The sequence below is a fragment of the Passer domesticus genome, chromosome 9, assembly GCF_036417665.1.
Source record: "Passer domesticus isolate bPasDom1 chromosome 9, bPasDom1.hap1, whole genome shotgun sequence".
NCBI classification, from domain to species: Eukaryota; Metazoa; Chordata; class Aves; order Passeriformes; family Passeridae; genus Passer; species Passer domesticus.
Genome location: NC_087482.1, coordinates 26,138,065 through 26,282,243, shown reverse-complemented (window position 1 = coordinate 26,282,243; position 144,179 = coordinate 26,138,065). Strand labels below are relative to the sequence as shown.

At 46.3% G+C, this 144,179-nt stretch overlaps 2 protein-coding genes and 1 long non-coding RNA gene across 8 annotated transcripts; 1 reads left to right on the top strand and 2 right to left on the bottom strand.

Annotated features, from left to right (window-relative positions):
- Positions 1 to 2,151: 2,151 nt before the first annotated feature.
- Positions 2,152 to 6,873, bottom strand: LOC135307295 (uncharacterized). Of its 2 annotated transcripts, XR_010368001.1 has the most exons (4): positions 6,810 to 6,873; positions 3,306 to 3,476; positions 2,379 to 2,442; positions 2,152 to 2,291 (listed from the first exon to the last, which is right to left on the bottom strand). It is a non-coding gene; the product is annotated as an uncharacterized LOC135307295 (long non-coding RNA). The 2 variants fall into 2 exon arrangements; XR_010368000.1 differs by lacking the exon at positions 2,152 to 2,291 and having other exon boundaries at positions 2,351 to 2,442.
- Positions 6,874 to 29,146: 22,273 nt separating this feature from the next.
- Positions 29,147 to 31,076, top strand: LOC135308340 (histone H1-like). The gene is given in 4 exon segments (XM_064433280.1): positions 29,147 to 29,176; positions 30,436 to 30,637; positions 30,640 to 30,927; positions 30,930 to 31,076. Coding segments are annotated over 4 exon segments (609 nt in total). The 3' UTR covers positions 31,019 to 31,076.
- Positions 31,077 to 41,158: 10,082 nt separating this feature from the next.
- FBLN2 (fibulin 2) lies at positions 41,159 to 130,694 on the bottom strand. 5 transcript variants are annotated; one of them, XM_064432169.1, is made up of 18 exons: positions 130,433 to 130,694; positions 104,548 to 106,002; positions 70,452 to 70,563; positions 68,988 to 69,117; positions 64,643 to 64,829; positions 63,624 to 63,830; positions 61,554 to 61,670; positions 61,024 to 61,125; positions 59,553 to 59,693; positions 54,164 to 54,298; positions 52,935 to 53,072; positions 52,514 to 52,657; positions 48,340 to 48,468; positions 47,708 to 47,833; positions 46,969 to 47,085; positions 45,852 to 45,980; positions 43,515 to 43,638; positions 41,159 to 42,088 (listed from the first exon to the last, which is right to left on the bottom strand). In XM_064432169.1, the coding sequence occupies exons 2-18, from the start codon at positions 105,875 to 105,877 to the stop codon at positions 41,731 to 41,733; spliced, it is 3,726 nt and encodes a 1,241-aa protein (XP_064288239.1). In that variant the 5' UTR covers positions 105,878 to 106,002; positions 130,433 to 130,694; the 3' UTR covers positions 41,159 to 41,730. The 5 variants fall into 5 exon arrangements, with proteins under 5 accessions (XP_064288239.1, XP_064288241.1, XP_064288240.1 ...); XM_064432171.1 differs by lacking the exon at positions 130,433 to 130,694 and adding an exon at positions 129,985 to 130,120; XM_064432170.1 differs by lacking the exon at positions 130,433 to 130,694 and adding an exon at positions 129,583 to 129,686.
- Positions 130,695 to 144,179: the final 13,485 nt, after the last annotated feature.

Genomic DNA, 144,179 nt, shown 5'->3' with positions numbered 1-144,179 from the left:
TTGTACTGAATAAGTGGCTTTGGACACATCTCTTACTCCTGTTAAAGTGCACTAAATGCCCCACTGATTCTCTGTCTCCATAGTTTAAAAGTGTTGATTCTGCTCACAGAATTTACACTTTGCTCATGACCTAACCCTGTGTGTCCCAGTTTGACCAAACCACCAGGTAACTGTGGGTGTTTAAGGTATTGAGAGCTCATCTCCACCTGATTTGATACAGTCTCACTTTCCAATGGGCACTGGGCAGCCTCCTCCCCAGATTCCTCTGGGGTCTTACCAGCCCACGAGGATGTTCTGGTTCCACAGCCCAGCAGAGCAGCAAGCAGCCACTGCTGCCCTGTAACAGGGGAAGGGCAGCAAAGTCATCCAGGTGCTGTTTTTGCCCTCCTGGTGTGTCCTTCCCACCTTTCATTTTCCTCGGAGCCCAAGAGCTTCCATTTGCAGGGGAGGCACAGGGATTTCCTGCACCACTGACCCACAGGGGTGCTGGCACCAGAGCCTGCAGCCCCCACACCAGCAGTGCATTTCTCTGAAACAAGCACAGGCAGAGCTCAGAGACAAACTGTGGCACCAGAACGTCGTGGATGTGCAGCACAGCTTCAGGTATTGGGAAATGCTCTCCTCCAGCATCTCAGACCCCGTGCCAGAAACCACAGCTCTGTGGGCTCATGGCAGCATCCCCCACGCCACATTTTGCAGTGTCATACACCCGTGAATAAAGGAGGACAGAGAAATTAAACACTTAGAGAAATCATTATTACCAGCAGGGAACAGCACACAGAGAGTCCAAGAGAAACAGGATGGGACTCTGCAGCACACACATATCAGAGAAAGGACCTTGCAGAAGGAGACAAGATAGCAGTTGGGCACAGGAGTGCTTTTCCAGACCATTAAATCCAGGTGCATTATTTCTCTTCTTTTATTACAAAAGCCAATGAAATAAAATCACAAAACTGCCATCATTCTCTGATAACTTCTGTTCATCACTGTGCAGTGAACAGAAACAAGCCTAGGAAAAATGGGCTCTGTGACTGCAGGAGCTGGTTGTTGTTTGAGTTTCTCTTTGGTCAGAATACAATGAAGTTACAGATCTGTTGTTGCACTTTTGTGTTCCATGGATTTATCTATTAAGAAGACACAAAAGAGTTTCCTATTTTGCTCCCACTTACCAGAACAGATGAAATGACCAATGCCAGTAGCAGCAGAGCTGCTGCAGTTGGACTGGCCCCAGTGAACTTGCTGGTTCATGGTTGGCACCTCTGAGGTCTCAAAATACACAATTTTCCTGCAGCTGGGGCACCCAGGATATTTCTCACCTGTTTCTCTAATAAGAATTATTCTGCCTTTTTCAGTACTAGAGAGGTCTCTTACTTTTGGCGAGGTATTTTTGTGAACCCTGGTGGAACTTAGAAAGCATTGCCCCTTGCCCCATGCATCTGGAAATAAGCTCAGTATCAGAGACTGGTGGGAGAATCCCACCAGCTCCTTAGGAAAGAAGATAAAAAGATAAAGGTTGAAGAAATTAGGAAAATGACAACAAAAATTCTTTCTCGGCTATTAAACTTAACAGTCTACATACAGTTTAATTGCTTACTCTGTTTTCAGTTTTGAGCATATGCTGTTGTAATAATCAAGTAAAAACAGGGTATGCAAGATAAGTTTGTGGATAATGTGAAGGCAAAAATGTTGAGGCATACTATACCTTGAGTATTTACATTCCTGTTTTTGTAATTATCTTAATTAAAGAGTAATTATTTCACTTACAGATAGGCTTATCTCTAACATGAAACTACCTGTCTACCATAATAAAAATTGGAAAACATTAAAATTGCATTTTTTACTGTCTTTAATAGCTGTTCTGTTCTTTAAATGCTGTCTTCACCACAAGGAAAACACATTGTTATATTCCCTTGGTATTCTTAATTTGTCAAAAGCAGGCAGGTTGCTAAGAATGGAAGCAGGATTTCCAGAAGCACGGAATTAGCTGGCTGAGGAAAATACGCTTTCACTGCAAGTGAAAGGAAAGACAAAAGCAGAAACTGCTGTCATAGTGTCAGGTAAGAGCAGCAGGAAAATGAGGCAGAAACCTGTGCAGGTGCCTGGGGACAGCTCCTGGGGACCCGGCCCTCACCTGGACAGGCGGGTGAGCCAGGGGTGGCCGGGGTGGCTCTGCAGCTGATCCGGTTATCAAACATTTCATCAGCTGCTCTTTTTGGCTGGCATCCGCCTCAGGATTGATCAGCGCTCCTCAGCCCCTCCCTGGGAGCTGTCCTGGGCACAAAGGAGCACCTCTGTTTGGAGATAAACAGCAGCAGGCGGGAGCACACAGGGATCGTGTTCCCGGGACTGACCTCTCTTGCGGCCACTCGACACCTCACCTGCGCTGAGCCCACATCAAAGCGGGGCCAGGACACTGGAACAGACACTGAGCTGCCTGGGGACCTGCCAGGGAAAAGGTGGGACTTTAAAACAGTTCACAGACCTTAACCACAGCCTGGAAATAAATTAGGCAAGGTCTTCTGAAGCAGAAGTCAGAGCCAGCCTTGCTCTCCCTGAGAGCAAGGGAAGCACTCAGCAAAGGGGTCAGCTCTGTCCCTCGTGTATGTGCTGGCTAAATAGAAGTTACTGCACTCAGCACCTGAGGCACCTTCTAACCCCACCTCTTTGCTCAGTCTAGACATTTTGTCCCTTTTATTTAAAATTTAATAGAGGAAAATGATGCATTTGTTGTTACCCAAACCCCTCATTGCTCAGCTGAGCCTGAGCTTCCTTCTACTTCACTTGAAGCAAGGTCCCCATCACCACCACCAAACAAAAAACAAACTAGCAAACCAACCAAAAACCCCAACAACTCACAGAGATCACTTTAATATAGCACCTTAATCTTTTAACTAATAAATAACTGGAACAAGACAGAGAAACCACCAACTGCATTGAGACCAGAGAGTTCCTACAGCTGTCCTGGAATGACTGCATCGAAGGTTGACATTTATGGCAAGAAATACAATTCATTCGTGCAACTAGAGAAATTACTAATCTGTCTCTGGGGTTTAAAATGGGGGTGTTTCCTCTGTTGCATGGTTTGCAATATACCTCAGCTGCTGTGTGGCAGCACTGCCCAGGCTGGGGGCTGGAACCAGATCATTTTTAAGGTCCCTTCCAACCCAAACCGTTCCAGGATTCTGTGATATCCGTGATATATTCTGTGACCCAAGTGCTCAAGGAGGCTAATTCATCAGACTTTGGGGGAAAAAAATATTGCTAAATAAAAACTTTTGACTTTTATTCAGAACTAATGGACTTACCCTCTAATTATCTGTGCCAAGATTTCACTGTAATAATGAGTAGAAGTGGGTCTGCAGAATACTGAAGATAAATGTCCTGCACACAAAATCTGTGAACCAGGTGCAGCCCCGTTTTGGAAAGAGCTTTCCTTTGTTTCCATCCTGCCCTCCAGTGGTTTAACCGGGGGTTAACTGGAAGACAGGTCAAGGCAGAGCTTAAAAAAAGCACTAACCAAAACATTTTAGCCTATTTTTCTGACTGACTACAGTACACAAAAAAGACAGGTCACATGCTAAAATTATTCTATTTGCAAAAATCAAACAAAATAAAATATTTTTTTTTGTCTGATGAAGTATTTTACCTGCTGAGAAGAGGATTAAAAAACCTGCATAATTCCCTCATCCACAGCACATACATTAATGGTTATTATTTCCACTTGTACAGGGCCTTTGTTTCACTCTGACAAAGCCTAGGAGAATACTTGATTTTATTCTGCAGAACAATAGGTGTGGAAAGGAGTTTTTTTCACAGGGAGCTCATGAGGTTATTATTGCTCACAGCACCCAGCACCGTGAACAAAAATCTGCTATAGCAGCATTCAGGCCACAGCAGCACTCAGACGTGGAAGGGAACTGCTCCTCTCCTGAGCAGGGGGGTTTGACACCCTCCACCCCAAATGCTCTGTCCAAGTGCCCAAACCAAACTGATTGATTCAGTGCCCAAACCAAACCCATTCACTGCCCAAACCCAACCCATTCAGTTCCCAAACCAAACCCATTTATAAACCAAAATTATTCCATGTGAAGAGTCCACACCCAGGTGCCCTCACCTGGCTGAGGACATAAAGAATGCATAAGGCACAGAGACAGGACCATGCCCTTACCAAACAAGCACCAATTTCTGCTAAGTTCTGCTAAGCACTAGTGAATACTGTTTTTACAGCAGCAGTGTTTTTGCGCAGCCAGTGGATACCTAGTGTGAGACTGATTTCAGAATCAAACACCAAAAAGGAAGCACACACATGAGGCACAGCAACAGATACCCCAAAAGGGGCCAGACTTCCATTACAGAATGGAACAGTTCAAAAGTGGAGGTCCCACCGACACCAAAGCCATGGTCAGCACTAAAATATATTAAAAAATACTATAAAAGGTCAAAATCTGCTCTTGTTTTGCCTCCTATTTCTGAACATTTCGCCTTCAGTCAACTGATTTATTTACTATTTCCCATAAGGGCACACTGGACTGGTCCAGATGAAGCCTTGGCTGGGCACAAACACTAATCCATGAGCTCAGTTTTCCTCTCGGTGCCACCAGAAAGGCTGAAACAGTAAAGGGAGTTTCTGCGACCTCACAGAGCTCCCTGGAAAGGGAGGGCAGCATTTGGCACGAGCTGGGAACATTAAAGCCTTTGACTGATCCTTGTGAGCCATTAGGAAATGCCCCAGCACCTGCACACCAACACAACTGTGGGTTTGGATAAACTTCTGTTGTGCCCAGAAGCAGGATTACATAAAGTACAATAAGAAATGGAGAGCTTCCCATTCCTGTCCCACCACATGACACAATTTTTTCCAAAGGGAATGTTTAAACATTCTCAATTTAATGTTTAATCACAGGGATGCAGAAAAGGGGCAGGAAAAAGGGGAATTAATAATTATATTACTAAAATTAGTTATAGACACCTGTAAAATTATTCCCTTCATTTACCATAAATGGACATGGAGAGGGAGATTGGAGGCATCTTGAATAAGTTTTAATAATTGATAATAATAATAATAATTGGGGTTTTTTATGGAAAACTTCCAAAAAGCTGTGCTGATCTTTAATACTAGACAATTAGAACACTGAATTTTTAATATAATGTTAAAAAAATAGAATCTGTGCAGTTTTCACAAAACATAAGTGTTCTGCAAGTGCCAGATCCTGTACTGATTATTGTCTCCTAGCTCATTAGTGAATCTCCTCACCCATTCAATCAGAATGTCTCTGGTCCATTTCCCATCATTTGGGATTACGAAAACCAGTTTGGCACTCAGTCAGACTGGGACAGCTGTACTGATAAAGCCAGCAGGGGAAGCAAATAATTTGTCAAATCTCAGAACTCCTAAACATGAGGAGCCCTGGGAATGAATCCCCGGAAGGGCTCAGAGCCGGCAGGGAGGGAAGGGCAGCTCCTTGCTCAGGACAGAGCCCCCCCAGCAGATGGGGGAAACCTGCCAGGTCCTGAATCACACTGGGCCAAGGGGAGAATTGAGAAAAGACTCCTTGAGCTGCACCTTTGTTAAATTAATGTGGCCCCATTCCTTCTTCCTGCCCACAGATCTGACTGCCTGTCGTCTGGTGGGTGAAGGAGGATTCAACAGGTTCTTCTCATCAGAGAATCTCAGTGAATTTCACTTTCATGGTGAAGTACTTAGGAAGAGCCTAGGAAGTAGCCAGGGTGCTGCCTTTAGCTGAATTTATCTGCTGTTCCTTGTTACCTTTAGACACGACTGTTGTTTTGTGCCATCTGTAGTTTTGAAACCAAAAACTCCAACCATGCATGCAATCCATTTGCCAAATTAGTGTTCAAAACTCCACATTTTTGCTGATGGCGCTCATCAAAAACATTTGTACCTGTTAGTAAAAAGTCAGACGCACCTGAACATGCCCAGCCCGTGTGCTAACAGTGCTGCCACAATGTTTGCCCTCACACTGGGGTCAATCCAAACATGCCCAAAGCCTGTGCCTGAGCCCTCATCTCTCTGCAGGGACACTGGAGGAGCTGAGCTCTTTGCAGCACAGTCAGTATTGCCACAGCATTGGCGAGGCAGGAGCTACCCCCAGGAGCTCAGTTTGATGTTCCCCCAGAATACTCATTGCAATGTTATTACCATTGTAGTTACATTTCTTTTCGTCTAAAACTATGCAGGGAAGAAAAGCGAACAAGAATTTCTTGTGCTTTTGCTTCCCCTCGGTGTCTCAAGGCTGACATTTACTATCAGAAAGGAAGGTAAATTCTTGAGTGTGATGATGGCCTGCAGAGAAAAACAGCCTCTGTTTTGCTTAACCCCTTGGTATTTCTGATATGGACTTTATGCTTCCCAGGCCAGTGCAGATCCTGTGCTCTGACTAAAGATTTAAGATGCTCCTGTCTCCTCTTTGTGACCAGTTCACCTTTATCCCACAGGCTCATTTCTCAGCTGCTCCGGATACTTTTCCTCCCTGCCCTGGAGCTACTGAGTTGTCCCTCCTGTTTCTTTTCATCTGGGGCTGGTTCCTGAGTTTGGGAGGAAACTAAGGCAAGCCCTGGGCAGGCAGAGGGCACCACTGCATCCCCAGGGCTCCGTTCCCAGCAGAGCACAGGGGCTCACATCCCCAGGCAGGTTCTGCAGGACTGGGGGTGTGTTCCCATTCCCTGGCATTGGCTGTGTAACTGTGGTGGGCATCCTGCCCAAACCAGACACTGCTTACCCACCAGAGGCAGGACCCACGCAGCCTTTCAGCACTGGGAACAAACCAAATTATCTCCAGCCCTCTCACCTGTGTGTTTGTGGGCTCTCCTGGAGCCCTCAGCAGTGACAGCGTTCCACCTGCATCGCTCAGTGCACATTGCAAATATCCTCTCCACCAGGAGAGCAGAACCATGGTACTGCTGCAGATGTCACAATTGCTGCACAAAGCACAGCTCCTGTGCCCCAAATCCTCTGTCGCAGCAGTGTGCAATACATCAAAACTTACTGCCTTTGACATGACAAAGAATCTCCTCTGCCAGCATTCTCAGCTCACAACCAGACAATTAATTCTCATTCCTCCACCAGGACGAGTACTCCTGAGTTAATAACACACCTTTTTAGGGAAATTCTTTCTTTCTGGGATGTTTAATCAGGTACTCTGAGAGTGGAGAAAACCTGAATACCTTTTTCTCTAAAAGAAAGCACATGAAAGAATTAGAAGAGACAGACAGATGCTTTTGTTCTTTTAAAGTGAACACTAGGGATGTGAATTACAGCAATTATTTGAGGACCTCGTTTCTTTGGAGCTGGCTGGATGTGAGCTTCTGTCTGGAAGGTATTTAAGTGTATTTAGTGTGTCATGGTGACTGAGTGCACCCAAGATAGCTGATCTTCGGGGTGCTTGGAGAGCAGAAAAAGAGCTCTCTGCAGTTTCTTAGACATATTGTGAAAATTGAATGTCCAATCAGGTATGAAATTGTTTTTTACTAGCCATATGAAAACAAGAGACTGCAGAGGAATCTCTCAGGGAATAATTCAGCTGGGTGTGGAACAACACCTGTGCTTTATTTCAGAGCAGACACATGGGCCCACAGGCACACGAGGGATGGGATCCCAAAAGGATGCACAACTGCAGAAAGTTAGATCCTGCAGTGAGAACTAAACCCTAAGCTGGGGTCACAGATTCCCCATGTGGTCCAGGAGCTTAAACACTCCATGTCCAAACTCAGCCAGCAACTGATTTAAACAATATGTACAGTACAGTATGGCACCAAGACACACTTGAAAAAAATGTCTCTTTTTGAAGCCAGATTATAATAGAGGATCCCAGGCAGAGACTGTGTAAAGAAAAAGTACAGCCATTTACCCATGTCAGTACAATTATTAGCCATGTTATATTTAGCTAACAGACAAAAATGTTACAGGGTGTGAGCAGACTTCTGCAGGAACATCCTTTGGCAGCTGAATCACGGAGAGACATTGACTGTGGCCTTGGGAGGAGAGGGCTGAGGGGAGATTAGCATTTTCCTGTGGGTGGGAGGCACCCCAGGGCCTGCCTGGCTGCTACAGAGACATTTCCAGAGGCTGGGGGTGTTAACAAATGCCAGGAGGTATCACACTCACCAGATCAGGAGTGGGTCAGAGCCATGGCTCGGACCATTGTGTCACTTCAGAACCATAAATCACCTCTTTCCTGCCCATCTGAGCTCCTCTCCCCTGCCCACAGACCCCATGCCCCATGCCCAGGGTGGGAAGGGCACACACAAAGCTGCTCCTTCCCCTGAGTTGTGGCAGTGCAGGCTGAGCCAGCCTCGGGGGGATTGCCACCATCACCTGTGGTGCACCTGCACAGCCGGGCTGGCATGTACTGAGCAGAGGAGAGCTGATATGTGAGATAGAAACAAACGTCAGAGGGTTCAGCAGTCCCAGTTTCACAACTGAAAGGTGCAATACTTTCCTGTGCTGTTAGAATCAAAGAGAAGCCATTCTTGGGGGTGGGAAGGAACTAGTTCTGGGCTTCTCCTTCATTTTTTTTTTTAATAAGGAATTTGTTAAAAAATTATGTTCCTCATGTTTTCAAATATGTGGTTATTTCTGGCTGACCATCATCCCAACAACTGCATTCTTTCTCACAGAGTGAGGTGATGTATCCACACCTCCAGCCACTGTGTCCCTTCCCAGAGCCTTGGCATGATCCAAGGGATCCTGGGGACATGTCAGAGCTCCTGAGGGACGCCAGGTGACCCCATCTGTGCATTCAGGAGACGGCACAGCCCAGTCTGCTGAGCTCAGGAGCTCTGCAGCACAGCCCCAGCTCCTTCCACAGGCAGCAGAAGCAGCCATTCAAAGGAGCAGGGATGGATCCCTCCCTGGATCCCTGCGTGTGACTGCAGCGACACCAGTGTGGATGTACACATACCCTGGGCAAGAGGAACAGAGCTGCTGCTGAAATAAAGAAAAGCAGCCTGTGTCAGAGTCCCACCTCTGCAAGAAAACTCCCTTCCTGTCCTCTGCAATCAGCTGAGGGCTGGTGCTGCCATCCCAGCTCCTGAGAGCCACTCACGAGCACAGCAGCCCGGCTCCCTTCTAAAGGAATGTTTCCTCAGCAGCAGAAGGAAATGTGTACCTTGGTCTTTGGTAAAAGGAGAAACTGCTCTCAGCTGAGATCTGCCCCTGCAGAGAGGACCTGCCTTGGCTGCCAGATCTAATTCTGCACTGCAGAGCCCACTATGGAACCAGCTCCTGTCCCCAGGCGGGTCTCTGGAGCCTGGAAATGGCTCAGGGTTAAGTGAAGGATTGGGCAATATCCCAGTAACAACACCCAGCTTCCCCAGCAGCAGCTGGCTCCATTGTTTCCCAATGGCATTTTCCACTTGCTTCCCAAGTGTTTACATGTCTTGTACCCTCGGGCTCTTCAGGATGGCCCAGCAATAGAGAAGGGCTGCAGGGTGACAGAAGACAATGGCTCTGGAGCCAAGATAGAAGGGCCTGCCTGCAATTAAGATAATTCCTAAGCAAATAAACACATCCAGTCTGAAGGGCTTGGGCCGTGCCTGCCTGAGAGGAGCTCAGAGTGGTAGGGAACTTCAAAGAAAGGTTTGGGGAACCTCAAAGAAAGATTTAGGGTGCAGCTGGTGCAGATGGACAGATGGAAGAGGCTCATTTGGCTCCCTGGATTCATGAACACTTTATTCCTTGGCAGAAATTTACATCCCAGTGCCACCCCTGCCATAGCAGGGACACCTTCTACTGTCCCAGGCTGCTCCAAGTGACACCTTCCAGTGATCCCTGTCTGTCCCCAGTGTCCAGCCTGGCCTTGGGCACTGCCAGGGATCCAGGGGCAGCCACAGCTGCTCTGGGCACCCTGTGCCAGGGCCTGCCCACCCTCACAGAGGGGAATTTCATCCTAATACCCAATCTAAACCTACCTTCAGTCAGTTTGAAACCGTTCTACCTCATCCTGTTACTTCCAGGATCCTGGAAAAAAGTCTCTGCCCTTCTTTCTTGGAGGCTCCCTTCAGGTACTGGGAGGTCACAATTAGGTCACCCCAAAGACTTCTCCTCTCCAGGCATCCACTCACCCAGGAGCATCCTCCAGGAGCTCCTGACTCCTCATTGACCAGCTCTGCATGTGGAGCACACGCAGTTATCACAGCTGGGGGCAGGGTTTGTGGAGGTGGGGCTGAATTGTCAATAACGGGAAGGCTCTGAAGCACTTTGATTCTGCCATAGGAGCCCAAACTGCACTGTCATTGCTGCTCTGGGCTACTCTTAAGTCATTTTGAGCTACATGATTGACCACTCTGTTTTCATCTCTCAGCCTCATACAAAGGCTGTGGAAACTCTCAGTCTGTTTTCATTTTACCTCTTGGACACGGAATCTTTTACCTGCACGAAGAGTTGTGTTTGCTGCTCTTAATGGATGATGGATTTTGTAAACTACTTAAGCCTTCTTGAGCTTTTCTGGATGAGAGCACAGTCACTGGGAAAAGGTTGATTCCCTCCCAAAATGAGTGGTTTAGTTCTCTAACTGAACATCACCTTGGGAAACATGACAAAAGCAAACTGACCAGGATGCTTTTGATGACATTCCCCACCTTCCCTTTTTCACAGATAGCTGGAAAGACCCAGTCACTTTGCTCTCCAGGCTCCAAGCTCTGCCTTTCTCCTGTACACACAAATTAAATGATGGTTCCATATACCACAGGATATGTGTGGTATCTATATGATAGGGTATCTATGGTTTTTACATATCATATATATATATTTGGTTCCGTATTTCTCTAGAATTTTGTTCCTTGTGTACTCAGCTTGCATTTATCCATTGAGATAATAATTTCCCTTATGTAATAGGTCCAGGAACTTTCACTGTGTTCAAAGACAAGAAGACAATAATATTTTTGCAAAGCGAGATTTTCCAACTGCAACAGCAAGCTGCTGGGAACAGGTGAGCCAGAGCTTCCCTCTGGTTTTTCACCCACATAGCAAGACACTTGTGGCAGTCCAGCATGAAACAGCCCAGCACTGACCCACCTGAGCTGCTGCTTTTCCCCTCATGGCTTCTTGCCAGAGTTGCTGAACCCTCTGATTACAAAAAGGGCAAGAAATGGGTGTTCTTTGGGTGGAATCCACAATACTGGAAGTGGTTCTTTATCTTGGCCCACACAGCTGAAATTGTTGCCTTGCTGGGCATACTGGGAATAGAAAGGTTTGAAGCAGGTCCAGTTTTACTTCCCCTAAGACCCAGAGCAAAAAGGGCTGAAGGGCCTCTGAGCTGTCATCATTGCCCCACTCCAGCCCAGGCTGGACAACGCCACGGTGTGAGATAAGCAGGAAGGGAGCCCTGGCAGAGGGATTGGTGCAGGGTCACGGGCAGGCAGAACAGAGCCCAGCCCCTCTCCCAGAACAGTTTGCTGCTCACAAGCCTGAAACAGCCCTAAGGACCCAACCAGCACCAGCAGGAGCCTGGTTTTGTTTGCAGCCTGGACGAGCTCTGAACCTGTCCCATTGTGAATACAGGTTTTTCACTTGCATGCGGCCGGGCCAGTAACTCTTGCACAAATGCTCAGGGGCTGGGCTGCATCCACAGCGTGTGGGGCTCAGCCTGGCTCTGAGTGACTCCTGGAGCCTCTGACGTGCCCAGATGTAATCTGCCTTGTCCTGGAGTGCCTGCTCACAGGTCACATCTCGTGCGTAACACGAGGTGACAGCCCGAAGGAAGCAGGACGTATCACTTATCCCAAATCAGCGGATTTTGGTTTTAAAGTTTATAGTGAAAGTTTCCTTTAGAAATATCTCCTTTTTCCCCTCACTATTTTCATTTGCTAGTGAAAAATTTATGTGCTAGGGTCAGCAGTGTACTTGGCACATGTCTGTCCCAAGGAAAAGGATGAAGCAATTACACACGTGGCCTCTCAGCATGGAAAATACCAGATTACAGCCCAGTTCTGACAAGACCTATGTGGCCATGTGGCCGTACTCCTTTGAGTGTTCCATCTCTATGGCCAGGCTTGTTTATCCTGAATCTGCACTGCCTGGAGTTGACACTAAAGCACTGGAACGTGGCTAAGGTTGAGGAGCACTCCAGAGGCACCAAACGCCTCAGTCTAAGGCAGGGTGTTGTGGCAGCCCTGGGGACACCTCACACCGAGGGGGGTTGTGTCCTTTCCACTGGGGGGACCCAGCACACCACGCTGAGGAGAGGAACACTGCCGGGGTCGGCTGTCAGTTGTCTCTGCCCCAGCACGGGAAAACGTGGTTCTGGGCAGGCCACGCTCTCGAAGAAGGAGTCTGGACTCTTGCTTTTTGGTCTTCAGTTGAGTTTATTGTTTCTTATCTACAGAGTTTTTCTGTCTGTTCAGCCGAGGTCTGATCAGCAAGACAGCCTAGGGCACTCTCTCCCGCCCATGGGGTTGTCTCTTTTATAGTGAAAACTACGTATAAGATATTTACCTTCAATTTCCAATACTTTTCGCCCTTGTTGGCAAGTGCACTTTCCCTATGAACCAATCCACACATGCCAACATCATCCTGAACATGGATGCCAAGGAGAAGAAAGAAGAAGGACAGGGCACACCCAAATTCCTCCATCTTGGGACTCTTGATCTATGCACAGAATTCTAAGCCCCCCCTGTAAAACCCCCTGTACAGTGCATTATAATTCAAGTTTTATCAAGTGAATATCATCCCCTCACCATTCAGGCCTGAAATTCTCTCATCTCCTCACACTCAGGTGTCATTTCTTTAGAAGGATCAAAGTCAAGCCACCAGGTACTTTTGGCAACACTCCAGGACCTCCGAGCCCCCCAAGGGTTGTCTCGGTAGCTCTGGACATCCGGAGTGATGTACCGAGTTCCCACAGAACAGTGCCCTGCAAAGAGGGGACACCCCGCACTGAGGAGGGGACCCTGCCCCGCACTGCAGGGAACCCATGCAGAGAAGGGGACCCAGCAGTGCCCGCTCCGCACCCCATAAACACCCGGTATTCTCTGTGCCTTCCCCCTAAAAACCGAAGAGGGAGGCGGTGGGGGCGGCAGAGGGAATTCCCGGGAAACGGCAGGAATTGGGGAATTTTCGGGAGCTGCAATAACCCGAGCAGCCACGAGGTGCCGCTGTTGACGCAAAAAAAAAGCCGATTTCCCGGGAATTTCCTGCCCCGCACCCCCATTTCCCCGTTTCCCTGGAATTTTCCTGCTACACACATAAAGCATTTATTCTTTTTTTTTTTTTTTTTTTTTTTTTTTTTTTTTTTTTTTTTTTTTAGTGGGGTTAAGCAGGTTTCCCCCCATGGATGTCCTTTGCATCTGTAATGCTGATGAAATTCTTTTGGATTTCTTCTTTTCCAGAGCACAGCTAAGGAAGGGGACGTGTGCTGAAACAGGCTCACAGAAAGATGCCAAGAATAAGTGGCACATCTATGCCCTGAAGAGCAAAGGAGAATCAAAGGAAAAAGAAGGAGGAAAGTAGTTTCAGGGCAAAAATAAAGATAGATACTGCTAAGCAGAGAAGGCAGGCGAAGGAGTGAAAGCAAAGTAATACTGACAAATCCTGGGATGTTTTGAGGTTGGAAACAAGGATAAGGTGGCACTTGATATACCTTATGACAGTAAAATGACCCAAGTCATATAGTCATCATCTGGAAGATATTTTGTGAGTGGTTACAGCAATGTTCACCTAATAAGAACTAAAAGCAAAATATTCCTAGTAATTGGAGAAAATACATTAAAATTTATGCTGCAGAAAGGCAGCAAAGACCTTTTCTATATTTGTTTGCACCAGTAATTTACATAAGTAGAACTATGCTGATATAAAACTTTTAAAGAGAGAGCTGGCCTTGTATTTGGCAGCTTTTTTTAAGTCAGATTTTTATGGCTTGGCTAATTGTTCTCCTTCCTATAGTCCCTAAAGAATCCTGATTGGCTTCAAGTTAATTTGCTGAAAGCCAGAAATCTAGTAAAAATGTAATTTTACCCTTGCTAACAGCTGGAGAAGCAAAATCAATTTCAGCATCGTGCTGAGTAATGAAATTAGAGGGCTGAGAGCTGACAGGATCCTCCCCTGACCGAGTTGAAGGGCAGTACCATGGCTCTGCTGTAACCCCCTGCTGCAGACACCTTCAACAGCCCCAGCCTGACCTCCCTGAGCTCTGAGGATGCTTCTCTTAAAGGCAGCTCACAGAGAGCCTGGTCTGAGTCAGTCCTGAGCTGACGCACAAGGGAAGGTGCTCAATGAGCTCTGATACCTGTCCCTGCACATCAGCCAGCTCACGCCTCTCCAGGAGCTGGGAAAGTTCCACGGGAGAGTTTGTTGTACTCACCAGTGCTCCCCAGGGAAACTGCCAGAGCTGATTTAGCTGTTTTAAAGCTAAATTCTTCATTTCATAATCACCCAGATTACTGTGTAAGGTGTAGGACAAGCTGCACCATCGTGACTCAGAGTTCAGTTCTGTTCTTCCCGGAGGAGGAGATCCGAGGGGATGCTGCAAGAGTGCTGGCTCAAGTGGAACAACCCTCCCAGTCTCTTCCAGCTGTTCCTGAGCCTCCCCAGGCCGCTGGCCTCTCACCCTGCACCAAGCTCATGAGGAAAAGGGGCTGAACTCGTCACCAGCAGCCAGCACAGGCTGAGGCTGGGGTTTGTCTGCAGCAAGCCGAATTTTCCATCAGACAGGGGGTGAGAATGGCCCAGTGAGCCCTGACAGAGCTGCCTCCATCACTGCTCCCTGGGGGAGCCGTGCTTACAAACACACCTGGGCTCCTGATGTTCTTGCTACCAGATACACATAACTCCTCTGAGGATGGGCAAGGTGGATATTTAAAACTGAAATCTCCGTTTTGCAAAACTGTGAGCTGAGCCACGGGCCTGGAGAGTTAACAGATGTCCCTGGACTGCTATTGCTGCTGCTGTGCTGCTTACCTGGCACCCCCACCCCAACCCAGAGGATCCTAAAGCCTTCAGAAGGGTGAGCTGAATGAACTCTCAGCTGTTTGTGGTGGGCACATGAGTGACAGACCTGGTGAGACCGGCAGGGCTGAATAGGCAATGGGAAAACAGTGCACAGGGAAACAGCTTTGCCATGTGCTCCTTCTCTGCTGGGTGCTTCTAGTCATTGGAAAAGGCAGGAAAATACAAAAGATTGAGCCCATAATGAGAGCCCCAGACTTCCTCTCCTGCTACCTAGCTCCTCGTGCCCTTGGCACAGGCTGCAGGAATCAAGTTTTTCGGGGCACATAGTGTCAGAACAAGGGTGAATGGTTTTAAAATAAAACATGGCAGGTACAGATTAAATAGTTAGAAGGATTTGTTCCCTGTGAGGGTGGGAAGGCCCTGGCACAGGGTGCCCAGAGCAGCTGGGGCTGTCCTGGATCCCTGGCAGTGCCCAAGGCCAGGCTGGACACTGGGGCTGGGAGCAGCCAGGGACAGGGGAAGGTGTCCCTGCCATGGCAGGGGTGGCACTGGATGGGCTTTGAGGTCCCTTGCAATCCAAACCATTTTGGGACTCTGTGATTCCTCTTCAGAAGCACCACAGCTCAGGCAGATGACAAAACACATCACTCTGCCATCAGTAACAGCACTGCCAGTGCAGGGGTTGGGTTTATTTTATTCCCTCTGGACATGATCTATCACAAACTTGGTAGTATTGTTTTTGCAGATGATTTATTTTGCACTTATGAAAACTGACTGCAGCCTGTTGAGAAATAAGGAGGAAGAAACTGATGCTTTGCAAAAAAAAAAAACTTCAAATGAAGTGATTTAAAGGGAGAAAGGAAGACTAGAAGATGATTACTTTATGCTACCACAGGAAGAATAAAATCAATTAGAGCAAAAGGTTCAAGGACTGGCTTAGGGATTAGAAAATCTGATATTGGAAAGTGGCTGATGAACTTATTTATTCTTTTGCAAGCAGGTTCTGAGCTTGAACCAGACCACTTTATATGGCAGATGATCTATTTATCACCAACATACAGGAACCTCCTTTCACATCACCAATGAGTTACGAGGGCAAAGTGTGTACTGGGGAATGGCCCTTGCAGGGTGAGCAGATTTGTGGGTTGGACTCTCCTCTGAACCGATGGGTGGCAGCAGCAATGCTGCTTCCAGACAGCTGATTTACGTGGGCATGGAACTGCTCGTTAAAATCCATAATGTTTATTTGCAATATGCAGCTGGCAGGGGTTCCCTGCCACCAGCTCTGCCAGCAGGTGAATCTGCTGGGTGAGAATGTCAGCAGCAGAATAAACCAGGTGTTTTCCCATGCAGCTGAAAGACAGGTGAGCAGTGTCACCACAGGGAAAAAACAAAAGGTTGAAATCAGTGTATGCAGCTATATACAGCACATTTTCTCACCCTTTTCCTCAGTATTTAATCAAAACCAGAGCTGGGTTAGAAGCAAACTCCGATTGGGTGTGCAGACTTCAATTTAACGTGAGCTGCAAGCCTTCATAACATTCATTGCACCTCCAGTGTGGGTACCCAAAGGCATTTCTAGCAAAAGAAACCCCTAATTCTTCTTACATGCTGGTCACACCAGTTCCCTCCTGCCTTTACTCCTCAGACATGGGAAATACAGACAAAGGCAACACCTAGAGAGGGGGAAATTACCTTAATTCCATCTCTGTATTTCAATTCCAATCAGGTCCTTACTCAACTGTACATTACCTTCCTCCCTCCTTTATTATTTAAGCTATTATTTTTTTCTGAAGAAAAAATAAAACATAGGAATAAAACACAAAATAAACCACAAGAAACCCACAAAAACAACAAAACAAATAGAAAAATTTCCACTCACAAAAAAAATTCCCCAAAACAAAACAAACAAACAAAAACTAAAATAAACCCAAATACACATACACACACACACACACAAAAAAAAAAAAAAAAAAAAAAACAAAAAACCAACAAAAAACCAAACAAAACCCAACCCATCCTAACCCACCAAAAAAACCCTCAAAACAAAATGCACCCCCAAAATAAAACCAACCCACAACTATTACAGCAGGTGGAGGGATTAATTGCACACTTGAGCCATTGAGGATAAGGGTAAAACCAAGTGGAAGGGAGCAGAAGTTAGAAATCATGTCACGAGAAACTTGGAGGTGTTTGTCATTGTTTAAAGGGTACAGTGCACTCACATATCTCTCTAAGACAAACCACCATACCCTTTTTTATATAACATCTTCATTCTTCTCCTGCAGGAACATTCTGCAAAAGCTGGGGGCATTTTCCCAGGCTAATCCAAGCCACCTCAGAATTTATATTCTGGGTTCTTTAGCACTGATGCAGGTGTATTTATTTATTTTTAACACTAAAGAATAAATAAGGTAGAAGCTTGACATCCTGGCTCACAGTCCAGAGGTCTTAAAAATTTTTAAAACAAGACCTCCTTCAGACTGTTATAAGAATGTACAAATAAGAAGTTTACAAACTAAAATGGAAATTTAAGAGGCCATTCTTCAGAAAGGTTTTTTCTTTTTTTTTTTTTTTTCTCTTGGACATGGTCTCCATCCTGTGCAGATTCTCCTGGAGGATTCCTTTTAGCAAAACATCCTGCAGAGAAGTATGAAGTAGCTATTGGCATACCACAAATCCTCCTCCTTTTGATTTACTGTGGAGGTGGGACTGTGTAGGATTTACATGCCTTGTAAACTCTGGATTTACAGGGAACAGGGTTGTAAATGGGCACTGTGTATTGGTGAACATTTACTTTTTATATTCATTGTGATTCAAGCATGATTTAATAAGCATATTTGCAAAGTTTCCAAGAGGAAGTTGGATTAATTTTGCTCCATTTATTATTCTCTGCATCACTCACTCCAGCAGCCTAGCATTTGCCAAATTTTAATCTGCCTGGGATTTTTAGAAATAAGTGTTGAATAAATAAGAAACTCGCTAATCAGATGGGTTGGCCAACATCCCAAGGCACAGCTAACCTGCCTCAAGAAGAGCTGGGAGTGCTGAGCTGTGCTCTGCACTGCTCAGGGTGAGGGAAACCAAACTCCCCTCAGTAACATCTTTCAGCAATTTTGGACTATTTAGGTGGCTCCAGTTTAATATAAATTCCTCCTAATCTATGCAGAAAAATAATTGTGCCTCATGTCTCAGAGGGGCATGGATCTAAACCCATCCTTGCTCTTTGCAACACACGTCCAGTTTGACTTTTCTTTTGTTCAGGAATGCGTGTCTGCAGTTAATGCACCCCAATCCAAACCTCTGTGAGGTCACTGTGATGCCCCAGGTTTCAGCTTTTATATTTTTCAGACTCTGTGCTGCTTTAGTGTGTGGGTCTGGGTTCACATCATGGCATGGTGAGCTCTCTGCACAGAGCAGGGAGACAAAACAATTCCTGCTCCAGCTGGGCACCAAGGACAAATGATCCAAATCTCAGGGCCAAGAGCACAAGAACGTGGTCTGGAGAGAGAAAAACAAGCAGGATGGGACTAAAGCTGGAACTGGACAATTGACTCCAATATGCAAATGGAGCAGAGCTGATCAAAGTGAGAGACCCTGTGAGTGGTTGTGCATTTTGGGACCATTTTGCTTCATCTTGGGTTAATTTTGTGACCATTTTGGCTCATCTTGGCCGCAGCCCTGGCTGGGCTCTTGTGCTGCCCAAGGTGGATCCATTGAGGCCTTTTAATAAATCCCTGCTTTATTCTTTAGCTCTGTCCAGCCTCTGCTCTAGGGCAGCCCTCACAAGGCATCAGCAGAGCCCTCTGGAGTGCCCCGCTCCACCTGGAGGACAGCATCCAGCTCGAGGGAGACATGGACCTCTTGGGATGAATCCAGGGGAGGTCACTCAGCTTATCCCAGGCTGGAGCCCCTCTGCAGCCAGGCTGGGAGAGCTGGGGATGCTCTGGGAGGAGAGGAGAAGGCTCCAGGGAGAGCTCAGAGCCCCTTGCAGGGCCTGAAGGGGCTCCAGCAGAGCTGGAGAGGGACTGGGGACAAGGGATGGAGGGACAGGACACAGGGAATGGACACACTGCCAGCGGGCAGGGCTGGATGGGATACTGGGAATTAGGAATTCCTGGCTGAGAGGGTGGGGAGGGGCTGGGATGGAATTCCCGATGTGGGAATTCTAAAAGCCCCCCAGCACCGAGCCGGTGTGCCGCAGCAGTGCAGCAGAGCTGGGCACCAGGGGGTGGTCACGGACCGCGGCAGAGCAGAGCATCGCTGAGCTCCCGAGGAAACCGAGAGGAACAGAAATGAAAAGCATTTAAAGCAGCAGCGCGCAGCTGGTCCGTGCGGAGCAGATTTCAGCCGGCACACTGGAGTTCATCCTCCCAGGGCTGTGCAGACACCGCGCTCACACCTCTGTGTGCAGCAGGGACACACAGCAGCCCTGCCCAGCCACGAGGGTCTGTGTCACTGCCTGCAGGAAGGGCAGAAATCTGCTCCGAGCACCTTAAGCCCCTCTCTTGACCATCACAACAACGCTGAGGGTGGGGGCTGAAGGGAGGAAGGCAGGGTCCCCCAGCGCCTCGTGTGTCTGTGGCACCCAAACAAGGTTATTCGGAGTGGAAACCCTCCAACTCCCAGCCAAGATTACAAAAACTGCAGTTAACCTTTTCCTAGAGACTGGTTTGGAGGCAACAGACTCAGATCTTCACAGCCTCCCTCAGGATTTTGTTCAGAGCAGAGAACTATGCTGCTTTGTCAAGTAGAAAATTATTTTTCCACCATTAGTTTTTTCTCACTGCAACTGTGTTTTTTTTTAAGACTTACATTCTTCAAAGGAAAAAGCTCTAGACCACACATAAGAGCAAGCCCTTAAAAGAGCCCTGTGCTGCTTTCCTGTTCCTAGAAGCAGCATGTTTTTAAAACTTTGCTTCTCCCTAACTCCTTTGGGCAGTCAGTCCAAGATGAGAAAGGTGAGGGTAGAGTTGGGAGAAGTACAGTGAGCCTGCAGCATGAAGTTAAATGACAAAAGCAATCTGTTTGGCTTGATTTAAACTGCAGTTCTCACATTAGAGACTGCAATAGAGCTGAAGGTCACGAGCTGATTAGCTCTGCTGAAGGACAACCCGAGCCCTGTCTGACACTCCAGCAGGGCTCCAGCAGCAGAGTGGTGCTGCAGCTGTGCCACTCATCCCTGTTCTGGCCTCCTTGGGTAATTCCAGTGACTGAGCAACACACTGAGATTCACCCACGATGCTGCAGTTCAGCCTCTCCTCTCCTCTCCTCTCCTCTCCTCTCCTCTCCTCTCCTCTCCTCTCCTCTCCTCTCCTCTCCTCTCCTCTCCTCTCCTCTCCTCTCCTCTCCTCTCCTCTCCTCTCCTCTCCTCTCCTCTCCTCTCCTCTCCTCTCCTCTCCTCTCCTCTCCTCTCCTCTCCTCTCCTCTCCTCTCCTCTCCTCTCCTCTCCTCTCCTCTCCTCTGCCCTCTCCATCCAGCAGACACAGGAGTGTCCCAAAGTTCCAGCACAGAGTTTTCCCCGCTCCTGATGCAGGAATTGTGAGGCAGAGCCCGTGCAGCAGCAGGAGCAGTAATGGGAGTAATGGGAAGTGCAGAGCTAACTGAGGTGCTGAGGGACTGTGACACTGGCTGACACTGATTGATTAAGAGGTTGAAACTCTGACTGTGGCACTTGGCTGTTGAGAATAAAAGGAACTTTCACTTCTCGCTTGCACACATCCATCACGAGCAGACAGGCGTTGGCTTCTCTGTAATGACTGCGGTTCCTTTTGTGAGAGGGAGGCACGAGATGGAAATTCAGCTCGTTCTGAGATCTGAAAAGCATTTTAATTCATCAGCTTTTCTGAAAGGATCTTCAAAAAAGAAACAACACTCTTTGGTAACGCAGCTGGGTTTCAGCATGTTCAGCACTGCAGCTATCAAAGACTTCCTTGCTTGGCTGAGAACCTGGCTGGGGATTTCGAAGATAATGGCTGGGTGCTGTTCCCAGGAGGACGCAGCAGTGCCCAGGGCAGGACAGCCACCAGCACCCACCAAAATGCAGCATCTGGAGCGTGTCTGCCAAGTTAGGAATATTCCAAAGCCCTGCCTTGAACAGAAAACCTGTGTGGATGCTCTGAAGGGCATCTCTATGAGGTCAGCTTGGCAATTACAGGGTGCTCTCACATTTCTGTACTGCCCCGTGTGTACAGCTCCAAGTATTTTAGTTCAGGATTGACCCTGATGGCAGTTGTGTGATCCAGGGCCTGAGAAAGGCTCATGATCACTGAATCCCAGACTGGTATGGGCTGCAAGGGTCTTTAAAGCTCCTCCTGTTCCACCCCTGCCATGGGCAGGGACACCTGCCACGAGCCCAGGTGGCTCCAAGCCCCGTCCAGCCTGGCCTTGGACACTTCAGGGATGTGGCACCTTAAAAAAGATACAAATGGGCTCCCCTTGCTTTTGCCTTCTGCCTTTAGCCTTATGGCACCCTCATGCCAGCAGCATTTCCTGGGACACTCCTGTGGTCATGGGCTGTGGGAAGGTACCTGAAAACTTCATCAAGATGTCAAGTCACAACACTGAATCAATAGGAACAGGCCCATCCAAGGTGCTAGAAAACAGGGATTATCATTAGGAGTAATGACAATACCACAAATCTCTGAAGAGGTAGTTGTCCTTAGGAAGACAATATTGCAAAATCATTTCAAGCTGCAATTTGAAAGTGTCACTAAATAGAGACTGCACAAAGACCAACTCAGCCCCACATTTAAAGCAGCAAATTATCAGATGAACCATTTGCTGCCTGGACTGGCTCATATGCAAGTGATTTGCTGAACCATTCCTCTCAGTGCTCTTGGCTTTGCCATGCAGGAACTGTGTTACAGTTTCCAGCACTGATCTCTCTTGTTCAGATCATAAAGCGACTTGGGGTTTTGTAAATTAGTTTCACATTTCCCTCAGCTGCATTTAGCTCCAGTTTACTTTGATGTCTCTTGCTCAATCCCAGCTTTGGCCTACCTTCAAAAAAAAAAAAAAGAAGAAGAATTTACATTATGGTCCAATTAAGGCCCATTCAAACATTTGCCATTTTGAGAAGTTTATTTGCCTTTCCAGAAATAGCAAAATCTTCAACACAAATTTCAGGAGGATCTCATCCATCCATGATACTTCCAAACTCCATCAGCCTCCTCAGAGTGCAGCCACAGCATCTCAGTAGGAGGTGGCTACAGAAAAAAGCCAATTAAGACTACAATCACCTGCAAAGTCACTTGCTTTGTTCCCCTCTTGGCTCCCCACTTCGTCCTCCTCAGCTCTACTTTCTCCTCCACTTCCTGTCCTTTGTCCTAAGGCATGCTCCAGCTCTGTCCCAAGTGTTCAGCCACTGTCATCCCATGCTCTCAGTGCTCTAAAATGCCCTGGCTGCACCAGAGAGCACAAGATCTTCTCTGCAAGTGGACATGGAAGCTCCCCAAAGTCAAGCATTGCTTCATTCAGACCTTTGTCAGCCTCAGATCAAATACTGTACAAACATTGACACTGACGAACAGCATTTGAACAATTAATTTATTTGCCAGGGATTTTTTGTTCTAACGACCCACACGAACACTTGCCAGCAGCTTTGATTGTTCCCCAGACACATAAGGGGCTCTAGTTCTCTGACAAGGTGAGCATAACTTTTTTATATTCTTGAGCATAAAAGACTTCAAAAGCAAAATTAAGAGCCACCATTTGCAGCGTCCAAACTTCCAAGTTGAAATGCAGTAAACCTGCAGTGCCTGTCTGTCCATACACAGAAAGGGCTATGAGCCTGGCCGCAGCTAATCCATTCAGAAAGTTGCACAGCTCTCTGCAGAAAGCTTTTTTGGAGTAGTCAATCAGCACAGGCAGCTCAGATGGTTTCCTCTTCAAAGCACGCCAGGCTGTCGTGTAGGCTGGCTTTGTGCACAAGGAAAGTATTTTTAGCAACGCACTGAATGGTTTGACATTGAGAGAACTGAGGGACATTGTCGTGCTGCAAAAACTTGGATGGGTAATTCTTGTACTGAGGACTTCCTGGGCCCAGAGAACAGCCTGGAAGCATTCATAGACACTATAATTATTCCCATTTCTACATCATGCATTCAAAAGAAACTCCTGTTCTCTCATATCATTGTCCAGTTTTCCCAGCAATTGCTAAAATATTCTTGTGGAGACATCCCTCCTCCCATTTCAGAGTCAGAATTTAGGTAGACACAAGGTCAAGGACATTGGAATGGATGCTAAGGAGTCTTCCCTGGGACTGGTGCTTTGGTAGATACAAAACACAAATAGAAGCAAATTTATTTGCAAATGTAACCCAGTTTCCCAGGGAATACAGAGCCAGGACAGCAGCTGCATCCTTATGGCATTTACAGTCTCAGGAGCATAGATTTCATTATTAAAAGGGGGTTTGCACAGAAAATCTCTCCCTTGGTCATTCCTGTTGCAGAAAACAAACCTTTGGTGCCATAGCATCCAACTTGATTTAATTTGGGCAAGGAACTGGGGAGATGTGGAACACAGGGAGGTGTGGGAGGATGGTGCCACTGTCCCTGCTGAGCACAGCCTCCCTGTGCCACAAGCCCCCCAGCAGTGGAAAGGACCAAGCAGGTGCCCCAGGTCTGATGCTGCAAACTGATGTCAGTACCGACTAGGAAGGAGAGACCAGGTAGATACGAACACCTACAACCACAAAACTGTGTTTTCACATTCACTACAAAAGTTTTTAGTCCTCACATTGACAGTCTGCCCTTGCAAGTGCTGAATTCTGTGCTTAGTTAATTAGGAGACAAGAATTATCTGTATCATATAAAACAGATCAGTGCCATTGCTTGCTATTACATGATGAAAACCTGCAGTCCTTAAACTCTTCAAAGCACAATATTCTTTATGTCTAACTGAAAAGTAGGATAATTAGTCAATGTGCACAGCCTTTCATCAACCAGAAGTCTTAAATTATGACTGTTATTAATTGTATATAATTGAAATGATAAATTCCCCAAGATAAATCATATCTCACTTGTAAATCCTACAAATATTTTTTCCCAACAATTATAAATAAGTTCTCATTCATAAGCATTTACAGATTAATGCAGAGCTATGGATGTAATTTCTTTGCAAATGAAGCTACGTCAATGTCACTGCTATTCATAAATCTCTTGGCTCCATATTTTTTTAATGAAGTCTAACAGGTTATGAATCAAGGCAAATTTTTATTGTTTGGTGTATAAGCATTAAGAATCAGAAACAGATTTTATAATCTAATTTCCCCAGAGATTATGTAACAAAAGTGATAAATTTACAGTTAGTACAGCAATAGTTTTGACAGCTATGACTTTTTCCCCAGAAGAAAGTAATTTGAATTTAGATTAAGACACATCACTGTATCTTTACTTATAAACTGTTGGATTAAGTTTCCTGATCGCTCTGTGTGCACATTTGACTGAGTGAACCAAAATGTGGAAATTAAAAATGTAGGACCGGAACAGCTTCTGCATTCCATTGACCTTTATATTAGTTAAGCATTTGAATTTTAATATATGTATGATACATATTTTAATTAAAGTGTAAATCAGAACTCTGACTTCCTCAGATTTATGAGCCATGTATCAGCAAAGCTCCATTCAACCTTTCCACCAGCAGCTCCTTCATGGCAGCAGCACTGCTGCTGCATGACACACCAGGGCTGATAGCAAAAGCATCCACAGGCTAAAGGTGAGAACTACTGGCCAGTTATCTTTGGTTTAATTTAAATTTGAATATGAAGGCAATCAGAGGAAAATATTAGAGAGAGAAAAGAATTCAAGCTGGCTGCTCAAATTAGTAGTGACAGAAGAGTAAAAGTCTCTTTCTTCTTGTACCTAATAATTTTATAGGACAGCCTGTCTGAATTATCTCCCAGACAAACAGAGAATCACAGAATCATCAAGGTCAGAAAGGACATTTAGGATCATTAAATCCAACCATCAGCCCAGCACCACCGCCCTGCTCACCACTGAGCCGTGTCCCCAGGTGCCACATCCACACGTGAACAGGGACACTTCCAGGCGTGGGGACTCCCCTGCTGCCCTGGCAGCCTGGTCCCATGCTTGACCACATTCTCAGGCATGAACAAATTTGGATAAGTACATCTATGTAAAGAGTTTACCCAGCTCTTAGTGCTTTAAGTGTATTGGGGTAACAGGGGGTCTGCTGGCTTCCCTCCTGCTGTGGAAGGGAAAGGGAGTACTCCTGCTTTCAATGTCATTTCAGTTTCCTTTCTTTTAAATTCCATTTTCTTCAATACCATTCCATTTCCCTATTCAGAAAAAAAGGAACAAAACCCCTAAAAATAACCCACACCCTATTCCTCCCTTCCCAAACTAAAACACTCCCTCAGCACAAACTCCTGTGCTGGAGTTGGAAGACGTGATGCTCAGAAACCTGCCTACGTACGTGTTTTATGGAAGTGGAACACAACAAGCACATCTACCACAAATAATCACTCTGGAGCATGTTTTAAAAAAAAATAATTACTCCGATTTGCTCTTTATTTCTTTTACAGTAAGTTGTATATTTAAGGTAACTGAAATACGTTCATCATAATTGCTGTTACTCAGTCCAGCATGTTCCCTTTCTTTCCTACCTCTTGTCATACTGCACAGTTCTCAAAGATGCTAAAAAAAGTCCCTCTGGTGGAAGAAATATTATTTTGAATTTCATTTGACTTTCATTACATCACTCACACAAATAAATGAGTTTTAGAACACCAGTCTGGATGGAAGACTTCCAGCAAGTTGTTTTCTTGTTTGGATCACACTTCTCAAGGGCACCAAGTGTTACACAGAAGAGATCCCTGTAACCCTGCTGCTCCCAAAGGGATGCACGGCCCAGCCCCAGTCTCACAGCCCCAGGAGTAGCAGTGCTGTGTCTGGAAAGCAAGAGCGCAACAGAAATGAATCCCTGGCTGGAAAATTTCTGGAAGTTTGCTTAGCTCCAAAAGAAACCCTGAAGCTGTGAGGTCTGATGCTGGCTGTACTTTTTTCCCCTGTGTGAGACAGTGGTTCCCAGCACCTTTCTGACTCTTTGTGCTGATGAATGTAGCTGTAGTGCTGTGAATTTTATCTGGGTTTAGATCAGCTGATGCTCCTCTTTAAAAAGAGACCTTCATCCTCGAAGCTGCAAGGATTCATCATGAATGACAAAGGCTTTAACGATGCTGCTGTCATTCTGGCCTATCTGTAACTCTTAGATGTTGTTTCCCCTGGCACGATGTAATCTGAGAAGAGCAGGATGGTTTGGCTGCAGGCTGAGCCTCACAGCCCCTTTGCTCCCTGCCTGCTCCTGCCTCCTAGCCCTGACATGGGCACAGGGAAGGGATAAAGGGCCAGAGGGCAGAACTGTAGGAATGAAGGGAACATATGGAAATGAGAGGCTACCAGTAATCTAGAGTTAAATAAATCACAGAATCCTGGAATGGTTTACTTGGAAGGAACTTAAAGTCCATCCTGTCCCACCCCCATGGGCAGGGACAATTTCCACTGTCCCAGGATGCTCCAAGTGTCCAACCTGGCCTTGGACACTTCCAGGGATTCAGGGGCAGTCACAGCTGCTCTGGGCACCCTGTGCCAGGGCCTGCCACTCTCAGGGTAGTTCTTCCCACAGGGAAAATTTCTTCCTAAAATCTAATCTAAATCTACTCTCCTTCAGGCTGAGGCCATTCCACCTTGTCCTGTCCCTCCATCCCATGTTCCCAGTCCCTCCCCAGTCCCCTGGAGCCCCTTTAGGCCCTGAAAGGGGCTTTGAACTCTCCCTGGAGCCTTGTCCTCTCCAGGTGAGCACTCCCAGCTCTCCCAGCCGGGGTTCAGAGCAGAGGGGCTCAACCTGGTGGCTCTAGCAAAAACTGGTGACCTGCCCTGCCCAATGTGTTGGGAAGGTGTTTGATCCCCCTTGTGCATCCTGCAGCTTTTGCCTGCCTGTTTCACAGAGCAGCACGGGGCTCAGCAGGCTGCTCACCTCAGGAGTCCTCACACCTTCTTTGGCAGCCAGGCTACATCAGTTACATTAATTCATAACTGGAGGCAGTGGCCATCAGCTTCTCCTCTACTTCGACTTGGAAAACATGTGCAGAGCCAGAGGGAGCACTAAAACCAAGCAGGAAATGGGTGCTGTGATGCCCTTCTTGTCCCACTGCACAGCACATGAGCACCCTGTGAGCACCCCCAGCTCCCATTAAGACCCAGCCTGTCCCCAGGGCCAGGGCAGCCCCAGCAGCTTCGCAGAGGCTGATCGAGCACCAGGCTCGGCAGTGAGGTCCTTAAGCAAGGTAATTGTGGGGATAGCTCTGCAGAGGCACTGGATTACAGCAGGCAGGGCTGGGGCTCGGGGCAAGTCGTGCTGGCACCCCCGAGCCTGGCTGAGGAACTGGCTGGTGCTGCAGCCAGAAAAGGTGAGGGGTGCAGGTGTGGGATGGAGTTCCTGTGAAAGTGCTGTGGTGTGAGATCTGCTAATTAATTCAATACCAAAATACTTGCTTAGATAGAAGGCTGCTTCTGAAAATCATGTAGATTGAAACGGCAAAGCTGCAGCTCCAACACTGCTCTGAGGCTTGCAGTCCTCTCCTGAAAGACTCCAAAGATGTGGATCTCAGCACGGCAGTGAGACAACTGCAAACCAATTCCCTCTGAGTCATATGTGCTGGGGCCCCCATTCAGCCCACGCAGCAGAGCTCCCACCCCTGTCCTCACAGCAAACTTATCTCTAAAAGTCTCCTGAGGTCCATTCCCCTCCTCTGCCTCAGTCAGAGCCCTCCAGATTCCCACTGCAGGGAGCAGAAATTAATTTCCCTTCACACATCTGAGGGGTTGAGAGCACACGTATCACTGCCCCAGGGGAATGTAAAATAAATGGAGGAGCACTGGCATGCTCCAAGCCCTGGAACAGCTGCCATCAGTTTTAAATAACAGGTTGTGGTTGTCTCTGACAACTTGACCTTGACTATCATCTTTGCCCTGAAGGCTCCTTTCCTTTGGTCCCTTCCCTGCGCCTTCCTTCCTTCCCATCCTGCCCTCTCTCCCTCCCAGCTGTGGCTGCCCTTTGTTCCTTCCCAGCTACTAAATCCAGTTTTGTCCTGGAAAGGACCAAGAACACACCGCTGCACCATCACCCCTCCAAGAGCTCACACAAAGCAGGAAATGTGCTTGCTTCCCAAGTTAGCTCTTCTTTCCCTGTGCTGCTGCAGAAGCACAGGAAATGTTTTAATGGATTGTTATTCCTCCCATTTCAAACAGGGAGGGAGGAAACTCTGGAGCAGGGATGGTGCCCTGGGGTCCTGGCGATCCAGGGAAGCTCATCTGATCTGCACAGCACAACAGGCTGGGCCCAGAGGTGCCACAGGATCAACTCAAAGTACTGAAACCCAAAAAACATTGAAGGCTTTTGTCAGTTTTCTACTTTACTCTCTCTTAATGCTTCACTCAAAGACGAGCTCTTCAGAAGTTAGTGGAAAACACCCAGCCAGCAGTAAAGTCTTCCTGCCTGCCAGTTTTTGATGAAGAAAATCCCTGAGGTTGTAATTTCAATCAATCTATTAGGATATACATTTTTATTCCTTATTACTATTACTTCTGCTTATATAGAAGACAAATAATGTAAGATTCAACTCTCTGAGACTCAAGTTTTGCACAAACTCACTTAGTATCATCCCAATGTGGAGCTTAAGTTAGGCCTTGAATATTTCTACTTCTGCAAATAAATCATTAGATCTGTACCAGTCATTTACCAGCCCAACTTTGCCTGTCCTAATGAGCAACACATTGCATTTATCACCCCCTCTGTCATCATTTATCATGGTGTAGTCCATTAAAATCCTTGAACAAACCTCTCCCCTGCACCGAGGAGCTGCAGGATTTGACCCACTTAAATTTAATAAGAGACAGATAATTTCTGAAGTCTCTCTGATGTTAGTAATTCTCATGGTTTTCTTTTTTTATATTAGGTATTGTTGCCTGGAATTTAAGGCTCAGATAATTAAGTAGATTTATATTTATATTGTCTTATTATTTACTCATGTCTGTTACTTAAAACCTAATAACAAACAATGGCACTATTACTCAAGTACTTAAGATATCCATAATTGAAATTAGGATCCAGTGCAAATGACTGCTTATTCTGACTTGATGGATAAATAAACATTCATCAGTAAAAGCAATGAGGACAGCAAATAATAAAGGAACCCTTGCTCTCTTTATCCTGTGTCACATGGCCAGGACATGTACCATTGCCTTGAAGGTGGGAAGATGCAGACATCAATATCAAGGATAGGAAAGCAGATTGGAAAGTGAAATCTGATATAATTTTGGACACGAAGGTCTTGGGATACCAGCAAGACAAGATTTGAGGGAGGCGATAACATCTTTATTGCACATAGGGATAGAATGATAAAAAGAAATAAGCATTCAGTCTCAAAATGCTTTTTCAGCTTGCATGCTGTAAAGCTTGTCTGCTCTTCCAAGTATATTATTATGTCTCAGGAATGATATTATCTCTCCCTGCAGACTCGGTAGTGCTTAAAATGTCAGCTCTTCTTGAAGATGTCTGCTTTGCACCTTCCATCTGTTCCCAGGGATGAAGCTGCTGTCCATCTCTGCTTCCCACATCTCCCACAGCAACATGGGAAAAGGCAGAGAAGGGTTTCCAAATAAAATATGTTTTTTAGATTAATATTAACCTCATTTCCATACCTCAAACTGTTGGCAGAGACCACAGAACATGGGTATTATATGCCTGCCATGTGAAATACTATTTATAGGAGCCAGCTCTCTGAGTAGGCACAAGAAAAAGTTACCAGTTGTTTCAGTGCAATATGTGTACAGTAAAATTAGTCTATAATCCTTAAGAAAAATCTTTTACTGGGAAGAAAAAAGAGTTTTAAAAAAAGAGTTGGTGGGTGTAGCAAAATTAGTTTGAGTTCTTTCTAAAAAGAAATAAGAAAAAACTAAAGCAAACAGGAAATACCTTAAACTCATATTGTAGATGCTTAGGTAGCATTTATTTTAATTAGAAGTGTACAAAAAACCAATCAGGCTTTTGTGTTCATGTAGCTTGGATAAGGGATGGCATGTTTCCCATTTTTGAGAGGGAAGAAAGGTAGAGTTCAGCTGATTTGCCCAGTCACACCACATCCCTACCAGCACACTGAATTAAACCCTGCTCCTTTCCCAAGGATGTGCCCATCCCACTGTCCTTTGGGGGCCAAAGTCAAACCAGCCTTCCAAGGGAATTCCCGACGTGGTTTTACTGCGGGTAAAGAAGGGAGGGCGGGGAGGCCTTTTGGCCGGCTGTGACAGCACACAGCTGGACTGTTCGTGCCATAAAAGCAGGAGGGTTTGGCTGCAGGGAGCCCGTCCTGAGGAGAAGGCAGGCAGGCAGCCGTAGTGGTTTCCCTGGGCTGCAGATGAAGGCCAGCACGATGCTGGACACTGCGCCGCCACCAAGAAGCTGAAGAAGGCGGTGAGCAGCTCCAAGGCCCGCCAGGCCCTGGGGCCCAGCCATGTCACCAAGGCCGTGTCACCAAGGCCGTGTCACCGAGGCCATGTCACCAAGTCTGTGTCACCGAGGCTGTCCCCAAGGCCATGTCTGCCTCCAAGGAGCTATGGGGGCTCTCCCTCGCCACGCTGGCTGCTGGCGGCTACCACGTGGAGAAGAACAAGAGCCACATCAAGCTGGGGCTCAGGAGCCTCGTCAGCAGTGGCACCTGGTGCAGACCAAGGGCATGGGTGCCTCTGGCTCTTTCAAGCTGAGCAAGAAGCTGGGTGAGACAAAAGAAAGGGCAATGAAGAAAAGGACAGCTGCCACACCCGAGAAGCCGGTGGCCAAGAAGCCTGCTAGCACTGCCAAGAAGCAAAAGAAAGCAGTGGCAGTGAAGAAGAGCCCCAAGAAGGTGAAGAAGCCGGCAGCCACAGCAGCCAAGAAAGCAGCCAAGAGTCCCAAGAGAGCCACAGGGGCAGGCCACCCCAAAAAGGCAGTGAAGAGCCCAGCTAAGGGAAAGCGGTGAAGCCCAAAGCAGCCAAGCCTAAGGTAGCCAAACCCAAAGCGGCCAAGGTAAAGAAGGCAGTGCCAAAAGAGAATTAAGATGACTGAGAAAAATTGAGAGTCTACTCATTTAAATAAACCCTGTCATCTTAAATCATTTTACAGTCCTCTAGTGATGAGTCCAGTTACCTAAACCAAAGGTACTGCTACGGGAACTTGACACTCGGGACAGGGTATGCATGCCACCCAGCAACATTGTACCTTTGATAGCTCCTGGACAGGATAGTGAAAAATTGATGGGACACACCAATAGCTAGAAATATTAGGTTTGTCAGTTTGGTGAAGAATTTAATTCTCCTTGCACCATGTTTGTTGTCCCTTCTGCAAACGGGCCCCGCAGAGAGACAATAAACACGGCTTTTATATTTTGAAACAGAAAACGGGGAGCTGTGAGAGCATACAGCTGGACTGTATGCACCAAAAAAGGAGGAAGGGTTTGGCTTTGGAGAGCCAACCCCTGAGGAGAAGGCAAGCAGTTGGTCAGTAAGCTGGGTGGTAACCACTCATAGCCAGCCAGGTTTGAATGTGGAGTATTTTGGATAGGGTGTGTAAGAGCTGTGTAAACCAAAGTCTCTGCTGTATGAACCACGAGTGTTGTGCTATCTCTCCGTCTCCCCCCATTGTGACAGCCAACAAGGCACCTTTTATACCCAAAGCATTTTGCAGCTTTCAGCCAGGGTGAGGTGGTCTTACAGTGAGCACAGGTACAATTTGTATCCCCAGAAATTCATTTACACACTGCTCAGGTTGTGCCTGGAGACCTCAGCATCCACAGAATACACGGAGGAACAGGGATCCATTTCCAGTTCTGGGCTGGCCTCTGTGCCAGCATGGCCACCACCCAAACACAGGGGACCAGACAAACACCTGCACTCCCAGGGGAGACCCCAAGCCTCCTGCCAGGCACAGATGGGGCAGCCCAGCCTTTATCCCTTGTCCCTGTGCACTCACAGCCACGTGCCAGCCATGCTCGCACACGCGGCACCGACACGATCCACCCACTCTGCTAGCTCCTTCCCTCAGCATTACGTCAGCCTGTTCCACAGCACCAGAGCCAGCCTGCTCCCCCAACACAGCCCTTCACCCAGGAACTCAAAAATATCCCTCCCTTCTGGTCTTGCCAGCCTCCAGCCGGGGCAAGTTCCACTTGGCTCTGTTTTTATGCTGCTCTCGTGCCACACTGCCATGACTTCATGTGAGTCCAGAACTCGTCTCACCAAGAGCTCAGAGCCGAGCTGCATCCCCTGGTCCGCAGCACTTACAGATAGAAGGATGTGATTCCAGCCAGGGATCTCCTGAAATGGAGCTTTTCAACCCTTCCCAGGAGGTCTCTGAGGCCACGTCTGTCACGGTGTCCCGCGTAGGGCTCCGCACGCGCATGGGGTGGCTCAGCCCTGCTGTGGGTGTGCATTGCTCCATACTGTGTCTGGAAAACATGGGCATGGAATGCCTGGAGGTGTGCTACTTCCCTGATGGGTGCTAATTAAAAGTACATTATGAACCGTTCCGTTTATTGGTGTAGAGTCCTTAAAGTTTTGCACTGTTAAGGCCGGTTTTAAACATTTATTATGCCTTATTATGCACTAGCTGACAGCAGGGCTGGGATCACTGCAGCTCATTCAGTTGCTGCTTTTACCAACTGCATTTAAAAGAAAGTCTTAATTTTTCCATCTGTGAACCTCCCCTCCATTTTTCCCTTCCTCTCACTTTGTTTCCCTTTGTGTGTGGTTCCTACATTTATGGTGGTCCTCTTTGGCAAACTAACAACGACCAGCTGAACAATCGCAGGGAGCAATTTTTCTACCCCTGCCATCCTTCCACACACCAAGGAAATCCAAGATCTTTTAACCTATTCCCAGGTGTTTCTGCTTTTCCCCTTTTTGAAGTAGAAGTACTGCATACTTTCATCCCTGTTATGAGTATTTTAATGTCAGAAGTAACATCAGATGTGATTTTGCCCTGTGCATTCCCAGGATATCCATCGGGAATATTGTTCATGCATGCAAAAGCAGGTCACAGACATACTAAACCCAACTGAAATTGAGTCTGGTCTTCAAAACAAACTTCCTCCATACTCAAGGTAAAACACTGAGTGATCTTGAATCATTAAGACTACTAAATGCCACCTTCTTTTCCAATAAACACATACTAACAATTTCAGACACTTTTCCCCTTTTGTTCCAAGTAGTTTGTTTTTTCCAAGATCATCCTTCTTTACAAGAATGCAGGACAGTAGCAATTTCCTCAGGAAGCTCATAAAAATCCTTATTCAGTATATTCCAGAAAATTATTCTGAGGAATAAAAAGGAAATTAGAGCACCCACCTCCTATATTTCTCAGAGTATTTACATGTATTATGGCTCTTGAGATGATTAAATGCCACGGAGTAAGCAAGGAGACTTTTACTGCGAAAATCCTCACGCTTTGTTTAAAATAAGTTATCTTTGATCTCAGCATCCAGTCATAAAGGGAGGATCACCAAAGACACCAGTGTTTCTGTGAAGATGGTGTTCATGAGATGACACACAGCCTATCCAACACCTTCCCTCCTGTGGCACTGATCATGCCAACCCCAGTTTTCCCAGGGTATTCCAGCCCTCTGAGCAATTGCGGCAACCTCCTGGCCCTTTGCCACTCAGCCCGGGATATTCTTGGCAGCAGTGATAAGGGCACTTGTTCCAAATAAGGAGAAATCTAGAAACTGGTTTGTCTCCAACCAAATCCACCAAAGCTCTCGGGACCGGACACGGGCGGGGAGAAAAAACACCCACAAAAAACTCAAATGAAGCAAAAGTGAACTTCTGACTGTCTGTCTCGCCAGCACCAGCTAAATCTCATTAAAGAGCCACAATGATGAAATACATTGACAGTAAGTGCAACAGACTTGAAGAAAGACCTTAAAATGTTTATGCTAATGCAAAGTTTCAGTTTCACATTCCACACAAGCTTTCCAAACAAGAACAGTGCCAGAAAGCATGGAAGAACAATCTTAATTTTACTTTTCTAAAAAAGTTCCAAACAAAATATCAAGCAAAAAAATTCAAGCACCAAATCCCCAATTTTCCATTTTTTTTCTCACCACCTGCGTATTTTGCTGGACAGGTGAAAAAAAAAAAAAGGCTTCCCTCAGTTTGCTCAGTTTGCTTGTAAGACAAACCTCTGTTGGAGCTATGAGCTCCTTCAGAGTCTAGAGGAACAACATGAAGCAGCTGGTGCCTGATTTACACCATGGAGGAGCCACCCCAGTAACTCCACATTTACCCCCCACATAGCAGGGAGGCACCCCTGTGCAGAGACTGAATAACTCAACACTCTGAAAACAAAAGAAAAACCCCAAGAAAGCTCAGTCCCAGTTCTATTCCAAATCTATTATTTAGTCTGACTGCCCCTGCTCTATTTCCTCCACTTTGATCAACTAATGACCAAGAAAAGCAATTACCAGCATAAGGAAAATATATTCTTGGTATCTTTGAACTGCTGTGGCAAGTGTAAATGCATTCCTTTCATGAGAACAGAGGAAATATTTCTTCAGTGGCTAAGATGAGAAATGAAGAGGAAACAAGTAGGAGGAGGTAGGGGAGAGACTATTATTTTATTAACTAATTAGATCAGCATTGAAAGAAAACAAGCCTGCAAATCTCTGCATTATTGATTGTGCAGATATACTGCAATGTACAGCAGAGATGATGAAACCCTGGGATGTGCATTGGGAAATGGCTTGTCCTGCGTGGACAGGCGAGTACAACAACCTACAAAATAACTGAGTTATTGTCACTGACAGTTTTGGGGAAATGATGTGTGCAGGTAAAAACTGGTCTTGCAGCCTGTTCTTTAAAGTCTTCCAGTACCAGCACATGAGAGAGAACAAATCCCTGTGCCATTTCTCTGTTTTTTTTGTGCATTTCCATTAACATCTCCACTGCCACAGTTCCAGTTGGCTACAGCACCACCAAACATGCCAGAATAAACCCAAGCAGCTCTGCAATAACAACGGGCCCAAAACAGACTGAACCACTTCAGCACCAGCTGTGGCTGGGCCAGACACCACCAGAACAATGCCCCAGCCTGCCCCACAGGGTTCCCTGGGGGGGAGATGATGCTGAAGGACATAAACTGAAAATCCCCGATACCCTCTCAAAAACGAACACGTGGGAGCAAACATTTAACATTAAACTCTATCTACACTTCTACAAAAACACTCCAAGAAAGAACAAAACATAATGCCTTAAAAAAATACAAACAAAGAGTGGAATTTGGGGAAATATAAATCATCCTTTATTAATGATTTCCCAGGGCACTCATTCAACAACACACACTGAAGTCCCAAAGGTGCAGCGCAGCTGCCTTCCAAACCTGCAATGCTGCAGTTTAAAGGCATGGTGTAGTGTAGAATAATATTATTGCTCAGGATCTAGCCTGGCAGCTCAGAGGCTCAGCTGGGCAGTGAGCTCCTCACGCTGGTGCAGGCTCTCAGGCATCAGGGAGAAAGGGTGGATGTTTCTCTTCCTGACCAGTGCTCTTTTAAAGGGGAGAGAAGTGATGAAATGAAGATCTCCTGCAGTGGGGTAAAAGCAAGAGAACCCACAGGAGGCAGCTGCAGAAAGTGGAATTCCTCAGAGAAAGAGGTGGAGATTGTTGGGGGTTAGAGGTACCAAAGTTACCAAATGAACTGTGGACTCCTGGATTTCCAGGGATGGGGAGGCTGGGAAGTGAGGATGGTGAGAGCTGAGTCCTGAGAAGGTCACACTTCATGTGGAAAACCAACTCTGCACCACCTGCCAAGGGACTTGGACTACCCAGGTGAGGTGCAGATGATCTGCCCAACACACCCATGGCAGAGCTGTGAACATCCACAGCCTCCCTCTCCACCCAAACCAGTAAAAACACAGGGAAAACCTCCTGAAGTCCAGCCACCCAAAATGCTCCAACATCCCCTCCACGCAGGGGTCAAGGCTGACTGAAGGCTGGGGAGACTCACATTGCATTCTGGCAGCTCTAACTCTGCCTGTTGGCTCTGGTGTCCTCCCACACTGGAGGCCTGGCCTTCACCCTCCTCTGAGCACTTCATTTACTAGTGCAAACATATGTTTTTGAAAGAAAATTCAGGTACTTACATGGAGTAATCACATTTCTAAATGGCCTTCATCATTATTTATGTCAGCGTCTTCCAGATGTGATTCAGGACACAACAGCAGCACATGTCATTTGTGTGTCTGCTCCTGTCCCCAGGGGAAAATTAAGTTATGATTAAAGCTGTGCCTTCACCCAGCCCATCCACTTCAATGGAGCTCTGCATCAACAGCTGTTGTGAACCTGTGGAAAACTCTTTCTCGAGAATATTAAGTCTTTTGCTCAGCAAGCATTATTTTCAAGGTGATTGAGGTTGGGGTTTTTGTTGTTTGTTTGTAGAGCTCCCAGAGTTAGCAGGAGGTGCTGGTGGCAACCAACACAGCCCAGCAGAGCTGCAGGTTTGTGGCACCTGAGAACAAACTCAGCCTCAGCCCTCAGCCACCAGCACCACCTCTGGTGTCTGCTGTGGGAAACCCTTGGGAGAAGGGAACCAGCATCAGTGGGATTTGTTCAGCCTCCATGTTCCGTGGTTTACTCAGACTCCAGCAATGGCAGCGTTCCACCTCAAGTGTCCTTCACTAAAAAGATTATCAGCTTTTTCCCCATGTAATACTGAAATGAGGAAAATGTATGTGGAATACTGAAAGTATTCCACATACATTTTCCTTCTGGCTATCAGTGCTGGGGAGGATCTATCCCCTTCTATGGTGCATCTGGCTGCAACCAGTAACTCTGCAATCAGAGTGAGCCAAAATCCCTCCCTGGAGCGGAGCCCAGTGGAGCTGCTGTCAGGGGCCCTCAGTGACAGAGAGAAAGGCATCTCCTCCCTCCCATTCCCTCAGGGCATTCATGTCTCCTTTTTGGATGCAATTTCCTTACATTGGATCAACTGGTGTTGCTAATATGTTTCACAACTCCTTTCTAGTAATGGTGGCACAGAGGACACTTCAGTGCTCCACACACTGGACTATTGTTCCTGAATAAAATTAGATTTTACATCTTCCCCCTCCACCCTTCCCCAGAAAGAAGAGCATTCCACACTTGTTCTATTGGGAAAAGCTCTGACTCCTTCAGATGGCCCTTTCCATAATCAGTGTTTCTCTTCAGAAACTCTGCATTTCCTCGGGAGGTTGAACGCTCGGGTTACAGACTATTAGCAATGAACCAAATCTCATGAACCCTGCTCAGAACTAATTCATTTCCCTTCTCACACATTCTGGGCTCACTAATCTGACCCTGGGTCACCTGTAAGCACAAGGCATCTCACCTGAGACCAATTCTTCACCCAGAGTGAGCCTGGGGTTTATGTCCCATGGGGCAGTGAGATCAGAGACCCTTCTGCTGCAGCCCAGCCCCAGCATCACCAGCTCAGCCCCTCCATCCCACCTGCACTGCACCATCCCATGTTCCAAACATCCTGCTATGCATTTATGCACTGAACACAATCCTTGGCTGCCACGCAAGAACTCACTCATGTACAAAGGCTCTCGTCCCACCCCTCCGGTCATAGCGTGTAGGGCAGGCACCACAATGGCATCCTCTTCCTCTCCAGCCCCTGCTAAAAAGGGAAAATTCACTGCAGATGTTGTCATTTTTAACCCCAAACTAACAGGACCCTCAGCCTTATGGGAAGAGAACGTGTAAGAGAAAGAACTGTGCTTTAGAGGACAAAAAGCTTGAGTTTGTGACTTCAGCTTCACATCACTGAAAACAGATATAATTAAATCCTGCTTTTCAGTAGCCACTTCAAAATGAATGTCTCTGTAATGCAGAGAACACTGGAAATGTGAAGACACTTTTTATTTGACCTCAAAATCTATTTTTACTCCACAATCCTAATTCTCCACAGCTGGAACTTTCTCTTCCCCCTGGCATGGGTGGGAGCAATGGAAAGACAAAGGCAAAAAAAGGCAAATGAATGGAAAAACCATCTCCCTAGGTGTGAGGCAGGTCTGCGGAGCAACACAGGACAATGTGTGTGTGCCTCCCATGGCCAGGGTCTACCAAAGGTGTGCCAGGGGCTGCCCAAGGGAACAGGAGTGGAGAGGGCTCAGCCCTGCCCTCACTCTCCAAGATGCCCTGAGCTGGCAGAGGCACTGGCACCTTTGCCCAAGAGGCTCTCATGCTCTGAAGAGATATTGCAGAATGGCCCTTATTACAGCTTTTTACGAGAAAATCTATCTGAAATTTATTTCTGTCCTGAATCTGATATAATTGATATAACTGACTGAGTAACTGGTACAGAGAAATAACAGAGAATGAAAGTCTGTTTGGGATATCTTGGAAGAAATGTAAAAATTTGGGCCCATTAACAGCTCCCTACCTGCTCTGGTCCCCCAGTGTGAGGAGAAGGAGTGAGGCCCAGGCTGAGCCATCCAATGCCTTTCCCTGCACCAGGCTCACACAGGAATGCTGGCACGGGCTGGCCAGCACCTGCAGTGACCCACAAACATCTATTTACACACACAGAGATTGTAAACCACTTCCTCTCTGCTCTAGAAAGGGAACAGTTTAAAATACGAGGTAAAAACATCCCTCTCACCCGTGTCCTGCTATTTCAACTCTGTTATGTACATTCCAGTCCAAATAAAACCTGATGCTTCTTTTTGGAATAGACCCACTCAAATTTCTAGCAAACACACAGAGGAACATTTCTTCTTCATTCCAACAGCTCATTTGATCTTGCTCAGTCCCTGGGATCACTGGATCTCCCAAGGAATACAACAGCAGAGTGCAGAGAGGTCAGATTTTATCGAGGCAGGAGCAAGAAAAGCTGAGCAGAGCAGAGCAGGCCTTGCTCAGGCAGGTCACAGAAAGGCCATTTCCATGCTGGGAAACAACCAATAATCTGAGTTTTCACATACACAGAACAGATGCCCCAAGTCAGCTGTAATTCTTTATGAGGTTTGCAGCAGTTGTCTTCCTCGTGCGTTTATCAGCTCGCACAGCTCTTGTGTAGCTGCTCTTAATTCACCTCAACCAGGCAAGGCGTGTGGGGCCACAAAGGAGCAGAGGGAATAAACAAAACATACTCAAAAGAAAAGAAAAAGAAATACAGCCCAGGCCTGAACTCTTTCCACTGAGACCTCCGGTGGATATAAGACACAAATGCAGATTACCCAGCCAAATAAGTGGAAAGAGCATTCCTGGAGATGGGGACTGGGCCCTTGGGAGCTGGACCAGTTGAAGGAGACCAAAATTCCAGTTCAAGGCCACTTACACCACGTGAAAGCACATCCCCCCTGTGGGTGGGGCTGAGGCTGCTCAAGTTCAGCCAGGGGCACTGCCCCAGGGCAGAGCTAAGGGTGCAGTGCTGACTGCTCCTGCTCCTCCTTGGACTGACAGGGAGAACTCTTTGGGTTGGAAAAAGGGAAAACCCTCCTCTGGTTAATCTGGAAGCAGAAGAACGTGAAGTTACCTCCTGAAATCTTTCCCCTTGCTTTGACCAGCTGCACCAAGCAACCCTTTCCAACCTTTCCCAACTACAGATGAAGACACCCTTCTTCCTAGCAGAGCATTTTCCTTCTAATATTATGCAAAGCCTTCCCTAAAACTTTCTTCATCAATTACCTGTCTAGAAAATGAAGAGTTGGTGCTAAGAACTGCCAGATCCTTAATATGATTGACTGTGGCTGGTTTTAGTCAGCAAAAGGTCTCACAGTAACAAATGACTTGTCCATTTATTCTCTGACAAGAAGCACAGTTGAGGCCTGGGTATCATTTATGCTCAATCAAATCCTAATGCTGATGGAAAACTCCAGGGTTTGGTGACTCTTGATGTGCCCCAGTGGGGCTTGGAGAAATGTGTCACCCCTGAACGTGTGCAGGATGGATCTGAAAGGCCTGGAGCTGTAAGATAGGAATTAACTGGAATGACAAATTGCACAAGCATGTGTTTCTCAGCTGGCACTTCCCTGTTACATGCTTACAAAACTGTTAACTAAGGAAAACAAAAGATGGATGGAAGAAGATCTTTTACTAAATGGTTTTTTTAGAAAATAAACAAAGAGAAGTTTGATGTATGCAAGCTCAATGATAGTCCTTGTTTTACAGCTGGGGAACATAAATAATTTTTCCCTGCTAATGGGATTTTATGATCACAGATACAGGAAGATTTTCCCTTTATTTTAAGAACGTCTAAATTAAAGGAGTGAATTGAAGTGGTAGAGACTGGCCTGGGGATGTAGTGAATACCTCTCACCATACAGGTGATGCTTACAAGATTTTTAGACGCAATTTTAACAACATAATAAAATTGCTGAATATGGCATAAAAATGTGTAAGATTTAATTTCTCCATTTCTTTTTGTGTACACATCGACCGAAATAAGATCGACTGCAGAAAAGAACAGGTTATTGTTATGCCAAGAAAAGTTGGATCCTTGAGGTCCCATCCCACCTGGGATTCTAGGATTATTAAACTGCAGAGAAATAAACATCCATAGCTTGTAGCTATGTTTTTCCTTTAAAACATTTTGCAAAATAATTACAACTGAAACAAAGGAAGCTCAGAAAATTGCAACACTGGAGCTTTTTGGGGAAGGAGAAAAAAAAACAGCAAAAAGAAGTTCTGATATTCATTTTTGAGTTCTAATAAATACTTCAATTATATTATGCTTTGCCAGATCTGGCCTCCAACTTTGGACTTCATCCAGTTCCCTGAAGAACTGGAGGAAATTGAGCTCAAAACTTTGGTTGTGCTCTTTTCTAAATGGCAAAATACAACCCACCAATTTCACTGGCATTTTTCATTTGGCAACACCACTGGAGACAAATCAACTAATCCTTCTCTGAAGCAGAGAAGCAACTCCCTTTTTTGTCTATTTAAAACTGCAAGTTATTGCTCAGGGACATGCCCAAGCTTTAAAATAAGGAGCAGTAATTATTATTTCATTATTTTCATTTGGACATTCCTTTAAGAATTACAAAGCTTCAAATCTGCATTTACATATTATAGAGTGAGGAACAGAGGAACACCAACACTTTCAAAGACAACTACAAAAATGACAATGTGAGCTTTTACCTTAAAGTGTAACATTCTGGTAAGGCCTTGGTCTTCCAAATATCCAGCAGATGAGCATTCCTACTAAAGCAAGACTCATCCATAGGCTTTTTCACTGGTGGAGTTTCCTTTTATTTATATATATTTTAAGGCAACATATTATGAAAGTTGGAAGGAGGAAAATAACCTGGGAGCAGGAGGTGGGGTCCCCATCAGTGTCCACAGACGGCCTTGGACTCAGCACCTCAGCAGAGACACCCCAGTGAGGCCACTGGCCTGGCCAAACCAGAACTTTGTGTCAGAAAGAGAAATCATTCCATGTTTTTTTTTCCCAGTACTCCCACATGAACACCTTCCCTCTCTAGTGCAATACCCTGCAGAAGTGACTACACCTAAAAATAATCGCTAAGAAAAGGTTCCAGCATTTATCACAGGGTCTGTACTGCCTTTCTAACCCTTCCTTTGTTCGCTGGCAGATGATGATGTACAGAACTGCATAAGAAAACAGAACATAAAAAGATAAAAATTAACTTAATTTACACAACCAATAAGAAAGTTTAAAGCAACGAAAGAAAAATAATATAAAGGCTAGATACATGAAATGCCAGTTCAACGGTATTAAGCTTTGGTAGAACAGTTAAAGAGCATAGCACCAATAAAATCCAACGTCAGCACAGGCTTCAGTAGGCATGAGCTGTGATGAAAATGTAGATTTTGGCAAGAAAAGTAGTGTAGGTTCCCTGCCGCCAGAGTTTCATTTCCACATCCAGCAGGAAGTCTTTGGGCTCCTTGACCTGGCGCTGCAGGTAGACGATGCCCGTGTAGGCGTTGAGCCTGCGGGTGCTGAAGAAGCCCTCCTCGTTGCCCTTGGTGATGGTGAGCACGATGCTGTCCCCGGCGTAGGCGGGCGAGGGCCCGATGCGGAAGATGTGGGCTGGCACCACGATGTTGGTCTGGAAGTTGAGCTGGTAGTAGGTGATGCGCACCGGCGTGTTCTGGCACTCCAGGTAGTTGAAGCAGCCGATGCGCTCACACCTCCTGGGGAAAGAGGAGAGAGGCACCTTCAGGGGCCAGGGAACAGCGGGGAAAAACATAAAAACCTTGGGGCGTTGCCAAGGATCAGACTGATGCCTTAGGATTTTAGTTTTTATATTGTTCATACATTTGTAATCCTGCAATTCTTTAGTGTATAACTGTAAACTCCATAGAGAGTGTTCACTACTGCTTTCCCATTTTGGTCAGACACAACAATTCCTCTCCAGGCCTGGCAATCAAGGACACCTCACTGCCTCAGGCCCCAGAGAAGTGACTTTGGGGGGAGCAAACTTGGGGTAAATGACTGCATTACCTGAAGCTGTAACTGGAAGATTAACCCCCAATATGCAAATGGACCAAATTTATTAAAGTATAAAAACCCATGACCCGTGACTACACATTTTGGGTGTAGCCCCTGGTGGGGGGAGGGGCGGGTGCTTTATCTGCCCTAAATGTACCTGAAGGCACTTCAATAAATATAAATGCTTTTTATTCTCTTAATTTTGTCTGGCCTCTCTTTTTAGGTAGTTCCATCAGGACAACAGCAGTCCCAAACCTCAGTGTGAGATCAGCAGCTGCTGTTCTGCCCTGCCTGCGCCCAGGGACACCTCTGGGTGTGTAATTGAGAGCAGCACAGCCCGAGGCACAGATCACAGCCTGGGGAGAGTGTGGGGAAGCTCCACAGGAACAGCCAGAGCCAGGCTGAACAGCACAGAGCCGGGAAGGGGAGCCAGGGGCTCATCACCGGCAGGGCTGGGGCACTGCTCCAAGAAAATAACAATGAGACCCCTTGGAAAGGTACCTAAAACACGGGAGTGGGAAACAAACTCCTCAACTGGCAAAGCTGCTCAGTTCTGTAAGGCAGGAAAAGTGTGTTTTAAGCCATAAGGAACTAAATATGGGTTCCAAAGCACTGGCAGCCACTGAGGCAGGAAATGGGTAGGGAGATTTTGGGGCTCCCGAGCCCCAGCTGCTGAGGAGCTGGGGATGTGCCATTCCCAGAATCCTGTGGCCTGGCAAGCTCAGTATCCTGCTCCCCTTCAACACTCCCTGAGGAACTGCAATGTGAGTATTAAACAGGGAGCCCCAAACCCACTGTCAAAGCGGAGCACTGAGCAGCCTGGCTGCTCCTGCTCTGATACAAACAGCACAGAAGATAGTACTTTAAAACTTAATTATAAACAGAGGCATTTTAGAGCTGCAAGGAAAGCTGCAGGCTCTGGTCTCTGCTGTTCCACCAGCAGCTGGAGGGCAGAGGATTCAGGGCTTGGGAGCAGGAAGGATAACCAGACACAAACTCTGCACAGGGAAGGTCTATGAGCTCCACGTGCCAAAGCAGCTTCTCAGAGCTCTGAGCACCCACACCCATCCACAAACTAAGCACCACACAGCACCAGAGGCTCTGGTGCTGCCCCAAGGCCATACTCACACGTCAGACACCTTCCTGTAGTTGGAAGGGCACTCGAAGGACAGGCAGCGGAAGCTGCCCTGGATGTTGTAGCAAGTCTCTGCAGCTGAACAGTTGTGGCTTCCTATTGCACACTCATCAATATCTAAGAAGAAACACAAGAAAAAGATGTTCTAAGTTCAAAATTATTAATTAATCTAAGAATTAATTCCTAGTACTTTTCAGGAATAAACAAACCCCACCAGGATATAATTAAGTCATGCTGAAAGACAACAGGACCTTCTCACTGACTTTTTGAGACTGGAGAAAGCTGGGCTGTGTCAGTAGAATCCATCTGTGCATGAAGGTAGATCTGGATTAAAGCAGAACAACTAAAATAAACCTGGCATTAAAGCAAGCAAATGCAAAGTGGTCACTGCTGTCCTACAGGATCCAGGAGATGCCGAAGAGGGGAACTCAGAACAACCCTTCAGAACAAGGCACACAGTTTAGAAAACCTAAACAAAAGTATCTCCCCAGAATGAGACATAATTGCAAAAGACATAATAAAGAGCACTTAGAAGCTCAAAGACACTTTATGGCCCAAAGAATAATGTGGTTACCTAAATAATACATAGCCACAAGCCCAAGCCATGGGCCTGGCAATGCTGAGAGCCAGATGCAGTGACAAGGATCCAGCCTGAGCAGGAAGCATTGGCAGAGCCCTCACAGTCACACTGTGTACTCCCAAACGTCTAGACAATGCACAGAGACTTTAAAATGAAATAAATTCCAACACACAAGGCATGTGGACTGCATAGGGCCCTGCAGCTCTGCTAATTCTCAGAGAGCAGAGACTCTTAGAGGGAAATCACAGCCTTCCACTCCCTCCATTCCCCTGGGATGAGAACTGATCTCACACGCTGAACCGGCTGGTTTAAAAGTCTTGCAAAGAAAAGTATACAATAGGAAATAGGAGAGAATCAAAGTCAAGTAAATCCCTTGCTGGTTCTCAGCAGTGCCTGTAGGTGAAAAGAAAATTTCTTCCATATTGCAATCATTGTCATGAAAGCAGTCCCTGCACCACTTTGGCTGAGCTGCAAAATACCACAGGCAGTTTCTGCAAAAAAGATCCATATGTTGAGCCACTACTCCATGAGATACAACTCATCTTTTGAAAATAGGGTACAAGGAACATTCCACCAGTAACTTTTCAGAACTGGTCAGATGATGAGCAACTGGAGCCAGATCTTTAGCTGGGGGGAAACCAACATCATCTCCCTGCACAGAGAAGCCAACAACAGAGCCAACAGCAACCCAGCCTTCCTTTGACCACATTTTCAGACACACCTCAGTATCTGCCCAGACTTGTACCTATAGACCTGCAGAGCTCCAAAAAAGGGGATGTATCCAGGGGAACTGCAGTTTTCTAAAGGTAAACTTTACATAACAATTTAAGTGTATGTGGATATTACTGCAATCATACTTTAAAACACATCTGAAAATATTTTAAAATGTTTCTAAAGGATTTTAATTGTCATTTCATCCGCTTCACTGCTCCACAGTCAGGATTAAGTATGCTCATGCTGCTCAGGATTTACACAGAGAAAATTCACTGCCATTAGCACTCAGAATTCAAGCACAGGAGATATACAACCAAAGTTACGTGCAGGGTTCCTAAAAGAGCCAGGGCAGGAAATGCCTGGCAGCTGGTGTAAGGACTGCAGGAATGTGCAGAGGACTAAAGGTAATCAGATCCTCCATCAGGTTACACAGGCAGTGCATCCTTTGGAAAGGGGGGTTCAGCTCAGAACCACACAGCTGCACACCAGATGAAAAGCACCAGACTCCCAGAAGACATCTCCACAATTCTGAGGAAAAGGGGCGTGTGAGGGGAGGGTTCTTGTCATTTCACTAACATTTATTAATGCCAGCACGATTAAGCTTAGGTGACACTGCTGGATGGCCAAGTTTCAGTTACACCACCAACATTTAATCTCCCCGTTTTCCAGAGGAGAAAACTGTAACTCATAAAGCAGCCACAGATTTCTACATCTGGCACCTCTAAAACCCCAACCACTGAGTGCTGCTCCAAGGTGCACACACAGCTCACGTGAGTCATCAAGTGCCTCAGTTGGAAGGATGAAGTGGGCTCCTGGGGAATTCGTTGAAGCAATTAGCTCACACTGACAGCTGAGTTGCCACAGCACTTTCTTCTAACACAGGGAAACTGACTTTGCAGATACCAATATTTGGCAACTTTGTGAAAGACTGACTTTGGAACAGTGACTGGTACAAACCACGGAGGCTTGATGGAGCAACTGTGATGGCTGAGCTCATTGCAAGGGTGTGAATGGCCCAGCCTTCAGGTGCTGTTACCTCTGCAGGTCCTGCCGTTGGCTGCCATGGTGTAGCCCTGCTCAGGACAGGCACACTGGTAGCTGCCGGGGACGTTGACGCAGCGGAAGGTGCAGAGGATGCCGGCGCTCTGCGTGCACTCGTCAATATCTGTGCAAAGAACACAGTCACAGCCCAGCCAACAAAACAAAACAAACAAAACTAAACAAAAAACACAACACAGATCTGCAAAGGCAGGCTGCAGCACACCAGGAAGCTCTCACCTGACGCATTTATAATGCATTGCTAAATGTGAGCAGAACCACAGAGGTCTGGCATTGCTTTGATGCTTTCTGAAATGCTGAACACCAGCCTGCTCCCAGAAATACTGGCTGCAAGCAATATACACTCATGGGAAGGAATAATGAGGGTGGGGCATGTCTGAGTTTGAAGCACTCTGTCTCTCTGGTGCCTCTGTAATTGAGAGAATCATAGAATCACAGACTGGTTTAGGATGGAAGGGAGCTTAAAGCTCATTCCACCCCTTGCCATGGGCAGGGACACCTTCCACGAGACGAGGCCAAACCCGGCTTTGAACACTCCAGGGATAAGAAATCTGAGCAACTTGTGCCAGGGCCTCACTACCCTTTCAGCAATGAATTTTTCTAGGATTTTTTGTCAGGCTTCCCTGTGCTAGGAAGGAAAGCCTGTTGGCTTCTTCATCGTTCCTTAAACAGAGACTCTCCAGGGTGTCAGTGCTGGTAACTTCAGCTAAAGAGCCAAAACCCCTCCTCTCTCCATTCTGATCACTCTGCTCCTCATTCACCATGAGCAGCAGTCAGAGCAAACCTTCACTCAGCAGTGCAGGTGTTCATTGATGCAATACAGGAATATCTTCCCACCTGATTTCTTCAGTCGTAAGCTCTGGCCCATGAAACCATTACAACAACCTCCCCAGTTGTGCAGTCCCACAGGTGTGCTCCACCCACTGAACTGCACTGTGCAGTAGCTGAGTGACCTTTTGTAGCCTCTGCAGCAGCTGCAGCTCACGACCATCCTCCAACATCACCTGCAGCATCAGGGGCAGCTGAGGGTCAGAGAGCTCTTCCTGCTCCAGAGAATAAACACACACCCCTGACCTGGTGAGGCAGCACCTTACCTTTACAGGAATGCCCATCTTCTGCCAGCTGGAAGCCTTGCCTGCAGTAGCACTGGTAGGAACCATAAACATTGGCACACTCCTGGCTGCAGGGACTGTTATCACATTCATTCACATCTGCATCCAAAAACAAACCCACAGAGATGGTCACAGTGCTTCAGAAGTGTCTTCCACCCTTTCCTGCCCCTGAAAACCTTTACATTCCAGTCACAGTGACTAAGGAAGGACTAATTTGTCCCTATTTTTTCTGCTCCCTAGGCAGAATGCCAGGAAGCCAGAGCATGTCTGTTGCACCTGAATTTCATTTCTCCATATGCCAATGGAAACACACACGCATGCAGACATTTGTTTCAGACTTCATAGGTTTCACTTCACTAAAATATGTAACTGTTGCCCTAAAAAAATCATGGAGAACTCAAAAATTTTCCATTCAATTCAAAGTTGTTTTTTATACATTTCATCACTACCAAGTTTCATCTTTATCATAATTTGAATGGTTTCCCGTTTTAACTTTGTTCTGTTCTCCTGTCATCTGAAAGGAAAGCAAAGCGTACACAGGGAAAGAAAGAAAGCAAGAAAGAGGAGGAACTTGTTGACACTCATCTGACAACTCCAGTGTTTGACCGTCTGCAAATCTGAGCACACAAATGTTACTGCCTTTATATTTCACCTCCAGGCCTCCTCCTAAGTCCCCTAATTCCCCCAGGAGTTGCTTCCTCGTGGAGGAGAAGCCCGGTACCTTCGCAGTGCTTGCCGTCGTAGGAGAGCCGGAAGCCGGAGGAGCAGGTGCAGTGGTAGGAGCCGGGCGTGTTCTCACACGTGTGCTGGCACAGGCGCCCGGGGTAGTTCCAGCACTCGTTTATGTCTGCCAGCAACAAGCAAACACACAATCAGCTGAGGGACACGAGCAAACGAGGTGCAAGAGGGTATTTTTTGAAGTGTCACAGATTGGTTTGCAGAGCACGAAGTGCTGCAACCTCGGGGTTGAGGCTGTGTGACTCTGAGCTCTAATTGCTGCACGGGAGGGACCAAGACAAAGTGCTGTGTCACAGCTCTTGGGAGGACAGTGCTGGAACCTTCAGAGAGGTTTCCCACAGCAGCAGAAGCATAACCCACAGGGAAGGACTCTGCAGATGGCTTAAGTGACAAACTAAGTAACTCTGCAGTTAAGGCAAGCCAAGGGTGCCTGGTCCCAACTCCCAGCTGGGAGTGACAGAGCCCAGGATGTTCTGCACAGCCCAGCTCTGGAGGTGAGGCCATCCTCTTCTGAGGCACTGCACTGCAGAACTCGGACTGCAGTGGTGCTGAGCACTGCTCTGGGGCCCAGGGCTCAGCCAGGGTGAGCTGCCAGCCCTCCCATGCCCCACGCACCGATGCAGCTGCGGCTGAAGGCGTCGTACTGGTAGCCCATCTTGCAGTCACAGCGATAGCTCCCAGGCAGGTTATGGCACAGCTGCCCCTCTCCACACCGGTGCACCCCAGTCTGGCACTCATCCACATCTGCAGAGCCAGACAGGGCATCAGCATCAGTACAGTTTGCTTAAAACCAGTGTTAATAAAGAGACACAAAAAGGTCCATTTAATAGCAGGATTAGAAACTGGACAGGAGAAATACCACCAGCTTCTCCCTCCGTGCTTTTCTCAGAGGCAGTTGAGTCAAACCTGGGAAAAGCAGAGCCTTACCTTCAAAGTGAAAATGGTAACTGGACTTGCAATGGGGCTCTCCCAGTATATTCTGCATTTCAGTGTAAACACACTTTGATTCTGATCAAACCATGACATTTAAACCCCCTATTCTGATGTTCTGCCATTCCATGAGTCACACCAAGCCATTTAAAACAAAACAAGAACGAGCCAGAAATTCTGCTCATCCCTTCAATTAAAGCAATTGCTATTTTCATCTCCACCTGCCCTCTCAGTCTGCTCCTGCTGTCTACCTTTTGCTCTTTCCCAATGTTGATTTTTTTCTTTTCTCAATCAGCTCCCATTTTGATATTCCCCACGGCCTCTCATCGAAAATCCAACCAACAAATTAGTTGCTTCTCCACTCACACACATCATTTCCAATTTCATTCAAACATTCTTGTAGGAAGATGAGAGTTTTCAATACAGGCTGATTTACAAGACTTGCAACATGACTAAATAGCTCATCAGCATCTAACAAATCCCTCTTACCATCTGTGACAAGAAGCATAAAAAAGTCTGATTAACTCTCACAATTGTGTTTTTCTTCAAGTATTCCAAGATCTGCCACTTACTAAACCAACAAATCCTGATTTTTTTCCTATTGTTCACATCTTCAACTACTTTTACAACCCAAATCCCTGTTCATGTAATTGTGGAACCTTGTCCAGCTGGGTCCTGCTTCAGATGCATTTGCAGAGGGCTTTGGCCACAAACCATTGCAGGCAGGGCACTGAGGGGAGGGGCACCTGACCAGGCCACAGTGGGAAGAGTGGGGCCACGGAAATTAGCAGTATGCTAATAGGACTATCCTATATTTGGTCAAGTTTCCAGTTCTTGCTTCCAGTTGGCTCCATGCCTAGTTCATATAAGGTCAAATTCTGAGTTTACCTTTGTGATTGGACCCTGTGTCCCTATACCTGGCTGCGTTTGGCCTGCCCAGGGATCTTTGGAATCTAGCCTCTGTAACCTGCACCATGTTTGGTTATTTTGGTTATTAAAGGTTGTGTTTTCCAGGCTATTTCACCATTCCCATTCCTCATTTATTAGCCAGCTCCTCCCGGCCGACCCAAGCGAGATCACAGCGAGCTTCTAAACCCATCTGTAATAATCATCAGGATGGATCTCTAAGGCTGGAAATTCACCATACTGCCTTATTTGAAGCCATAAATTTGAGCACTGAATAATTTCAGAGGGCTCCTGGGCAGTTCTCCATTAAACAACAGCCTTGGCGAGGCTGCACCCACACAGTCCCTGCTGGATCCGGGGTCAGGGATGGCAGGGAATGCCTCTCACCATGCAAGAACTCCTGACAGGAACTGAGGTTTCTGCTGGAACATTGAGTTACCAGTTCTCTTTTAATCAGAGGTGGCAGCCAAAACACGGAAGTCTTTAATGCAGATAATTTGTAAAGTAGCAGCTTTATTTGTAATGAATTTGTGAGTGCAAACCATTTTGCTAGCTTGTTCAAAATTCTGTATTCCATTGCATTCAGACTTTAATTAGTTCTAGGGCATTACACCATCAGAACTGTGCCATATTTCACACTTACAGCAGTTTTCAGCTAAATCTAAGAGGCAGGTTTTAATAACTCATTGGCTAAATCAGAAAATCTGAGCATTTTAAAGACAGATGAATTCTCTAAACAGAGGAGATGACCCTACAAGTGTTGTTCTGCTGAAGAAACATGTGCAGATGATGTTTTTACTACTGTGAAATGAATAAATCTGATTCAGGGATCTAATTAGCTATTGTAATGCCTCACAGACACTAGTCTTTATCACAGAGAGAGGAAATTAGGACCATATGTTTTTCTTCTTTCTTCTCTGTGCTCTCTGCCTACTTAAAAAAAGCCATTCAAAAAATACCAAACAACACAAACCAGCAGTAGGGACAGAGTGCACACAGCGAAGACAGAGAAATCACCAATTAACATCAATTATGTTTTCCCAGAATCAAGCTAGAGAAGCCTCCTTATGCCTATTCCTGAAGAGCCTTGTGAGTGCTGTAAAGCAGAGACAGAAGGCCATCAGGAATCACAATGCATCGTGTTATTTCACTGTGCTCTAGAGCAGAGATTAATGGCAATTTCTTCCTCTCTCCTGGATTTACACACAGTCAACTATTTTTTTTAGGAACAGATGGGAAGAAAAGCTGGATTCTTTCTGTCTCATCAATTTGAAATTTAGGAACAAAACTTGCCCCAGTTATTACAGAATCACAGAATCATTAAGGCTGGAAAAGGCCTCCAAGATCACGAAGTCCAGCTGTTGATCCAGGACTACCATGTTCACCACTAAGTGCCACATCCACACGGTTTTTGGCCATATCCAGGGATGGGGACTGCACCCCTGCCCTCGTTTGCAGGGCATGCAGGACACTGCAGCCAGGATGGCTGTGCTGCTCAGGGCTTACTGCTGCCTTGTAGGAAAAATGGCATTCAGGGAGACTCTGGCATGGTGGTCATTCTAAAAACAAAGTCAGGGTAAGCACAGGCCAGGTGGTGCAACCATACCCAGGTGGCCTGGCTGAGAAAGGACTGATCAAAAGCAGCTGCAGAACTGTGTCAGCACAGAACTGAGAGGGACAGGATTTTTGGGGCTTCTTTTTGTAAGAGCTAAAATATCCCAGGCTGTAACAGGACAGCAAAGAACACTGCACTGCTTTGCCCTGAATTTACAAAACACAGTATTTGGAAGTTTTCTCAGTTTCCTCAGTTGCACACATGAACTGTTCCTTCCAAATGTGCTGTTTCCAAATCTTCTCCACCTTTCCACTGGCCACCCATGGTCTGGATAGTCCAGGGGGTAAAACCATGACAGGAGGTAGAGGATAATGAAGAGCAAAAAAGGTGAATGCAGAAATACCTGTGGAAATGGGGTCTAGCTGTACCTCTGGTGTGCACTGCAAGCTGCTAACCACGACCAAATTAATGGCTCTCAACATGGCTCCCACCCACCTGCAGCACTACAAAGCACATATTTTCATCTGCCATCCTTCCTTTTTTCCAGGGGAAGGCAGGTAAAAATCACTAGGATATCACCACTAATCAGCAGGTAAAAATCACTAGGATATCACCACTAAGCAAACTGCTGCTTTGTAATTTATTTTTTTCTTTTCCCCCACTGTCATTTTAGGATTTCCTATCTTATGTAACCTGGAACATGGGGAATTGGAGAACACCCAGCCAGCCTTGCCTTGGGCACCAGGGACTGAGCTTCCCAGCCCTTGGTGCCTCATGTGCTCATTTACAAACAAATGCTAACAAGCACTGAAATCTGCTATTCTGAGTCAGTAACTCCCTAAATACACTGGAACAAACACAAATCAGGATCAAGCTGCATGCCAGCCTATATGAATATTTCATACACTCAATCTCCTCAGAATTCTTTTCACACAGTGAGAATTTATCCTAAACACCCTCACAAGAGGATGTAATGGGGAACACCATGCACAGAAGATCCCTACAAAGAAAAACCACTTGGTGCTACTCTTGTGAGCCCCCAAAACCAGCATGCCTTGTTTTCTGCAGATCACTTCCAGGGAGGTATTACAAAAACCACCTGGGCATTGTGGTCTTGACTGACAGGATGAGCTTAAAAACTAACAAAAGCACACTCTTCAGACCAGAAGCCAGTGAAATCTGCAGCCAAAACCAGTTTCTGAGCATACCAAGAGAAACTCCATGGAACAATGAGACATCAGGATCCTGCAGCACAAACAAATCCCAGAGCTGCAGGGACAGCTACTTCCCATTCCTCAAACACATTTAGGAATCTGGAAGTAACTCCAAACATCTCTTTAGAAGTGAAACAGGTTTTTCCCCTGGGAGAGCCCCCACCCAGCCCCAGGCTGCGCTCACCGACGCAGCGTGTGCCCTCCTCGTTGGAGTGGTACCCTCTGCTGCAGCTCAGCATGTTCCTCTGGCATGTGTAGGACCCCACAGTGTTGATGCAGTTGAATCCTGGCTTACAGGGCTCAGGGAGAGACGTGCATTCATTGATATCTGGTGAAGAACATGAAGAGAGCAGTGAGAGATGCTATTTAACCCTTCTGGTTTGATTTCTTCCAACTGTCACTTCTTTTCCTTCCCTTCAGTTTCTTGTACTACAGAGATAAGGTTGATGAAGGTCTGCTGTGGGGATAGCTACAAATTCAACATGCAACTATGGGCAGCAGCACTGACATTAAGCTCACAGCAGGGCTTGCAGAAAACTCCAGATCCAAGGGGTCAATGCCCAGGAGCTGCAGCACAGGGCACAGACCCTGCTGCTCACACTCACCCACACAGTTGCCCTCGGGGTCTTGCAGGAAGCCATCCATGCAGCGCTGCTTTGACTCGCAGTAGAAGGAGCCCTCTGTGTTCTGACAAACAAAGTTCACCTTGCAGCTGTGAGTTCCTCTCTCGCACTCATCGATATCTGTTCAGCACACCAAAACACCACACTGGGGTGAGCTCAGCTCTACCTTTCAGTGGCCTTGATGGCCAGCTAACCTCCAGAAAGGAAATTAGGAGGCATTATTTCAATAGACACGTGTTACCAATGAGAAATCTGAGGGTTAAGTGTGTGTACTCTTGGACATCACTTCAGGATTTGTCAGGTCCTGCAGCAAATTTGATTCAGGTCCCTACTGCCTCATTCACAGCATCTTTTGCAACCCACAAATACCAAAATAGCTGCAGTTTTTTTACAGGTCACTGTAAAACAGTTTGTAAATATTATAATCCTCTATAATTTAAATTTCAAGACTAGAAAGTAAATTAGATTTGTAATAAATGTTAGAAATGCTCTAGAATCAGACAACAGAACAAGGCATTCACAAAACAGCCTCTTCAAGTAAACCAAGCTTTATTTATGACAGCTGTTTATAAAGGGAGATTTCTGATAATTTCTGTTTTATGACTTTATGTTCTATGTCAAAAGCTAATCTCTTTCCTTAGGCATCTCTTACTGCAGCTGTCAGGAAACTGTAAAACTTGTAGGTGTAAATAACAGTGAATTTTGCCCTGAAGGCAGGGCACGTGTGTCCCTTGCCCAGTCCTGTGCTGCTGTGAGCACTGATGTTCCCTTCTTGGTTAGAAACCTACAGGGACAGGGGGGATGAAGAATAACTTCTTAACCCATTCCAAATGGTTAAATGTAAAAGGAAATAAAGGCTGACAAGGATTCTGAACACAGGAAGAACGGGGCTGTGTTCCATTCAGACTGGGAATTTTTGCTGGAATCGCCAGCAAACAGCATCAGCTGAGCCAAGCAGAGGAGCTAAGGGGGATTCCTCCATCACAGAGATGTCAAATCCTAATTCAGAAGGTTTCATCCATGGTTTAAGTAATTTACAGTTATCCCGGGAAACCATTTCAAATGAGTGAATGCGCAGGAAGAGCCTGTAAAGCCCAACACTTCCATGATGAGCAGCCTTTTTTAGCACTGGTACCACAGAGCAGCAACACCAGAACGCTCTGCAATCCCTTCCCCTCCTTCAGTGTGAGAGCTGAGAACACTTTCCTTACCCACACACTCGCCGTCCTTCAGCTCGTGGCCGGGCTGGCAGCTCAGCTCCTGCAGGCAGCGGAAGGAGCCCATGGTGTTGACACAGTGCTCTCTCCTCTGGCAGGTGTGTCTCTCTGTCACACACTCGTTGATGTCTGTGAGAAAGAGGGAACAAATCAGTGCCACAGGGTGCCACAAGATCTCCCTCTTCCTTCTCTTCTGGAAGGAGCAGAAAGCTCAAATGAAGGACACTCAGTAGAGGCTTTGTTACAGTGCTCTGATGGAAGATGCTTTTAGTCCAGGGTCTTTAGTTAGCAAAGAGTGACTGAAGGGACACAAATCACAGGGGGATTTCCTCCTCCTCCCCTCTTCCCAAATGCCATGGGGATGGTGCAGGCACTGGGGACAGAACAGAGGAAAGGCAGGGGGTAGAGGATTGATGACCAGCTGGTGGTGAAGGGATGGGAACTCCTGGACAAGGGAATGAGAAAGGGATTAATGCCCATTGCTCCTCTCCAGATCTCCACAGCCCAGGCCACTGAGCAGCCCTCTTGCCTCAGGCCAGGCTGCCAGTGATGGGAGCTGAGGCTACCTGCTGAGCTGGGTCGTGCTGGCTCCTGTTCCCTAAGGAATACATCACTGGGATTGGATATGCAGGAACTCACAAAGAGGAACCCTGATGGCTCAATCAAGTTTGTAAATGTGTATTTAGAGCTTTAAAGAGATTTGATTTCAGCAAGTGGAGCAGTGAAAAAGTTCTTTTTAAGAAATCACTTGAACACAAGATTGCAGAGCATGGGACAATTAGGGAAGGAATATGAAACACCTTTAAAATGATATGTTTTGATAGGCTTGGATGAAATAATCTAAAATTCAGGTTTTGCTTATGTTAATAATGAAAGCTAGAACAGCATGATGAACAAATACTTAGAAGCAACAAAAAGGGGCAGAGACTGGGAAGAGAAATTTTCTTGCCAACCTCCACAAAACCTCACACATTCCGAGTTCTATATAAAGCTAAGAATTGCTAGAGCTAACACAAGCCAAATGTGACCAGAACCATTACCAGTCCTCTGGCTGCTCTGTGCATGAAGCTGTTTTCATAAAGCCAGTATTGTTTGAATCAGATTTTCATTTTGGCTGTAGAACCTCATTCTCAGATAAGTACATCAGATATATGACTTTCCCTGTGGAGCACGAAAACAGGAAAAGCCATTCAAAAAGATTTTTGTATTTAAAAATGTGTCAGCTGGTTTTCTAGCAAAGAAATGAGAGAAGCACCAAAACCCTTCAGTTCCTGGTGGGTTCAGATAACTGGTGATGTGCACAGAGTTTTGCAAGACCTGCATTAGCTTGGTTACATTCCACTTCTCACTTATTCCTATTTTCCTTTTTCACTTGCTCTCTGTTTGCCATTGGACTCTCCACATGCCCTGGGCTTGCTTTCCAGAGCAGCTGGTTAATCCACAGCAAGGTCCTGGCCATCACCTGGATCTCTTTCTACCTATCCCACATGAAGTCTGAGCTCCTCCACTGAGGGGCAGGTCCTTGCCTGCCCCAAAGTTCCTTAAGGGTTATGCCCCCCTGATGCCTGTGCACTTTCCCACTTTTCTATTAATTAGTATTATCACAAGTGAAGTAGACTACGTATTTTGATGAGTGATCTTGTGGGGGTAGCAAAACCCCCTCATATACTGGGAGATGAATACAAGCTGCTGTGGTAGATCCCTCTCACCTACTTAGACTTAGTTCATAAAATTTTTGGTTGTTTAAAAATTTATTTTAGGGAAAACCGGCAATGGATGGCCACTTAATAGCACCCAAAGCACTGCAAGACTTTCTGCTGGCTGTACCACAGATCTGAGATTATCTTTCTTGCAGACCACAAAAAGGCTCTCACATAAACAAACTGACAACATCACACTGCAGCTCATGAGCTTGAGTCAGTCCAGCACCATGTCAGAAGAGAAAGTGTGTTTGTCTGACATATGAACCAAAGAGGGTAGGAGGCATTCCATGTGATCAGCAGGTGGAATACTGAGTAACAGGCATAAAAAAAGATTGTGATTTCAGACAGGAAAAAAAATCTAACATGATTTCGTGTTTTGTCTATATTTTTGATTTAATTTTCAAAGCTCTGAGTGCTTGAAAAAATATGCAAAACTGGCTGGAACATATTTGATGAAATTAAAATTATGGAAGCTGGCAGATTACAACGCAGAATTCTCGCTTTCAACGGAAGTTTTGTGCACGAGACACTGACAAGCTCTACAGCCTGACTGTAAACTGGGCTGAGCTGCAAGGCTTAAACCCTGAGCCATGGCCAAGCAAAGCTCTGCTCTGCCTGTCCAGAGTCAGGGCAGGAGCCCCTGGCTGTGCCATCAGGCCAGCTGCCAGCCCACCACAGTCCCCTGGCCAGTTTATCATGCAAACATGCCTGGTTCTGTTCATTTTTCTAAATAAATTCCTAAATTTGCTGTAGAATCCAGAGTGCCCATGACCTGTCTCCCTCCAGTCCTGGAAGCCAACTCCACAAGACAGTAAGAGCTCAACAGAGCACCAGGAATAACAGGAGTTATGTTTTCAGTCTCAAACACAGTTAATTCCAACACTGGACCAGCTGTGGTATTCATCCAACCCAATTAAGGCTGTGAGGGAGGGTAAGATGACGTTTTCTTTAAAAATCAGGGAAAAGAAGAAAAATAGCTCCATACTATACTGAAAACTAGTCACAGCTAATTTTTGAGAAATCTACTCAGTCTCTGTGTGTGGCAGCAACATTCCTCACTTTATGTCAGCAGAACCCAGAATGAAATGCAATAATGTAATAACTGGGTCTTTTTCCTGCAGAACTCTTGCTGAAAACAGCAGCACATGCACGATCCCTGAGCACAACTGTTGCACCCAAGAGCTGGCATTTCTGCCATCAACATTTTACTTAATAGCACTTATAGCACCTACTGCTATTTATTTCAATATGCACTTTGACATCAAAAACTCATTTTGATGCACCTTCTATTAAAAAAGTGAAATGCAGACTTTTCTTGTGCTGCATCTGCAGTTTCTCACTATTTTTTCCTCTTCAAACTGCCTCAGCTCTGTTTATTTTATGGGACACATCTGTGCAATGCAGACACTTTGTTCTTTCACAATCACCCACCCAGTGGGTCCAGCAATAAGGAGACCACGTCCTGCTCCCTGTCAGGAGGGAACTGAGGTGGGTGTAGCAAAGACAGGAGCAGAGCTGTCAGTGTGCAGTGGGTGGTGGGAATGACTTTGCCTGAAAGTCACCAGAAAAGCAACACCCAACCTGGCTCTTATCTCTGGAGAACACGGAGCTTCCAGCCCAAAGGATTTCAGTGTCTGCTCCCAAAGACACACAGAGGGGCTGTGTGAGAGCTGTTCAAACAGCTGGGGACTCCTCTCTGTGCATGGCTGGCTTTTGGGAATCCTGGGTGTCTGTTCCTGAATGCACCTGGAGTTCTAATTCCCCACCTCTGACTAAAGGGAACTCCACAGATCAAAGATGATCAGCTGCTGTGGCTGTGAAAACATTGCTCCTCCTGTCCCTAAAACACGCAAAGAGTAATACTGTTAAACCAACAAGAATTAGCAAACTAATTACCAAAGGTTTTCTCCTGGTGTTTGGGACAGCTCAAGCTGTTAGGCTGGAAAAGGATACCCCAGGAGAACGAGGCAGAGAGCAAAACACAACCCACAGTGTATGCCTGTGGCTTTCCTCTTCGACTACAAAAGTAGGGAAAAATGTTAAACATGGCAAATGTTCTGGTGGCACCACACACGGAGCAGAGCTGGATGGGAGCAGGGAGCACACAAAAAAAGGGAAGAGAATTCCCAAAGTTTTTAAGGTTATTTAAAAGTATACCTGTAAAAACTGCCCTGCATTAGAGGAACACAGAAGTTTGGTGTTCAGTGAGGGAGAAGGGCTTCACAAACGAGAGTTTTGTCTTTGCTTTTGTGAGTGGTGCTGAGGTTTATCTGGTACGAGCCATAATAAAACTCTTCTAATGTCTTGGGGCAGAGGGAGAACGTGACTCAAAGGAAGCACTTGGCACCTGCCACAGCAGCTCCTGCCAAAGCTGCAGACACAGGCACTGGTTTAGTTTCAGAACACTCCTGGGAGAGGTGAAAAAGCACAGATTCATCCTTCCTGCACAGTCCAGGGAAAACGTCAGGGGGTTCAGTGGCAAGAGTCAGAAGGAGAGCTGGAGGAGGGGTGTTCCTGGAGCTGCCAGGCTCCTGGGCAGGAGTGTGGTGCCTGCAGCAGGCTCTGGGCACACCCCGGGCACCTCCAGCTTCAGCTCAGGCTGAGCTGTCTGATAGAGGTCTCTCTCCTTCCAGGGCTGCTCTCTCAGCCATTTCATTGAAACCAAATAATTTCATTAGTTTCCCATTCTTACCAGTACCTCTGACTTCAAAATAAATAACAACCAAAAAAATAAAAATCCAGTGTCAACAATTTAAGGAACACCCAAAAGGTGGTAAATCACAGTTCTTCTGTGGAGTCTCACACTGCAGAAGTTTTCCTGCCCATGCCCAAATGCCACATGGTGTTTATTAACCAGATGGGATCACAGAGCTTTAAAGACAGGAACAAAACCGAAGCTGTGGTGATCAGAGAAACAATGTTATAAATGTAGGGAGGAGGACAGGGGTGGAAGAGAGTACTGCATTCACACAGGACATTACAGCCATGGGCACTGATGCTTCCACGGATGACTGGAGGTCTCCAGGTGCTCCATTTTTCCAGGCAACACTGCTGCTGCCTCCTAACCCAGCCTCTAGGAAAGTACCCAAAAAAGAAACTATTTCACATAAGCTGAGGTCCTGGCTGCTGGAAGCAAACTAAATCCTCATAAATACACTTGTAAAAATTGATTCGTTTCTTCCACGAAGTCAAACAGCAGGGATGATCGAGCAGAATTATGATGCACCCTTGACTTCTACAAAGAAATTTATACCAGAATCAACAAAGGACTCATATGAATTTTAAAATGCCCTCCCTCTGGAATGGATCTTTTCCAGACTCACACAGATTCTTGAGCTGTATTTCTGAAGTTCTCTTGTTTGATGTGTCTAGAACCTGGCAGTATGGACCTGTGCAGAGAGATCAGCTGCTCTGACCCCTGAGCTCAGCCTGCAGCCAGCAGAGCTGCTGTGCTCACCACACTGTGGGCTCGGGGCTCCTGCTCAAGGTTATCTGCACCCTGAGATGGCTGGGGAAAAACCAAAACAGCACACAACTCATGAAGTGAAGGGCTGAGCAAATGGTGCACACGTGTTGGTGCTGAGTGGCTCTGAGATGTCAGATGCAGGGATGGTGGGGAGGTGCTGCAGAGCATGGAGAGCTGTGATGCTGAGGGGAACGGCGTGTGCCTCTCATCTTACCAACACATTTCCTATGCCTGTTGAGAATAAAGCCCTCTGCACACATCCCACTGTGGCTGACACAGGAGAATGATCCCAGTGTGTTCTCACACAATTGTCCGCTGGAACAAGCCTGAGCACCTGTGAGGCACTCATCCAAATCTACAGCAGCACAGGGCAGCCAAAAGGGAAAAACAGAACTCCATTAGAACAGCTCCTGAAATGAAACAACATTTCTTTCGCGCGGGGATGCCGAGATGAAGTGTGCTGGAGCTCCCACATCAGCACCAGGCTGCAATACATGCAGTGTTACACTGAAAGCAGGGCTGGAATAAACCCTCGGAGATCACTCACTCCTTGCTCACACTCCTGTACTTTTGCCATTCCAGAAAGAAATATCCTTAAAAACAGGCAGGCATTCACATAGAGACAGTGCACACTCCTTGAAAGAAACCTGTTCCAGTGCACCACCACCATCAGCTCCTGACTTCAGCAGAGATTATAAATGTCCCTTGCCAATGTTTAAACTCACTGCTTCCACTGACAAATACAAATTTTTTCATTTCCTGTAGGAAAACTATTGCCTTGAAATGCCCCTTTTGATGCTGACATTAATTAATCAAATTAGCTTCCACCACACTTGAGTAAGCAGTGCACTGTGAATATTTCATCTGGTGATATTAAAATCCCATTTTCTTCACAGACTGTCTGGAATTTTATGAAAATGATTTGTTATTCAATAAGAACTAAGATTAAGAGTGATGTGGATCATTTGTGAGCAATTCAGAGCATTGGGAGCTCCTGCTTGCGTTTCACTGTTATTGCTCCCTTACTTAGAGATTTATAATTAAGGTATGCCACAGGGCATGGCTTCTGACCCCCAAGCCCTCCCTGGGCAAAGATATCCCTTGTGACTACTCAAGAAATCCATTTAAAATGTCTGTATTGTGGATGGTGAGGATGCAGCTTTGGAATTCACTGCTCATCACTGGGCAGGCCAGAGCTCCAGCAGCAACTGAACACCCAGAGCTGGCCCAACTCCCATGGCATGTCCTGCCTCAGCTGTGAAGCCTCCCTGAGTTCAGGTTTCCGAGGCAAGAGAAGCTAAAAGCAAATAGAGCAGATGTCCTGAGGGTGCCCAGGACAGCAAAGGTGTCCTGCTCGCTGCTCCTGTTCCCAGCCAGAGTGCTGAGTGTCCACAGCTGAGCACACAGAGCCTGGGGAGAACCTCAGTGGGAACAGAAACCACAAGGGCTGTAAAAAAGCCTGCAATGTCAGAGGAAAAAAGCACCAGCCCAGGCTTGCCTCCACCTCACCAGGTAACAGCCACGCCGTGCTTCAGGAGGCATCTGTGAGGCAGAACTGGGATCCCTTCTGCCAAATGGCCTCTCTGATGGCACTGCAATTCCCAGTTCTGAAAATGAGGAACAGCCAGGGGTGTGAGGTACACAAACATTTAACCATGGCTCTGTGGGGAGCCCAAAGCACTCACCTTCACAGGAAACCCCATCTGCCATGAGCGTGTACCCAGCCATGCAGGAGCACACAGCCTCTCCTTCCACGATGTTGCACAGGTGCTTGCAGGGGCCATTATCTGCAACACAAAATTGCACAGTACATCAGGACGCCTAGCACAGATCAGCTGCAGTTCCACACTGCCAGGCCAGCCAGGCACAATCCCAGCTCAGGCAAGGAGAATCAGCCTGGAACCAACCTGTCCAGGCAGCCCTAAGCACTGCTTCCAACCCTCCTGCTGCACACAGACACAGCTGGGCCCTCCTACCTGCACTGCTCACATCACCCTGCACAGCTGCACTGCCACCCCAGCCTGAGCAGCAGTGCGGAATACCCTGAAAGCAGAGAGCAGCCTCAGATTTCTCCCTCGGGTTTCCCCTGACAATTCCTCAGTCTTGTGCCACGGTAACAGATTAAAGCTGTGCACTGAAATCAGACTGGAGAAGGGATGAGTGGAGTTTTATTCTGTCTCTAAACATTCCTCTGCAGCTGACATCTCCAACGTACCTTTGCACTTGTCCTGCTCTTCCTGCAAGGACACCACGAGGATGGGCTGGGAGGGAGAAGCTACTGGAGGGATGGTGGCTTCGGCTTCCAGCCTGGTCATCTGTCCTCTGTCAGGATCTGCAAGGCAAGGGAGGATCAGGGACAGACCACCCCCACCAGACACACCACAGCAAGGGGTGATCCCATTCATGCCACTCCATCGTGGTTTGGAGGAGGAAACAAATATGGACACAGATCAGAGAGCTGGCTGACAATAACTTCTGTAAAGTACTGTAATATCTGAATAAACTACGAAGTGCTAATTTAATTCTTAACACATTTGCTATATTTTAAATACAGCAGCTGTCTTTCATTCGGTATTTGATGGGAAAAAACCAAGCCTTTGACCTTATCCTGTCCATCCTATTTCAACACAGACAAACAACAAACACCTTTACAAGCACGGGGTACTTTGGAATGACTTTTGTACAGCCAAGTGGAAAACATGACAAGTGCTGTCTGCCACTAATACTTTCAACAGACAGTAATGTTAAAGGTATCAGGGAAAAAAGAGCTCTCTTACATCAGTAAGAAAATGAGTATCATCAAAACAGAAGCCTAAATCCATAGGGCTAAATTGTCCCTTAATAGGGATGCATCCTGTCCCCACTGTGTTCAAGGTCACCTGGAACAAAGTGTGATCCCCAAAACAGTGATAATCTTAAATGACTAAGGGTGACTGCAGTGCAGGTTTGGGGTGTGGGAAGAGTGATTTCCTCAAACAAATTAAGTCAGCACGGATGCACAACAGGCTGTGGAACAGAGACAAACAAAATTCATCTGCTTGGGGCACAGCCTGAACAATTTCCCCAGGAATGCCTGAGATGGGCACAGACACACAGGGACAAGAAGAACTGAAAGGCCACTGTGCCACATATGGTTCACTGAGCAAAGCCACTGAGGTTCCCAATCTCCTCCCTGACCCTCCCTCAGCCCAGCACAGCAACAGCAGCACAGCCCTCCCTGCCCTGGCCCCTGCCGTGCACCTCTGAGCTCCCACGGGTGTCCCCTGTCCCTGTCACAATCCCATTCCCCAGGGGAGCTCTGCAAACCCCTCTGCACCCCTGGGCATAGCCCTGAGCACCACAGCCCTGTAGATCTGCAGGAACATGACTTCTCAGATCACAAGATGTTCAACCCAGAACCTCAGCCGAGGCAGTGCTCCGAGAAGAACAGCAAAGCAAAGCAAAACCACAAATACACTCCAGGTGAGCAATCAGGACAAATTCTGCAGTGCTAAAATAAGAACTTTTCTTTGCCTCTTTTGGATTAGGTTCCTTTCGCAGAATTTTAATATAAGCAGAGCATACAGCTGCCACAGGAACAGTCAAATGCATTCTTGAGGTAAATACTGTAACACCACATTGAGAAAGATGACATAAAGAATGCTCATTGTTTGGCTTGGGCAGAGGATTAGAAGCCTAAGGAGTTCTGTCATTGGATGGAAATTCTGCTTTTGCTTGTTAAATAACAGAAAGGACTTGTAACTAATATGATGTTTCAACTTTCTGGGTTATCTGACTTGAAATTATGCCATTGGAGAACTCCACATAACAAAACAATTACAACACAACTGACTTTCTTTTCCAGACTTCCACCACACTAGACAAATTTGGAGTTTGTTATCACTGAAGGATGTTAATGATTTTAGATAAAAGTCAAAGCTCAGGAAGCAATGCTGTCTGTCTGAATTAAGTTTATCTAAACTTATTTAAAGAAAACCTGACTGTGAAATACAAAATTACTCTGAGAAGAACAGGTATTTCTTTAAAAATCCTTACAAATCTCCTCCTGAAAAGTGCAAACACTCTTGAACATATGAAACACCACCCTCATCCTGTACCACCAAACACAAAAATAAGGTTTAACTGATTGTCCTAAATTACCATTTTTCTTTACATTTTACAATTTCTACAGAACATGTCCATGCATCAGCACCCATTAAAAAAGAGAAACTGCAGATAAACGAAAGAAAAGTTTAGTTGATGAGTGCAGGTATAAAGACACTGCCCTTCAGGTCCCTTTTCTCACCTGGAGAGCAGCTGGTGCCATCCTCCTGCAGGGTGAACTCTGGGAAACACGAGCACTTGTAGGAGCCCACGGTGTTGATGCACAGGTGCTGGCAGAGCTCCCCCCCGTAGAGCAGGCACTCATCCAGGTCATCTCCAGGCAGGTTATTGGACAGCTCAGCCTCATTGCTGATGGACAGCGCTTCATGGTGGTCTTCCCTCTCTGAAACTACAGCAGAACATCTCTCACATCTCTCACATTTTTGTGCCCACCCACCCTGTTGTGTCCATCCCATCCTTCTGGCCTTGGGATGGACACAACAGGGTGGGTGGGCACAAAAATGCCAGGAAAAGTCAGATCTACCCAAAACAGTTACTGCAAGGGTAAGAACAAAGGAATCCCTCCTGTAGATAACACTGTTATCTGTGCTGGAGGGCCACCTCCTCCTTCCCTAGGGCTGCAGGGACAGAAACAGTCACAAGGGAGGTCACAAGCTGACCTTCCACATCACTGCCAACCCCATTCCCACTGACATTTGAACTCAGGTACTGTGCTGAGCCCGACACTGAATTCCAAATTTCAGGAGAAGTTATCCAGTTGATTTGGAAACTTTCCAACATCACAATTTGTTGGCTTCTCTTACATTAGCAGCAGCAGCAGCCTGGGAGAGACATGGCTGTCCTTCTTACTGCCTTTAAACATCAGCCAGAGCTGGAAAACCATCAGCTTCCATGCCTGACCAAGTCTGACAAGGTTTCTGTGACATTAAAATTAATCCTTAAGTGAGTTTCTCAGTCAGCTTTTCTTGAACACACAGCGCCAAAGTTCCTCACTCAGCGAGGTCTCAGGTATATTTATGGATGAGAAACATCCACACATTCTTTGCTTTCTCCAGCCTGCTTTAGGAACACGGCAATTGTGCTAGATCTGAGAGGAAAGCAGCTGTGCCCCTGATGCCCTGCTCCCCCCAGCACCTCGCTGAAGGCCCCTGTGGGGCAGAGCCCTCGTGTGCAGGGTCTCAGTGACAGAAGGACACTCACCCTTCTCGGGGGTCACCGTGGGCACAGGCTCAGGATGCCGTCTGATCTCGGGATGGACGAAGTGATCCCCTCCCTCACAGCAGGACAGCATCACGTGGCTGCAGGGGTAGCCCAGGTTGATGCTGGAGTCGCAGGTTTTCCCCTCACTCCTCAGGCGCAGGCCCAGGCTGCAGCAATCACAGCATTGCTGCAAGACAGGGGAATGTCACCACCAGCATTTGGAATGTCAGCCACCAGCACTTGGAAGCACTGAGCAAACTGCCAGGGCAGTGGTGGAATCCCCACACCTGGAAGTGTTCAAAAAATGTGTGGATGTGACACTTGAGGACATGGTTTAGTGGTGAACAGGGCAGTGGTGCTGGGTTTACAGTTGCACTTGATGGTCTTGGGGGTCTTTTTCCACCTTAACAATTCTATTCTGTGATTTAACACAGCTTCAGGGATGAGCCCACACACACCTGGAACTGATCTGCACTTTCCTAAGCAGTGGAGCATCTGGAAAAACATTTGTAGTGTAGACAGTTGTAAATATCAAACCTTTACTTGCACTTGTTTTTGCCAATCTGCACCAACGGGTCAACTGCAGCCACAACAAACACAAAGTCTGGCTGTGCCAGTGATTTCAGCAGCTCCACACACGCCAGGAAGGAGTGGTGCTGCACATCAGCTCCTCCCAGCTCTTGCTCACAGGCCTTGATTGCGTGTAGTATAAACAGAAATTATAAACAAAGTAATGCAGATCCGTGCCTCTTTGCATTAGAGCTCAAACCATGGTCAGTTTGAAGCCATGTGACAGGAACTGGAAATAACCTGCACAGACACGAGGGTCAGCAGCATCCCAGCCCTGTCAGGTGTCAGTAAAGACTTTCCTCTCTGCACTACAGCCCTGCAAACCTGCTTTGACCTTTAATTACCTGGCTGTGCTGGACAGCATCCCGCTGGGACTGGCTGGAGGGAGGCCAGGGTGTCTGATGAGCTCTTTGCCTCTTTCTTCCTTTCTCAGAGCACCTGAACAGCAGCTTCAGTGACACGTTCATCTCCCACCTCTTGCAGTTTACCCTGCTGCAGTTGGCAGGCAAAAACTGTGTGCTGCTTTACTCAGTCCCAGACAAATCTACTGCACAGTCAAGCCACAAAAGGGCATCAGATAAATTATACCAAACTCAAAAAGTCCATGCTGTGGATGCACAGTAGATACCTAACCAAGCTGGGAAGCTGAGGAGCTGAGTCTGCTGCAGAGGCAACAGGGGTCACACCTGAGCTGGAGATGCCTTTGTGGGTTTGAATTCCAGCGTCCTCTCACCCCTAATTTATTTATTTATTTGTTAATGTAATTTAGGTATAAATAACAAGTTTCACTGGCAGAAAAGCACAAACTCTCTTTCCCTCTGCAACTCCTTTGAAAGTCATCCACTCACTGAGAGTTTGCAGCCACACTGGAGGAGCCTCTCTGAACCCAGAGAAAAGACTCCAGCCTGTTAAAATATTCACTCTGAGAAAAGGGGTCAGACACAGGAAATTCATGAAGGGCAGGATTCGAGCTGGCAGCAGGGGCTCCACGGACAGAGCAGTTGCGAGCATGGAAATGAGGAGGGATCACTTTTCATCATTAGAAATCCTAGATGGGCATTCCCATTAATCCAGAGCCTGTCTCCTGCAGGGAGATGCATCCACTGCCAGCTCAATGCTCAGAAACTCTTCTGCTGAGCCCCTTTTTTCAGGGCAGCACGGGGGTTTTGTGGGCACTTCACACTCAGTGCACAGCCTGGCATGTTCAGCCAGCACTGATGGCTGCAGCTCACATTTTACGGCCCTGCTTCCTAATCTGAGAAATCCCCAAACACCATAAACAGCAGACATTACTCACATCTGCAAATATGCACAGCCATAAGAAACTCCCTTCATGTGCCCAAATACATTTGTGAAAAATTTACACTACGGGCCTTGAAGAGGATGAATTATTTTGCACACTAAATAGGCTTAAATTATCTTTTCAAATGAATATTAAAAAAAAAAACAAAACAAACCAACCAAACAAAACCCTAGCAATAATGAATTGTGATCATGCTAGAAAAGGGAAAATTCCTCTTGCCATCCTCCCCAAATCCAGAACCCTCAAATTCAAATTTTAAGAAAAAAATTCTCTTTTCTGCTTTTTCTTTTGTTTTAGCTCAGTTTTGTCACCTTCAATATGCAAAATAGAAGTTCAATATAATACATGTTTTTACTGAAGTACTGTAAAATATGCAATATTTGCCTTGAATAACCTGGTTTCTTTCCATCATAATTTGATTTGCAATTTATCCCATGTGCAGGCATGACAGAGAGTATTAAATCAGTCATGCATCTTTGGGCGCACATATTTTCCAGGTGAACAAAACTGTCTCATTTTCCAGTGGAAAAACTTGTTGTCTGAAAGTTCCTTCTAAAATGCAAAAATTGGAATGCCTTCACTTTCTGTTAGCTGCTTTTTGAACTTCCTAGGGATTCTACAACTGATTTAATAGCAAATATGACTGTTTTTACCTTGCAATTGAGAAAGCCACCTTGACAACCATTCTTTGGTTCACAGCTTTCTGCATTCCCCTCAAAACTATCTTAGCTGGAATTCTGCATAATTGGATTTACCATGGTGGAGTCTCCATCCACTAGGAAAAATCCCTAAGCCTGTGCTTTTTGTGTTAAGAGTAAATAACAATGAAAGCACCCTAAGATTAGGTTGATTTAGCACAGGCTGAACTCCTGGATCTGAAAAACCAGCACTACCACATCCACCTTAAAGCAAAAGGTGAAAACAATAATGCCTGAAGACCTACAATTGTTTGTAACCTGGAGATAAAACCCTGGCTTTTGGCAAGACAGTATAAATATCTTGCTGGGTTTTGAGGCAATTAATGAATCTTTCCACATTCCAGACAAACTTTTTTGATTTATGCCACAGGATTTACTAAGAGCAGACAGATCAGAGGAAACACCACTATGGACCGTCAGCATCTTCTGCCAGATCCCCTCTGAAACAATGTTTAACCACAATAAAATTAGAAAACCTTTCTTGTAATACAAAGCATTAGAAAGCAGTACAAAGTTGGATTATTTTGCATTACAGCAGTACATACTGTAATGCTAAAGTAATATGAAGTCTCAACAGTCTCAATATTTATTGATTTTTTCAAGCAGTAGCTGCAATGACTCAAGAGCTAAATGAGCTAAATAGGTGAGCAAAGCTGTTAGCAATTTTGCTGTCTCAGATGGTTTATAGTAAAGGAAAAATCCCACTGGAACTGGCATGAGGAACCATTCCACGAGAATATTTTGTCACTGGTTTCAGCTCAGCCAGGAATGATGGAGCTCTCCCTCCCCACCTCTGCCTGAGGAATGGCATGTGTAATCAGGCTGACTCCACAGCCTGGTTCTGCCTGGCATGCAAACAACCCCTGGTGAAAACCTAAGAATAATAATTCTGTCACATTTCAGACATATTAATGTCTTCTCCCGAATGCACAGATTCTCCTTTTACTCTAATTACAGACTTCAGACCCAAATTAGCAATGGCTCTGAAGACGACAAAGCTAATTAACCCTTAAACCCTGCAGTGGATGTCCACATTCCCTGCTTTTCCAGTGAACAATTATCTGAGAGAATCTGCTATGTAAAAGAACAGATAGAACTAATCAGGTTCCTGCTGAGCCCAAGAAGCTGCACTTAAGCTGAGCTATAGCTATGTAAATTATGATCAGAGGGAAATGAATTCTGAAAGGCACTGTTCTGGTGAAAACAGGACAAGCGAGCTGCTGAATCTTCAAACTGGTTTAAATTGGTTTGGCTCCACTGGTTCTCATAAAGCAAATCTCATTTATCTAAGCGGAGGCTGTGGCTCAGGATCTGTGATTTGTGCTGTCCATTAACGGGTTGCCTTTATTGATGAACAAAAGCTTCCATCATCATCTAAATGCTTGTTCCTCTAGTCCAGCATTGTGCAGAACTGGGAAACGGGGCTACAATTCAACACTGGAGCCAAGCAAAGCACCCAGTAATGGGCTTCACGTTATATCTTCAATTAAGTTTTGCCCCATCATTTTCTAAATTCTTCCACACTATAGATGTAAAAACTAAAATGGACTTTTCAGCTACTTCCAAAGCGACGAAGCAAAAGCAATACAGCCAGTTAGGTCTACAAAATGGAGATGGAAATTAATTCAAAACAACATTACTGCAAAGTTTTAAAAGGGGCTGCAAACTGAAATGCAAGCAGCACCATTGCACTGCCACATTCCTGCAAGTTCATCTCAGGAACAGATGCCTGCTGAGGCAGGAGGACACCTTACACACGCACAGAGGAGCTCACCTTGTAGGAGGAGCCCGTGCAGGGGTCGCTGTCCTCGGGGCCACAGGTGTCCCCCTCCTTGGCGGCCACCATCCCGGCCAGGCAGCTGTTCTCCCTCACCGTGGACACGCAGCACTGCTTCTGGGCAATCCTGCAAGGGCCAGGCCAGCGCTGTCACACATCCCAGGGGCAGGGCTCCCCGACACCCCCTGCAAATGTCCCACGGCCACCTCAACTACCCCACTCATCACACCTAAACGTGTGCAGAAAACTATCCTGGCAGAACAGGAACTAATTTTTTTAATGAGCATCCACTTTGTATGTATGCCCTGGATCCCTCGCAGTGCCCAAGGCCAGGCTGGACAGGGATGGAGAGGGGCAGGGTCACCAGATCTGCTCACTGGCACAGCTCCCACTTGCAGCAGCAAGATTTTGTCCTTGCTTTCCAGGGTCTGAGGCCGCATACTTGAGTACTTTTTTACATAAAATGTTTTCTTTAGACATAATATTTATGGGCAGGCTTGCATCTTTAAAACAGGGGCACAACTGAAATTTTACAATTGACCCCCTGATCTCTTACTCCTTTTAATTCCAGCAGGTTCACAGGGACTGAAACATTTAGGATCTGGCTTTTTCATCTACAACCAGCCTCAGATGTGCAGGTGCAACTCATTAATGTACTGGATTTGCACCTACTTAGGCCGAGGCTGGAATTTTTAATCTGCCTTTACTTCACAGACAGTTGGTATGCGTCAGTTTTGTCACGCCAGATCCCAGCAGGGAGGATTTCAATCTCCCAGTAACTTCAGAAATGTGCAATGATACCAAATTTGATAAAAGGGATTATGCCGAAGTTTTTCAATGTGGGATCAGTCTTCTAGAATGTGAGTCTGGAGTGAGTTTGTCCCCATCCCTCCCCAAGGGCTGCTCCAGGCTGGTGGGCAATGGTCCAGGTTACCCTGGAATGGGATGAACTGCAGCTCGTGGGGTGCTGATCCAGGTTAGCCTGCACCCATCCCGGTCCTCCTACCATGCAGAGGGAACCTGGCTGCCTCTCAGCAGGGGCTGCTGACACCAGCAGCAGGATCAGGGTATGGTGCCCCCTCCAGCAGAACCAGGGGCCACTCACAGAGCAATAAACACATCCCTTAATGACACGGACAATCATTGCACTTGCCAAGCTCTGCCCTCCCATTTAACTGCAACTCTACAGAGATAGGCAGAAAACGGGAAACAAAAATCTGTGCTCTGCTCACGGAAGAGACAAAAAGAAACCTTAAAAAGCTTTTGTTTATATTAGACTTTGGGCAAATGGAGGGGGAAATTCTGGTTTCTAATTAGCCATGAATATTGCCAGTCCACAAATAATTCAGACAATGAATGACACGGTTTCCAGTATCCTGGGCATCCCACGAAGTACATTTGATTTCTTCTCAAGGGCTACTCTTTATGCTAACCAAAAATGTTCTGTTTTTCCTTACGTACCTGCAAATATCACCATCCATGCCACTTACAGGGATTTCTGTGCACTCCCCGTTGTCTATAGCCCACTGCTGGCCAGCTCCACAGCAGCTCTCAATCAACTCCTTCGTGGAACCTGTATGAAGCACACACACAGAATTTTTTTTTTATTAATTTGTATGGAATGGATTTAGTTTAACTCTGCTTCTTAATTGAGAAGATCTTTAAAATAATGATAGTTCAGGGTGAGGTTTTTCCCTTTATTTCCACATTTTATTTGGTTATAAGGAAAAAAAAACAAAGAGACAAGTGATACATAAAACATCTCAACATGACCGATCACCTGGTGATGTCCTTCGGGGGGGGAACAGCAGAAGGAAATTAAGAGTTTTAAATGCTATAAATGACATAAATGGTTTGAAGAATATTCCATATTTAAAAACTCTGAGCAAAATCCTTGAAAAATCATGCCTGGCCACTTGGTGCAAGTTGATTTAGTCATTATGCTGTGGTGACAGTGCCCCAGCCTTGCACAGTTCAGCTGGCTTAAAAATACAATGAAAAGGGTCTGGGAGCCGTAGCTCTGACTGTGAAACACTGGCACTAAGATGCAGTAGGAGAGATGGGCATGGAGAACGCTGCTCTAGCTCTCAGATTTGGTTTTGCAGACTTGCACCCAAGATGTAAATGTGAAGGTTGCAGTGAAATAGGATTTTGCTGGATCCTCTACAGCTATTGCACGGACTTGTTCTCTTCAAGCCTCTGGGGAGGAACAGCCCAAAGCAGACCTGCAGGTGCAGGGGGTTAATGACCAAAGCCACTTGTGTCTTCCCACCCAGCCCAGCTCCTGTTCACACACCAGGGCAGTGGCACCACAACAATCTGCACATGGCCCCCGGGCTACACAATGCTTTCATTTTACACAACAAATTAACAACATTAAGATATGCTTGAGTCCTGAGAGCTGAATTAGGTGTAAGAGTTGCTTTGTGACATTGGAGGGTTGATCTATGCAGTTAAACTGGCAGGAAATACATCCAGTTCCAGATAATTACAATACATTGCTATAAAACAGTGAAATTTTAACATAGTTCTAATTCACTCCCTCAGTGGAAACTCAATTCATTTTACCAAGTGCTGAAATACATTTGTTGCTCTTGCTGGAACATGAAAATAGAGTAGAATTTAACTATCTATATTGCAGTAATCTACATGATTTATAAATCAACTAAAAGCGAGTTACTCATTCCTCACTGAAGATTCAATATCAGATTGCTCTACTGAAGTGTCATACTATTAAACAGTCATATTTGCAAAATATATTGCCTTTTGCTGTGATCTTATGAATAATTAAACCCAGAATTAAGTTAACATAAAATAAACAAACTACTGTTTTTTATCTTCAGGAATTTAAAAGAACCTGGAATAACTCATATTAGGACTCACACACATTAGCATGGATTTATGATATTTTAATTCCCCATTAGGAAGAACAAATATATACAACTAAATACATGCACAGGTCTGGGGATCACAGAGGTTCTATGCTGATAGAGATTTTCAGCTCTGGGTGTAGCAGACTTTGAAATACAAAAACATTCAAACAGAGCTTTGTTTATTTGGGGCTTCCAGGATATTAGCAGATTTAGAAGCAGATTTGCATCTGCTCATGGAAAACAAAGTAATTTTGTTTGAGAACTCTATAATCTTGGGCTTTTTTAATATATATATATATATATATATATACTGTGTGAATCTTTGATAAAGTCATTTCACAACCCACCTGCTAAAAGATAATTTGCTATTTATAGATGTCTTCACTAAGGAAAAAAAGGTAAATTATATCAGGGTGCACTTGTTTGCAAAGAAACAAGTTTCTGTTTGCAGAAACTCACCTTCTGCATTTATCACTCTGCATCAGTCTGAAGACAAGAACTACAGAACATTTTGGCCTAATCTCAAAAACTGGTGTATTGTCTTTTAAAGACACTTAGAAGTTAATTCAAATATTTTGAATAACACTTTTTCCTCAAGAGAATTTTAACTCTTCCCTGCCTGTGCTTTAAAGTTTTCTCAGTGCCTGATCCAGCCCCGAGCAGCAGCGGGATGGCCTCAAGCTGACCCAGGGACACATCCAGGTTTTCCATGGTCACATGATAGCCACGTAGCTTTTACATGCTAAGAATTTCAGCTTTCAGCTAGAAAAATCTGCTGTGGGTGGGTGTGTGTATTTTAAAAAGTTTAGTTGCAGCTCAAACTGAGAAAAACACACAGTTAAAGGCTACTAAATTATTTCCTCCTACTGTCACAGGGAACCATAAGTTTGTTAGAGCAGCAAAGGAGACAAAGTGGATTTTCATAAATTTCCCTCCCCTTTTTCCTTCCCAGTGTTCACAAATTATGTTTCCAGAGTGAAAAATCACCAGCCAGCTCTAGAAGGTCAAGAAGGGATAGGGTATCTCAGTTTCTTGCCAAAGCTTTTTTGACACCGAAGTTACCCTGATTTCAGCTTCACCTGAATTTCCACTCAGACCACTTCACACCTTTAACATCTCCAGTGTGCTTCCTCCCATTCTCACTTCGGGTCTGCAGCTCTGCAGAGCATTTGCATCGACTGAATAACTCTTGTTATGCAAATGCCCGTTCCTGGAGCCAGCAGTCCGGACTGAGCTGTCAGCAGCTTTATCCATCATTCCCTTCCAAGTGGTTCTTTTGTCTCAGTAGAAAGACAGACAAACCTTAAGACATCAGCACTTCCTCGATGAGCCGGGTAAAGCCCTGGCACAGGGTGTCCAGAGCAGCTGTGGCTGTCCTGGATCCCTGGCAGTGTCCCAGGCCAGGCTGGACGGGGCTTGGAGCAGCCTGGGACAGTGGAAGGTGTCCATGCCATGGCAGGGGTGGCACTGGATGGACTTTAAATCCCTTTGCACACAAACTATTCTGTGAGTCTACGACTCCTCACAGGATGGGAGCAGCAAGGACTGACCTAGCACACCAACCAACCCACCCATGCACAAGTGGACAATTATTTCCCTTTCCACTAAAATTACTCCAGGAGACACGACATTAAGGAGTCTCAGATAGCAACTTCAACTACAGAGAGACCCAAGTAAGGCAGGCACAGTGAAGGCCTGGACAGAATCACTTGACTTCACCAAAACCAATTATCTATAAGCCAGGGAAAGCAGAGCACTGCATGAATCAGCAGGAGGATCAGGGTGTCAGGCAGAGCACTGTCAGCCCCAGTGACAGTGGGGGCTTTAATTCCAGCTGCTAATTGCTGGATCAGCACTCACATGGGAGAGAGGCAAAGGTCATACTCCCAAAACTGAGCTGAGCTCTTGCTGTTATAATGGAACTTCCTATTCCATTCCTACACCTGAAGAAAGTAGTTTATCTTCCCCAAACCCATAGAATTTACATTTACATCCAGCACATACACTTAACAAGAACTGGAGAAAAATAAGTTGTACTTCCTTATCAAATACCTGCTTGACAACATAAAACAATATATTATGAAAAATAATGACAAAAACCTCACAGAACAACTTGTGGGAGTTCTTAAAATACTGAAGAATAACTGTTTCCAGTGGGTCTTTTTTCTGCTCCAATCTCTTCACCATTTAAAGCTCTAATAAATAAATAACAAAGTACTGTAGCTTTACCCCTTAACAGGTTGTCATTTCCTATCTTATCAACAGCCTGAGAAGCTTTATTAAACTCCCTCCTTGAATTTCACAACCTAGGTGTGCACTGTGACATGTTCTCAACTTGGTTTATCTGGGATGGCTGGGAAGACATTTTAATGATTAAGGTAAAGAGGAGAAGAACATCTATCTTGGCAAAGACAGGGGAGGGGAGAATGACAGCACAGCCCCAAAGCCAGCTGCTTTCACTCCAAACTGAGCTATCACTTACGTCAGTGGGGCTGGTTAAGCTCTCCCAGGACCTGTTCCCAGATAAATGAGCAGAGGGTTTTACTCTGAGCAGGTTCCTGCAGGCTCCTCCAAGTGCCTCACTGTTCAGGACGTGTCTGACTCTAAATCTCCCTGAAATGAGGGCAGTGCTGGAATGTTTCCATGACCAAACCACAGTTAGCTCACTGCTCGGGATGGGGCATTAGCCCACGTGCTCTCCTCAGTCTTTGAGGCTTCTCTCATTGGAAATGATGGAAAAGCAGATTGCAGGACAAATGCAGGCTGAGCTGAGCACCCAGCACACACTTCTTGGATTCAGTTCAGTGCCTAATCCTTTTCCACCACCCTCTTCAATTCCTGCCTGCCATGCCATCACCACAGCACTGTAAGGGAGGCTCATCACACTTGGAGCAACCTGCATTCATTTTAAACCTCACACAGCAAAGTGTTTTTCTGTGCTCTCCTCCATCCTCTGAAGGCACCCGCATCTCTTTGGGAATCCATCCCACCACCCATCCAGGACAAGTTCCTGTTATATTGCCTTCACTCCTTGCAAAGCATCTGCTTTCTATTTCAACCTGAAAACATTCTGTTTCCTACATTATTCTTTTTTCATAAATTCCTTATGCTGGCTTGCTTGGCAAAACATAGAGAGCTGTGTCTGCCCCAAGGCACAATGAAAAACTGGATAACCCAAGCTGAACATTCATTTTACTGTGCACCATACAGTGGAGACATACATCAACATAGCCTCAGCCAGGCTTGTTTGGCAGATTTTGTTCAAAGTGTCAATGAATAGCAACGTTATACTCCCTCTGGCTTTAGTTCTGGATAGTCCTTGTAAGTCAAACTTGTATTACCTGTGGCAGAGGCCAGATAATTTAGACAATGTTTGGTTTCTAATGTTTCCATGACAGCATCCTTTATTAGATCCAGGTTGAAAGAAGGGGGGGAACAACTAAATAAATTCTTTAACCCTTTTCACCAGCTACAAACCGAAGCAATTCCTATGCCTGCTGTTTCAGAATGTGTCTCATTTTGCTGTATCCTTCTGCCGTGGAGTTTGAAGCAGAACGGTTCATGCACAATCATCCTTCTATCTGTTACAATGATAACTCAGAGCAGGCAGAATGTTTCTTGCCCTTCAGCCCAGTCTTGGCTGTATTTTCCCCCTCAACCCTCTTTCCCCAGATATTGCACAGAGTATATTTATGCTGGCTATTAACTTTCAAAAGAGCTGAGGCTTTGGAAAAGCCTGGTTCTGATTATCCTTGTAATTCCCGTCTGAAGAATTTTATCTTGGGGAGAGAAAGCTCTTTGCATGATCTGTTTTGTGGCTAGGTAGGCTCTTTTCTTCAAAGCACCTCCACCAGCCCTGTTTAATTTTAAAGTTAAAATTTGGAGGAATAGTGTTAGTCAGGGAATATGGTCAGGGACTGCCTGTCAGAGTGCTTGGGAAAATTAGGCAGGATCACTAAATCTGCTGCAACTCAAACACTGAGTAAGCTAAGCACTTCCAGCATGTTCTTAACCAATTACAAACTGAGCTGAAGTAATAAAGGTAAATAAATTACAAAAACAATATTCCTTCATCTTAAAAAAATACAAAGGCAGCAAACATAAGCAAATAGATGTGTGTGTAAGGTCTTCATTTAGAATACATGCTCCCCTTATGTCTGAGTGCTCATCTACAGAAAATGCATTAATTTCACCATTACCCATTCACACCCACACACTGCAGTGTTAGGGACAGCCATCCATTAAGACACATTTCTGCTTTAAATTTTAAAAGTTTAGCAGTGAAAAGGGTCTTTGTTTAGGACTGGGAGTGTTGATCAAGGACAAAGGACAAGCCAAGTTACTGCGCCATTTTAAAGCCCAACTGCCTAAAACCACTACACACACTTTAATCATGCAATCCATATAAATATATTATTCATTCTCACACCAAGCACACGGAAATTGTATTTTTGTTGAAAGCCTGAAGGAGGATTGTACATTTATATCTGAACCACACCTGATTTGCTGGGACACAGACTGCACTGTGCACACCCTGCCAGGGCTAACACAGGATAGGGACTGCTCGTGGATGCTCTATGGAGCCAACCCCAAAAGTCAAACATCCTTCAGATTGCTGTTGTGAGCCTTTAGGGGTTTGAGTTTTGTAACTGTGGCAACTGAAAATAAAATCCCCAGCACCTGCCCAGTGCTCAGTCTGCTTCCACCAGTTCAACACACACAGCACAGGCTAAAAAACACACAGCCCCATCTGTCCTCCAGGAGAACCCACTCAGAAACTGTTCACAGAGAAAGTCTCTAATCAGTTCGGGGTGGGTGGGGAAAGGGGAAGCCGAGATTTTCATTTTCCTCATGACCAATTCACCCAAAGCAGAAAAAATGTAAAATCCATCAGAGGATTGCCACATAGCTCAGCACAGCTTTCAGCCACAGCACGAGTCCGCACACCTGGAGAAGGCAAGAACAGAGAGGAAAGGACATGACAGCAGCAGTCAGTGGCCTGAACAGCCCCAGGAGTGCTCCTGACCAAGTATGTGCCCTCCAGCTCTGTTTGCCTGAGGACTGCTGACAAAAGGATTCTGAATAGCAGAGGAAGGAAAAATCTGAGTTTCATTGAGTTTCTAATCAGTGAGCAGGGATGCTTTAACTGAACAGAAGAGTCGTTGTAGAGCTCCATCTCCTTATTTGGGAGCCATCCAGGATTCCTTGCCTGTCCTTGTCAGGTTTATAATCATAAATTACATTGTTTCTTTATTCTATGATGATGTTCTGAAGAGATCTCTCATTTCCTCAGGCTTTCCTTTATGAAGTTTTGTAATCAGGGTTTGGGCAAGAATTTCAGCAGTATTGATTGTGGCCCAGGGCACTTCCTGGATTAATGACAGGCTGGAAGAGCTGATGGCTCCCAGTTCTGCCTTGATCCAGTAACCCCAAGGAGGTTTAAACTCTCCAGGATGCACCCAGTGCCAGAGCAGTTATTGTGATGGAATTTCAGTGGGACACTTAAGTCAACAGCAACGAAACAAACCTCCTTTTATCCCTTACAGAAGTAGGAGGAAATACTAATTTGAATGGGCTGATAATGATGTTTAGATTGTTCCAGGGGAATTTAACAGCTCTAGCAGGAAGCACAGCAGGAAATCTCTCCTTTGCCATGCAGCATGCCTCAGAACCACAGATGTTTGGAAAGAAGGGGGTTTAGTTCCCTAAGAAAGTATGGTCTGGGGTAGAAATTAGGCAAATTGAGTTTTTAACTTGTAAATGAAGCACCTTGTTTGATGCTGTTAATGTGGATACACACAGCAGGGATTGAGTGAACCATTTTGCTAATTCCCACTTCAGACTCTGCCTCCAGCTCAGACTGTCCAGGGTGCAGCTCAGTGTAACCCCACAACACACCAAGAGAAACACATTCACATGAAACTGTTCAATTCCCTAAGTCCTTCCTCCCTGTCAAAAATCTACACCACTCAGATCACACACGAAATTCCTACGATTTATTTCAATTCTATCTTCCTAATTAAAAGTAGTGAGTACCTCATGTATCTGTTCATCGGGATAAATGACACTCCTGTAATACCTGCCAGCACTGCTACTGAAGGCACCTTCAAACAAGGCAACACTTGAAAATAACTGTAAACTACAGCACAAGTGGATGTTTTCACCTAAAGCTGGGGTTTGACCCTGTGCCCCATGGAAGCCTACAGACACTGCCTGCTTCTTTACCAAAAATTCAAGCAGAAAGCCCTTGAATGCAGAATCACAGAATCCTTAAGGTTTCTGTGGAAAAGACTTGAGATCAAGTCCAACCATCAGGCCAGCACCACCACCACTAAACCATGTCCCACATGCAGCATCCACACCTGTTTTGGAACACTTCCATGGATAGGGACTCCACCACTGCCCTGGGCAGCTTTTGCCAATGTTTGACAACCCTCTCCATCAAGAAACTTTTCCCTAATATCCAATCCAAATGTCCCTGGCACAGCTTGAGGCCATTTCCCCTTGTCCTGTCCCTTGTTCCCCGGGAGCAGATCCCGACCCCTCCTGTCAGGGAACTGTGGAGAAACAGAAGGTTCTTCCTGAGCCTCCTTTTCTCCAGGCTGAGCATCTCCAGTTCAGCCTGGGGTTGTTTATACACAGAGTAAATACAAACATATTAACATTAGTCCAGTCCTTAGTGCAGCAGCGCTGATGGAGCTCAGGCACGTGCTGGAGGCCAGTGCTGAGCCCAGTCCTGCCGAGGCACAGCAAGAACGGGTGGGACAGTGCTTCCTGCAGGGAACAGCCAACAAGCAACAGCTGCATGCACAAAGCTTGAAGCAGTCAGGAGGATGCTGTGAACAGATCAGCATTTCAGCCTGTGTCTGTCTCTACAGAAGCTCTTTCAGCTGCAGGGACAGTCCCAGTCCCTCTCCCTCCCTGTGTACCCACCACTGCAGCGAGCACAAGCACGGCTGCAAGGACAGAGCTGGCATCAGGCTCTGCTCAGATTCCTCCTGCTCTCCTGAGCAGCCAGAGACAGACAAATGTGCTCTGGGGTTCCACACCCCACATGCAGAACCTAAAACAGGCACAAGCTAAACCCCAGCTGCAGCTCCATCTCCTGCAGTGCACTCTGGCTCACATTTCCTACTTGGACAACTCAGGCTGCAGCCACTTGTAAAGGAATTTACATTCCCAATCACATTCCAGTTTGGAATCAGAGATGAAGAGAGAGAAAAGGCACTGACTTGTGAAAAGCTCCAACTATGTGATTTAAATGTGTTTTGGAGCATTTGGGATAAGGCAGCAAATTCTACTGAAGGGTGGAGGACTCTTCATCTCTCCCAGAAAGACTCATTACTGTTACTTTCTGCAAGAGACACCTAAAACAGAGTAAAGGAAAATATTAAAAGAGGCAGAACTTCACATACCACTTCATCAGCACTTTTCCAAAACCCCTAGTCTTTATTACTTGTGTGTAAATAAGTAGAGTGCACTTCTCAGTTTCTCTCTTTTTCAATATTCAACCACACGCCGGGAAAGCGACGTCCATTCCCACACAGCACTTGTGCAAATTGTAAGTGAACAATCAAAATATCAGGATGGTTGAATTTTGAAGGTTTTTACCCAGGTTTCTAGTTCAGGATGCTAGCAGCTCAAGATGAAAGTAAAGCCTTAGTGCTGCCCAGAGGCTGTTGAAAATAAGTTCCATATGAGGCGCTTCTTTGTGGTGACGCAGCAATAAGAAAGGAACAAAGTGTCTGGATACTTAAAGGCAGACAAGTCTGGACATTGCTGGAAAAAGACAATAACTTGCTGAGTCATCAGCCAGGAGAAGGGATAGAAGTGGTTGGAACACTGGGCTCTAGTGCCTGAGAGGGTCTGGAGCACCACCAAGTTGTGCACGCCCACACACACAAGGACAACACTGAGGAAGGCCACAATACTTCACTTTTTTCACAGAATTTAATTCAATAACACAAAATAGGTCTTTCCTAAACTACTCCATAGAAACAGGTCTGTTCTAAACTACTCCACAGAAGCAGGACCCTGCATACTATTTGCTCTCTCCAGCAATTGTTACAATTTTGACTTCTTGCTGCTGAGATCTATTTTGGTTTTATTTGGGTTCAGCAGTTACACCTTTCTCTGCTGTGTCTGCAACCACAAATGGATGTGAAATGGATCTTTGAAAGCAAGATACAACACTAGGGAGCACTGACAAGCAAACCCATGATCTCAGTAAAGTGCCAGTGGCATCCCCTCATTTTCCTCATCAGATGCAATTTCTTCCTATTAACCTCCCACAAGTCCTCTTGTCCTGAGAACCAGCTCTGACAAACCCAGCAGCACATCCTGCACATCCCAAATGGGACCCTGGAGGCAGGAAAAGACATGAGTTCCTCTGAGAAGCACTCTCCTTACCTGGGCCAGGCTCCAGGTCACATTTACACCCACTAAACCTCATCTCAAAATCCAACCTCTGCCAGGGAAAATCCTCTCTAATCTCAGGAAAACTCAGACCCTCTGAGGCTTCAGGGGTGAAACTGCTGCACTGCAGACGTGAGCTCTGGCACCACGGGCTGTCCCCTGACACCCAGGAGCTGCCACAGCACTCCCCAGCCTCCCCTGCCCCATCACCCCTGAACTCCCAGAGCCCAGTGGGAAGCACTGGGAGCAACGTGTGGGGTGCCACGGACAGGACAGCACGTTCTGGGCAGGGGCTGGGCACCAGCCAGACCCCTCCCTGCAAGGAATGCAGTTTTCCTCATCAGGGGAGAGGAAACTTTTCAAAGCTCAGCCTTGAACTTGTTGCTTCTCCCAGCCAACAAACACTGGTGGTGAACTGTCAGCTGTTTCCCAATCACTGCAAGACATCAGCTTTCACATGGAGCAGAGCCACATAGTGGGGAGAGGTGAGGGACTGCTCCCTCCACTACAGAGCTGGAAATACAGCTCACAATCTGACCTCTCTGCCACTCCGTAAATCTGCAATGAGAGAGAAGAGGGGTGGAGGGAAGGTGAGGTGTAAATGGTGATAGCAGTGTATCAACACATACCCCTGCAGTGTCTGCAAACCAAAACAAAAGCCTGAAACCCTTCTCACATCAGATAGGTGACTCCTTATAACAATTTGAAGCAAAGTCTTGACATTTTCAACACATTAATGTTCTGGAAGGCCACTGACCCAAGCAGCACAAGCTGCAGGTATCTAAGATGCATTTTGATTTGAAGGATTTCCACTCCTTCCCATAGATCAGATAAAGCTTTCTGAGGTCTAACTGGCCCTGTGCCTCTGATGTTCAGCACAAGGTCATGGGAGAAGGTTTTTCCTGTAACAGCAGCACAGTTGAAGGCTGAAGTTGCCAGGCAGGGGCAGCTCCAGAGCTGTGGGACAAGAGCTGGGAGCTGTGCTCCCTTCAGCAAGGGTTAGGACCACCCACAGAGTGTACTGGCAAGGCTGCTTTTTGGGGAGGAGTTGTTTGTTTATAAACTCAAGTAAAATGTGCTGCAACCACATTATAGTGAAAGATTGGCTATCTGACAAAAGCCGGCATAAACGGCCCTTGGGATCACAAGCTTTCTAGGCAATTTGTTACCAAAGCTCTCATAAAAAACATGAGCATTCCATTTTCAATAACAGGAAAGGGCCATCCACATCTTCCAGGTTAGGACCCCTCTCTTCAATCTTCCTGTGTGAGGCAGACTGCAGGGGTGTCACACAGGGATGGCCCACAGTGACAAAAGCAGCAGTGACCCAGCTGCTGGGACAGACAGGAGTAACTACAGCAGCCTTATAGCACTAACAGTGTCATCTGTGTCCAGCTGGCGTCCTGCAGCTCTCACCCTTGAAGATTTCCCTGTTTCACTACTGCTTTTCCTCTCTAGAGTCCCTTAGTCTTCTCCCTTTTCTACCTACACACATTTTTTTCTTGACCCTTTTTCCTTATCTCCCCCTCAAACGCAATCTCTTTTCCCACGCCACTTCAGGAAATCTAAAAAAACCCACCAAAAACAAAAACAAAATTTAAAAAAAACCCCAAACAAAAAAAACCCCACAAACCAAAAACAAAACCAAAAAAACCCCAAAAACAAAAGCAAAAAAAGCAAAAAAACCCCAAAAACAAAACCCAACCAAAAAAACAAAAAAAAAAAAACAAAACCAAAAACCCTCAAAAAAAACTCCCACACAAAACCACAAACAACCCAACAACCCCAAAACAAACAAACAAAAAACCCAAACAAACAAAAAAACCCCAACCAAACCCTAACAAATCAATTTCCCTCCAAGTTAGGACACAAAACAACAATCCAGCAAGGCCACCACTACTGATGCTACATTTCTCACCCAGTCTGACTTTCTCAGCCCCAAACCTCTGTGCACATCCACTTGCTGACTCGGCAGAGGTTCTGCTTTCAGTCAGGAGCAGAGCTCAGAGTGCTCTCCCAAGTGCCATGAACCAGGAGCTCCTGTGCCACAGGTACTGGGGGAGAGCAAATCCCTCATCCTGCTGGGGAGCAGATCCCTTATCTTGTTTCAGAGCAGATCCCTTATTCTGCTGTCCTGCTGAAGTGCAGATCCCCTATCCTGCTGGAGAGCAGATCCCTTATCCTGTTTCAGAGCAGATCCCCATCCTGCTGGAGAGCAGACCCCCATCCTGCTGGCAGCACCTGCACGTGCTGTGTCTGTGCTGCAGCACCCCACTGCACAATTGCTGTGTGCAGCCTCCAGAGCCAGGGGATGGAATCAGAGTAATAGTGACACTTGCACTGAGTCCATGCAATTGGAATAGATCTCATTCCTGTGCAGTGGCTCATTGACTTCTCAATGACTTCTAATTCCCACAGTCAGCACAGGAACTGACTGGCACTACAACCCAAGAGTTAACATTTCAGGAGCCGGAGAGAACATGGAAACCTGAGTTCAGAGCTTCATGGATTCCCAGCAATGTTAAAATGACTTATATTTACAGTGCATGCAGTGCAAAGCACCACTGCCTCACACAGTGTAACCATTTCTGACTGAAAGCTAATTACTTTTCCTCACCATCATCTGTTAAAGTTATGACCAGCACAACTCCATGCACTTGAATTGTGGAGGAAAGTTATTCCTTTAGGAAGTAATGTTCAATACTGAACAGAGTGAAAAGAAGCCTCCTGAATACAATTCTGCTTTCCACATCCTTTTATCTCTACCAGTGTTGCCATGTTATAGTTGCCTAATTACCTGTGAGTGGAAAAACTGCTTAGCCACTTCCAGCTTTCAGCTTTTCCATGTCAATTTACAAAGACAAAACCAGGCTCAATGACATCAACTGTCACTGAGAATTAGTCATAAAAAAGGGGTTGGTTTTTTTTTTTTTTGTGAACCTCTGTACAGTAGACTTGGTACATAAAAAACAACTGCAAATGAGGAAAATCCACTGGCATTTAAACACAGATTACAATAGTTCCCAAGAATCAGCAACTGCCTTCAAACAAAATCACCCCAAAAGCCCAAACTGTCCTGTTCTCTGCGAGCACCGTGCAGATCCAACCCAAACAGAAACATCATGGACAGGTAAAACTTTCCACATGCTATTTCCACAGAATAGCTCCGAAACACTTGATGTGTTTAAAAAGTCAGTTAAATTTTATATGTTTGCTTGATATGTTCGCTAAAAGGAAAGACTCAACCTTTTTAACTCTTGATGTAGTATTTTCCCAATCCTGTTTGAAGCACAGAAACAAGTTACAAACTGAATTCAGGAACTGTGTACCCAGCACCATCCAGCACCAGCCCTGCTGGAGGAATGCAAGGGATCTGACATTCTACTGAGCTATAATCACTTATAATTGTTTTGATTGGTAATTGCAGGTACAAGTCCAGTCACACCTCCACAAATGCCCAGCCTGTCCCAATTTCTCCACACTGCAATGCATCCCTTTTCTAGCAACAATTTTATGACTTTAAATTCTGAGGACAGATATCAATTAGAATGGCTTCAAGCTGAGGATGCTTTCCCTTCAACATGGTCATAATTTAAATCCCAGCAGTATAACTTACAATAATATTTCTTTATGCATATCTTGAAAATCTCCTCAATGCCTTAAGAAATGTTTTGGCTGTTAGCAAGAGGTATCATTCCCATCTCTAAAGATATGTACAGCACAGCTCAGGTCATCTTCACATCAGACAGATCTCAGATCACTTTTTCACCTCAGATAAACAAATGGGTCCATCACACATCACCTTCACAGAATAATTTTTTATTTTTCAAAGTAGGACCCAAGCCAACATGCATTTTTTATATATTTTTAACTGTTTTACCTCTTAATAGTGGTAATCTTGAATTTGTATTGTACCAGAGCTGGTATAATACAAATTCCCCTTCCAAACCTTCTTCCCCCATATAAGAAAAAGGTGATTTTTAATGTTTTACAGAATCACAGAATAATTTCGGTTGGAGGAGACCTTCAAGATCACCGAGTCCAACCACTACCCCAAAAACCACATTCATTTTCTCTCTGTAGCTGGCAGGATTTGAGGAATGCAGGGTGCAGGGATGACGGCAAAAGACAGAAACGTGGCGGGGCTGGTGTCCCCTGGGCTGTGACAGCAGCAGGGAGGGCCCTGCTCCTGCAGCCAGCGAGGCCAAAGCTCCCGGTGGAGTTCCTGCTCCGCGGCACTCCCGGGAGCGATGCCTGCCAGCCCTCCTGCCAAAAGCCTGGCCAGTGCCAAGCCACAGGGAGGGGAGGCTGCAGCCGTGGCTCTGCACAGCAGCGCCAAAATTCCCTGGAGCTGCGTGGCTGGACACACCCAGGTCCTGGGATGACCCTCCAGCTTGAAATGGTTCCCAGTGCTGGTCTCAGGGCAGAGTGCAGCCCCTGCCAGGGCTGGGGACACTGCAGGGCCCCAGAGCAGCCCACACTGCTCCTCCAGCTGGGAGGGGGCCAGCAGGTCAGCCCCTCCGCCCTGGAGCTGTCCTTCTCAGCCATCCCAGCTGGTGCAGACTGTGTGCATTGTTTGCCTGATTTATCTGGGTCCATCAGCATTCCCACCTCTCTGAGACCTGGCTCAGCCAGCTCCAGCTCACAGGTGTGAGCATTCTCAGTTAGGATTCGCCCCACACAGGTATGAGCACTCTCAGTTAGGATTTAACACCACACAGGTATCAGCACTCTCAGTTAGGATTTAATGCCACACACAGGTATGAGTACTCTCAGTTAGGATTTGCCCCACTCAGGTATGAGCACCCTCAGTTAGGATTTGCCCCACACAGGTATGAGCACTCTCAGTTAGGATTTAATGCCACACACAGGTATGAGCACTCTCAGTTAGGATTTAATGCCACACACCTATGAGTTTATTTCAGAACCAAGAACCAAAGAAAGAGGCCAGCCATGTGTCCTGTTTGATCCGCTTTCTACAGCTTAACCTGACGGTGTGAAAAATGAAAATCTGCCTTGTCTCATTGCATGTGGCTTTTGAATGACATTCCTGAGGAATACATTTGTAAATAAATTAAAACTGGAGTAAACTGAAGGACAAAAAGGCTTAAAACAAAGAGCAATGCCCTGGCAAGAAGTCAACAAAAAAGGAAGAACTACACCTACTGTTTTCTGACTTCCTTAAGGAATAGATATTGACCAAAAATCCCCCACACTTTACATACTACTCTGTGTTTCTTTGAAAATATCTAAGAATTTGCACTGCCAAATATGCCTGTGTTTGTAAAACAGAGAGGAAACTGCAATTACTTGCCCATTTCTATCTCCTTAACCCAATACTCATTTTATTCCTGTTTCCCATAGGATTTCACAAGCTGCAAATGAGGGAAGTGAGTTTTTTACCTTTTTTACGATTGCTGTGCATCGTAACCCAGGACCCAGAGGTAAGTCATTTTGTGTACAGTAATTGTTTGTAGAAAGAGCAGCCTTAAAACTGAATGACAGCTGAGTTAGGGGTGCTGAGTACACCTTCCATCACCCCACTCTCTGTTCCATAAGCCTCATGGCAGCTTCCAGCCCTGTGTGATGAAATGCTGTTGGCTTTCCCAGACTGGAAGAAGAGAGAATTAGCTTTTCCTTTTCCTCCCTGGCTGAAGAGAAATGACCTTTCATTTCAGCATGCTAAAGTGCAGGCAATTCCCACAGCCCTGTGCAGGCCTCCCCGCTACTCACTGCTCCCTCAACCCACATGTTATCTACTGGCTTTGCAGCAGGGACTTTTAATTGTCAATTTCTAACTAGAAAAAGCAAAAAAAAAACCCCCAAAACTAAAAGCTGTTGGGGGACCCCACTGGATCAGCACTCAGATTCTCCTCTGTTCTTCTGGCTTTTCCCCTTCCACATGGTGTGTGAAAGAGAAATGTCCCACAGAGCTGCACATCTCTAAAACAACCTCCAGTCTCATACACTGTGTTCAATTCAGAGCCTGGAGGAGGAACACCAGCTTTGCCTGGCTTTGAAATCCCGTCCCACAGAGAAGCTTCCAGGCTCTGGCAAAAGGAACAAGGAATCATTAAGACTGGAAAAGTCCATCAGCCCAGCACCACCCTGTTCCCCACAAAGCCAGTCCCCAAGTGCCACATCCACACATGTTCTGGAACATGTTCAGGTGACTCCACCACTGCCCTGGGCAGCCTGCTCCCATGCCTGACAACTCTTTCCATTGAAATTTTTCCTAATATCAAACCCAAACCTCCCCTGGTGCAACTTGTGGCTGTTTCTCCCAGAATGGAGGAATTTCCTCCTCTCTAAGCTGCACCAAGGGAAATACAGGTCGGACATTAGAAGAAAGTTTTTTACAGAAAGCGTGATAAAGTTCTGCAATGGCCTGCCCAGGGAGGTGGTGCAGTCACCATCCCTGGGTGTGTTTAACAAAGCCTGGATGTGGCACTGGGTGCCAGGGTTTAATTGAGGTGTTGGGGCTGGGTTGGACTTGATGACCTTAAAGGTCTCTTCCAACCCAGTGATTCTGTCATATTCTCTGATCTGCTGTGGAACCTGTAACACCCAGCACTGAGGGACTGAGAGCCCAGGTGCTGAATAAACCTCTTACAACTCTGCTCAGTTCCCTTCCTTCTTTTCAGACAACTTCAGCTGCACATATGCAGTGTTTCAGCAGCAACAAGTTAAATCCCAGCTAGTCCATCAGTTAATAAACCATTTTAATTTCCCACACAGAAACATCATGCTGCTCATTCTCTGTTTCAGTCACATAAATCCTTGTCACAGAGAAATACCTCTGTTTGCCTTGGCCCTTGCAAAACCAGTTATCACAGTGTCATAAGGCATCCCTAACAGGGAACAATTTCTTCCTAATATCAAATCAAAATCTGCTCTTTTTCTAGTTTAAAACCATTCCTCCTTGTTCTATCATAATCTACCCAAGTAAAAAGTCACTATTCACAGAACTGAAAATCATTTAGGAGTTTGTTCTGGCTGTGTAAATTCCATCAAGCACCAAATACACAGTAAAAGAAATATCTCCAAAGAGAAAGGTTCTTATCCTTCTTTTAGCTCGGGTATTTAAACTCAAGGTCCATTAAAACCAGTGGAAACTACCACAGCAGGCTGATACCTATCCAAGAGATAACAACTTCCATTTGTAAAAACAAAGCCCTGAAGTGTCAGAGTGATAGAGAAACCTGCTTATCTGCTCATTAAAAGACAATTCAGAAATAAATTCCTCATTCTGATGAACCAAATTACTAGCAAACAGAGAGCTATTAAATGCTACCTAATAAATCTCTGCAAGCCTCAGACTCTTATTTTCTTGATTGCATATGTAATAAATACCAAGAGCTCGAGGTAATACAATATACGAGAGGACTGAATCATTTTTTGGCCTTAGGAAAGGAGATAATTTTAAAATGTTATATAATCCTAACAGACTGACAGCTGAGGTAACCACCTCATGACAATCTATCTAAGGCACTATATGAAGCATGGCACTGTCCCAAACTCCCCTCTCTGTCATCATTCATTCAGTGAAAACTCTCATCCATGTGCAACTTTTAATAGTAGAAACTGTTTTCAGTACGGAAAGGAAAACTTTACCCAAGTATGACCTAAGAAGCTTAAAGTACTGCCAGAAAAAAAGCGAAGCCAATTAAAAGTAAAGGGGTTGTGGTGCAGTGAGTCCCAGGTACACCTTGTACAGGTGACAGGAGGGCAGCTCCATGGCAGTGCCAGTTCCATGGGCTTCAGCTGAGTAATGAAAGCCCCAGACAAGCACAACCAGTTACATTTTCACTGCACTGCACCCTTTATTGAACACCAGATCCCATTTTGCTCATAGGAGGGTGAGGTTGACTTCAAAAAGGAAAAGAAAGCTCCCCAACACTACCCAGGAGCTGGAGAATGAACCTCCAGCCCAAACCTCACCTAGAGCAGCACAGAGGGAACACTGGGAGGAGAAAGAAAGGCTCTTCTGTTCAAGATTCCTCCTTGCACACATCCCACAGGCCTCCTGGCAGGAAATGTTAGTGTTTCTTCAGGATCAACAAATTCTTTTAGCATTAAACAACAAGCAGAGGGAAGCCTTAACAGCCGATTTGCAGCCAGGTAATTCTGATGGGAGTTATAGCTGGTAACACCTGCACACTCCTTTCCTTCAGCCCAAATGGCACAGAGAGCCAGAAGAGGCTCTGTTGTACCCCCAGAGCTCACAAACATCTCCCCTGGCACCACAAATGTCACGCCAGCCCTGCCCACAGCTCTGCCCCAGCTCTGGGGGCTCTGAATTCACACGTGGAGCGTTCTGCATGGACCTTATGGCACCTCAGAGCACTGCAGCCCTCCAATCTCCGACAAAAATTTCTTTGAATCCTGTGGTTTTGTTGCTTAGTTCACCACCCACCCATCAGCCTTCTTAAAACTTTACCTATAAAATTCAGTAGCAGCAGCTCAGGCCTTGTTACAGAGGTGACAGCTGAGAGGTACAGTCTCCATTTAGACCCTTGCACCCTGAAGTTTAATTAAAGCTGCAGGAGGCACACATCACATTTGGGAATGTTTTATACAGGCAACCACTCACTGAAAACCTGAAAGGAAGAAAGATTGGTTCCTCTCACAGATACACACAAGGACAGAGACACACACTTCTGCAATTTGGGCTTCTCAGTTCTAGATCCAGGACTTGAGACAGCCTGAAATTTTGACATGTGAATTTTTGACCAAAAACATGTTAAAAATTAGACTTAAATTTAAAAGCGAAGCCAGGAGTACCAGTCATCTTTAGGCTGGAAGGAGGCTGAAGTGCTCTGCAGGCAAACACTCCCAGAGCTCCACAGCAATGGGAGGAGATGCTGATACACAGGAGCTGAATCAGATGGGGAATAGGCAGTTTAAGAGCATCTGCAGAGCAGAATGGATGAGAGCTCTGCTGTGATGAGTCACCAGAGAGACGAAGGACATGAGATTATTCAAAACAGGGACCATTATCAGAGCAACATTATGTTTTAAAATGGGAAATTAATGTTTTATTCAAGTGATATTTGCTAGATATAAGTCCTTGTATCCAAGTGAGTCTAGAACTCCAGCTCCACCTTGGATCTGATTTTCTGCCCAGTTCTGAACTCCCCCAGTTGCACAAGCCTCTTGACTGGGCCTTTTCACAGGCTGGAAAGCTGAATTGCATGAATGGGATTTATCATATATAATGGGATGTAGACGTGGATGAACAGGGTTTTGGGGTTCTTAATAGATAAAAGCTCTTTGGGAACAAACAGTTGTCCCAGTACATGGTATAAAAGATAAATACGCACTAAAAAATCTCCCATAGATTTTAGGAAGGACTGAATCTCAAAGAATATCCAGCTCCAGCCTTATCTAGAAATGTAAACAGTTTAAGGGGGTAGTTGTTGTCCACAGCCTGCAAGTAATTAAGCACTAATTCTCTACCACCTACAGAGCGAGAAATTGGAGAGGAAACATGGCACATTGCTAAGTGTGCACTTTTCAGTCAGATTCTGCATCTCCATCCTCCTCACCCAGCCCTGCAGACCTGACCTGCCCTCCCCTCCCCAAACCCAGAGATGACACCAGAGAGCCCCAAAGGCAGAGGGACAGATTGTTATCTAAAAATGAAGCATTTCCAGACTCAGCTGCAATTGTCCCAAAACATCAATCCAATGGAGGCTAGGGAGAAACATTCCCAATTCCCTCAAGTGGGGCTCTCATCTGTGATAACTAAATCCTTGAAAAGACCTTCATTCATTTCACCACAACATTTTCCACATTATTCCACACAGAGTTTTTTTCACTGAAAGAAGATGAAAGGCTTAGTTGCCTTATCTGTAATTAGACACGCATTTGCAACACATTCCTGGGACAAATAAACCAAATTTACCTTAATAGGGTGCTTTTATCCAGCTGAACTATTTTAAATTTGCTGCTGCTTTGTTGCACAGTAACATTTCACAAATAAAAACCAAACCCAGAGCCATGAAAGCAGCATTCCATGGTGGTTTTTCCAGCTCTACAGACCTCCCGGGGCAAAAAAAGGAGGGAAGCATTTGAAGCATGAAGGATTTTTCCCTTCCCAGTCTCCAGGCCCAAGCAAAGCCTTGCTGGAGCTGCCTGGTGACATCAAACACATCCAGACATCCCCATCCTGGGCTGAATCCCTGCAGCACCAGTTTTGTGGGGCTCTTCTAGCCCACTCCAAGGCTGGCTTTGGAGGACACACTCCAAGCTAGGGCCAGACCTCTATTTTCAATTTAGACAAGTATCTATGGCAACTGTGGGGCTATTTTAAACCATTCCCATTTAGCCACCTCCAGGCTGAATGTTAAACAGATACAAAACCCCAGCCCACCCCATCAGGCGCTCCTTTAACAGCTCAGGGCGTGTGACAGAGCAGGACACTCCTGTCTGCTCCTCTCTCTTCTCCTGCAGAACGTTCCAGCAATGCTTCCTTTGCCCTCTATAGTGACTTCTGTGGGGCTCAGAAAAAAACAAAACAAAACAAAACAAAACAAAACCACAAAAAACCCCCTTGGTTTGGCTCTCATCCCTTTAAGATGATTGGCTTCTCTTTGGTTCTTCCTTGTTGCAGTGACCTCCAGTGCTGCAGGTGCACCCAAGAAGAACTCTTGGGAGAGGTGTTCTCAAACCCTGCTGGGAGATGTGTTCCCAAACTCTGCTGGGAGAGGTGCTCCCAGGCTCCCAGTCCCCCCACCACAGCCCTGCCACTCTCCCACCCTGCCTGAGGGCCTTGGTGGCTGGGAAGGACTGAAACAGCAGTGGAGCAGGAACATGAACTGCAGAATCCCAGAATGGTTTGGGTTGGAAGGGATCTCTGAAAGCCCCTCCAGTGCCACCCCTGCCGTGGCAGGGATACCTTCCACTGTCCCAGGTTGCTCCAAGCCCTGTCCAGCCTGGCCTTGGGCACTGCCAGGGATCCAGGGGCAGCCACAGCTGCTCTGGGCACCCTGTGCCACGGCCTGCCCACGCTCACAGGGAGGAATTCCTTCCAAACATCTCATCTAAACAGCAAAGTCTAATGAATAGCTTTTAATTTGCTCTGTCCTTATAGGGTCGGTGCGTTTTGTTTGGTTTTAAACATTTGAGATTTAGTTTTTCTCTCTGAGGAAAAGTGTGAGTCTCCTATTTTTCTAAAAAAAGTGTTTTAAATGAAAGTTGATGGCTTAGGGCAGCCACAGGGCTCCAGGGAATGGAACCTTACAAATAACCTCATATACTGGATTATTTGAAACATGTTGTAGAATTTGGCACTCCTTTAATTTCATAGGTGATGTCCAAGGCATACATTTCCATGCTGGGAGGAGTTATTGATTTTCTTTACAAGCACAACACCTGACAAACAACTTTAACCTCATTCTAGATTAACGCTCTTCCTTGCTCTGAACATGACTTGCTGCAAAAGGCAGAAATCTGTCAAATTAATCCGTTTGCATAACTGGCAGTTATGGAAGAAAACTGCAGCTAAACAGGAAGCCAGGTGCAGTCTGTTTACACATCCCTGTTATCGAGCTACAGTCACAAATGCATCTGCTGTGCTGTGTTTGCTTTGCAAACCAGGCCCTACTTTTCATCACTTTGAGGATTTTCTGAGCCCTGGGGCTCAGCTCAGCTCCCCAAGCAAAGGTTCCCTGTTTCACCTCCTCTGGCTTGACCTCCAGTGACCAAACCCCTGGGGCTCTGCAGCACCTCATTTTTAAGGGACATGCCAAAATTTCTATCTGTCTACATTCCAAGTGTGTACATTGAGCTAGCCAGCATTCCCACAGCACCACACACACCTGTGGAGAAATTCTGCCACTTCTAAACTCCTGCTTACAAAGGTTTTATTTTCAATTACATAAATTGTGGCAACAGCCATCACTGCTTCAGAACTGAACTCTCCCCTTCTTGACAGACTAATTCAGAGAAGGTGTTAGGAGCTATTTTAGCATCTGATGAAGGTGCATTTTTAGTCCACACAAGTAGTTAAAAGCTGCTCAAAAGTTTGAAAGTTAACAACCAAGTCCTAGTACCAGCGAATAAGAAAAGAGGGCAGACAAGACAAAGGCATCTTCCAGCCTCAGCAGGCAGCTCCCCAGCACACACCTGAAGTTCCTCTGCACCTTTTTAAAGGCATTTGATACCAGTCACACACAACGTGCCCAGCAGAGTTGGCTGCACTGACACACTCATCCTGCACACTGTGGGTAATGCCTGTGCTGAACACCAGCTTTAACTCCTGTTCTAGGGCCCAGCCTGCACATCCACACACCAGGGCACAGCTTTGTGCTGACTGTCCCCGAGTCAGCACAGCCAGGCCTCTGAGCTGGGCTGAGGGAGCCCACATGGAGCCACCTTCTCTAAATTATACCAAGATACTGAATTAATAAAGGCTAAACTTTACCTTCTCCTCCCCATGCGAGGCAGGGCCAAACAAAGCTGCACTGTACACTAGAACTGATGAAGCAGCAGAGAGGGGACAGGCTATGAGAGCAGATAATTTGCTTTTCATTCTTGGGAGAATGCACAGATAAAGCAACACATAGCCCATACTGAGAGTGCTGCGGGCTACTACAACAAAAACATCCTCAACACCCATTGCCAGCCTGGCTTCTCCTAGCACTGCACCAACACTTGTTCCTCCTCACTTGCCATGAGCTTTGGCAGCTTTCAGGTTCTGAATCTGGAGCGGATTCAAGCAGCAAAAGGAAAATCTCAGCAAGGTGGCAGCAAACAGCCAGCCAAAACAAATGAGAAGGGGTTAGGAAACCTCCCTGGTCCATCTTAGGGAACAGAATCAATCACCACGTCATCAACAGCATGGTCCCCTGGCCCTCCAGGACATGGACTCTTTCCTTACCTTGCAGGAGAGTGACAGAGAGAGAAAGCTTGGACTTGATGATATCTGAGGTCTTAGTTTCTAACCTTATTGATTCTTTGATTCTATTACATATATACATATTATATACACATATGTTTTCTTGCCATTAAAATATAAAACAGGAAACTGTTGTGAAGATTTCTTCACTAATACCAGGACTACGGCAAACTAAGCCAAGATTTGCTTCAAGACAAGCAGCATTCTGACCTAGTATGAATGCAGCACAAAAGCACAACTCTCATGCTATATACTTAGAAAACTGTGCAATTCCTCTGGGTCTGAAACTAACCATCTGGCACAAAACTGACCATAGTCCAGATATTTATGTTCAAGGGCATGATTAACTTTCTGTGGGAGTCTGAAGCTGTCTGTGCCACATTTGAAAGAGAGCAGAGAATCTCAGTTCTGTGACCCTGGCAAGGGTGGGGGAAGCATATTAATCAATCAACACCATCTCTTCTTTCCCCAAGGAATGTGTTGGGTGATGCTGGATGAGCAGGCATCAAGTCCTTTCCTGCCTGTCATGGGAAGAGGAGCTCACTTGTGACCCTCAGCACCGGGTGGTGCCAGGGGCCCTGTGCTATCAGCTGCATGGCCATAAATGTCCATTACCCACACATTCAGTTTGGGGAATTTACAAACAGAAGAGACAAATGGCCAACATAATGTATTTATATAGTGATCATATGGTTTATGAGGCATTAGTTTACTATAGATTAACTCTTAAGTTCTGGGAGAGGAATTTGAGTCTGACCAGAAAATATAACAAATAACTAAATGCTTTGTTACTGCAAGGGAACCCTTGTGAAGTGAGAGCAACTGCTGTATGCCTATGTGAGATGTAAGGAGTTCTTTCTTAAAGACAGCATTTAATTTTTAAAATTTCTGATGTTTAACAGTTGCCCTTCACCATTTTAAAGTAATGTCAGAGGAGCAATACAGCTAAAACGAGTGTATACCTCACTGAAACTAATGGGGTTAACATGGCATTGACAAGACAGGGTCTGACCTTCAGTGTCTTTTTTCAAGGAACATTATTGACTCCATTCAAAAGCTGACTAACAAGCAAGCACTCTCTCTGAAATAGCAGGGTCAGATTTCAAAGCTGTGTAAATCTGTTCACCATACCAAGAGGAGACTTCAGAGTTACCTAATAAAGGTCAGAACCCACGGTTGAAGGGCTTGTGCAGGCAAACAGCAGTACTGATGATGCACTGGCTCTCTGCATGGTCCCTATCTGCCACATAGAGAGAACTCCCTATGAACTCCCTATCTGCCACAATTTCTCCACATACCAAATTATTCACACTGGAAAGCAAATGTAACTGGCTGACTCCAAAAGCTCCTGTTCATTTTAACTGGCTGGTTACTGTCCTCCAGAATAAGAAAACCAACAGTGTAACTCTTTTTTCACCTCAGCTGGTTAGCTCCACGTGGTACCAGGGCAGTGAGAGTCCCTGCCTGTCCCACAACTTGTTCTTGGGCACGCTACAGCATAAACCTGCTCCTCTTGTCCCTGGGGGCAGAGGGTGAGGGAGAAAGAGCACAGACACCACCAGGAAAATTTTCCCAGGGCCATAGGCTGAGCAAGCCAAAAGTCTGTACTGCAAGAACACATGCAAAGTACATTTATCACTTTAAAGCATCGTCCAAAACTTCTGACACCGCAGCACAAGATTTTGGAAAGTCTCTGCATTTATCTTCCACCAGCAAAACCACCATAGTCAATCCAAACTGACTGAAATTCAACATTTATGGAACCTTCTAATGTGAAGCCAGCCATCACTGACGGTCACTACACTTTTCTTTTGGTTTCAATGCCATGAGTTCAGACAATGCTTATCAACTTTGAACCAGAACCAGGAAAAGTACAAATTTTATCATTATTACATGAGACATTACTTAAGTGTATGTTATCTTCAATGAAAACAGTTCCTCAGAGTGAATCTCTTACAAAATCATTCAGCTAGAACGCTGTAGGTTTGAATCTGGAAATGAAAACTACTAGTAATACCATGCAAGGCAATTCCAACACCAGGAAAATTAATGAACATTGCAGAGGAAGGATTCTTGGATAAGAGGGAGAGCTATATTAATCTTCAGCTGCTTATAGGCTATAAACAAGATGTTTTATAGACATAGCTGCAGAACTACAGTTGGGCGTAAGGAAGCTTTAAAGCCATCAGCTGGAAGCTTGGTAGCCAAACCCTGACAGCACTTGGCAGGGATGTGGGATGGGTGTAGGGCTCTCCGTGCCACCGAGTACACAGTGCATTGCCTTCACACTCTTATCCAGAAGCCTTCTCACAGTCATTATTAAAAGCAGAAGAAAGAAAAAAAAAAGACTCCTTAAACACCATTAAAATCGCTCAGAGCTTCTTTTTCTGCTTGTTCAATGCAGAAGAGCTCTTTAACCTTATGGAAAGAACTGTAAGAAACCGCCACTATATAAGCTCCATTTTCACGACAAAGATATGTTTTCACATATTTTCATTTTGTAGTCATGAAGTTCAGTTTTGGAATGACAGACCAGACAAGTTTGGACACAAGTCCCCTCCAGACAAGGCTCTGCTCTCCCAGCTCGGCTGGCCGGAGCACAGGGTGTGCTTTGCTGTTCAGTGTTTGCTTTCCAGGGAATTCTCCTCCCCACCAAGGCAATGTCCGTGTGCCTGGAATGTCTTTTCCCTGTGCCATCACCATGCAGGAGGTTTGCTATTGAGTATAACAAATGCTGTGCTACAAACCACTGATAAAATGTAATGGGCTCCTAAGTCCCTGCAGGATGTCTACATCAGAATAAAAGAAGCGCTTTTGCTGATTCACTTCACACAAGATGTATAACTCCCTAATATTAATCAATTTAACTTGCCCTCAGCAAGTAGCACATACAACGTCTTTGAAGACCCAGAATGAAATTAACATAAAATAGTGAGAGGTTAGAAGAGAAGGAAACTGAGGTACAGCCAGATGTTCTTGTTGCAAGAGCTCATTCATCTTCTTCTCAATTCTTTTTCCCTGCCTAGGAGCCGGCTCCAGTCAAACCCCAGCTCCCCTGCTCCAAACACAGTCGATGCTGCTGCTTTCAGAGAATGTAATGAGGAGGCGAGTGCTATTACAGATCAGTGCCAGACTGGAGCCCTCACACGGTGCTAGGGGGATTATTACACAAAAAGCATCTCAGTGCCATTCTGAGACCAGAATATATTGCATCAAATTGGCTGAAAATTTTCTGGACCATGTAAGACATCCATGGAAAGGTCCTTTTTTCACATCCCATATTCTCTTCCTTTTCAACAGCGCTCACTGATGATCCTGTAGTGAGCACACCCTTGCTTTTCCAGTTGATTTAGATTTTGGTAACCTGTTGACTTCCCTTACACCACTGGAGGCATGTCTGCCTGCATTTCTTTCCTTGAGCTCTCACAGAAGAGCTCCTGTACTGTTACCCAGTGTCTGGTGGCCAACACCAGGCTGCAGGGTCCCTACACCAAGTCCCCATGCTGGGCAGCAGCCCCCCCACAGCTTCTAGAAACAGCATTTCTACAGAGTGACCTCATACAAAATAAAGCTCATACTAAGCAATCAGCATCCTTACCCCTGAGCCATCCTCATGTGCCCAATTCAGGTAACCTTGGTGGAAGGGTGTTGAGGAATAACACACACCTACTCCTTGGGCAGCACAGGTCACAGTCATTTGCCCTGTGCATGGCAGCAGTAAGGCCATGAGAGCTCATCTGATGACTTTCATTATTTTTAAGATGTTTAGTTTACACACAGGAGCAGCACACAAGAGCATCAACTTTTACACCTTTTAAAAGTTACTGATGCAAATCCTCCCCATTCAGGCAACTCTTTGTACTGTTAAAAGCTATTAAACCCAGAGCTGTTGAAGCCATAAACGTTTATTTTAGTACTTGGTAATTCAAAACTACGGTCAAACAACTCTGAGCCCTTCTGAACACAATCGGCCTCCCTGTGGTTCACAACAGCACCACAAAAGCAAGCAGCACTCAGACACCAAGGGGAGGGAATTACTGCTCGGGGGTTTGTATGAATGGCCCCATTTCTGGTGTAGGAAGGGTTGGAGAAACTGCAGCCAGAAGTGCAGCAGCCACGGCTGGAGAGGGCAGGACAGGCAGGGCTGGAGAGGGCAGGCAGGGCTGGAGAGGGCAGGCAGGGCTGGAGAGGACAGGACAGGCAGGACTGGAGAGGGCAGGCAGGGATGGAGAGGACAGGCAGGGCTGGAGAGGGCAGGGCTGGAGAGGGCAGGCAGGGATGGAGGGGACAGGCAGGGCTGGAGAGGGCAGGCAGGGCTGGAGAGGGCAGGGCAGGCAGGGCTGGAGAGGGCAGGGCAGGACTGGAGAGGACAGGCAGGGCTGGAGAGGGCAGGCGGGGCTGGAGAGGACAGGCAGGGCTGGAGAGGGCAGGCAGGGCAGCCCCAGCATGAGCCCCTGCCCAGCCTCCCCTCGCACCCCACTGCACCCATCATCAGCCACCCCACCATCTCACAGCCACCTCATCACCATCAGCACCAGAGCCTCCCAGGATGGAGGGAAAGCAGCAATTCCAGCTGCAGGCACGGTGACTCTGGAATGCTGCTGCTTACAAACCTGCAGGGTGCTTGGTGTGTCCCAGACACCCACACATAGTGCTGGAGCAAGGAGTGCTGGGGGGCTCTGCAGCTCCCTGACCCCTGGGAAAGGCAGGGAAGGGGGAAATGTGCAGAGGAGGTTTGCTGGCCCTAAATACAGCACAAATACTTCTTTCTCCTACCCCTTTCCCAGCCTTTGGCTGAGCATAAATACCCCCAGTGCTTTGGCATGACGATTTAGGACTTTCTGGTGGCTTTGGAAAGGAATTGGTCATCTCAAGCAGAGCAAAGCAGAGCACGGACAGACTGGGAACAGTCAAGAAAACATAAAACCTGCTCACACATAAGGGGATCTTTATAAAATTCCAATTACTTGCTGGCGTGTTACCTAAGAATCCCTGAGAGGTAAGAGATATTGCTCGCTGTGAGGCCCAAGGTAATGAAATTACAAATCCTTTCATGAGTAAGCATATGCTAGAAAGCTACGTTTATTTGGCCTACATATTTGAAACTGTTCAAAAGGTTATTGTCTCACAAAATCTGGATCAGGAATTACTACTTATACTTTCCTTTCTCTAACAAGGAGCTATATTCAGAGTCAGTTTTAATTCCTCGGCGATTGATTAGAATAACAGACACATTACTGCAAAGAAGTCTCATTGAAATTCTGTTTTCTGAAGGAGTATCCATCATGCATACAAAAAAAATACACTCTCAGATACTCACTATAAATAGCCAGCAAATTGAGTCCCCTCGAGAAACCTGGTGAGCCCAACAGCCTCGTCTGTTCAACTGGGTAATTAATTTATACAAAAAAACTCCCATCTTATTTTCATACTTTGTCTGCGGCATGTTTGAGTTTCAAAACTGAGATTCAATGTTTTTGTTGCAAACCATGGATGGAGCTGACTTTGCATAAATAATGATTTTTACCTCTACAGAACAGGTACATGAGATGGGTTTTCAAAGGCATTTTGATGTCATCCTGGGTTGGGTGCCCAGCTCCAGTTGTATTATTGCAACAATTTCAGATTTAAACTATCTTAGAACATAAACCCCCTGAAGGCTAGGATATCTGAAAGCCCCCTGTGTTCAGTGTCCCTGTGGAAAGCCTGTCCCATGCAGGCACTGCCCTGGCTTTGTGCTGCAGGGAGGATGAGTCTCCCCTGCACACCCCAGCCAGGTGTGAATGCTCCATCCTATTCCACTTTCAGTCGTCCTCTGCACGTTCCCGTGGTGCCAGCATTGAGCACAGTGGATTCCCTTACACAGAACACTCCCCGCCAGCTGTGTGAGGAACACCATGTGCTGCAGCACCAACAGCCCGGGGTGTAATGCACTTTCAGCAGAGGAAGACTGACTGCACCTCAGCAGCACACAGAGCTGGGTGTGGGACAAGAACTGTGCTCTTCAGAGGGTACTTAATGGAGGCAGGACTGGCAGGAGCTGCAGAAACACACGTTTGTCCCACCTTGTAGACTGTACCTGCCCCTCGTGGTCCCCAGTGATTCACACTGCAGGCAGCAGCTGTTACCTTAATTTTATGAGTAACACAGGAAGAAGGAGAGCCACCTTCTTATACATCTCTGCTTATGAGATTGGCAGGTAGTGAGGTTTGAAAAGAACTGAAGATCTGAGCATTTCTTAAATTATTTAGGCTCTTAGAAGTCGGCAGACACCTGACTATGACAGGCTACACGGCTTTTAGCAAAACATGGCACCCAGTCTTGGCACTCTGCATGCCAGGCTTGTGCCTGCATCACTGCACAGGTCTTTGAGCTTTAAAAAGGATCATCTAAACTATATTTTCTAACTAAGACCACTATTCAATATACAGCTATCGCTTAAAATACTCTTTAAGATGAGAAACAAAACAGCCCCATAAAAGCCTGACACAAAAGCACTGTAGCCAGGAGCTCATGACCTGTGGTTAATATCTCTGTTTTGCCTATTTCCTCATCATAAAAGGATGATCATAGAAGGAAGATGCACATGGGGAATGGGAGAAGGATGGTGGTGAGGAGGTTTTGGGCTCTACAGGGGAATTCCTGCAAAGAATAACACGGCCAATGCAGAGCCTGCAGTTCTGAGAGGTGCCCTGAAGCCCGGCCAGCTGGAAAAGCAACAGCAGGGTCTGACCCAGAGCAGCTCCCTGAACACAGCTAGGCAAGCAGCAGCCATGCAGCAACATGTCCAGGGCCATCACCCAGACACAAACCCCACAGCACCGGCGCTGGCCCCGACAGCGCGCCCCTGGCTAGGACACATCTGGACTCCGGGAATTCGGCTGCTGCCTGCGTGCCTGGGGCCCCCCAGCCTCACATGAGACTGCTCCCATCCCTCACAGCATGGAACTGCTCCCATTCCTCACATGGGACTGCTCCCAGGACTGGATACAGACCTCATGGAAAGCAAGAGCTGAGGAAGCAGAGAGCCAGGTCACATCTGGCTGTCTGTGCCTGCAGATTGGATAATCTGGCTACTGTTTATTGCAGAATCTGCAAACAGTTACTCTGAGTGCACTCCTCTGTATCATTTGGGTAGGTTTGGGTTTTCCTTGCACCCTCTGCTTACAAATCCATGCCTGAGGTGACAAGGGAAGGGCACAGGGAAGGCTGTGCACCAGCAGCTGTGAGGGAATTAGACATATCATACATGGGATGCTTTCATTAATAGAAATGGCTGAATTATTCCCATTTTTCCTTCTAAACAAGCATCTGGCTACCTAATAAAGTAAAAAGGCCACTTTTGGGAGAACAGATAAACATTTTTTAATTTTATAGTATTTTAGTCTTCCTCTTTCTGCAAGTATCTCGAACTGCCTTATTTCCCATTCGTGCTACCTCAGAACTCCAGCTACCAAAGGAACCACAGAACACTGTCATCCAGGGCTGTAATTCATGCTGATTCACACTTGCTGGCCCAGAGGCTTTTTCTCCTCATACACCAGTCTCCTGAGGTTTATTTTTATTCTTCAGATATTCTATTTTGAGGCCTCAAAGCTGATTTCTTCCTGTTACAGAAAGGACTGGGATTAGGTAGAGAACACAGGATTAAGCCTGAGGTAATTCAAGTAAAAATGAGACAACACTTCACCTGATAGCAAACAAATCGAACTAATTGCAAAGAGAGTTTGTTTCTGAAGGACCACACAAGCATTCTCCCACCTCCAGTGCTTTTTATGGTGGCAGTAAGGACAAAGAGTGGGTGTGCTCAGGGAATGCTTCCAAACCCTCGCTGCAGGTCTGCTTTCACAGAGTCATAGAATATCCAGGAAGAGACCAAAAGGACCATCAAGTCCAACTCCTGGACCTGCACATGGATCTGTCTGCCCTCATTTTGGAAATTCAAGGTTATTTTTCTCCAGAAGTTTCAGAATCAGCAAACATGCAGCAGATGGGCAGGTTGGAATCTCAGCTACATCCTCAGAAGTTTCACAGGAGCCTCCCAGAAGCTCCTGCCTGGGCAGGATTCACCTGCAATAAATGACACTCTCACATGCACTGATCTCAGCTCCGAAATTGGTGCAATTCACTCCAGCTCAAGAACAATTATCTTTATCGCTAAAAGCCACCATGGTAAAAAAAAAATCACCAGTCGTGGAGGAGTTTAAGTGGAAAAACACCTCCACTCTGAAACATGACAGGTCCAGCTAGATCCAAACTGCTGCTGAGCCTGCCAAAACCAGAATGCAAATCATAAAACATTCACAGTGAGTCTGCTTGCTACCTGAGTTACATTTATCTGATGAACAGCACTCTACTGCCAGAGCATGGGGAAATGGAAGAAAGTGGGAAAATCATAACAGAATTTGACACTAAGTTCTTGAAATATGTTTTAGTCAGCCCTGCCCTGATCAGGGCATTTTTATGATGAGGAAATAGGCAATACAGAAATTAAAATTCCCCCCATTTGCTGCTCTTGCAGTAAGTGACAGGGTAAGATCAATGTTTGGAGAGAGACTGTATAAAGAGAACAGTCTCCATTAATCTCCTCCCTTCCCATGGTGACAGCACTTAATTTGCACTTTCTCAGCTGAGTAATTACCTCTGCTGTACACTTACAGCTCCTTTAGGAACAGAGGAGCTGATGTGAACACAGGGCAATACTACAGATGAAAAACAATGCTAAAAAGAAGAAAGAAAACCAAACCATGAAATTAACCTTTCCTGAGTACCAAAGTGTTCCATGTTGTTTCCATCATTAGATTACGTATGAACCAGCAAAGATTTGGGAGATGAAAACTCAGCTACATATAAAACAAAATGAGATATGTAAAATACAAGTAATGAAGCCAAGTTTTTAACCAAAGGCATCAGGACTCAAGCACAGCAGAATTCTGGGGCCAGGATACAGCTAAACAGGAGGAATAAATGCAACAGCCATCTAACTTGGGCTGAAAGCCTCTCTGGAAGCTCCCAAACTTTTCTAAACTCTGGGAGAAAAGAAACACTAAACAAAACATAAAAATACATCTAGAATGGCCACAGAGTCACAGAAACGTACCCCAGAGCCCTCTGCTGAGAGCTGGTCGAATGGAACCCTGCACACTGCCAGAGTGGCTGCAGCCTCATTAGGGAACAGCACAACAGCCCCACAGGCTCTGAAAATCAGGGGATTGATGTAGTTTATACCATGCTGACAATTACTGAAGGGAGAAAATAAAGTTATTTGGCAATTCTGGTACATTTTGTCATTTTATAGTTGGAAATACATGCACAAAATTTATGTTTTCGTTCTGTATCTGTAGGCGAGATTAATTTTTCTTTCAAGTCTGACTAATATCTTCACTCCCCCTCCACCACTGGCTCTGGAGTCACCAAAGACACAAGATGTATGTGTTTTATTACTTGAAACATATGGAGCTACTCCTGTGAATCACAACCATGTCAATTAAAACAGCAGAATGAGTGGAAGCACTGCTATCCCTAGGCGCAAGCACTGGTCATGGCAAAAGAGAGCCCTGATTTTGGGAGAGAGTGCTGTAGTTCCATACAGATCTTCCACCAATATTCCTGATGGGAATGGTGGGACAGATCAGGGGCTGCCTGGCCAGGTCCCACCTGTCAGTGAACGTGGTGTGGTGGCACCAGTGCTGACTCCCAAAACATGCAGCAGCTCCGTGGGGCAGGGAAGCAGCAGCCTTGGAGCTGCATCATCTGCAGTCAGTCAGAGAGTTGTGTGCTCCCACGGGACATTTATTTCTCATTTCTACCCCTACAATATTTAAAGGAAATCGCAGGTATTTCAGCTAAGGGGAAAATGGCACCCAGTGATTCCCAAGCCTGCTTCTGCCAGCTGAACAATTCATGCCTGACATGCCATCCATCACATTTTGCTCCAGGCACCTCAACCTAATCCATCCCCCAACCAGACCTGTCTCAGCCAAGCAGTTCCCAGGAATCACAGACTGCAAATCACCCAAGCAGACTCTAAAATTCCGTACTTAGTTCTGCTGTTGAACACTTTCACCCCAACAGCCTTTTTAAACCCTCTCACTGAAAATGTCATGGTGCTCCACCCATTTCTCCTTTTTTGAAAGAAGAAAAGAAATTTTTTTTTTAAAAAATCTTTGAAGTTACATCAGGAAACAGGTTATTGTGTGTCAGTCCTAATTCAGGCCCATGTATCATGCACAGCCTTAGGTGCATGGCTCATATTTTGAGAGAGGCTGAAGCAAATAAAACGGGAAGTCAAAGGAAAGGAAAAAGCTGCCATCTCCATCCATGGACCTGGCACACTTTCTGTCTGAACAGCCACGAGGTGCTGTGTGTGTTGGGCCTTAGAGTCTGAGCTCCAAATCTACTCTCCTCCTCCCATCTGCCTTGAACTTTTCCAGGAGATGGACTGGACAGCTCAAGATTTAAGGGCTACCGACACAGCCCAGGAGAAATGCCACCGCCCAGGGACTCATCAATATTCTCTGCAAGCATCCTCCAGCTGAGTCTTGGGAGAACATTTTGTGCCACATCTTGAAAGAGGAGGTACTGCTCTTGATTTGATGAAAAATGAATTGGAAATATGAGCTGTATATGTGCTAATTTACATCTATGAAGTTTGCATTCATTACAGTAATGAGCATTGCATAAAGTGTATAATCAACATTCCCTGCAGATGTCAAGAGGAATCCAGAGGCAGAGAGGAAATACATATACTTGCCACAGCTGAGCATAAACATCATAAACTTCCAGCCCCATGAAAACATAAAGCAAGAGAGAGCCCTTTTTCTCCCTACTAGTCCTCAGGGGTATTTGAGTGTATCTCTTGAGTTCTTGAACTAATGAGCTTACAACCATGAGATAAGTATTATAAGTGCTCTAAATATTTTTATTTAGAAAGTGAAAGCACAACTGTTTCACTTCCCTTCCAGAAGAAGACAAAAACTACAAATGTGATTACACTGAGTTAGTAACTGGAGATAACTAATTAAATCCTTCTATGTAGAGGAAGATGTTTCTTTAACATCACAACAGAAGTTAAAAGTAATTGAAGAAAAATGCCGGAGTTTAATAAATCATCATTTGAAATAAAGTCAAAAAACCAGAAAACCCCATCCACTGTCTGTGAAATCAAAGCAAGGTGGGTAACAGTGAAATGGTACCTGTTCTATGAAATGAAACACAAACCATGACCTGAGGGGATGGAAAAAATGTTGGTGGTGGTTTGGTTGATTTCAAGGCCATGTGCAACATTAAGAACAACACAGCAGAGAATGAGCACCAATGTGACCACGAGTGAGAGCACTCTAGACACCCACACTGGAGCTGTTCTTACCTTCTGGCAGCCTGGGGTTAGCGTGGATGGAGTTGGGGTCCCCATCCTCCTCGGGATGGTACTGGTACAGCGTCTGCGACTGCTTTGGGGAGGACTGGCTGCGGTCTTCCTTCAGAGCGACAGGAGGAGAGGTTGTTGCACTGAACTTCACCTTGGGGAAATCATTCCCCTCGAGGCTTTCAGGGGATGATCTTGCTGAGCTTGGCTCCGTAAAGTTCACCTCTTTCAGGCCCTGATACATGCTGTTCTCTGGCTCTTCCTTCCTGGCATGCTTTTTCATTTTCGAGTGGGGAGCTCTTTCTTGCTCGTGCCTCTCTTTGTTCCCTTTAGGTCTCCTCTCCAACTCCTCCAGCTGCTGGGGCGTCTCGGTGGTGGCCGTGGTGTGCTGGGGAGGAGCCCTGGTGGTGGCTGGTGCCTCCTTGTGTGTCACCTGCTGGAGGGAGGGTGCCGTGGTGCGGGGCAGCCTGCGGCGCTCGCCGCGCTCCGTGGCACCGCGAACCTCAGCAGGGCCCTGGGGCGCCAGGGTGGTGCTGGGCACCGCCGTGCCCTCGGTGCGGGCGTCAGCCGGGGACGCTGCCGAGGGAGCCACACTGGCCGCCAGGTAGTCATAGTCCTCACCCTGCTCCTGGCTGAGGCTCTCGTGCTCCAGGTGGGACGAGTAACTCCTGTACTTCTTTGGAGACTCCACCTGGGTGTTGTCTCCCTCGGAGGCCTCCTGGTCGTAGCTGTAGGGATCATCGTAGTGCCGCTCGGGCTCGCCATCCTCGGCGTCCCCCGGGCTGGCCGTGTTCAAGGAGAACGCGTCGCAGTCCGGCAGCTGGTAGCACATCAGCTCCCCGCCAGCATTGGGGCAGTGGCAAACCTTGCAGGGGGGCATGTGGAAGGTGTGCCCCGCCACGTACTTCTGTCCCTCGTGCAGGCAGCCGATGCGGCCGCACTGGGGACACCCGTCCGCCGGCACCACAGCGTCGATGCAGTTCGGGGGCAGCTCCGGGCACAGCATGAACTGGCAGCTGATCTTGCCCCCTCCCTTGGGGCACGAGCACTCGGTGCTGCCGAAGTCCACGAAGTAGGACTGTCCCTCGGGCACCTTGCCATTGACGAAGCCCACGTTGACGCAGTCGTAGTACTGGTAGCCCTCGCAGGTGCAGCCATGCTGCAGGCACGTGGCGCAGCACTCGCCGGGCTCCAGCACATCCTCGATGCAGTTCTCCAGGGCCTGGCACTCGGCGCCTGTGCAGTCCCTCTGTGCCTGGCAGCCAACCGTGCACAGCAGCACGAGGAGCAGGGCATTCCAAGGGCTCTGCTGCCAGCTCCGGGCCCTGGCCATCGTCTTCCCGAAGGAACGCGGCTCCGCTCCAACCTCGCACGTTCAGCCTTGGCTGCTCTCCTGGACGGCTGGGGCTTCAGCTCCAAGTCTGCAGCGGCCTCCTAAGTTACCTTTTCTCATAGATCCTGGAGTTATGAAAGAAAACTCTGTTAAAGACTACACTCAGCACATATCCTGTTAAACATTAGAGGTCTTTAAAAGTTGGGACGAAATCCAACATCTGGAAACCTAAGGACAAAAATTAATCATAATGTCTTCCAAGCATTGGAGGCACTAAGTTTGGAGCTGGATGCTTTCCCCACCCTTGTTCTGAAAAAAAAGAGGGAAGAAAAAATGGTTGTGACTGCTCTGTTTTGAATCTGTTGACAAAACATATATATTTCAATAAAAGGAAGGCCCTTCTCTATACTTCAATGCCTTTCTGTTAATCTTTCCAGCTAAAAAGATTTTTTGGCAGAGAATAAGTAAATACACTGTTCTTCCTCTGCAGATATGAGCTTAAGATAATTATTCTTTATGTTTTAATTACAAAGACTCAAATCTTAAGGAATTTTTATAGACAAAACTTAGCCTTGGGACGTGAGAATTTGTCTGTACACATGTTAACTCAAAATCTGGATTTTTTCTGCCTCCTACCCCCACTGAGCAATCTCTTGCACTTCAGTCTTCAGCATTAACAATTATTTCTTTGCTCCAGCAGGGCTAAAATAGAACTTCTTTGTGTGCTGTGGTTACTTTGTGGTTACACATCGTACTAACTATCCTGTAATACATATTAAGGGCCGGATCCTCTGCTCACAGCGGTTGGCACAGCTCCACAGCAGGACTGTGGTGCACAGAGGGATTGACTCCAACTTCATTGGAAGACATTTACAACAACTGAGGGTGTGCCACCACTGGCAACCACTTCTTTTCGTTTTGACAACACCAGCAGTACTTTTTAGTGAATACTAAATACTATACTATACTATGAATGCACAATATACATCTATACATACATGAACTGTCATAACAACACTGTTAAAATGCCTTGAAGAAGATAAAATGGTTTGCTTTTTAATTACTAAGCCCTTTGAGCATCAAAAAGTTCAAGGGTTAATCAGCTGTTGTTCTTTACATCAAAATCATGCTCACAAAGCTACACAATTAACACGGAAAACCACTTACAACAAAAAAACAATTTGCCTATAGAAATTTTATAGAGCCAGCAATCTGATTATTTTCTCAGGACCCCTCCCATCATCAAAAAAACAACAACCCTAAAACATTTATCTAGGGGGTAAAATACAGCCACATCACCCAGAACAATGAACCACACACGCAACAGGAGTTGTGCCAGAAAATCCATTCAGAAAGATTACTTCTCCCATTCAGAGGGGGCTTCCAACAAGTCTGCTCAGCCCCTCTGGCAAGAGGCCAGGCTGTGGGAAATGCGTGCCTGTTCTGATAAGATATGGACAAACCCTGCTAAGAATTTCCACAGTTCTGCCCTGGAATCCCAATTACTTCAGTACCTTATACAGAGACAGAATTCTTACAAATGTCCTACTACTAATTTGAGAATATAAGCTGAGTGTGCTAAAGGAGAGTGACTGAAAAATAAATTTGTCAGAAAATACAATAATAGCATGGAACAATTTCACTTTTTCAGAATCTCACTGCTCTCAAAACCAGGCTATTTCTCATGAAGGAGAATTTTCAATATGTGGTGCTGAAATTAATTCTTCAGAACACAGCCTGGGAATTAATAATTCATCCAGCTTTCAGCAGCTTTTCCAGGTACTCCAAATTTGTAATTGTTACACTGCTGTAGCTGGGAAATAGTGAATGGGAGGACAACTACAGGTGACTTCTGTAAGGGGCTCACAGCAGGATTTTGTCACATCCCCTCCTGTAGTACCTCCTGGCTGTGATGCTTCAGTGCAAACTCCATGGGGAGGCAGCTGAGCTCAGCTCTGCCCTGGCCATATTCCCTTTTTTATATCAGGCTTCCCAGAGAGCCCCAGAACCAAGCCTGGCCATGTGGGTGTCAGAGGCACAGGTCTGGCAGCCTCAGGGCAAGGCCAGGCATCACCTGTGGCACAGGTAAGGGGTGAGCTGGTGTGAACACCCCCAGCCCAGCCAGCCCGTGCCGGGGCACAGCTCCGGGTAAATGGTTCCCCAAAACACCTCAGGCACACGCTCAAACTCCCAAAAGAAACCCCTGAGCTGAAGCAAGAGGCAGAAAGCAGTCATCCCTCACAGGGAGAGTGTTCAAGGACAGCTGAGGGTTTATCACAGGACAGTCCTGCTTTGGAGAAAGGAGCTGCTCCCCTGTGCTGTCATCCCCTGCGCCCCTCAACCCCCACCCATTTCTATCCAAGGGTTTGTTTGCTTGCCGGGGTCACCGCCAGTCCTTCCTCTGTTCCCATCCTTGCTCCCTTGCCTCTCACCCACAGAGAGCTCAGAGAGCTCATGGCCAGCCCTGTCCCTGCCTCTCACACTTTCTGCTGCGTGCCCTGCTCAGTCCCCCCCGTGCCTTCCTCTCCCCACCATTTCCACATCCCTCCGCATCTGGATTTTCAGGCTGAACTGATAAGGCTGAAATCCTTATAAGCCCTTACTCCATGAACGAGATCACAACCTTCCCATTCCTCAGGCTCACCTTCCTTCCTCAGAGGCTCCTTGTTTTTGGTGCAATGACTCCAACAAAAAGTATCTTTTTATTCCTTTAAACCACTGTGTTTCCCTGTGCTTTCTCCATGTGTTTACCACACCCATCACTCCCCCCAAACAATAAATTCACGTATCAAAGAAACAGTCTCTACTTGAGGCACAGAGAAAACCATCTTTGAGGGAAGCACAGGCAGGGCTGCTGAGCCCCCATCCCTGCACACAAAGCTGTGCTCCTGCCAGCCCCCGCAGCTGATGTGCTCCACTCTGGAGCCCTGCCCTGCCTCAACACTGCAACCATGCTCTGGAGACAGCAGCTCATTACTGGGGAATGGCATCAAAAGCTGGAGCTGTAAATAAAGATCTCTAAACCAAGAGAGTAAAAACAATACACTATCTCTGTAGGACAGGGGAGTTTAATACCAGCAGATGTTATTGCAATAATTTGTTTCCATTAACTATTTTAATGCTTTCCTTGATGTCCTTTTACACAACTGGGGCAATACACAAGGGCTTCACTAAAATGAGAATTGGTTCTTTGTACTCTCACCATTGTCCTTCGCCCACTCTTACCAATGTCACTAACTTTTGCTATTCCACTGAGTGACAAATTATGCCCTGCACACCTAAAACAAAAGTCTTTCAAAAGCCCTGTTGAAAGCTTTACAGAGCTCTATAGCAAGGGAACCGTGTGCCAGCTGTGCCAGTCTTCATGCACTGCTTCATGTCCCACGAGAATTCCATTAATGTCTATTGTAGAATTTCCTAACCTGTATTTCCTGCTCTACTTTGGTTCAAGGCTGACCCTGTTGGCTTCACTGGGTTTTACTGGGCCATTATTAAAGAAGTTGTTGCCATTCCTGTGCTCATAACACCTCCTGAGAAAGCAGGAGTGACCATGCAAGAGAGGGGGAAATGCTCTGGACTGAGACTGAGTCCCTCAAATTCTACCCACGTAAACATGTGAGGTAAAGCAGCAGTAGATGGAGGATGGTGACACTGCTGCAGTTCCTTATGCCTCAATTCCTTCTTTAAAAAGTATTCCTAGAAAAGGCAGAGTAAAGACGCCTTATGAAAAACCAGCTTTAAAAACAGTCCACATAAGCATGAACTGCAGGCACACATTTTCCTGGGAAAGCAAAGCAGATGAACCCAGTATCTGTGTAATGGGACATCCAAGGCTAACAGCAGCAGCCATCAAAATTGTAACTAGTCCTGGCTGAAAAACACCATATTCCTGTCTCCTGGCAGGGGAATAAAACAAGATTTCAAGACGCTTATTTCAATTCGGTTTGGGGCCAAAAAGTTATAAATTTTGACATTTTTGCAAAACAATATACTCCAAGTGATTTACTTCATTCAAAGCCATAACATAAAACCAAAAGGAAGAATGTTGACTTGATTAAAATTGTTCAGTCATATTACTCTAGAATGTTGATGAAACCAGTGTGTTGCCACAGAAGATCTAGACATTTTAAATGTGCAACTTCTTTAAATTAAGAGGAGCATTTTATTAGGAGATTCTTTTTCCAGATGGTTTCATTTCAGTGCTGAACCAGAAAACTTATTTTAGGTAAGCAGAGGTAACAGGAGGCACTCTCCTTCAAAGATTTCACCCACAGACAATGTCTCTGTGTGAAGGGTGCCCCACAGACATACAGAAGGTGGGCACATGTGGAAGAGATGCCACAGGAGCAACACAGGAGCATTCTGCCAAATGTTCACTGAACAAAAGGAGGCAGCCATTTATAAACAAAAAGCAGTAAAGAGAATAAATCCAGAGCACTGTAGGAGAACCCACAGACTTCCACCTTTAAGATGTATCTGCGATTTCACCAGCTGCAGATCCCTGTGAAGGTGTTTAGACAGAACAATTATTGTCTCTGTCCCACCTCTCAGTCCCTCACTAAATTGCCTTTTTCAAGGATGACAGTAACAGAATTGCTGGTATGATCTGTATCTTCTACTTTTGGGAGTGAGCAGGGCCAGATGCCAGGCTGATGTGAGAGGAGAAGGTGGCAGCCATCTGTGCCATCCCTCCATGCTGGGCACTGGGAGCACACGCCCTGATGGGTGTAACTGAGGGCAGCCCCCGAGCCTGCCCAAGAATCCACACCTACGGTTCAGACACACCAAGAAAAAACCTGTGGGAAAGCCAGGGCAGGGCTGGCACTCACCACCTGTGCACAAAGCAAGTTCATCAGCCCGCAGAGCTGCCGTGAACCATTCTCCTGCCTTCCCAGTGCCAGCCAGCTGAAACTGGCCCTTCAGGTTCAAGCTGTACACGAGCAGGGACCAAACACGGCCCTGCTGTGTGGCGGTGAATCTTTTGGTGAAGCTGAATCTCCCTCACGGAGATGAAAGCTCTGCAGAAGGCAGGGCAGCAGGCAGGAGCACATGTGCACACCCGTCCCGAGGAGCGAGGGGAATGTATTTCCCCAGTCGGAGCATTTTCACACCTCTCCCCAGCCAGAGCTCCGCGCTGCTGCCAGCAGCTCTCCCGGCCTGCGGTCACAGTTTAGACTGAGGGAGGAAGAAGGGAGGGGACGGAAGGAAACTACCATTTTAAAACAATCCCTTTTAAACGCAAGAGAAAATGGAAATTTGTGAGAGCATTTGAATCTTGTATGAAAACCAGAAAAAAAACCCTAAACCCAGTGACTCCCGATTGGACTGTGCCAGCCCCTGGATTAGATCTTCCTTTCACACCCTCTCAAACCGGAAACTTGTGATCTCACCAGGCGCTGGAAGGGATGGCTGCTGGAAGGGACTGCTGCTCTCCTCGCACAGGGAACTGCAGGGCTATTCGCCGGGAGGATGAATGAAAAGAGAGGAGTATTTCCATCACTGCTCTTACGCAACATTCAGGCCCAGGGCCCATCATCACTGGAATCTGAGCTGAGCTGGACCCCCGTGTTGGGCAGAAGGAGCAGAGGGGAAGGATGAACCTCAGGGTAAATCCCAATCCAGCAGGCTGGTTTTTGTTATTGAAAGTAAAGCACTCAGGAGTTGTCAACACTCCAGTTCTTGGCTAAACAAGCCTGTGTTCAGGAGTCATAGCTTTTGCAGGCAGTTTTCCTCAGGTTTGTTTTCAATAGGAAATCAGTTATCATTAACCCCCTTTTCATGGAAAAGCTTTTAAAAATGGACATTTGGGAGTCTGAAGGATTTTTACTTCATTCAACAGCGAACTCAAGAGGAGACAAACAGGAAGAAAGCAGGATGGGATCAAAACTCACACAACAGCCTCCCAAAAGAACTCCCTTCTCAGGCAGAGATGCTCCAGAAGCATTCCCCACGCTCAAATCCAAACAGGAACCTGACACACTGCAGTAATGGAAAGGCATCACCAGAGGTATTTCAGCTGAAGTAGCCAAGCATTAAGAGAAGTGACCAGGCAGTTCTGGGACTTGTTCTTCCACAATGTGCGGGTTTGAAGGCTTTCTGAAGTCCCAGAGAGCAAAGGCAGCCTTTTTCCAAGGGTATGACAGAGCCAGGGAGGGGAGAATCATGTCTTGGGGCTGTTGGGTCAGTGCTCCCCTTCAGCCCAGCCCAGCACAACAGGGCAGGTACTTGGATTCCAGAGGAGTGAAATTCTGTGCCACTGGGAGTTGCCGGTGCAGCAGATCCAAAGCGACCCAGTGGGAGCACAGCTGCCCAGCAGCCAGAGAGGAAGGGCTCACATGGGACACAGGATGCTCAGCACAGGGACCAGAGCAGCAGGGACAGGCCCAGAACTCTGCCACGGGGACCCTGACAAACCCACCATGGGATGCCTGACAAACTGACCATGGCCAGGCTCCTCTCTGGACAATGCACAGGAGGCTCAGCAAGTCCTGACAGCTTGGCCAGGGTCACAACTCTGCTGCAGAAGGAGCCAAACTCTTACACTGGAGTGAAAATAAATGTGTTTGCTATTGATACACTTCTTTTTACATCACCAAGTTTCAGGTGACTATATATACTCCTCAAAAACACAATTAAATAATCCAGCTATTTCCACACCAGCCAAAGAAATCTGGGAAAAGATTAAAGCAAACTCAGCAACAGCCACTCAAAAATGTTTCCCAAGGCACAGCCAACAAAAACTTGTCAAAGCTCATAAGTTATGAACTAATTTGCACAGGGAGAGCTCTTTTTGGCAGCAGGCAGGTCCCTGAGAGCCACAGCACCTTGAGCAGCTGCACACGTGTGGAGACAGCCTTGTGATGGGGCAGCACAGCTTCCAGAGCCAGCACCAGCTCCAGGTTCTAGGCTCAGGTGAGCACTGTCAGTACTGGAGGCTGCTCTGGTAAGTGAAAGAAAGATCTTTTCTCACTTATTTAAAGAGCTGCACTCCTGTCTTCCCTCTCAGGAAGGAACAAACCCCTCGTTTCCAAGATGTTCCCCATTATTTAGATATTTACCATTTCCCAAAACTAACCCCTGCACAACCCCTGCACAATCTCATAACCATGCCCCTCAAATATATTCTCTCAATTTATCCTGGACTAGATTTCTCTCTCTCTGCTTCCTTTCTCTAACCTCCCTGCAGGATGCTCCAGCCCCCTGCCCCTTCCCACAGTTTTACAGAGCTCCCATTTGCAGGGCTGCAGTGCCTCTCACCAAGTAAAGAGCCTGCCGCAAGGACAGTGGCATGCAAAACCTGAGATGTCATTCCCTCTACCCATTTCTCCTTTCCTCCATGAAAGAACTCTGATACTACTTAGAACTCTCTGTAAGCAGCAGATTTAAGTTTTGAGTTTGTTTCTTTTTCATAATCCAGTCTTCTGTTATGCACTTTGAACCTCACTGCCCTAAGCAGTGACAGTAATACAGAATTTTTGTTGGGAAATGCATTGGTTGGAACATCTGAGCACTCCCTACCCATTTCAGGCAGCTCTTTCCAAACAGTTCAAACTGAAAATTCCCCCACCCCCATCCAAAATCCAAATTAGGCCAAAGAAAGGCTACTATTTAACTGACAGCTTAGCAAGTGGCCTTTCCTGCCCTGTGCGCTGCCATGTGGCAATTTGGAAATAATTAACAATGGTTTTCATACCGGGAAGGCTGAAGGGAGCTGCCAGGCAGCTTTGCACAGTGTACCTGTGAGGCAGAGCTGCCTCCATCGCCTGAACTTCAGCTTCAGAACTGAGGAATGGATTTGAGACCCTCCAGAGGAACTCAGAGGGGTTTGCTTCAGTCTGCCAATTAATTCCAAACCAGCGTCAAAACAAAATGTCAATACAGCAAGTTTACAGCCAATAGGTTTTCTGTAACTGTGTCCTGACATTGTCACTATCATGATTAATGGTGATAGTCTAGCTGTTGGGCTTTGAAAAATACCCAATTACTGAATCTGGTTGAGCATCTGACAAAATACATGATTTTCTGGTCTGAAGAAAAGGAACTCAGACTTGTTTCAGCATTTGTGCACATGCTTTCTCAACCTCCATGGACTGCAGACAAGAGCATATCTGGAGAATGGACTGAATGTACCACGAGGCATATTGCCAATTATAAATCAATAAAATCCAGAAAAAGCAGCAATGATCATTCCAAGGGAAGAGTTTCCTCTCATATGGTTACAAAAAGAGAGTCCATATCAAGGTTATTATATATAGCAATTAAATTCTTCAGCTAAAGCAAAAAAAACAATTATTTTAAATGGGGGAAAAACTAGAACACTTGGTTAAAATGTTCTCATAGAAATGTTGGTTACCACAGGCATTAAACAAATGGAAATCAAAGCCTACCATTTGTTGAGCACTTTGAATAGTTTTAATGCAAAAAAAAAAAAGTGCTGGAAAGAAACCTTCAATTTTTCCTCATGAATGAAAGTAAATCCCTGTAAATGAAGCTGCATCTATCATGCTGCTAATCAGTCAGCAGCCACAGATGTAATCCATCAGTCCAAAGTGTTCCTCCACAAACTTTCCATAAAAGATAATGGAATTAATTTGGTTTGGTGAGTACCAAACTGAAAAGTAAAGAAGCCTGCTCTGTCATTCCATCTCAGAGCCCATCATGCAGAGACAACAGTAATTTCAGGTGGAGCTTACAGAAGTCACACGTGCACTGTCTCCATCTTCCACCTCGGGTTTATCCTGCACTTTTGCCTGCAGCAGATGTGGAATCCTGTATCTTGACTCCCTTCCTTTGACAGGGAACAGATCCCAGTTGTCTAGGGGGTAACCTTAAATTGCAGGATAATTTCCTGGAGATAGGAGCACGGGTTTTTCCTGTTTCTGCACAGAACCCCAAGCTGGCACCCTCAGTGATAGTTTGCCAAGTGTCCAAATGCACCAGGACAGCTTCTGCCCTCAGATGCACTGGTGCACTTCTTGTGTTCAGAACAGATTGTGGTTCTGTACCATATTCAATTTACAAACCAGAACGAGATTAGAAAAGCAACTCTTGTTTATTTTGTAAATTACACATTACATTTTCTAATACCACAGGAAGTTACTGTGTTCTGCTGGGTAAGCTTGCAACCCAGACTCTTGAATACTTTAATTTACTGATCATCACCCAATACAAGTAAACCCATGATCACTTGCAACTGCAGGTGGAACATTCAAAACAGAAATCCCAGCAAAGCAGATGATACTGCATTAACAAAAAATGCTGACTGAATAACTGTATATGTTACCTTATAGACACGCATATAATTTAAACAATACTTTTTCTCCTTTATCACCATCTTGGATTTGTTGAACACACTGACAAAACAGCAAATTCAATCTGATTTTCATCACAGCAAACAGTACTCCAGCTAAAGTGGTATTGACTAGTACGAACAATTTGTTTCGTCTTGGCACATTAAAATACATATTTATGTTTTGGTCAATGATCTTCTGGAAGGGAACTATTTTATTTTCCAGCTGAGGAAATCCTTTAACTGTAAAGATAATTAATACAAGGGGAAGTAAATAATTAGTACAAGGGGAAATAAATAATTAGTACAACAGAAGAAGAATGAGGTTGTAGTCCCTCCTTCCACATTAGTTACGTACAGTCCAGCACACGACTGAGAAGGAAAATTAAAATGGAAAAGTTACTAACATGAGAGATGAAATGAAGTCTCCCAAGAGCACAGACTATTCGGTATTTAAAGCAATGAAAGAAGGCCAAAAGCCCCACCACGGGAAGCAGAGGGGTGCAGTGGGAGGCGTTTCAGCTCTACGGACTCCCCTGTCAGTGCTCTCCGCGGTGCAGCAAGAGGCACCTGCAGAGAGCCTTCCTGTGGCACGACCCTGCCTCACCCGCCGTGATGGAAACGCTCTGGCAGCCCAGCCAGACGTGCACGTCCAGCTGACTGAGCTGGAGCCTGGCATGGGGAAGAGTTTCGCTGGATTTCAGTAATAAACCATACATCAATTTCGAAGGCTCGATTCTGAAAGCCAGCGGCCGATACCACGGTCTTTGGTATCCCAAGTACAAAGAACAGAACAAAAGAGGTCTGTGAGTTTAAGTTCTCAGAAGATCACTGGTGCAGTTTAACATCAGTTTTCTAGAAGTCACCTCGCTGATGAGGTTCTCTACAATCAGTGGAGGGCTAGGTAAGACTTCAGAGGGCAATTAATAAACTGTTTGGGATGAATGCCTTGTCCCTTTGCTCTGAGCTTTACCACAGAATTCCAGGCTGGTTTGGGCTGGAAAGAACCTTAAAGATAACCCAGTCCCACCTTCCGCTACCTCAGGCTGCTCCAAGTCCTGTCCAGCCTGGCCTTGACACTTTCAGGGATGGGAAGCCCACAGCTATGCACCATACAAAGACTATACATGATTTATATGCTACATACCTTAATTTTGCGTGGATAAAGCTGCAGAGCCTGTGATTTTTCACTTTGCAAAGGAGAACTCTATGGGCAATATGAAGAAAGCTTACAGAATTGTAAGAAACAGAAATAAATTGAAGGGAATATTCCTTCAGTGGAATGTGGACCACAACACTGCAGAGGCCAAGGAGGAGAAAGCAATCCTTACCCTGGAGGTCAACTGGGAGAATCCCAGCAGAGCCCTGAAAACAGTTATGGACTCCATCATTCCAGCAGTTCCTGGTCATCCAGAGGAATGGAGAAGGCAACCTCACAACAACACCTCACAATTCTGCCAATCCTCTGTTTCACCTACAAGACAAACTTCTATGAAGGTGCAAGGCGTGCATCCAGATGGAGATGTTCCTCTCAGTAATGTGGGTGTGGCCACAATATACATGAGCACGATAAGGACTATCAGGATCTGGATTTTTATTGTTTCCATGCTCTTCTCAGAGAGCCAAAGCTTTATAAATCAAACAAGATATAAAAATAATGTGCTCTTGTTATACACAGGCTCCTGTCAGTACACGCTGACCACTGCCTCCCAAGGCCTGATAAAGGACATTTCCCGTTGGGATGTTTCACCAAGATAAGTGTTCACCTTTAAAATAATATTAACCAGTATCTTTCCACATTACCTTCCAATCTGTACTACCACCTCAGCCCACAGGCACTGTTCCTCCTTCAGTAGGAGATTTCAAGTTGTTTGACTTCATCTTGTTTACTTTACACAAATGCTATTCCTTTCTTACAGATGGATGTGATCTGGTGAAGACCTGGAACATTTTATCCCATAGCAAAACTCATTCAAATGTACCATCTGTTCTTCCTGCAGGGGCACAGTAATGCCAGAAACTGTTTAACATTCCATAAATTCAGACCATATAATGGATAGCTCATTGTTAAAGTGAGGCAAAGCATCATTTGAAACCTGATGACAAACATTTTGCTGGAGCTTTGCCTCAAAAACAGTATTCAATGTATCATTTTTGGTTTGCTTTTAAAACTTCACATTCAACATTAAACAGCAAAGGTGGGTCACAACGTGACCTTAACGTCTGGCTTAATCCCCACTTCCAGCAGGGTCTTGGCTAATAACTTCAGGGAGAAAGAGACTTGGAGTGGGCCACTGGGTTATAACAAATTCACTGCAACACCAAATTCTGCTCTCCTTTGCCCCGGTATGTGTCTGTTGTAGCTGCAGGACACACTTCCTAAGAGAACAGAATTCACTCTTCAAGTTTAAGAGCCATTAAAATATGTCTTATTTTATAGATATTGCACTTAACTGCACTCACACTCTGTCTTTCACTGACTAGTAGAAACCCCATGTTTATAATGGTATGAACTGCCATTTGCAATTTCTTTCTACACCCCAATGCTACGATATTTAATTAATAAAAAGACTGGACAAAAAGTCCTGCTATGAATATGTACCATCTGAGTCAACACTAAAATAGCCTTCATTTATTTGCCATTCATACAAGAAAACCACAGAATAAAGAAGGGGGAGAAGGAGAATTACAGCAAAAAACCCCAAAACACACACAAAAGAAATCAGCAGTGTTTCATTGGAAAAAAAGGGCTCTGTAGAATGCTGCCCCCAGAGTGGGACACAGCAGCCCCATGCCAGTTCCTGGGGTTTCCTGGGGCCAGGCAGCCCCTGTCCCCTGTCACCCACAGCTGTGGGAGCCGGGCTCCAGCAAATCCACACAACTCACACTCCTGGGAGCAGGAACCCAGCACAGGGTTTGTGTCCCAGTGACACAAACCACCCCACAACACTTGCATGCTCCCAAGGACAGGAATGGTCATCTCAGAACCCTATTATTGCAGCCCAGAAAGCCGTCATTTAAGACCCTGTATGTAAATGTATATAATCATTGCCATGTCTTTAGGAAGCTCTCACACCGCTATAATAAAATCCACAGAAGCAAAAAGCACTTTTAGCCCAGCCATTCCTAATCCCAGAGACAATGCCTATATTTTTCCATCACATCAGATCCTGGATGGTGGGGGAAGGGCAGGAGTGTGAGGAGAGGGGGAAATGCAACTTGAGAAGTAGTAAGTGTGTCAAAATCTAAATTACTTGGAGATATTTTGCAGCACAATTCTCCTTTATGCCTGTGCAGCTCGGTTCATATGGCTCACATTCAGCCTGTCACAGTGAATCACTGCTACTCCTTGACTTACATTAACAAAAACAAACCTAACTTTCGCTCCAGCCTGTGAGGTAAAACTTTGAATTCCCAGTCAAAAGGCCAGAAGTGGCATTAAAAATAATTGTTTTTGTAAGAAACTCAGTTTGAGGAGAAAGCAACAAAAAAAAAAAGCCCGTGAAGATCTGACTAATAGCACAAACACATGGGTTGCTTATGGAGAACTTTGCAAAAAAGCAAAAAGCTTTGTCCACGAGCAGCAAAGACCCGGCTTTAGCAGCCTTAACTAACAAAGCAAACCCACCCCTCTCTACTTAAGTCTTTAAACTGCATCAAACTGGAGAAATTTAACAGTAGCTTTAGAGCCTAAAGAACAGTTAAAAAGTAAATCTGGAAAACAAAGTACAAAAACCGAAGTGAAACCCAGCCAGACACAAGCCCTGCAACTAGCAGAACACAAGGCACAAAGCAAAGCCAGCACTCAAACAAAGTTACTTTACACTTCTCCCAGCAAATTTGCAACAAATGTCCAGTTAGGAAAGATTTCCGCTGACCTGTGTATGAGCAGCAGTGCAGATGTGGCGAGTTCTCCTGTCACCTTTTGTTCCCAGCCATGTCAGCTGTGCTCTGCTCCAAGTGCTGCTCACACTCCCAAATCCCCTTTTCCAGCCCTATCTTAGGAACTGCCCAGATTTTGTAGTGTAATCTGAGCAGGGAAGTACCATGTGCCTATGATATGGTTAATTCACTTTTTACCCCCTGCAATGCTTAAGGAAGCTGCTTCACATTTCAAAGCTGAGCCCAGGGCTGCCTGACCCAGGTAAAGCCAGGGCAGCGCTGGGACTGCCTCCTCCACCCCAGTGGGGCCCTAAAACAGCTCATTTCCCCCTCCCAGACCCCAGGGGGGGATTCAGGAGCTGCTGAGGCCCTTGTGTTCCTTCCCCTGGGTGTCTGGAGCAGCAGGGGCCACAGTCCCAACACAGAGGGGACTCCTTGCTGAGGGCCACCACCACTGTGCTGGGGCCACCACCATCCCCATGGCCAAAGCCAAGGCTGGTCACTGAGGTAGCTCTGGAGAGGCCCCTCAAGACCCAGCAAAGCCCTGGGCATCTGCTCTGGGATCTTTGGCAATGAAGATGTTGTACATGTTGGGCTGGAAGAGTCCCATCTGTTCTTTTCCAGGGTTGCCACCAGCTAAGCAATTAACAGCATCCAAAAACCAAGCCTCTGAACTTTGTCAATTAACTCTTCTGTTAATATTCTTCTATTGTTATTGATCTACTTCTGGTTTGAATTTGCAATTACCATCATGCTTGGCAAGAACACTGCACTGAGAGAAGGAGGAAATGCCTCTTCTTCCCAAATTCTGCACAGGGCAGAGTTACACTCGCTGTGAAGCTGCCTAGCACAAATGCACCAGAGAAGATGCAGAGGAGCAGAGGGAGAATAGTCCCCAAATCCTGTCACTGCTGCTGGTCCAGCCCCAGCCCCAGCCCCACAATGAGGTCCCCAACGCTGTGCACCAACCCCAGGAATAACAATCAGCACCAGCCTGGTGCAGGCATTCCCTGAGTGTTTGCTCAGAGAAGGGTGAAGTGCAAACTCACACGGGCTGTGCTATTCCCCAGCTTTTGTGCAAGCAAATTCCATGTAATCCCAATGTCAACATGGTCAATGGCCCAATCACTGCTAAATCAAGTCAGGGAGGCTGAGGGAGTCCCACTTGGCAAGGGGAAGGGAGGTCTCTGTTCCTCTCTCCACCAGCCCTGGGCAGATGGGGGAGCAGACAGAGCTGCTTTTCAACAGCCAAGAGAGGGCCCCTAAAAGAGATTAAAGGGAAGAAACAGTCAGTGATCCTGGAAGAGGAAAGATACAAGACAAAAAGATGGCAGAAAACAGAAAACCTTTGCGGGAACTTTTAACTCTTAGCCAGAAGGCAGCAAAGCAATTTCATGTAAAGAATCTGCTTTTTAATTCCTTGCCTTGGTATTTAGGATCTACAAATACCTTCTGTGGGATTTCTAACAACTGCATTCTGCATCTTGGAGCTTTCCTGTCTTCAAACTGTAGATCTTTACTCTAAAGCAAAGGTGAGAGCTCTATCTTCCCTGCTGCATAATTTACTAAACCCAGTTATGTTTGAAATTAGCATGTTGGTAAGGTAAAACTTGGAATAATATAATGGGACTATTTCAGAGAAAAAGATACATTCTTCAAGGATGAATTCAACATCTCAGCTCAGAAATCTGATCTTGACTGAGGTGACAATTGCTTACAAAACAAAAGTAACAAAAAGGAAGTGAAGTGACCTCAAAGGTTAGGAATGGACACCAACAGTTGTCTCTGATCAAGGCTGTATTTATAGCACAATATCATGGAATGGTTTGAGTTGGAAGAGACCTTAAAGCTCATCTTATTCCACCCCTTGCCATGGGCAGGGACACCTTCCACTGTCCCAGGGTGCTCCAAGCCCTGTCCAGCCTGGCTTTGGACACTGCCAGGGGTCCAGGGGCAGCCACAGCTGCTGTGGGCACCCTGTGCCAGGGCCTCGCTGCGGGGAGCCCACAGCCCCAGGCACCACCTGCACAGTGCCCCAGCAGCACTCGTGCTCCTCACCCCACACCCTGCCAGTGCAGGTGCCCCATCCCTGACTGGTGTGGGTGACCCCGATTACTGTGTCCCCAGCCCTGCAGGCGAGGCCAGGCAGGGCTGCACGGCCAGGGCAGGGCACAGCTTGATGCAGGGAGCCAGCTCTTCACTGCCTAATTCCATCAGCCTGCAGAACAGGCTACGATTTGCTGAAATGATGATTAATCAAATCTTATTTTTCTCTAAAGCAGCTAATGAACAGCCAATTAAGTGTCTCAGTAATTCACAAATAACAAAGGAATACTCATGGAGTGACAACTACCAGCTATTTAACAGCACAGGCACGGCAGTGAAAGCCAGCCTGGCTGGAATGGCAGGACATGTATGACCACCACATCGTCCCAAAGCCACCTTCAAATCACTACCATCCCAGTCCTCACTGCTTGCTCCCAGGCCTTTGTGCCCACTGGTGAGGAGGGACAGGGAACCCTCATGGTCCCACAGAGCTAGGGGACAGGGCACGGGGTGCACAGAGGACAGGGGTGCCAGGGGATTGGAGTGCCCAGGGGACTGGGTATGGGGTGCACAGAGGACTGGGGTGCCCAGGGGATTGGAATGCCCAGGGGACTGAGGATGGGGTGCACAGAGGACTGGGGTGCCCAGGGGATTGGAATGCCCAGGGGACTGAGGATGGGGTGCACAGAGGACAGAGGACTGGGGTGCCCAGGGGATTGGAGTGCCCAGGGGACTGAGGATGGGGTGCACAGAGGACTGGGGTGCCCAGGGGATTGGAGTGCCCAGGGGACAGGGCATGGGATGCACAGAGGACTGGGGTGCTCAGAGGACTGGAGTGCCCAGGGGACTGAGGATGGGGTGCCCACAGCACCCCCACATCCAGCTGGAGGAGCTGGGCACCTCCTGTCCCAGGAGGGGCCTGCCAGTTCCGCCTGTCCCGTGGTTCAGTTCAAATCCTTTGCAGACTCCAAACAAATCCACGAACGCTTTGTTTTGATCATATAAATCAGGGTGAGATTAAGATGCATAAACACAGCGCAGTTACCCGAAAAGCAAGGAATGACATTTTAAAAAGAATCCATAATCTTGGGTTTTTGAAGTATTTCTTCAGTGGGAATTGTGTTGGAGCAAAGAATGCAAAACCTAGAAGCTTCCAAGAGGGGGTCATGTGAAATTACTCTATTTCAAAATTTTTCCAAATCACTAACATTTTGACTCTGAATGTATTTGTAAGAATCTGCCAAAAAAACATCAAACCAGTCAATTTTTTTTGCAGTTTGTAACTGTCTCCTTTTTTCCCAGGTCTTAAAAATGTTTTTGTAGAGAACTTATGTAATTTCTGTAGAAACTTCTGCAATCCACAATGACATTGCATATTTTTTTTCAAGTAAAAACAAGCCTCCCAATAAAGAACAAAGAACAGCCTTTGTTTCAGACGAAGAATTTCAGGAGAAACCACAAAATGTTCAAGCAAAACATTAAACATTTGATTTTCCACCCATTTTGCCAACAGTCTAAGTTTTCCCATACTTCTAATATCAGTGTCAATAAGGAGGGGAGGGGATGGGAGGCAGGTCAGATGCATGACAGTCACTCTGCAACTTAAAACCTGTTCATTAAATAAAGATGAAAATAGGATGTTTTGCAGAAAGCATATATTTTCTTTTACTTAGCTTTTCTTTTTAATGAGGAAACAAGACCTGCTTGGTTTACCCATCAGGAAAATAGAGCATTGAGGGAAAACTGGAAGTTGTTACTCAAGTTATTGGAGAAATCCTCAGCTCTGCTCCTGAGAATACCCAGCTCTGCAGCTACCTTAGTCACCAACATGAGAGTCTTGTCCTTTGTTAAGGCCCCAACATTACTGACAGCAGATGTTATTTAGGCTCTTTAAACAAGTTTTCGAAAAGCAGGCTTAAAACCAAATGGAAACATTTTATTTTGAACCCATTGGAGATCATTTGAAACACACACATGCTTGCCTGACACACTTCACTGCCTGTTTTCACAGAATGGTTTGGGTTGGAAGGGACCTAAAGATCATCTAGATCCAACACAATTATCAAGTTCCAATTCCCAGTTAGTGGAGGTGCAAAGCCATCCTCCAGCTGTGGAAGCAACATGGAACTTTGTGCAGCTGCATGATGGAGTGCCACAGTGCCCAGCAATGCACAAGCACACAATTTACACAATTTAAGTGCTATTTACACTCTCAGAGACAAGCAAGCCCAAACCACAGAAACATAACCAAGAATTACGTATGAGCTGTCCGGTCTAGGCATTTGCTTCATCTTCATGGCAAATATCATAAAGTGCTAATTTATTTTTTAAATCATTACAGAAAGAGATATTTTAGTAAATTTAAGCAAACCCCAGTGAGTTTCTTTTACTTCACTGTATTTAAATGCAGGAATAGAAGTGATGCACTCAAGTTAACCTGTTTGCCCAGACTGGAGAGACATTATTAAATGTTCTTTTACACATCCTAAATATTCAGACACTTGCAGCACCCCAGGGCATAGTGTGCTATGTCAACACCTTGAGAAGAATGCAAACATCTTAATAAAAGCGAGGAGAGATTGCTTATCGTGCACTCTTGCTGTTAACATCTGCATTTTACAAAAGCTTGCGAATTATTACACACACTTTCCACAGGACATATCCTCCTGGATATGCAGGCAGCCATGCCAGGAACCAAACATCGTGTCAGAAAGCAGACTGCATTTTTGGTTTTGCTCTAAAGGCAAATGAATGTTTCCGAGCATTCTGCAGCTCCCCTGAGCAGAGCTAAACATTTACTTCAACAGCTCAGAACTGAGGGGTAAATCCCCCAAACCAATCTGGTCTGTATCGCATTATATCCTTCCCAAATAGCCATCCAAGTTTTATACATTAATCATGCCCAAGAGCCTACATTCAGGATCACCAGACTGGATGTTGTATGGATTGTAGGACAGAGCTCCACGCGTGAGGCAGATGAGATGAGAACAGGACATGCCGTGCCACCAGATGTGAGTGTCCTGGTTGTGAAAACTGAATAAATAAAAAGTTGGCCTCCACAGAGATGGCAGAGCCTCTGGGCAGGCTCAGCAGCTCAGCTCCTTCAGGTGGATGGAGGAATAGCCTCTCTCAGTCCTCGCTGATTCACTTCAGGAAGGAAAGAGACAAACCCAAAAGGCAGCAGGATTATCTTCAATAGTCTAATTAGTGGCTCGAGATAATCCACTTGGCTTTGTCTAAAGCAAATTAGGGAGTGCTCGTGGGAACTGTGCAGAGGCAGAGGCCAGCAGGGCCCAGAGCAGGGGCGGGCTGGCAGTGGTCAGTGGGGTCAGGGATCTGCACCAGCTGCCCACCCTTGAGCCTGGGCTCGGGGGGCTTCAGGAGGTGCACGCCTGTCCAGTAACTCTGCCCAGCAGAGCTGCTACCATCTTCTCTGTCAACTCCACTTTGAGCCAGTAATACACTTAGCAAAGCAAAACTAGATTAAAAATAAAACAAAATTGGGCTTTGCTATCAAAACTAAAATCTGTCAGCCTGTTCCCATGCAAAACCCTTCACAAGTGATACATTCGTGGAGGACAGCTGGAATAAATCCATGACATTTAATAACATACTAAAAGCAAACCTTGAACAAACAACTTTAAATCATTTGAAATACTACTGTGAGTAGATGAAACTCTGCAGTGCTCACATGTTACAATAATTAATCATTTCTAAACAGTGGAGTTTAATTATTTTTTAAAAAATCTTTTTGCAGAAGTGGGTGTTTTTCCCCATTCCAGAAATATATTTAAAGTAACACTCTCCTGTGAAAAGGTTTCACTTCAAAGTTTTAAATGTATTCTCTCATTCTGATCTGATTCATGACACCAGCAAAAGAATTTTTCCAGCTTTCACCTTATTTTTTTATGTAACCTCACCTCCAAAGCCATAGCACAGAAAAGCAGCAATCCTAGAAGTTTTTTCTATAAAACACTTCAAATGTGATTGCCACAGAAACTCAGACAACAAATTGCCTTGTAACTTAAATGGGAATTCAGATCCCATAGGCATCCCCTAACCCTCTGTCCATGAACATCCATATCATCCTCAAAGGTTCACAAATGCTCGGGCAGAAGAACAGGTCTGCCATTCCATGGGTGGAACAGCTGTTCAGCGGGAGCCACACTGATGCCCTGAAGGATTTCAGCTGGCCCACCCTGAGCACCAGGGATCTGTGGAATTTCCCAGGAGGGACAGCTATGAGACGGGGCAGGTACCAAGCTGAGATGATTTAGGACAGCACAAACAAAGCGTAAGGGGCACATCTTGAGCTGATGCTGGCCAAACGGCCCAGCTCTCATTAAGTGAAGCCTGGGGACACACAGACGATGTCTCCTGGCCATGGCTACAGCAGGAGCTGGCTGAGGACCAGGAGCTGGCTGGTAGTCCCCCACCACATGTCTGGCAGGAGGGACAGAGAGAACATTCACTGTGCTAGTGCAGACTCAGCTAATTCAAGTCAAAAACAAAGGTGGTTTGAGCTAACCTGGCTGGATTTGCAGTGAGGTGGATTAAGAACACCCCTAAGACCCCTTCTGCCAGCTCTGGTGGGGATATAATCTTTGCTGGTTGTATTTTCTATTTCCAAAATGTCATGTATGCCTGCCCTAGGAATTGCTTTTTCTCTCTCTCTTCATCACCAGTCTAGACAAAACTGCATTAAGATCCTTTCTTGACTTATGTGTACAGGTGTAAGGGGTTAGCAGTTACTAAAAGGTTTTCTGGATACAGGAAAAAAATGAGATCCTTGTCTCCAAGGTATTCTCAGCGAATAGAGTCAGGAGCAAAAACTAGAACTAAACTAAAAGAAGTTTCCTGCCAAAGATCACAAAAAAAAAAAAAAAAAAAAAAAAAAAAAAAAAAAAAAAAAAAAAAAGGGCAGAAAGTCTGTGAGGTGTGGAGGGGCACTTCCTCAGCCTTCGTGTCACAGAAAGGTCTGAGCGTGCAGGTACCTGCTGTCGGGGACCCGAGCCCGGCCCATGGCAGCTGGCTGTCCATCTGTCCGTCTGTCCGTGCAGCTGCACCAGGGAGCCAGTCCCTCCCACAGAGCGTTCCTGGCACCGGGCTGGGCACTCCCTGCCTGCCTTCATTCACAAGAACCAGCCCAGGCTGGGGAAAGCCCTGGGCTGCAGTGCACCCAGCAGAAAATGCCGGTGGCATCCCTGCCCAAAGGCACTGCCCCCGCCTCGGCTGCGTGCTGAGGCCAGGGATCAGCGACAGGGCTTCAACTTCTCCCTGCCCCTGGCTCCAGCCCTCAGAGCTCCTCAGCAAACACACAGACAGGAATGCACGTAATGCAAAGCAAGGGGTGTAATTAACACAGCTTAATTTTCATGAATAATGGGGTAGGTTTGTAACGGGCAAGAATGAAAACATAGCTCAAAGGGTCTGGTCGTGCTCAGCCAGAGGAGGAGTGGCCAGGCCACAAGTGAGCTGCATTTCTTCATACCTAAGTTTGTTTCGACTCTTTGATTTCCAACAGAAAGACCACAATAACACAAGCAGGAGAAAACAAAACACTTTTTGGAAAGCCTTTTTCCAAGTCTCTTCTGTTTAACTCCTGATCTTTATGAACACGGAATTGGAAAGGACTTGGGATATTAAATACAGGCCCCTATTATTAAAGGCAACATGTCACTTCCAGCAGAAAGAAAGGTTAATGCTATGCCAATGAGCTGGAAGGAAATCCAAATTTCTAATGCACGAGAATGGGGGGAAAAGCTAAACAAAAGTGAATGCATGAGCCACTATCACAAGATCAGAGCCTTATTCTAAACATATGGACTGGTGGCACATCGAAGAGGAGATAAGAGGCACAATAATTAAGAGTCACGGTTCTTTCTATCACTAGGGATCTGCATACGACCAAGAAAAACACCCCAGGACACTCGGCCCTGGGACAGAGGAGGAAGGCGAGCTCCCAGGGCACTGTGAGGCCACCTGAGATCACAGTGGCCCTGAGGACAAAGGCAGGCCCCAGCCAGCAGCACTCTGGTTTCCTCTGCTGAGCAGCCAGAAGGCAGCTGGAGGAAAGCCTGTGCCCACTGTGCAAGTCTCTCAGCAGCCACCAAAACCTCTGCAGAATGTAAGAGACACTTCTGGTTTTGGCAGAAGCAGCTAAATCCCACCTTGTACCCCACAAGCTATGGGAAGAAACTCCCAGGCATGGAAACGTTTTCAAAGAGCAGTTTGAAAGAGAAGACCAACCCTGTAAAGATTTCTCCTCTGCCTGGATTAAGGAAAGAAGGCAGCAGAGAGAGACGCATGGCTGGCAGGAGGCTTGGTTTGGTTTACATGGCATGCAAAATCTGGGGACACAGGGATGATGGGAGGGACAGCCAAGGTCCTTTCCATCCCCAACAGTCTCCATGCAGCCTGCGAGACCTGAGTCACCAGACATGACAGCAGTGAGAGCAACAGGAGCCCTCAGAGCTTCCAGTACACACAAAAAGGCACAAAATCACAGCATGGAAGCAGCCTGGAGAAGGGCTGCAACCACTCTGCTCCTGCAAATCCAGAGAAAGGGATGTCCTTCTGCAGTGCTGGAGGAGTTCTGGCAGCATGGAAGCCCCAGCAGTATCGCCTCCTGGAACTGAGGAACTGTCCAGCAAAACAGTTTCCAGGTAGTAACAGCAGGACTCCATCCCAGGAAGGGACAGATGATCAGACACAGAAGCTATCACTTCCTGACTGTGCTGCTGCTCCATTGCCATCTACCACCTGAGCCCCAAAAAGCAGCCTGGAGTGCTCACACACACGCAGGAGCGAAGCTGCACTCAGGAGCGCCCTGCTGAGGCTCCCTGGGAGCTCACCAGCCTCTTCCAGTGGGATCCAGCTGATCCTCAGCCACACTCACCCCCGGCTCTCAGAGATGGGGGTTGCTGTTGCCCTCCCACGAGCTCATGCCTGAGCAGGACAGAAAGAGCTTTGTCTGGAATGTCATCTTTAATGCCACCAAGCACTGCAGGGGACTCTGCCCAACATCACCTCTCAGAGGCCACCTACACTCAGTGCACAAAACTGCAGAACACCATTTCTTCTGGCTTCAAGTAGATCAGAGAAGTTAAGAAGTGTATAATATCACATGATCATATCATGCAACTGGAAAGGTATTAAAACTGTCTCAAAAACTGATTTAAACTAAAAGAGAGATGTTTTTCCTCGTATTTATACACACTGCAAGGCTGTTTACTTATTATTCGTTCCAGTGTCATTTGCAGAATAGCCTGATGCAGTGTGCTCAGACCAGCAGTCCTACAGAAGAGGGGTGCCTGAGAAGCTCCCAAGGCTGAAGAGCTCCATGGCTTTGCCATTGGTTTCTTGTCTTTAGTGGAAAAGTTAAAGCTCCAGGCTCTACACTAAACTCCATAAACCCTGCCCAGAGCACTGCCTTCGTGACATAATACATTTATGCAATTAAAATAACATGGGTCTTGAAGAGTAAGGCAGCACCGGGAAAGCTTTGCCAACAAAGCAATGCCAATTAAGAGTGTGATTTTTGGAATATATTTTTAGGCCAACATCAGCCCTATTAATGCTGGTATAACTGTCTTCAAAGTGATTTTGAAGGTCCAGCTGACGCCAGTCGGGAGAAGAACTAGTTAAAAGACTAGGGTTTGGCCTCTATAGGCTCCATTCTGTCATTGGGGGAAAATTCTTCATAATAAAACTAATTTAATCCGTTCCCCTAATAAGGGGGGGTTTACGTCCAATATCTTCTGAGACAATTTTACACTCATTAACTGTATAGCACAAACTGTAGTTTTTGTTGTTAGATGACGTAAGCTACAAGTAAAGCCACATTTACGGGATGTATGCATAGCTTCCGTTTGCATCTGAAAGGACTGGGATGCCTAAAGCAAGAATTCATGACGAGGAGGAGCAGGAAAGGAGAGAACTCAGGTGCTGGTGATCTGTTAGCAAACCACACAAACTCCAAACACCGCCCCTCTGCTCATCGCCTATGGGTGCAAAGAAACCAAACTCGACGCCAATATAACTTGGCAATAACGGCAGCTTTCCTTTCCAAAGAAAGCCAAAGGTTGAGAAGGAAAATTCGATACCAGTGGGGCACACACCAGCTCCAAGGCCCTTCCTGCAGGTGTTACAGACCGTGCGCCCAAATCCTCCTCCCGTGACCTCATCCCGGGGCGGCTCAGCCCGGGGCGACCGCCAGGCTCCTGCACAAGGCTCTGAGCGATCGGGGAGGAGATGAGGTGAGGGCAGGCATGGGGCAGAGAGCCGGCCGGCTTCGGCTCAGCCCTACAGGCACACAGCTCGGCTTCTCCACTGATCCTGGGAGCCTGGTCCCCCGGCGTGCCCCAGCACATCCCTCCCCTGTCCTCCCGGAGCTCCCGGCGCTGCCCCCGCTCCGTGTTAACGCCGCTCACTGCAGAAATCACAGCAAGAACGGGCGGAGAGCGCTTTTTTTAGCTCTACCATATACCTTCTCCTGTTCCTTTCGAACTTGCCATTGGTTTTCGCTCGGCTCACGAGCCTGCACGACTCGGTGGACGCGTGTGAGGAGCAACCCGGGCAGCTCTCCCCCCGGCGCCAAATGACATCTGCCTCGCGAACGCTCCCCCCGCCCCGCGGGCCGTTCTCGCCTCCACCCTGCGAGTTGTTTTCAATCCACCAACAGCTCCGAAACCTCCACGGCAACTTTTTTTTTTTTTTTTTCCTTTGACAATCCGCCGCTTCCAAACCAACAGGAAAAAAAAAAAAAAAAAAAGGAAAAAAAAAAAAAAGGAGAGAGGGAGAGAGGAACAGCGCAAGGAAATATCCCGGAAAGGGCTCTGGGCGGAGGGGCTGCAGCGAGCGCCGGGGCTCCGCGCTGCCCCGCACTTACCGGGCCGCGCCGCGCCGCTCGCTCCGCGGGGAAGGGGCCGCGGGACCCCGGGGCCGGAGGGAGGGGCCGGAAAGCGGCGCCGGGGCCGAGCGGCGGCGGGGTTTGTCCAACCTGACAGTGGCCGGGCGGGACGGCAGCCCCGCGGAGTGCGGCCCGACGCGCCGGGACAATGGGATGGGATGGAATGGAGTGGGATGGGATGGGCTGTGTGGGGAGGCTCACAGCCCCCAGACCGGCTCCTGGGGACCGCAGCTACCAAGGAAAATAAAAAGCCGGGGTGAGAGGTGAGCGCCCGCGCCTGCCCCGGGGCTGAGGGGCCTCACCTGGCTCTACCCAGGTTAACGCCGCTCTGTCGCCCAAACCTGGCTTCGAGGTTGTACTAAAAGGGCTTTTCAATTTCTTTTTGTCCCACAGCTGCTTACTAAGATGTAAGTAGCCCCAGACTCACCTGGCCGTGAGCCCTCAGGGAAGCGCTCGGTGCTCGGCCCCCGATCTGCTCATCGAGAGCGTCCCGTTGCTGTCGTGTGACAACAGCGACTGTTTATAGAAACCCATCCTGGGATAAATTAGAGACGAGTCCCTGGGACGAACCGAGTCCCTGCAACCAGCACTATGTCATCGGGAAAGCATCCCTCCTCAGAGGGTCTCGGGAGTACGGCCGCTGCTGCTCCCTGCCAGACGCGGGCTGTGCCTGTCAGCTCGGGGAGCTCAGCCAGAGGGAGCCGCTAGTCCTGGATCCTGGATCGGGCACCTCTCTTTGGGCACCAGGCTCCGCTTCCCCCTGCCTTTCTGTCCCTTCAGTACCAGCTGTTTCCAGCCGGGCCCGCCGGCCAGCCCTGGAGGCAGGCAGCACTGAGGCACAGCTGGGATGTTTTCACACCCAAGGGCTCCTCTATCTTCCCGGGCATTTGGTTATGGGAAGGAGAGACCCTGCTTGGTGCCCACCGGAGCTGTTGGCAGGACGGCTCTGCCCAAGCCAGCAGGGAAGAACAGGAGTAGCAGGAGCATGGCAGCATCCCACTGAGGCCACCTGTCCAGCCTGCAGCCCGGCAGCTCTGCAGCACCAGCCTGGCCTGGCCCAGGCCCTGGGGACAGCTGCAAACAGCTGGTGGAGGCACCAGAGCATCCACAGCCCGGCTGCCAGCTTTGCATCCCAACAGCCAAGGGATGCAGCAGGATCCACTGCTGCAGTCAGAGCTGGGAGCTCCCTGCAGTGCTTGGCCATCTTCCTTCTCCTCATGGCAAAGTCAGCCTGGCCCGATGTATGACACTATAAATGCAACATTTGAGGAAACTTTGGAGCTGGTCCTGGCTCTCAACTCCCATTCACAGGCAAGACTGAAGTCTGCACAGACAAATGTGCATACAATTAGGGAAAAAGTAGCAGGGTAAGAGTTTCCATTTCTGAAATGTGGTATCCTGTCTCCAACGCAGCCAGTGCTTGGGAAAGTGGGACTGTGTTATTGTGTGATGCTGCAATGTATGTGGGAAGGGTCCTGCCGATTGCTGCTGGACACCCTGAGGGATGGACCAACTACACAAAATCATTGTGTAACTTTAGCCAGAGAGAAAAATGCTATTTACTTTGTAAACAAACAATCAGCCCTCCCAAAGTGTTCCTACACAGTCTTGAATTTCATCTGGAGGAAAAATGAAAGCATAGAAGGAGCAGAGGACTCTGATTTCTCTCTCCCTCTGTGGAGATGCAGTGTGAGCGCTGCTGCTCTGAAAGCAGGGTTACAGTCCCCTTAAATTGTGTGGTGACAGCCCATGAGTGCCCCTTGCTGGCCCCCACTGCAGCAGGAGCAGAGGGGAGCGGCAGAGCTGGGGTCATGCTTTATCTGGGGTTTGCACTGAGACTGGGACTGAGCTGACAGTAAGCCCACATCTGCCAGCTCAACACCCTGAGCTGTGTGTTTGAGGAACACCATGAGAGACCAAAGGAGCCAGGACTGTGATAAAACTAAAGCAGGAATTACAGGATACTCCCAAAATCACTCCTGCAGCTTTTCCTGTTTAAGGCATGATGCCCTAAGCAAGGTGGAGTGTGTAGGTAGGTTTGAGTTGTCTCATCAAACCAATTGATGCACATGGGAGATACTTTCAGGCTCCCAAATCCTTCCTCATATCTAAGAGGGGGTGCAAGCTGCACCTCACCAGAGCACCACACACCTGGATAAACTCAGGAAGTCCTAAACCTAACCCAAAAATTGGAGCCCTATGCTGGTGGCCTGTCCTCAGGCAGTGTTTTCACTCAATTTATCCAAGTAAAAAAATTACTCTGAGCCATATTTTTAACAACATAAAATCACTTAAAATATTTTATTTTGACTTCAAGTGACACTGAAGAACTAATGCATCCAGGATTTAATGAAGTGAGGCTAAATGGAAATATCCATCATTTCTGAATGACAGAAAACCAACAACGTTGTCTGGGGACGGCAAGGATAAGGCAGGTCATGTGAATCCACACAGCCATCCTCATGGATGGGATAAGCACATACCAACTCAGGGACTAGCTTTGGAAAGCAGAACCAACTCTTTGGAAGTCTGATTTCAGGAGAAAAGTTTGGACTTGAATCCAGATTTTTTTTTTTTTTTTTTTATCTCCAACTCTCCCGAAGCTCTGAGCTCTGCACTGTGCATCAAAGGAGAGAGGGTAGCACTGTCCCCTTCCAAGGGACAGACGGGAACCTGAGCACAGAGAAACCATTGTACATGGGCTGGTTAATCCTTGACCCACCTAGGAACAACTTAGTTTCCAAATAGAAGCCTCACAGAAGTGGAAACAAACCAGAAGAGAAAAGATGTGCCATTTTAAAATTCCAAAGCTAAGACTAAATAAATAAATAAATAAATAAATAAATAAAGTCTGTAGTGATTCCTAAGCAACAATTTCCTACTTGCAGACCACTGGAACAGCACCACCAGTGTCCTCAGCCCCTGTAAATTGTAGGACCCATTTTGCCACATCCCTTCCGTGACCCTGCCTTCCACATGGCTCTGGCCTTCCCACTGTGAAGTGGTGCTGCTCTCTGCTAGTTGAATAGCCAAGGAGCAGAGCAGACTCAGACTGAAATATTTGTTTGCGTGTCCTCATCCAACCACAGTTTTTCAGAATTTGGGAAGATGTCACAAAGCAACAGAAAACAATGCCCCCTTGGCCAAAGTCAGACCACTCCACAGCGTGCCTTTCATTGCAGTGTATGGTTGAGAAACATAAGAAATGCACAGCTCACACAGGAAAAGCTTTCAGCAGATGTTGCTGCTTTAAAATACCAGAGTCCCTCTGCTAGCACATTTCATACAAGAGAAATTGACTGGCTCAATCCAAACAAATCCATTACAGTCTATGCACACTCTGAGGCCATGCAGAAAAGCTCACACCATTCTGAGGATTTTGATCAGCACAACTTGTAAAGGTTTGCTGCGACCTGCACAGTTGAACTTGTGACAGGGAAAAGGTAAAGAAACAGATCACAGGAGAAGATTCCTGCAGTGTGAAAAGTACCCACAGTAATTACTCTGGTTCTGAGACATATTTTTAACAACATAAGATCACTTAAAATATTTTGCTTTGACTTCAAGTGACACTGAAGAACTAATACAACCAGGATTTAATGAAGTGAGCCTAATTGGAAATACCCATCATCTCTGAATGAAAGAAAACCATAGTTTCCGTATCATCATCCATTTTATCTGCAGGTATTTGGTCACATTCACTCTCTGCTACACCCATTCAGTGCCCTGAGAGGAAATCAGGTCATACATGTGAAACAGAATAAAGCCTAATTCTTCAAGCCAGGAGCAAGTGTGCCTGACAGTGACTTGCCATTAATTTAATGTACAGGCAAGGCAAGGGTGCTTAAAAGCAGCATTTCATAAAGTATTCTTTCAGATTCTGACATTTTACTGCCAGTGTCTGAGAAATGTACCCAAATCTAACATCAAAAGGCTCTTCAAGGGGAATAGCATGAAAATTATCTTTATCTTGGAACCTGATTTGAAACTGTTCCTGGTTCTCAAACTTTTCCACCACTAGTAATTGACGGAAATCAGCATCTGACACCAGCAGATGTCACCTCAGTGAGAAGCCTTCAGATGGCAAAAGCTGAAAGGACAGCCAAGGCAAGCCCTCCTGCTGCCCCATAGCTGCTGAAAGAGCCCCTCTGCCAGGGCTGGTTACCTTCAGTTTTGTCACATGTAAAGCTGCCAAGAAACCCAAACCAAGCATGTCATGCACACTTTAGCTTGGACTGATTTCCAAATATGCAGTAGAGGCTCAAGTCTGACATCCTGACATCCATACAGGTGTGCAGTGAGCCGGCAGAGTGGTGTTTTTTCCCTTTTACTCCTGGCCACCCCAGTTCCTCTCACTGGATCCTCTGTATCTGAACATTTTGAGAGTGAGGAAGTTGAAGATGTAACTGAAACAACACATTTCTGCTTGTTGTTTTCTCTTTTGAGACTATCAGTATTGACCTAGAAAGTTTTCAAAGAACAGGGGAAGCTCTGGTTCTTTCTGTGGCAGATGAGCTGACTAATGCAGACTGTCAAAATCCACTTTAGATTTGCTGCAGCACATTACATGCAAGTTGTAAACAAAAGAAATATCCAAGATGAGAGTGACCATCAGCAGGCTGCATCCTGTGGAGCCATCATGATTGCTGTTATGACTCTGAAACATGCTCCAAATTTAGAAAGGATAAAGTATTGAAAACCCATTTCAGCAGAACTTTACAAACATTTAAGGTTGCCAATGAGGACTCAGAGCCCACAGGCTCTTTCTGTGTGGGCTGTTATATGTGGGGTTTTTGCACCCACACCCAGCTCTGCTTCATCAGCAGCATCCTCTGTGGGCCCAGAGATCTGTCAGCTGGGTATGGCAGGAGGTAGAACACAGGATAGACTCCAGTGGAAAGCCAGAAGGGATGCAGAGAGGAAGAAGATAGGAAGCAGGAGGAAGTTTAGAAATTTGTAGAGGCATTATTCTGAGCCTGGATATTCCACCTGAATTCCAGCTGCGAGTTCCCCTCCCCTGTAACACACTCCATTACCCACCCAAAATGAGTGGATTATGTTTTCATCCCTGAGGTGAGGTGTGATTTCCATCTGCTGTTTCTGCATTTCACTGCACGGGAAGTCTCATCTCCCAGGCTCTGCTTTGCTGTCTGGAGTTCCCTGCTGCCTTTGCCCACTCACTGAACTACCAGAAAATTACCAGGAACATCAGCCCTTCAAAACCACTCAAATCATAACAGGACTACCTCTGTCTCATCCCAGTGCTCACAAACACGGAGGGAAACGCTGCTTAAGCCTGCCACAGCTCCCTGCTCTGCAGCAGGATCTCAAATCCCAGCAGCACTTCACACCAGCTCCTTAACGAGGCTGTGGCTTTGTCTCATCCCCTCCAACCCTCAGTGCTGCTCTGTCCTCACACACGACTCACACACACGAGTCTGTCCCAAGCAGCACCTGCATTTTGGGGAGAGACCTGCTGTGAGCCCAGCCAGGTGACACACAGGACAAAGAAGGGGCTGTCACTGCTGGGGAGAGATTTCCAGCTCAGCCCACACAGGCAGAGACCTGCTGCCAGTGAGTGTGGGTCGTTGGCAAGCTGGAAGGTACAACAAGGTCCCATTTGTTGCGACAAAGGAGTGCATAAACCCTTAAAATTACTCGTCACAGATAATTGTTTTCCTCTGGTGAATGGCTTAAATAAAAATGTTTGCACTGAGGCCAGGAATGCAGGGTCTGAGGCCAGGCAACATCCTGCAATGGTAATAAATACCTACTACACAAATAAACTACCAGAATGGCTGTTTCTCCAGATGTCATGAAGTTATCCCGTGCACAAGCTGCTCTTTGATGCTGCCTGCCATCCCAGCCTCAGGCTCGCAGCACCTCTGCCATAGAAAACCAGTTTTCTGTTAAAATAAACCAATTGGGATAGAAACTAAAGTGGTGTTATTGAATATGCAGTTATTGTCACCGCTATTGCCTCACTTCTTTGAAAATGCAAATGATCCAAAGCAAAAAGCAAAGCCGTGTTTTGAGTGCTGTGGGAAAAGGGGTGACAGTCACCAAGTGCTGGCAGATCAGCTCCTTCCTCCAGCCAGAAGGAAGGCCTCACATTAGAGGCTTTGCAAATTGGAAAAGGTGTGGAGCTAATAAAAACTTGAACAAGCCTGGAAACCTGATGATTAAATCTTGGAAAGCTGAAGGCCATGTGAGCTGGTTAGTTCTGATTTGTGCTGTGATGGATCTCTAACAACATGTGAAAGTTATCATCTCATGAGGCAAACATCCTTGTTGTTGGGCAGCACAGACACACTGACAGCCAAGTTCTGAACAAAACCAGCTCACAAGCCCCAAAGGGACTATTTGGACATCTCATCCTGCACAAATATACCCAGTTCACACAAAATCATCTCCATTCAAAGTTAAAAATTACTCCTAATGTTACCTGCTCTGGAAAACCCAACTGCAATGGTTCATTTTCTATTTTTCCACCGTAGCTGAAACTGCAGCACTGGGGCTGGATCCATGCAAGAGTCATCCACGTACAGCACATACTTCCTTGCTGAATTTATGGTTGCTGCTGTGCAGGAATATAACAGGGCTGGAATGCCGTGCAGCCCTGGTTAGCTCATGCTCAAAGGCCAGCCCATGATTGCCTTGGACGTAGCTCCCCTTCCTACTGAAGGGAATAGCTGGCCCTATAAATCAGACAGCAACAACGCCCCTTTCACAGCTGTCTCCAGTCTCCCTCCTGAAATTTGGCTGGCTGTTTACTTTGAGATTCAGAGCACACATGTAAACTGTTTAGGGATCTTCCTATATCCCTGTTTCTCATTAGAAGTGCCAGAGAGAATGAAAAATGTAGCCCATTAATGTTATAACCATCAGAAAGAAAAAAATAAATAAATAGGAAAAAAACCCTGCAGTGAGGGTTTGACCCGTAATAGCCCAGTCTGCTTCCCCAGCACATTCCAGTTTCTGAGGCAGTGCTGCTCTGGAGATCCCTGCTGCCCACAGCTCCCACTCCAGAGGTCTCCAGTGTAAGCCATGAACATCTCTGGGAAAAATAAAGGGTCATGGAGAAAACTGTGTTTGTTTATTGTTGTCCTCAAGGTGAGGTCTGGACACTGGGACTGCCAAAGCCCCGGGGTAGCTGCTCATCAGCACAGACTCCTCCAGCCACGCTCCTTTCTTCTTTGGAAACACCTTCAGAGCAGTGTGGCAGTTTCCATTTCTTATGGTTTCCACACACAACAATGATCCCTTTTCCCTGTTTCTGAGGCTGAGGGAGTAGAGAAAGGTTAAAATTACAAGGGGCTTTGAGGAAAGAAGTCTCAGAAGCACTAACCCTAACCCACTGACACTCAGGAAAGAGGAGGGGGCAGAAGGAGTTTTATGTTTTTGTTTCAGACCATCTATATTTTAATCAGCAATAAATTAAACTGATTTTCCCCCAAACTGCAATGCTAATGCCTCTGTGGCAAATCAGCACCACTCCGAAAGAAACTGGAAAAGAAAATGGCTATTCCCCTCTTGAGTGTTATCTGCACAGAGTAGCACAAAGTGTAGTTAGGAATTACTGCCATAAGCAGAGAGCCTGGTGACATTTGTGATGAGAGCGCCCACAGCTCCTCACAGTCCCAGACAAAGCCATTCCAGGGCCAGCACCCTACATTCCCCCCTCGATGGGATGCCCTCACAAGGTGTGGGGAAATCCCTTCTCTAGTGCAGAAGGGAGCTCAGATGTTTAACCAGAGCTTGGGAGCAGCTGGGGGATCCTCTGGAGCCAAGGAGTCACATTCCCACCCCTGCATCCAGGAGCTGGTTTGCAGTAAGAAATGTTCCAGCAGAGGCTCAGAAGAGCTACATTTAACAGCTACCTTGCTTTTAGTTACGAATATTTTTATTTTTTTATTTTAATGAGTCTTGTCTGTGGGCAAAAAAGCTCTTTGCAGAAAGAGTGTGTGGGTTTAAGGAGTGGGAGAGAGCTGTGAATAGATTCAAGTCCTTCAGCACTAACCAACAGTCTGCTTGAGATGTAAATTCATCCTTTTAGCACTGAGATCTTTAGAATGTGTGGAGACCTGAGCTCATACTGGCTTTTTTAAAATTCTGTGTAGACCTTTATCTTCAAATAATAAACCACCACTTTGCCTTATGCGAGGCAATGAAGAAAGAGTGAAAATATCCTTTATCACTTACATTCTTGTTATGTGGCATCAACACAGCATTTAATAAAAAGCATCTTGATATAATAATAGTTTGAAGTTTATTTTCCAAACAGAGCTGTTGTTTGCCTAGAGTAATGTAAATTTGTGGCTCTCCTTTACACTTCACAGATGACGAGAGAAAAAGATCTTAGGATCTCCCCAAAGGAGAGATTTAATTGTAGAACAAAGCACTAAGTATGACATTTAGCTGAGACTGTAAAGGCTACAATAATTAAAAAAGACTAAAACATATGGTGCACTTCATGAGACTGGTTAATATCAGCTCCCAAACTGAACCTTTTCGGTGTGTGAGAAGAAATAGGAAAATGCAACTATTCTCCTCTATCCTGAACCATAAAAAAGCCTTTGCTGTAGTGCTCATGAAGCAGGAATGACACTCCCATGTTAATCCTCTTAATCTGGAGGAGGGGGATTTCCTTTCACCTACTAAGTGAGATATGAGCAACTCTTGCGATCTATTGATGCATTTACCAAGATATGATATGATATGATTATGATATGATATATGGTATAATATGATATGATATGATATGATATGATATATGATATATGATATGAGAGAAGGAGATTGTCCTCAGTGGTTTGTAATGGCCTGACAGCTGATGCCAGCAGGGGATAGTGCCACACTTGGCTGGAGAAGGGTCTGATAAGCAACACTTAGGTCACACTTGGAGCACCCTCCCTAAGCCCACGTGCTGGGTCATATTTCAGCGATTAGAGGAGCGCTGTGGGCCACAAGGAGCCCTTTGCAGCAGGCACCAAGCTGGAGATGTTGCAATGTGGTCAAATCCCAGAACAGCAGAGATAGAAACAAAACAAACACAAACCACAACAATAACTTGTGTAATCAGATCATAAGGAGGAGCTGGGGCCAAGTCCCTAGCTGGTGCTAACCAGCACAGCTCTTTCTACACTCAATTTCTCCGTTTTTGGTTCAGTTACTATCATTTCATAGCTTTAAAGCTCTACCTTCCCACTTCAACATGCAGGAAGTCTATAAACTCCAGACTACCAGCCTGAAACTGTGTTTTTTGAAAATCTCTGCTCGGTTGAAACACACAAATGTCTTTTCCCAACATTTCCATCTCTTGCTGCTGTGGGTGCTGGGTGTAGAGTCTGTTTCTGACAATGTGTCCACACCTGCTGCCCAGCACAGCCCTCCAGCTGAGAGGGCACTGGCAGCTGAACTCAATCTGATCAGTACTCATAGCTTTGTGCCCTTCAGGAAGATAGTCCAAAGGGAAGCCAAGGAAAAGGGTGTCTCCTTTTTTGCTGTTCCCTGAAAGGGTGGTCAGAAAAATAAGAATATCAAAAAAGGAAAAAAAAAAAAAAAAAAAAAAAAAAAAAAAAAAAGAAAAGCAGATAAAAAGCCACATCTGACTGCCCTGGAGCCAAACATTATTTAGCACCCCCAGCTTGCTCCCATAATCCAGGCATGTGATATATTGTAGAATTACAGAATCACAGAATGTTTAGGACTGGAAGAGACCTTAAAGCCTATTGGCCCAAAATTCACAATTCAAATCTTAATCACAAGCAGCAGCACCCATGAGCCTGTGCTTTCACAACCATGCCTGGTGTGATGGGAGCCTCTCACAGGCAGAGTGGCTGCTCCACCCCACACTAACTCAGCTGGGAGCTCCATTCACTCAAAGTGGCACATTCTAAGGCAAGGAGAGGGATTTTGGCACATTTTCTCAGACAGGAAGCCTGAAGCTCGTAGCCCTCTGCCAGCACTATGTATAAGACATAATTTGCCCTATTAAATTATGTCACTGGTGGAGAAAGGTGGGCTGATCTTGCAGACCAGCAAAGCAATAAATGTCAGTTCCAGCAGCAATAGAGAGCAAGTGCATTGCAACGAGTAGACCAAACCTTTCACAAATGAGTGAAAATTCTCCCTGAGTTACACCTTTACTGAAAAATAATAGCAAGCTCATTAATGCTGGTAGTTTGTTTCTCTTTTTTTTCTCTTCCGTACAAGTAATATGGAAACAGAAGAAAGAGGATAATTTCTCTGGTACTGAAGTGCTTTCTGACTGCAACTATTTCTGAATTCCCCAAACCACCATTTGCAGTTTATCCCAGGAGAAAAATACATAGTTTGCATTTTTAGGAAAAAAATCCCCTCCAATTAATTTGTGCAGATTTGCATATAAATGACTTTCAGGCTCAGCATCCATCATGATGGCAAGTCTGGTTTGTGACTCCCAACTGCCTGTGGTCTCCAGGAATCATGGCAGCCACTCTCCAGTTGGGTTTGCTTTGTTTGTGTCTGAGCTCAAAGGCAAAATATGTTCTTCTACCAGATGCTTATTTAGATGTGATTTACATACGGGAGAAAAGCCTGAGAAATATCAATATTTGCATTTTAAACGTGATTTCAGGATGTCTGTCGTGGATCATTCATCTGCTTTTTGGCTCTTGCATGCATTTAGTTCACTCTTCTTTGACTGCACAAGCATATGGGCCTCGTTAGCTTAATGACACGCTTATTTATCCTTCAACCTTGCTGGCACATCTTATCTGCAGGACTGGGGCTGTTAGGTAAGCTGTGTTGATATTCACAATTATCCCCATCACAGCTAACCTGATTAGCAGGTGACTGATCCCAAGGAGATTTTAGGTGATGATCATCTTAATTTTGCTCTTTTCGGGTCAGACGTGGCACCTTTGTGCCAAGCAGGGGCTTTGGAGAGGGAAGGCATCGAGGACAGCTGAAGTGTTTCCAGAAGGTGCCTCAGGACTCGTGGCCTCCAGGTTTTCCTGTTCTGGGTGGGTTGTCTCGGGTCCAATGAGGCTCCCAGAAACAAACATCCCTCCTGCTGGATGAGATCACATCCTGCTCCAGCAACGGGGCAGAGCCGAGAGGGGAGAGAGGAGCAACTTCCACAGGTGCTGGAGACCCCCGCTTGACACAGGCACCATGTGTGCTGCTCACTGTCCCAGGCAGTGTCACAGGTGTGTCCCTGGAGCCTGGGGCAACCCCAGAGCAGTTACTCTGTAGGTCCCATGGCCATCTCCAGCTTTGGTTTAAGCTCCATGACAGTTTTCCCTTGATGTCTCTGCAGGTTCACGAATCCCCTTGGTGAGCTCCACAGGATCGTGGCTCTGATAGTGACAGAATAGCAGATATTTTACCTCTTCCCTGAAGGAAAAGAGCTATAGATGTATAAAATCATTAAATGACTAAGCCAGCTCCTGGGACACATTAAAAAACTGTTGAGGTTCAACAGCCTCAGAGCCCGAAAAGAGAAGGTGGGAAAGGAGGAAGTTCTGCTTGGAAAAGCTACTGAGGGAACAAAGCAGCTGTCTGTGCTAAGGAAGTTCTGCCACAGCCATTTAACCCTCCAGGCTGAGCCCACAAGCCCAGGAAATACACGGGTAATTCAGCACTTACAAAGTCAGAGAGTCATAAAGTGTCCTGAGTGGGAAGGGGCACACCAAGAATGTCAAGTCCAACTCCTGGTCCTGCACAGGACCACCAAGATTCCCACCACAAGCCCGAGAGCATTGTCCAAACTCCCCTTGAACCCTGGCAGGCTCAGTAGCCTAGGTGTTGTGTGTAATTCACAGCCCCAGAACATTTGCAGGAACACTCCCAGCATGTCTCATTTTTCACCCCAATCCAGCTGATAAAAACAATAAAGCAGCTTTGACCTTCCATATAAATTGTTTACTTTACTACTTCCATGGCTATTTGTACTTCTCCTCTCACCTGTCCTGCAGCCTGGGCGATGACAGACCTGGAGGCAGGACCCCTCCAGCACCACCCTGCACCACCTGGCCCTCTGCTGCTGACACCTGCCTGGGGCTGCTCTCACAGACTTTTTCTTCCCAGCAAACCCCTGTGGTGGTAACACTGTGGAAGCATTAACACCCACCTGGCATGCCAGAGATGAGAAAATTGTTGAAAACTGCAGCAACTGAATTTCCTGGCTCATCAAGTGGTGCTGAACAGCCTTCCCCTCCACCTTCAGATTTCACACTGGAGTCTCTCACTTTATCTTTTTGTAGTTCCATTGCTGCTGAGGAGCTCTAACTGTGCAGCAGGCTGTAGTGATAGAGAGTTGGTTTAAAAGCTCCACAAACCCCCTGCCACTGGGGCTTTCTACCTTTTCACCTGCCCTCATTGTGCCTCCCAAATTCCATCTGGTAAGCCACCAAAATTATCTTCTGATTTAAAGTCTGCTTTGTACATGATACACAAGAGCATCATTTCCATAAAAGAAAAAGAAAAAAAAAACAAAAAAGCAACAACAAACAAACAAAAAAACCACAACAAAACAAACAACAACAACAAAACAAAACAAAACAAAAACAAAACAAAAAAAAACCACCCAACTTTGCAGCATAAAAAGAAATAACACATAAGAAGGATTAAATAGAAAACTGTTTGTGTTTCAAGAAATTGGTGCTGTGACAAAGAGCCAGCAGCTCCCAAAAACAGAGATACTTTCCTTTCAGATTCTTCATATAGCCAGCAGGGATATCTATAATAAGTAATTCCACCAAAATATATTTAAAATAAAAAAGAAAAAAACCCACACCCTCCAAATGAAAGTCTTCTATATGCAAGGGCAAATGAAGATGATAAGTTTTTACAGCAAAATTCACTCTGCTGCAGAAGGAATGTCCCTGGGGCCCAGGGATTACGTGGCTTATCCAACCTGTCCTACTCCCTGTTCCCTCCTGCTTCTGCATCTCCCACAGGAGAGGCCCCACCAGCTCAGGGTGCTGGAGCTCACAGGAGTCTGCAGTCCTGTGGGAACTGGGGAACACTCAGAGACCCATCTCCACTTAGCTCAGAGGCAAAGCAGAGTTTCCTCATGGGGATGGCTGTGTTTGCACACATCACTGCTTCCATCCTAGGCAGATCCCAAAGGCAGAAGCTCTCCCCTTTTCCCAGGGGCCCTGTGGGCAGACAAGCAGCTCCTGGCATGTGCTGCAGACCTCCAGCCTCCTGGGCACAGCAAGTCACCTTTAGCTGATTTCCCCTCATTGCAGACATGGCCCTTGCCATTTTTGTTGCTTTCCATATCCATGTAGGGCTGTAATTAAATAGGTATCTACCTACAAAGCATCTAAAAACTGGAGAAAGGCATGAAATATGACACAGTTCTGGTGGTGGGAATGGATGCTGAGCTCAGAGCAGCCTCTCCCTGGGGTCCTTTCTTCTGTCATTTACCAATTCTACACTCCATCTTAATAGATGACCTTAAAATGCAGGGGAGAGTTTCACCCATCCAGAAAAATAACCTAATAAAGCAGTTGGTTACTAACACGCCCCCAACCTCTCTCAGTTCTGAAGTGTTGTGCACAGCTATCAGTTTCACAGGAGCTGGGACACGAGCAGTAAAGCAGTGGGTAGCATCACTAAGGACCGACATCGAGAAGAGAGGAAATGAGGCTCACTTGACATTCTGTTTGTGCTGCTGGCATGGCAGTAAGAAATGCAGTGGAAGTGCCAGGGCAGCTCTAAACCTGGAAAAGAGGAGACTCTCACCAGAATGGCAGGAAGTAAAAACCAGAGGTAGTGACCCTGCAGTGCCATCAGTGCTGTGGCCCCATTCTCTGCAAACTCAGACAAGGTTAGCAGTGGTTTTAGTTATAGATGGAATGCCAAAAAGAGTATTAAATTAGTCTGCTGTGACACTAGAGGATCCTGCCTGGGAGTGAGGCAATGTGAGCACCAACAATGAGATGTTGCAGGTGGGGGCTGGTAAAACATGCACGTGTGCAGCCTGCAGCGTGAAATGTGTGAGCACAGCCAGGCTCCCCCGCTCCAGGAGTCCCACCTGGGGTTCTCCCTCCCCTCCTGCCCCAGAGCTGCCTGGCCAAGGGTGTGTCTCAGGTTTAACCTGAGCAAGCTGTTCTCTATCTCTTTAACGGACTGCAACCCAACATTGGGAAATGTTCCTTAATATTTGGAGAATTAATGAC

Excerpts from the sequence above, each read along its gene's own strand:
- FBLN2 (XM_064432169.1), bottom strand. The coding sequence starts at position 105,877 with ATGGCCAGGGCCCGGAGCTGGCAGCAGAGCCCTTGGAATGCCCTGCTC. Across the intron at positions 64,830-68,987 it reads GCACGGGCTCCTCCTACAAG|CAATGCTGTGATTGCTGCAG; the intron begins GTGAGCTCCTCT and ends CCTGTCTTGCAG. Across the intron at positions 47,086-47,707 it reads CGACGGCAAGCACTGCGAAG|ATGTGAATGAATGTGATAAC; the intron begins GTACCGGGCTTC and ends TTTTGGATGCAG.